The sequence below is a fragment of the Hoplias malabaricus genome, chromosome 2 (genome assembly GCF_029633855.1).
Source record: "Hoplias malabaricus isolate fHopMal1 chromosome 2, fHopMal1.hap1, whole genome shotgun sequence".
Lineage (NCBI taxonomy): Eukaryota > Metazoa > Chordata > Actinopteri > Characiformes > Erythrinidae > Hoplias > Hoplias malabaricus.
This window is the reverse complement of record NC_089801.1, coordinates 73,377,936-73,522,114: the sequence shown is the minus strand read 5'-3', so window position 1 is coordinate 73,522,114 and position 144,179 is coordinate 73,377,936. Positions and strand designations below refer to the sequence as shown.

The following is a 144,179-nucleotide window of genomic DNA, read 5'->3' as shown; positions in this document are numbered from 1 at the left end:
CTTTTAATAATAAAACGTAAACCCAATGCCAAGCGAGTATGGCCGAGGACAGTCCAGTGTGGTAGGTACAGTGCAGAGGAAAACCTCCATTTGAACACTTCCAAACTCTCTCTGGAAGCAGCATTAGGACAAGAACTGTGCCTCAGAAACATCATTAAGTGGCCAAGCAGCTGCACGTGGCCTAAGATCAATGTGTGTAATGTCAAGTATCGTCTGGAGTGGTGTAACCCAGAGGCTGAACCTGTGAATATACACTGCTCAGCCATAAGATTAAAATCACCTCTTTGTCCATTAGTTAGTTCCATTTCACGCTGTTCTTCATTGTTCATGACCCCCACAGATGGGCCTGATGTTAGTGGTGAATCCTTCTCAGCGCTGCTGTGACACTGACGACGTGGTGTTGGTGTTGTGTCCCTGCAGCGCTGAGAAGGATCCACCACCACATCACACCTGCTCTGTGGGGGGTCCAGTGCATTGGGTGAAAAGGGGCTAATGAATTATGGAGAGCAACTTATGCTCAGTCTGAAAGTGTAATGTGCCACCACCACATCAGTGCAGAGACTGAGCCGCCACCAAAATAATGCCCGCACCGTGGTGGTCTTGTGGGGTCCCGACGATTGAGAAACAGAATGAAAGGGGGCTAAAGAAATGGACAATGAGTGTAGAAACAGAGGACAGCTTATTGTTAATGTCTGTTGTCTTTGAGTGACTTGAATGGAGTTAATATAAATAGCTTATGAAGGGTACATCAAAGTCAGAAGCTTAAGGGATGTTTACATACTACATTTTATTCCCAAACAGAGGGAAAACATTGTTTTGCTTCACTCTCAGGACAAAAAAAAAATGCATGGTAGAGGTACAAGCAGTGTAGTCTATCTTTAAAGGTACAGCAGTGGTGTTAGAGTCCAGTTGTGTTCCCTAAAAGTCCAGGAGATGACAGTGAGTGTGAAATGAATACAATTTTAAAATCCGCAATTAATCTAGAATATGGTGCCATTATGATCCACCACGGTGACAGTTTCTCAGACAGCGTAGGATACAGGCCCTTTAACACATCTGTATGGAGGCTTCCTCTCAGTTCGATAAAGAGAGAAGCACCAACAAAAACCATTTCTGAACAAAGGGCACTTTGTTGAATGCTTTGACCCGAACGGATGCAGAGTATGAGTGGAATATTTTTGAGACTGTAGAGAGAAGCAAAGCAAACATCTTCAAAGCGAGTTCTCTCAGACAGGCAATTCAGTAAAAGCACTTCAAGCAGCAAATTTTCTTTCAGAAGTTTTAAAAAAGGCAACTTAATGTCTGCCTCAAAAGAAAAACAGGCAGTGGAATAATATCTCACTCAGCCTCTTTTGCTCCGGCCTGAAAAATAAACCCATTCTAATGAGCAGAGCTGGATGAGCTGCGCTGATGATGTACATCAAGCCCATAGACGACCAGGATCACCTGATCTTTCATACAAGTTCATTGTAAATACTGAACATTCGTATTATATAATATTCACATAAATTCAAATAAGGGCGGCACGGTGGAGCAGCAGGTAAGTGTTGCAGTCAGACAGCTCCAGGGTCCTGGAGGTTGTGGGTTCGAGTCTGGCTCCGGGTGACTGTCTGTGAGGAGTGTGGTGTGTTCTCCCTGTGTCTGTGTGGGTTTCCTCTGGGTGACTGTCTGTGGGGAGTGTGGTGTGTTCTCCCTGAGTCTGTGTGGGTTTCCTCCGGGTGACTGTCTGTGAGGAGTGTGGTGTGTTCTCCCTGTGTCTGCGTGGGTTTCCTCCGGGTGACTGTTTGTGAGGAGTGTGGTGTGTTCTCCCAGTGTCTGTGTGGGTTTCCTCCGAGTGACTGTCTGTGAGGAGTGTGGTGTGTTCTCCCTGTGTCTGCATGGGTTTCCTCCGGGTGACTGTTTGTGAGGAGTGTGGTGTGTTCTCCCAGTGTCTGTGTGGGTTTCCTCCGAGTGACTGTCTGTGAGGAGGGTGGTGTGTTCTCCCTGTGTCTGTGTGGGTTTCCTCCGGGTGACTGTCTGTGAGGAGGGTGGTGTGTTCTCCCTGTGTCTGTGTGGGTTTCCTCTGGGTGACTGTCTGTGAGGAGTGTGGTGTGTTCTCCCTGTGTCTGCGTGGGTTTAATCCAGGTGACTGACTGTGAGGAGTGTGGTGTGTTCTCCCTGTGTCTGCGTGGGTTTAATCCAGGTGACTGACTGTGAGGAGTGTGGTGTGTTCTCCCTGTGTCTGTGTGGGTTTCCTCTGGGTGACTGTCTGTGAGGAGTGTGGTGTGTTCTCCCTGTGTCTGCGTGGGTTTCCTCCGGGTGAATGTCTGTGAGGAGTGTGGTGTGTTCTCCCTGTGTCTGCGTGGGTTTAATCCAGGTGACTGTCTGTGAGGAGTGTGGTGTGTTCTCCCTGTGTCTATGTGGGTTTCCTCCGGGTGACTGTGAGGAGTGTGGTGTGTTCTCCCTGTGTCTGCGTGGGTTTCCTCCGGGTGCTCCGGTTTCCTCCCATGCTCCAAAAACACACGTTGGTAGGTGGATTGGCGACTCAAAAGTGTCCGTAGGTGTGAGTGAATGTGTGTTGCCCTGTGAAGGACTGGCGCCCCCTCCAGGGTGTATTCCTGCCTTGCGCCCAATGATTCCAGGTAGCCTCTGGACCCACCGCGAACCACCCTGAACTGGATAAGGGCTACGGATAATGAATTAATTAATAAATTAAAATACAACACACACAACTGATATTTATAGTACAATTGTAGTAGGATGTTTGTAAATCTACTCACTGCAGAGTGTAATGCTGTCACCATGGGAACGCTTCCATTGTTGCATGCCACTGACCGGCATAATCTAGCTCTGCTTTTTATGTTTACCGTTAGTTATAGGTTTATGATCAGCCCATTTTTTAATCCTGACATAATTAGCCATAAAAATGAAACCAACTCCTTGACTCTACAGTCATTGTATATTTTATCAGTTTCACTGACCATTTAGGTGCACATTTACAATTACAGACTGTATTATGTTGATCTGCAGTCACTGTTAGCCCCCTTTCACCACGGCTTTCAGTGGTCAGGACCTCCACAAGACAAAGGAGGAGATTTCACCGCTCACAGCCCATAAACTATTCATGTGCAAGTTTCCAACACACCACCACGTCTTCACTTCAGTCTGTGCCTTACACCGCAACAAAAACTTGTTTTGCTTCTTTTCAGTAAATGTTCATCGTCCACAAATCTCCCGCCTTCAGGCTTCCTTCATCACAGATGCTTTATACAAAATTAAAAGCAGTAAGGAATACGTTATTAAATTATTAATAATACACTGTACTATTGAGACTCCTGCAAAAAAAATAAATAAATAAATCTCAGCAGCTTCTTACCTTCATAAAAAGAGATTTGTAACGTCCTGATAATCATTTAAAAATGAGTCTAGTACAATACAATCATTGTATTTATTGATCTTAAAAGAAATTAGCTTGTGGTATAAAAGTCCATTTTACTGAAGTAGTGATTAATGACTTGACTCCATCACACAGGGAAGCTCTGCTGGGTTTGGGTGAATATGATATGCTAATGGAGATGATGGATGGTTCTTCTCTGTGTATCTGGGTGTTTATTTCACTGTTAAAGAAGGAAAGCTTGACCTAAAGATGGACTCGTTTTGGCTGAGTGGCTGATTTGCCCTAAGTACAACAAATCCCTCTCAATTCCATCTATCTTTAGCCCCTCAGACATCATGCTCTGCTATAATTTAACTCTGCAACTCTGGGAAATGAAATCTGCTTGGGGCTGGAATACACTCACGAGTGGGTAAACTCCAACAGACCTTGACTGACACTTCAATTCCAATCTCTCTCTCTCTCTCTCTCTCTCTCTCTCTCTCTCTCTCTCTCTCTCTCTCTCTCTCTCTCTCTCTCTCTCCCTGAGACAGGATGATTTGGAGTGTGTGTGTTGTCCAAAACTAATCTTCCAACATGAGCACTTGACCTCTCTAGTGCTCTTTTAATGCTGAATTCAATCAAATTGTCACAACTACTATATCAAGTCATCTAGGTTAAGCCTTCACAGAAGTGTATAGGCTATGAGTGTGTGTATTTTTTCTGTATAATGTTAATCATTTAACAAAAAAAAACGATGAATTAATTGCACAATTTGCTGTGATTAATTGCTGGAGGACACTTTTGAGTTTCCAATCCAACTTCCAACATGTGTTTTTGGAGCGTGGGAGGAAACCGGAGCACCCAGACGAAACCCACGCAGACACAGGGAGAACACACCACACTCCTCACAGACAGTCACCCGGAGGAAACCCACGCAGACACAGAGAGAACACACCACACTCCTCACAGACAGTCACCCAGAGGAAACCCACGCAGACACAGGGAGAACACACCACACTCCTCACAGACAGTCACCCGGAAGAAACCCATGCAGACACAGAGAGAACACACCACACTCCTCACAGACAGTCACCAGGAGGAAACCCACGCAGACACAGGGAGAACACACCACACTCCTCACAGACAGTCACCCGGAGGAAACCCACACAGACACAGGGAGAACACACCACACTCCTCACAGACAGTCACCAGGAGGAAACCCACGCAGACCCAGGGAGAACACACCACACTCCTCACAGACAGTCACCCGGAAGAAACCCACGCAGACACAGAGAGAACACACCACACTCCTCACAGACAGTCACCAGGAGGAAACCCACGCAGACACAGGGAGAACACACCACACTCCTCACAGACAGTCACCAGGAGGAAACCCACGCAGACACAGGGAGAACACACCACACACCTCACAGACAGTCACCCGGAAGAAACCCATGCAGACACAGAGAGAACACAACACACTCCTCACAGACAGTCACCCGGAGGAAACCCACGCAGACACAGAGAGAACACACCACACTCCTCACAGACAGTCACCAGGAGGAAACCCACGCAGACACAGGGAGAACACACCACACTCCTCACAGACAGTCACCAGGAGGAAACCCACGCAGACACAGGGAGAACACACCACACTCCTCACAGACAGTCACCGGGAGCGGGACTCGAACCCACAACCTCCAGGACCCTGCAGCTGTGACAGAGACACTACCTGCTGCTCCACCGTGACGGCAAAAATATGATCAATACAATGGAATTCTATTAATATTAGTAGATAATAAATGTAAACACAACATTAATGTTAAATTAGTAGCATGTTTATTAATGAAAATATAGAAAGGAGATCAATGTGGAGTGTTTAGAATTGCTGTTTTCAAATTGCTAAATAAAACAAATCTCTAATACATCACTAAGCTCTTTAAAAAAGAATGAATTATGGGTGGAAGTTGTGGCAAATTTTGCTAAATTGATTCAATAGAGTTGAATGCATTAAATTGCCACATCCAGCGTTAGCGTGTTCATTTTGACAGCGCTAGTATAAATAAAACACCCTCAGTTCATTGATAGGCTCATTCACACACAGACATTGTGTAGCTTTGCAGTAGACGGACATTGATTTTCCCCCATTTTCCTCAGTATTTCTCTGTAATACTCTTCACAACACGTTCAGCAGGGCTCCAGATCTACTTTATAAATCTCATACTCCACCAACACTTCAGCACTTTATCATTGTGTTTGCTACTGGATTCAGTTTCCTTTCATATACTGTCTTCCTCTGTGCTGTAGATAAGACAATCTGCTCAGGGCCCTGCAGAAATATAACAGAACGGTCAATATCTCACCAGGTGCTTGTGAAGGAGCAGAAAACAATCTGCAATAAAACACTCAGAGCAGTGCGAGATCTGACAGTGTGTCTGGTTCCAAAGCTTTCTCTGAAGTTGAAAGGCAAGCGTGTCAACTCTCAGGTCATTAGATCAAATGGGACAAAACGTTTTGGAGAAATGAAGCCCTTCGTAAGCTGTGCTGTGGACATCACGAGAGAGGTGCATGTACACGGGGCATTCACTCTTATCCAGAGCCATTTACAGTTCAAATCACATTATAGAGATTGAATTACAAGCAACTCTAGTGTTCGGAATCTTGCCCAAGGACTTTTCGGCACTACACCAATCAGCTGCTACTACACTAGCCAACTAGTACATGTGAATGTAGTCAATCAATGAATAAGTCCCCTATCCATATGGTGTCCAAATAAAGCCAGGTTTTGAAAGTCAAAAAGCTGAATCCAACGGGTGGCATGGTGGCCCAGCAGGTAGGTGTCGCAGTCACACAGCTCCAGGGACCTGGAGGTTGTGGGTTCGATTCCTGCTCCAGGTGGCTGTCTGTGAGGAGTTTGGTGTGTTATCCCTGTGTCTGCATGGGTTTCCTCCGGGTGACTGTCTCTGAGGAGTGTGGTGTGTTCTCCCTGTGTCTGTGTGGGTTTCCTCCGGGTGACTGTCTCTGAGGAGTGTGGTGTGTTCTCCCTGTGTCTGTGTGGGTTTCCTCCGGGTGACTGTCTGTGTGGAGTGTGGTGTGTTCTCCCTGTGTCTGCATGGGTTTCCTCCGGGTGACTGTCTGTGTGGAGTGTGGCGTGTTCTCCCTGTGTCTGCATGGGTTGCCTCCGGGTGACTGTCTGTGAGGAATGTGGTGTGTTCTCCCTGTGTCTGCGTGGGTTTCCTCCGGGTGACTGTCTGTGAGGATTTGGTGTGTTCTCCCTGTGTCTGTGTGGGTTTCCTCCGGGTGACTGTCTCTGAGGAGTGTGGTGTATTCTCCCTGTGTCTGTGTGGGTTTCCTCCGGGTGACTGTCTGTGAGGAGTGTGGTGTGTTCTCCCTGTGTCTGTGTGGGTTTCCTCCGGGTGACTGTCTGTGTGGAGTGTGGTGTGTTCTTCCTGTGTCTGCATGGGTTTCCTCCGGGTGACTGTCTGTGTGGAGTGTGGCGTGTTCTCCCTGTGTCTGCATGGGTTTCCTCCGGGTGACAGTCTGTGAGGAGTGTGGTGTGTTCTCCCTGTGTCTGCGTGGGTTTCCTCCGGGTGACTGTCTGTGAGGAATTGGTGTGTTCTCCCTGTGTCTGTGTGGGTTTCCTCCGGGTGACTGTCTCTGAGGAGTGTGGTGTGTTCTCTCTGTGTCTGCATGGGTTTCCTCCGGGTGACTGTCTGTGTGGAGTGTGGCGTGTTCTCCCTGTGTCTGCATGGGTTTCCTCCGGGTGCTCCGGTTTCCTCCCACAGACCTATGGACACTTTTGAGTCACCAATCCACCTACCAATGTGTGTTTTTTGGACTGAGTGTGTGAGTGAGTGTGTGTGTTGCCCTGTGAAGGACTGGCACCCCCTCCAGGGTGTATTCCCGCCTTGTGCCCAATGATTCCAGGTAGGCTCTGGACCCACCGCAACCCTGAATTGGATAAGGGTTACAGATAATGAATGAATGAATGATCAGTGTCTATTGGTCTGAGTTACACTGATTGGACAATGTGTGGTGACATATGACGATCAGTTCATTAAAGACTCGTTTACTCACACAGAGCTGAACTAACCTTTTGGGAAATGGATTAAAATGTGGCTTTGTGGATTAATCTGCTGTAATCAGTGCAGAAATAAAACGCTCCATCTGTCATCTATTCTTGGTCAGCTTCCTGACCTCCATCTGTGGGACGCATGCTAAGTTAGTTTGATGCTAATCTGAAGATTCTGGACAATAATGAGCTGTACAAATGGAGGATGTTGAGGCTGAAAGAGTCATATTGTTATTGTCACAGGCCATTGCCACACACATCACACCATTAGAAAAACTAAATCTAGTTCATCCCAATGGAAATGGAATGTTTAATGAGGGTTTAATTTTTGAATGTGGTTTAATAGCCTGGGTAAAATGCATAACATACACAAAAATATTATATTAAACATATGAAAACATCAGTATCCAAAAACACCCAGAGTTTGTCTCCAAATTAAATTATACAGGACAAGAAAACCAATAACCTGCACCCATCACGGGGGTTAAACACAAGACCCAGCCCCCTGCCTTCAATCATAATCTAACTCCCCTGAACCCCCACTACCCACCCCTTCATCTGTGTTTCCTCCCGGCTCATGAGTGTGTGGGTGAGACTCCCCGGTTTGTTCATGAGGGAGTCAGTGAGTCAGTTCACTACACGAGGGGGTGAGGGAGTCAGCCTATGAAGGAATGATTAGGTGATACAGTCTCTGAGTGAGTGAGTGATTTGGTCTTAGACTGAGTCAGTCTGTGAGTTAAAGAGTGAGGGATTCTGTCAGTGAGTGAGTGCAAGAGTCAGTTCCTTAGTGAGTCAGTTAGTCTGAGTGATTCAGTCTCTGCATGAGTACGAGTCAGTTTTTAAGTTGAGTCTGTAAGTGAGTGATTTGGTCTGAGACTGAATCAGTCTGTGAGTTAATGAGAGTGATTCTTTAGTGAGTCAGTTAGTCTGAGTGATTCAGTCTCTGCATGAGTACGAGTCAGTTTTTAAGTTGAGTCTGTAAGTGAGTGATTTGGTCTGAGACTGAATCAGTCTGTGAGTTAATGAGAGTGATTCTTTAGTGAGTCAGTTAGTCTGAGTGATTCAGTCTCTGCATGAGTACGAGTCAGTTTTTAAGTTGAGTCTGTAAGTGAGTGATTTGGTCTGAGACTGAGTCAGTCTGTGAGTTAATGAGAGTGATTCTTTAGTGAGTCAATTAGTCTGAGTGATTCAGTCTCTGCATTAGTACGAGTCAGTTTTAAAGTTGAGTCTGTAAGTGAGTGATTCAGTCTGTGAGTGACAAAGTGATTCAGTCCCTGTGTCGCTCTGTGAATCAGTTGGTGAGTGAGCCTGTCCACGAGTCAGATGTGAATCAGTCATTCTGTGAGTTAATGTGTGAATCTGTCAGTTAGTTCAGTTCAGTTCCATGAGGAACTTTGCATCTAAAAAAGATTTTTATTTTTATTTTTTACACTTTTATTTTGTCCAGAAATAGCTTTAATTTCACATGACAGTAACTTGAATCAGATGAGTCGGAGTGGTGATATTAAGGTGGAGGGTTTCATAAGGCAAAATTGATCTGGATGTTGATCTGTCTGGAGACAGAGGCAGTTTTTTTGATGGCTTCTCTAATTATATTTTTTTAAAAACATACATAACAGTGATTTCGAACCAGATGTCCTTATATGGGCATTCCCTCAGAGCCCAGTGAACAACATTAGCAGCCCTTGTTAAACTCATTGCTTGGTTTACATGTTCAAAATGGGGTTTTATTCCGAGTGTCCGGGGAAATCGTAAAGCTAAGCTACTCAAATGTCAGCGGCATTTGAGGCAGATTAAAGATCAAATAATAGGAGCTGCCAGGAAAGGGTTTTGATAGTGTCTGGTGGGGCCAGCCAGCTGCAAAGCTCCTTAAGCCCGACACTGCAGCGAGGCCATGGAGATTTGTCGTGTTTGTTGTCTTTCTCGCCACGGTATTTGTTCTCTATAAATAGTGGCCACGCAGGTCTTGCCAAAATGCCTCAGTTTGACATATTTTTGGCACCTCTGCAGCTCACAAATAGCACGCTGGTCACATTCTTTTTGGTCAGTGACCTTCAAACCTTTTCAAAGGCCCCTTGACTTTTGAAGCGGTCATGTTCAGAGATGACAGGCCACAAAAGCTGTCCAGATTGAAAAGGTGAACTCCTCTGAGGGTCTTTTTCAATGGTCTAAATTTTAAAGTCTTTATAGTGTTCCAGCAGCAACATAATATACTACAGGGCCGAAAGATCACAGACACCTGCTCATCCACCATTCCGTCTGAAATCTAGGCTATAAATAGGCAGTAACAGCTTCTACTCCAGTGAATGACTAGCTGTTGGATCATTGCTGGGAAGATTTGATGGGGTTTCCTCCGGGTGACTGTCTGTGAGGAATGTGGTGTGTTCTCTCTGTGTCTGCGTGGGTTTCCTCTGGGTGACTGTCTGTGAGGAGTGTGGTGTGTTCTCCCTGTGTCTGCGTGGGTTTCCTCCGGGTGACTGTCTGTGAGGAGTGTGGTGTGTTCTCCCTGTGTCTGCGTGGGTTTCCTCCGGGTGCTCTGGTTTCATACCACAGTCCAAAACACACGTTGGTAAGTGGATTGGCAACTCATAAGTGTGTGTGTGTGTGTGTGTGTGTATTTCTGGCGCCCCCTCCAGGGTGTGTTCCCGCCTTGCGCCCAGTGATTCCGGGTAAGCTCCGGACCCACCGCCGCCCTGAATTGGATAAGGGTTACAGACAACGAATGAATGAGTGAATGAATACTTTGTGAAGAGGTTCTGAGATTCTTACCACTTTAAACAGAGCTTAGTAACATTTTGCTGCCAACATTAACTTTTATTTCCACTTTAAATGGTTTAATGTTACATTCAAAGCATTGTCATTTGTGCTGTAGAAACTATTTGAAATTATTGCTCACACACTCATAGATGTGGACAGGGACACACCGGCAGTCAACTTAACGGTGTGCTTTTGGACTGTGGGAGGAAACCCACGCAGCTACAGGGAGAACACATCAACCTCCTCACAGACAGTGACCCATATCCTGAAGACAATGAACAGTGATGTCTTTATCTTCACAGACGGTCGACTCTTTTTCCCTCTATTAACGACTGATTGATTAGAGTATAATCATAATGTTCCTTAATGACAACCATTACACTATGGCAGCGGTCCAGTGAATTATGGCTCAGAATGGAACTGTGACAAAGGAGAGTCATTTGCATGCATTACATGCAATGAATTCCCAATCTCTCTCTTTCACTCTTCGCCACCTTCCACCCCCCCCCCTTTCCTCACTTTGCCCCCTAAGCAAATCTCCCGTTCTCTGCAACACATTTTGGCAATTTAAAGTAAAGGCTCGAACAGAGGGGAACACAAAGGCTCTATAGCTTTATGTCATGCTCTGTTAAACTGTTTAATTCTAGCCGGTGGAGCATGCTCAGGAACAAAATCAATTGTTATACTGTTTTAATGGAAGAGTGGTCTTCCTTAACAAGTCACCTTGGGGCTACAGCACCGCTCCATTTTTTTGTGTTTATTCAGCATGTGAGGGCAGCAAAGTCATCTGGCTAAGTGGCCATTCGTCTTTGGACTCAGCACTTACAAGTGTTTTATGGAAGTTTGTGACCACTTAGATACGTCTCAAAGCTGCTGCTGTTGCTATTGCTGTTCCTATTGTTGCAACTGTTGCTATGGTTACTGCTGCTGTGCTTATTTTTGCTGTTGCTTTGACTTTTGCTGTGAATGCTCGCTTTCATGTTGTTGCTGTTACTCTTCTCATAGCTGTTGTTGTCCTTGTTGTCATGGCCGTGGTTGTTGCTGTTCCTGTTGCTATGGTTCCCACTGCTATTGTTATGGTCATGTTTGCTCTTGTTGGTAGTGTTGTCATAATGGTTGATGTTGTTGCTGTTCCTGTTGCTATGGTTGTCCCTGCTGTTATTGTAGTCAAGGTTTTTTTAATGTTGTTGCAGTGGTTGCTGCGGTTACTGTTGCCATAGTTGCATGTGCTGCTGTTAGTTATGTTGCTGTGTTGTAACTGTTATAAATGTTTTTTGCTGCTGTTGCCATTGCCATGCACAATATATTCATCCATTCATTCATTCACCGTCCAACATTTTGTGTTGTTTTGAATAATCAGTAAGTTTGATTTATTCACTCGTTCATCTGTAACTACCCCAAGTCTTTACAGATAAATGAGTGAATGAATAGCATACTGATTAAAACAAGGAACATGGTTTAGAATTAATACATTGCAATAATTTCATGGGATTTTATGGCACTGAAATAAATTACATTTTCCCAAAAATAAAAGGATTGACCCTGCCATTTTTGAACAGTGATGAAAGCGGTTTATATAATCTCAGCTCCAGAGACTCAGCAGCTGTCATTCCGACAGATGTAATACAGAGCTGCAGCCACATATTGAGTCTCAGGGATAAAAAAAAATATATATATATATATATATATATATATATATATATACTTCCAACAAATGATTCCAGATTTTCCAGCAACCTCAAGGACAAGTGCCTGGATTTTGATGTAATGGTTGAAACCGGATTGTACTTAACCATTAGGGCACAGGCATCACAAAAGATTCTGCCAGGAATCCACCTGGAAATTGCTTTTCAACATTTCCATCTCATGTGCCCTTGCCCTTGTTAAATGAGATGAACTTCTTCTCTCTGAGATGAGCTAATGCATCTCCTGCTGTTCCACTGATGTTGGTCCCAGCTTCACAAGCACAGCACTGAGAACGCGGTCACCTCAGGCCAGCTGAGAATCATATTTATATTTTAAAAATACCGAACAATGATTGATCAAAGCTGTAAGCATTCAGGAAAAAACCAACACCTTAGAAACATTAGAAAAACACAGAGAAATAAACACAGATAAGTAGAAATGTACATTAACACAACACTGATCACTTTCAGTCATTGTTTGTGTTTAATTTATTCAGTGTTTACAGTTACCATCCAATACCTTATCCAGTTCAGGGTCGCGGTGGGTCCAGAGCCTACCTGGAATCATTGGGCGCAAGGCGGGAATACACCCTGGAGGGGGCGCCAGTCCTTCACAGGGCAACACAGACACACACACATTCACTCACACCTACGGACACTTTTGAGTCTCCAATCCACCTACCAACGTGTGTTTTTGGACTGTGGGAGGAAACCAGAGCACCCGGAGGAAACCCACGCAGACACAGAGAGAACACACCACACTCCTCACAGACAGTCACCCGCAGAAAACCCACGCAGACACAGGGAGAACACACCACACAGACAGTCACCCGCAGAAAACCCACGCAGACACAGGGAGAACACACCACACTCCTCACAGACAGTCACCCGGAGGAAACCCACACTGACACAGAGAGAACACACCACATTCCTCACAGACAGTCACCCGCAGAAAACCCACGCAGACACAGGGAGAACACACCACACTCCTCACAGACAGTCACCCGCAGAAAACCCACGCAGACACAGGGAGAACACACCACACTCCTCACAGACAGTCACCCGGAGGAAACCCACGCAGACACAGAGAGAACACACCACATTCCTCACAGACAGTCACCCGGAGCGGGAATCGAACCCACAACCTCCAGGTCCCAGGCTGTGTGACTACACTATCCTGCTGCGCCACCGTGCCGCCCCTGACACAAAACATTTAAACTAAAATAGGACACATTCCCTCTTAAAAGTATTAGTTTAATTTTGTTGCCTTTTTATTAACTGTGGCTTACAACATTTACCAGGTCTTTGGCAAAAAGTGGCCTCTTTTAACCACTTTATAATTAAACGGGTACGATTTCTGCACATTTGCTAAGGATTATATCAAAATTCTTTGCTGTCCTTCGCCATGTCCAGAAGGATACGCTTGTCTGGACTCAGGTGAGGGTTGCAAGCATCCTTTTACCGATCCTGGCTTTGATAGAAAAGTTCAGATTCATCAGATTCTCTAAGGACATAGTCCATCTGTCTCCATATAAATTGCCTATTGAGAGAAAGTGGAGAAAATGGAATTCCACCAGGCCCAGCCCTGCTGTAATCATAGATGCTGGAATGGCCCAGGTGAATTGGAGCAGCTGTAAACAGCAGAATATTTTATTCTGCTTCTGAGTGCTGCTGGTTTCTGTACTTTTCTGAGAGGAATATTAGGCATGGAGCCTGTTTTTTTTGCTCAGGTGCAACACACTGACATCGATTTCAGAAGGAATTACACTAATGCCTCATAGCTGAGAGAATGTGCTGGGCTTATTGTGGACAGTGACTTGTGGGGAGTGTTTTCATCGTCAAATGAAGCAGATGAACAATGACAGATTCGTTAAATGCGCTAGCGAACCTGCCGAGGATGTAATCAAGATCTGAATGAATTTAAAATGGAAAGATGCACATTGCGGCTAAATTGTTAATTTAAAAAAAAAAGATGTGGTCATGAGTGGCGCTGCAGTCTCAGTGTTTGACCTGTTATCAGGAGATTAAATGTTCCTCCAGTGTTCCCCAGCTGTTCAAAGCCAGGGACTATGTCACGGTGGGAGTACGCCATTTTGTAGCGTAGTGCTGTTAACTGATATATAAATACAACAGTTGGTGTTCTTCTCCAAGCGTCTTGAACTGTCCCGTTTTTTTCCAAACATTGGTTCCAGTAGGAAATAGAAATGGATGGTCTTACAGGCCGTTTTAACTATCTAACATTAACCCAGCGGTGTTTGGGAGAGTGTTTGGCATTTTTCATGTAACTGAACTTATGCTCTTATTTCAATGTAATATAAATCATTTAGGCTCAAATTTGTATAATGCATTACTCCAGTTGCATACATCCTTTCTACCAGATGAGCCCATGCACCTCAAGGCCACTTCAACGGGTGTGGTGTCAACTGAATGGATATAATGCCTGCTTTCTACTGATTTTATTCATTATTAGTGGATAAATCACTAGAAGGAATTCAAGTGGACCCTAAACTTAACAATTAATTTGGTCCATTAAAGTTACAACTACAATTAAAAAGTTTTTACACATGCCATGTGTTTGTTGAAGTGGGTCTATAATTTTAAATAATAATAATAAAAAAACACTAACACATAATTGAAGGAATTATTGATAAAGTTATCAGTCTCTTATCCAAAAAGTATGAGATTTGTTATAACTAAACTTAGCACAAAAAGTAAGGAAATTTGTGATTGGTAGATTATTTCTTTCTTGTAACAATGCTTCTTGGATATAAATCTTATACCATTGAAAAGCCTGTTAATTTCCATTTTCAGTGGTACCACATTTGTAGGGTACATGCATTTGTGGGATGAGCAGTAGAGCTGAGAATGTGGGTTGCGCCTTTGAAAAGTTTGCCAAACTCATTTCCATAAAAGCTGGGACAGTATGTTTACCGCAATGCTACCAATGTTACACTTTAACGTTTAAGAACTGAGGATTCAAATTGTTGCACTTTTGTAAGTGAAATGTACCCATTCTGGCCATTCTGATATGAGAATTAAGAAGCTCCGCAGTCCATGGTCAACACTATTTGATACTTCTCATCATTATGTGCAATAGGAGACAGATCTGGACTGTAGATGATCCAGTGGAGCACATGCAAACACACACACACACACACACACTGTGGCTACAAAGCCACACTGTTGTAGCATGTGCCGAATGAGGCCTGGCATTGACTTGCTGAAATAACCATGGACTTTCCAGGAAAAGATGCCACTTTGATAGCAGTGTATGTGTCTGAGAAACCCCTATATACACCTCCACATCAACGTAATATCTAATTTCCAAAGAACCAGTAAAGAAAAACACAGACTCCTTTGATCATAGCACACATTTTCTCTGTCCTTTGGACCATCTGAGGTGAGCTGTGGTCCAGAGAACCTGGCATGTTTTTTGTACAGAATTGATGCTTGGCTTTCTCTTTGTATAACACCGTTTCAGGTTGTATTTCTTGATTCAGCAGTGGACTGTTAAGTGACAAAGGTTTTCAGATGTACTTCTGAAGCAATGTGTCTATATTTATCACAGTGGCATCACAGTTTCTCATGCAGCGCAGACAGATTCTAATTTCTGGCCGGGTACGTTTTTTTATTTTATTTTATTTTTTAAATCACATTTTACCAAAGAGTCCCAAAGAAACAGGATTTGTATTTGCATTAATTCAGAGTCTTAATTCTAAGTCTTGAATATTCATTCATTCATTCATTCATTTATTGGGGGTGGTGTTTGCTTATGCTTATATTTTGTTACAATATTCAACAGAAAAGTTGGAGAAATATGTCGTATTTAATGTGTTATCTATAGAGGATGTATATAATATTTATAGCAAATAAATAGAATCATAAACGCCTAGGGAAACAGGTGGGTGTGTGAATGGAGAACTGGGCAGATATTACAAACATCACTGTCCTAAGGGCTCCAGCAAATCTAAATATGAGTTAGGTTTTTATTTTTTATTTGGTTATGTGCCCAATTTTGAAAATGTATTTAGAATCCATTCATTGGAGAACTCCCAGGAGAACACTGTAGAATAAATTAACTTCAGAACTGGTGAGTTATTCAGGTTTTTCTTCCCATGCACTATTGATCTAGTCTCCTAACCCTGAAGTTATGGCTTTATTGTGCAAGGTGTTTGTCAACTATCAGCCATTCTCACAACTGCACAACACCTCACTTCTTCAGCAGATTTCCAGGTTTCATTAAAAAGCTGATAGTGTTTCAAACACTAGGTAACATTTTTGAGATAAATAATAGATAATTAACTGTGTTGGTACAACACTGGAGAGACCTTTGAATGTTGAAAGGCACGAAAAAGAACAAAGACGTTGCTCAGTTACTGAGTTTTTTTGCTGTTCCAGGTGAATTACTAAAGTAGAACTAACCCCAAATTCAGGAGTCCGTATTTAAGTTTCCATGAAAGTAAACGGAGACAGGGCGGCACGGTGGTGCAGCAGGTGGTGTCTCTGTCACAGCTCCAGGGGCCTGGAGGTTGTGGGTTCGATTCCCGCTCCGGGTGACTGTCTGTGAGGAGTTGGTGTGTTCTTTCTGTGTCTTCGTGGGTTTCCTCCGGGTGACTGTCTGTGAGGAGTGTGGTGTGTTCTGCCTGTGTCTGCGTGGGTTTCCTTCGGGTGACTGTCTGTGAGGAGTGTGGTGTGTTCTCCCTGTGTCTGCATGGGTTTCCTCCCACGTAGCCAGGTAGGCTCTGGACTCACCGTGACCCTGAACTGGATAAGTGCTTACAGATAATGAATGAATGAATGAATGAATAAACGGAGACAAAACTAAACAGCATGAGCTACAAATGAGATTCTGTTGTATTTATACAGTGAATAAAAACTGAATGAGAGGTCAACTTCAACCACTAACAACGCCTCACAGTGCCTGGTATGGCTTTGGAGGGCGGAGCTTCTGAATGAGCACATGGTTAAAACATAGTCATCAGTTGTGCAGGTTTTGCAGGTGTGTGTTAACCCTCATCGCTGCCTGCAATTTTCTGAGTTGCAGAAAGGCATCTAAGCTTCTGTATATTGACTGAAAGTGTTGAGCTCTTTAAGTGCATTTAATGTCAGAGATGATTAAAGTAAACAAAGTGGAAGTAAAATGTTCCGTGATGACATTTAGCAGAGAGCTCAGGGTGGCCCTCGACTCTCGGTTTCCTCATTAACACTGTGTTACTGTCTGCTTTCCTTGTCCAGAAAGACAGCCCTCATGCTTCATGAGCCCATTATCACTACTGACCTCTTATTAAGGCTAGGGCTCTGCATGAGATAGTGATAACACCTCACTGATTCCTTATTTACATACACTTAGTGACCAAAGGTTGGTGGACACTTGCTCATTCAAACTTTCTTCTGAACTGGAGGGTATCTCTAGGGTTTCTCCCCCCCCCCCCCCCCCCCCCACCACCACCACCACCACCAATCCATGTCCTTTCAGACCCATAGTGTTGAGTTGTCTTCTTTCGCTGGAAGGATGGACATGAACATGTGTTGGTTTCCGCCGGGCTGGAACTGTCGTATTGTTTATGTGATGGTGGCCATGTTGGTGTTCTTCTAGAGCTTGCATGGTTATTAGAGTCCCAGTTTGTCTATAACTCCTGTTTGGGAATGTCTGCCCCACCCCTGCCCCCTCCATCTCTGGTCTGATCTTATAAATACCTCCAGACGATGATGAATCTGTAGTTAGTTGTTTTCTTAAGCAAATGGTGATGTCTTGCTTTGACACTACTGTATCTGAGCTACTCTATATTTCATGACTAATTCTCCGCAGGACTATGACTAATCCATCAAAGTACAGATATTTATAGATGTGTAGATGCAAACATTTTTGATTTACATAATTACTAAACATATCTGCCATCAGATCTATGTAAAGGATGGCTTTCTTTACAGAAACTACTTTGAGGTACTGCAATGCAGATATGCCATTATTCACACCCATTTAAATGGATCCTACAATTAAACCAAAGGTTTTTCCTTATCTGGCAGCACATGAGTAATCTGAGTTCTGCTCTTATTATCTGTTCAACCATGAGGTATGGTGACACACAGACTCTACATGTCCAAATCAATCACATCACATTCAAGATCACATAAAAACACTACATGTTGCCCATTCCGCCTTACAGGCAATACATGTTGTCCACCTTAAAAACACCACATTATGATTAACGGGTTAGTTTCCCTCTCAGGGATCAAGTCCTGGACTATACCCACCTCTCAGTAGTAAATCGTAATTCAAAATGCTGTGTAGTCCATAGTCCCTGTCCTGGGGAACCATCCCTGTATCACCTTAAAAGTGCCACATCTCAGTTGGAACCACATTGTGCTCAAAACCATCTCAAAATACATCACATCCTGCTCAATATTGCACCACAAAGTTGTTTATGTGGGATTTGGGAAAGAGGAGACAACATTGTTTGAGGTAAACAAACTTAACCTGACGCCCAGAGTGTTAAATACCAATAAATAAACTGGACCAAACCGTTATACCTTATGTATTAACATTTATGATGGTGTCTGTTGGCACATGTTGAGTGGCACACACTGAGCTGTGTGGGAGTGAGGATGAGTAACTTTTATGTTGCACAGGTGTTTACATGCTCGCTCTCTCTTTCTCTCTCTCTCTCTCTCTCTCTCTCTCTCTCTCTCTCTCTCTCTCTCTCTCTCTCTCTCTCTCTGCCTGTCTTCCTCTCTCATCCACCCCACGAATGGTAGCATCTTCGCTTGAGTTACGAGCTTGGTCACAGAACGAATTAAACTCGTAAGTCAAGGTCTTACTGTATATTTTATTTGACTAGCTTCTGTCAAGACGCCCAAGGACTGGATTAAATTACAATTCCATTACATGTAAATATAAAATAAAAATAAAAATACAACGTGACCAGGGAAACCCACAGAATTTGCCCAATTATCGACATATCGGAATGGAAAATACATTATTTACACATATATATATACATGTACAAAAGATGTATTGTATTAAAGGAGCGTTTTAAAAGGGTGGACAGGTCAGTACAGCCCCAGGGTGAACCCCACTGATCCTCTATGAGCCACAGAGACAAAGCCACATCCAGACCCCTGATGGTAAGTGATGGGTACATGCAAGGCTAACTGTGGATTCATGGTGGGGTGTCTTCAGGGAGCTGCCCAGGAGGGTCAGCATAAAGGCCAGAGTGAATAAGCTGTCACTGCAAGCAGACACTGGTCAGAGAATTGGTCGGCATAACGTGGGCAGCTTAACAGGACACACAAGTGCACTAAGGCAAGCAGAGAGGCAAATGAGGTAAAATAAAGTCTGTACTCAAGGCGTCAACACGCCAAGACAGTAACATTTTCAGAGGCTATGAATCTCCACTGTCTGTCTGAAGTAAGCTGTTTGCTAACATCTAGAGTACATAAAAATTCAAAAGTTTGAGGACATTTTTTAAATAGGTGGTTCCACTACTTTAAGGTGGACCCATTGTGGAAAAAAGTTCCATAGAAACCGATGCTCAGTTCCAAGAGCTTGATTGGCTAGAGGTGTATAAATCTTTCCAGCATGAGGCTGTGGAGCAGTGGAGTAACTTTCTTGTGTGTGAACATGGCCTTTTTCTGATCAAGAACTAATCAGTACCTGAGCTCACTAATGTTCTCACGGCTGAATGCCATCAAATCCTCACAGAAATGTGTCAGAACGTAGTGTCAAGTCATCTCTGGGAAGAACCAGCTCTTATTGCTGCAAAGGGTAGCTTCAAAATGTATAACTTTATTAGTGCAGAAAGAGCAAAATGAACAAAGCTGTTTTTGGGCACTACACACCAGCAGACACCATTCTGGAGCAGCTGCACATGAGCCTAAGTTCACCATACCCAATGCCGAGGGTTGGCGCAAAACCTCATAATAAGCTTTTATACATAAGTAGTTTGGAATGATTTGCAGAAAAGCTTTCAATATTTTTTAATCTATTTTCTGAAATTATATTAAACCATTAATATCCTGCATTAATGGATATGAATGACTGACTAAAGATGCAAATAATACACTGAATAAATCCAAAAGAATGAATGCATCCTTCCATTCGACTGATCTCCTGTCAGTTTGTTCAGTAGAGTGTGAGACTGAGGACAAGTCTGGGTAATTACTTGAGCCTTCAGCAGTAGGAGAAAATAATGTATTCATCTTGAAAGCAGGCACGAATGCAGAACAAAAGCCTAGAATGTCATTATTGATTTCAACCCGAGCTTAATGGATTGGTTATATGGTGTGGTATTAATATTGGCTTGCGGGAATCAAATTAATATTGGCGTTCATATCAGTGAAAGTGCTCCAGTGCACTCATAACACATCCATATGTTCCCATAGTCCCCTGCCTCTCTGTATCTCGTCATTAAGAATCAATTAGTACAGAGTTTTCAAATAATTTCTCTTCAATTTCCAGTGGAGTTTGTACTGTGTAAACATTGTGAAAAGTGGATCAAACTTTATAGGAGGAGCGTTTTTTACAGCCCTCCTCCAGTCACCAATTAAACCCTTTAAAACTCATTTGTTCCTCACAATTACATTTACAGAAAGTATTTACAAGAAATAAAGTGCACTAAAGCCTTAAACATGGCTTCAGGTGCTTTCACATACACTGTACCTCGTTTGGTCCCAACCTGCGGACATGTCAACAAGATTAAAATGATAATAATGATCTAGAAAATCTTAGAATTTGAGAAAGAATGTTTCAAGTCGTGGTGAATAGAACCAGACGTCTAATTGATTTAATAGCTCTGGAATCACAGATGATTATTCTGTAGCATTGTTAAACAATACACTCACCGCTGCTTTGTTTTACATTGATTCATTCAGTCATTCATATTCAGGGTTGCAGTGAGTCCAGAGCCTACTTGGAGTCATTGGGGGCAAGGCGGGAACGTCCTAGTCTCTCACAGGCTTTGTTTCTAATAAGGTTTTCACCTCCGACATTATTAATAAAGTAATGCCTTACTGCAGTGCTTCCAAAGGACATGCGTGGAGCCATTGCGGGTTGGTGGGTGTGTATGGTACGACAACTGAATTAGTAATGTTTGGGTATACTTTGTCACTTTCTGTGAACTGTGTAAAACCCACAAAAACACTCAGCTGTTGTGGCTATGCACCTGTTGGAGAGGGGTCTTTATTTTTACATGTTTTTATCTACAAAAGGGAGACACTGGAGAATGTATTTATTTATATATATTTTATTTATTGGGGGAAATACTGCATTAATTAAATAAAATTAGAGTTGTTTAGCATTAGTGCTGTTTTCAGGGTTAAATTGAAAATCAGAGTGGACGTCTCTCTCTCTCTCTCTCTCACCCGGAAATGGCCTGAGGTAAAGCCAGTTTGTACGACACACTCGCTGAGCCACTCCGCCCACCTCTCTTTCTTTCAAGGATGTTCTGAGGCTAAAGTTAGCGCGCTAGCTGCGAGACAGTGTGCAGTTACCATGGAGTCGCGCGCGCATTAACAAAAGCTTGTTAAAGAGCTTTCAGAGTTTTCATTAGAGGCTGTTACTCTCACTGAAACGAAGCTAGAAGTTCAGTGAAGAAAATGGTCACCAAGTAAAGCTGCAGAAGTCTGATGAAGATAAATTCGACATGGACCATAACAAAAGAGTTAAATGTTGCTTTTTAATGGATCTGGACACCCCAGAGACTGACTGTACAGGATATAACTCATTTATAATCTCCTCAAGCTGAATTTACATTCACAGAGACTTTTATTCTGGAAAACACACTAATACAGATATTACCAACAACTATGAGAGATATAATAATGAGTAAAAGCCTGATATAAAATGATTAAATGCTAAAATGTTGACACTGTGCTGGATTTAAATGATTTACTAATTTTATTTATAAAGAATAACAAAAAGAACTTAATGAAGGAAAAAATGTAAATTGTACCGTGAATGGAAAAGTGCTAAAATGTGGCATTTTGTCTAAAATTCTGTTTAATCAGCAGCGGTCCGCCCAGAAAACGCTGTGTAAAACACTAGTGGACCTCCAACTTTGTCCTCAGTGGAACAACAGTGGTCCGCCGTCTCCTTGCTCTCAGGGACTTAATGAGGGGGTCTTCCAACATTCCTTAAGAGAACTAGCATAAGACTTAAGACTTAAATGTGAAGTAGAGCTGAGGGTTTAGAACATGAGTTTTTGAACCCCCCTACTAACATTTGAGGAGATATAGGGATAGTGAGATTCCTGGGAAACATCAGTGCTGCAATACATTTCAGCTAAAGTATCCTCTGTCTGTTGCCTAGCAGTAACTACTGAGATATATGGGAGAACTCTTCTTTCGGATGGTCAAGTGTTCCCAAAATTTTGTACATGACTGTACCGTTCTGCATGCCCAATCTTCCCAAACATGTAGGCCCCCAGAGCTGTGTCCCACCAAATAATGGGAGATTTCCCGGACCCTTGTACATTTCTGCCTCTCACTCTTTTCATTTGGAAACACCCCACAGTTCCAGAGTGGAGTGTGAAATGAGATCTACGGCTTCTAAGATTGAACGGCTCTCTAAACAGTCTGGAGCCAGTGGCGCTGTGAATTATTCAGTCCACATTTCTCACTGAGAAGGGCCTCTCTCTTTCTTCTCTCTCGCTTTCGTTTTTACACTATTTTTTCTATTTTTTTTTTCTTCCCTTGCTTGCGTGAAAATCTCCGGCAGTCTTTTCCAGCTCCCGCCTCCAGGCCGATTCTGTGCTCTTCTGCCGTCGAATTAGCCCAAGCTCAGTATGAAAACACTGAGGAGAAAGCGCTCCAGCTCTGCCTTCTGCCCGATTTACTGATCTAAATTTAAACAATCGCCTTGTTTCTCATTCAATACGGCTGACAGTTGAATAAATCTTTTCTTCTGTAGCACCAGAACAATGGAAAACATGGCGTATGTCAACAGCATTGAGTTTGACTTGCAGCTATTGGAGCGGGAACGTTCATATCTTCGTGGTCCAATCAAAAACATGTTTCTCCAAAATAGCAACTTTACAGGAGAAGGAAAAATTTAAAATTTCAATGAAAGTCAATGTTTTATTTTGGAGCATTTCTATTGGTTCATTCATTCATTCATTTTCTGTAACCCTTATCCAGTTCAGGGTCGCAGTGTGTCCAGAGTCTACCTGGAATCATTGGGCGCAAGGCGGGAATACACCCTGGAGGGGGCGCCAGTCCTTCACAGGGCAACACACACTCACATCTATGGACACTTAGAGTCACCAATCCACCTATCAACATGTGTTTTTGGAGCGTGGGAGGAAACCCACACAGACACAGGGAGAACACGCCACACTCCTCAGACAGTCACCCGGAGGAAACCCGCACAGACACAGGGGGAACACACCACACTCCTCACAGACAGTCACCCGGAGGAAATCCACGCAGACACAGAGAGAACACACCACACTCCTCACAGACAGTCACCCGGAGGAAACCCACACACACACAGGGAGAACACACCACACTCCTCACAGACAGTCACCCAGAGGAAACCCACGCAGACACAGGGAGAACACACCACACTCCTCACAGACAGTCACCCGGAACGGGACTCGAACCCACAACTTCCAGGACCCTGCAGCTGTGACAGAGACACTACCTGCTGCTCCACTGTGATGCCAAATATATGATTAATACAATGGAATTCTATTTATATTAGTAGATAAAAAATGTAATCACAACATTAATGTTAAATTACTAGTATGTATATTAATGACAAAATAGATAGGAGATAAATTTTCTGTTGCTGAAGATCCCAGAAGGCTTTTCAGTCCATAGAACCACATACGCATGTTCTTTCCTATCTCTGAAAGAGGGGTGTCAATGTCACTGTCAGATGTATTTCTTCCCTCTAGAAATGACATGTAGTACGTGAAGGGTGACCTTTGACTTGCATTGCTGTATAGCTCTGAATCCGATTTTTTATTTAAAGAATGAGTCTTGATAAATATGCGCATAGCAGATGTTTAAATTGCTGCCTGTTTACGATCATTAGACCCTTAGATAACGCGGAGGCCTTGGCCTTGTTAAGTAAAGCATTGAACAGAAAAAGTGCGATGCCTGAAGCCTCATTTGTTTATCCCTTTATTCTGCATCCTGTGGTTCTTACGGCAGCAAAGGCCTTGCTCATTGTGTTTACTTCTAAACCCAGACGCTTGAGATTTTTGCTGTTGAGGAAAAATAATACACAAGGTTATAGAAAGCCAAGAGCAAATATATGAGAAGAAAATATATGAGAAGTTAAGAATCAGTTTGGCCACTGAGTTTCAAGATTTGATTTGAAAAAAGCCCCTGAATAATAAAAGAAAAAGAAGAGTAGCCAGTGATGACTCCCACACACGCTCCTAGCACTTAGGGAAATGTAAGAAAGTAAGAGAGTACCACCTACTGCTGATTTCTGGAATTACACACCACCATTCTGCTTTATCCCGAAGCTTCCTATAGTCACTGGCATTTATTCATTCATTCATTCATCTCCAGGTAAGCGTCACAGTGTGTTTACACTGGGATCCCCGGACAGGGCTCCAGTCCATCTCAGAATCCACCTACCAATGTGTTTTTGAACTGCTTGAGGGAACCAGAGAGTACAGATACAGAGAGAACACACCAAACCCCTCACAGACTCTCAGGGTTGAACCCAGGATGCCAAGACCCTGGTTGCACAACGATGCTGCACTGACAGATGTTTCAAGCATCGATTATCATTCGCATATGAAATAATGAAAGTAATTTGAATGAACCAGGGCATGATGTCAGGGTGGGTTTGAGTTAAGAAAGTCTAAAGGGGTTTAATGTTTAGTGGGGACTTGGAATCATTATGAACACTTGAGTGGGACAAAGGAACATTCCGGAGTTCTTATTCCGGAGCCCCAGAATTCCTGACATCAAACGGTACTGGGAAATCTTGGTGGCTCTGTATTTAAAGGCAAACAATCAGAAAAAATATGACTAATCATCGCCGTTTTTTTTCTTTGAGAATCTTTGATTAAAAAAAAATGTCTTTGAGTCATTACTTAATTCGATGGAGAATAACTTTAAATATAAACACATTTAGAACATGGTGCCCTCAAAACAAGGCACCACATTGTATTAAACTTAGAATGAGAATTGTTGAATAATATGTCTCAGTGTAAGACTGCAAAGGATTTATGTCTTTCACCATCTACTGAAAAGATTCAGTAATATGAGTAGAAATCTCCGTCTGTGTGTGCGCTAAATCCAGAAGCAAACGTTGTGTGACCTCGAGCCATCACACAACATTGCGTAAGAAACCATTTTGCTACTGTGATAAATATAGCCACATGGAGCACTTTTGAAAGTAGCTGTAGATCTTAACACCGCCTGCTGTATCATGAAATTCAACCTGGAACTCGAGACGAGTGAGAAAAGCATCACTGCTCTGATTTGTATCAGTGGTTGTATGCATGTAGTGGTATATATTGGGATTTTGGAGGGACGTATGCTGCCATCAGAGATATTTATTTTCTGTGAATGGTTCTGCAAGATCGTGCTGTAACAGCATGTATTTATGAACATAATTTTCAAGCGCTTGGCTGGCCTGCCTACAATCCAAACCTGGATCAGATTTGCATTGAGCAAAGCTCGACAGAATTTCCACTTGTAGCACTGCAACTTTTAGTATCCTCACTTCCCAAACCACTAGGTTAATTAAAAGGAAAGGTGATGTAACGCTGTGGTAAACATGTCTGTCCCAACTTTTTTGGAGTGTGTTACAGCAACGTACATAATCTACAACTCTTGAGCTATAATTATGTTTAGAGTTTGATCAATAGATTGGTGCCTTGGAGTCAATATTGGTTCACACTAAAGGTATTTTTGATGGTGTGTAAAAAAATGAGAGAATGTACATTAATGACAATGTGAAAAAGGTATAAATCATAAATGCTGTCACAGTGATGCTTAGAAGTACTGCAGAACAAAACAAACCAACTATAGTTTTGGGTCAGAATACCACTTTACAGTAGGCGTCAACCTCAGGCCTAGCTTATCCCTCACTTGATTGTGCCGTGTTGGAGTGTGCACAGCTGAATAATAGGATTAGCATTGTTGTGTAAGCATATACAAACCATCAGAAAATCATCTCTCATGCAAATGCAGCAGGCGTCTTTGCTGCTGTGGTTCACTGGAGACTTGAGGAGCACTGGAGACGTTACAAATCTTCTCTGTTTTTTTCCCTCGGAAAGTCACACGGAGGGCAACAGTGAGTTTGAGTGATGGCGATGGCTCATAAAGATGCTCAGCTAATGCATCTGTCAACCTCAGGGAAAGCTGAAGAGCTGGAAGATGTTTGGCTGGACGCTGTGGTGTGCTGTCACGCTGGACTGGGACAGCACACGAGGAGGACGGACGGACGGGAAAAGAAAGGGACAGGGTCAGCCATGAATCAGGGACCGGTCATGGCAGAGCGTGGGTATTTGTTTGAGTGTGTGTTTGTGTCTGGCGAACGAGAGACTGACTGAGTGAGTGGACAGAACTGACTGTGCTCATTAGTTAGTGAGGTCAGTGAGCAGCTAATGTGACACGGCGACCCGTCACAGATATTCCGAGCACAGGCCAAAGTGCTGTCAGACAAGAGATATATCCACTCCCCCACTTAGGAGGGAGTATTAACTTCAGCTGCAGTTAGCCTAAACAGTATAGACTACAATTCATGTAGAAGTACAGTTAGTTAGCATAGTAGCACTTCTTTTTTGGAGAGAGTGGTTGCCTCGTCTGTCATCAGTCAGATGTGAGATCTAGTCTGAAGTAGTTAGTGTACTGTTAAACTTGCACGAGTCTAACAAAAACATTTAAATAACCACAGATACAAACATCAACAACTACAAGTTGCCCATGGTTAGCAAGACTAGCATGTCTGGGACAAAACTATATGCCGGCAACATAAAAGCTTCTAACACATTATTAATTTTCTGTTCTTTTATTGTATGTTTTATCATGACTAAAGCACTGTAGCATGATTAAATACATGAATGCTGAAACTTTAAATTCAGGTTAAAAACTCTATTTTATTTACTATTTTATATTACTGAGCTCTAAAACTGCAAACTACTCTAAGTGCACTTTAATCTCAATTCTATTATTTTTTTAACGTTTTACCATATTCTTACTGCGCTTTATTCTTATTCTTTATCACTTTATATCTTTAAATTGTATTTAAATTTCATGGGGGCGACACGGTGGTGCAGCAGGTAGGTGTCGCAGTCACACAGCTCCAGGGACCTGGAGGTTGTGGGTTCGATTCCCGCTCTGGGTGACTGTCTGTGAGGAGTGTGGTGTGTTCTCCCCGTGTCCGCGTGGGTTTCCTCCGGGTGCTCCAAAAACACACGTTGGTGTGAATGTGTGTGTGTCTGTGTTGCCCTGTGAAGGACTGGCGCCCCCTCCAGGGTGTATACCCGCCTTGCGCCCAATGATTCCAGGTAGGCTCTGGACCCACCGCGACCCTGAATTGGATAAGCGATTACAGATAATGAATGAATGAATAAATTTCATGGTTTCTTGGTTTTTAAATTCATTTCAATTTCTGATTCTTAGAAAATTGTAGCTTTCAATGCAAAATGTTTTCTCAGCTGCTAGAGAAATGTTCTAATGCTTTATACGTTACTTAGTTTGAATTGTTTTCTAAATGGGTTGATTTCTATTCATTTTAATCGTATTTTTATGTTTGTTTTTACATCTCCGGGTGCTCTGGTTTTCTCCCAGGGTCCAAAACGACACGTTGGTAGGTGGATTGGCGACTCAAAAGTGTTCATCGGTGTGAGTGAGTGAATGTGTATGTGTGTGTCGCCCTGTGAAGGACTGGCGTTCCTGCCTTGTGCCCAATGATTCCGAGTAGGCTCTGGACTCCCTTTGACCCTGAACTGGATAAGCAGTTACCGACAATGAATGCTGTTGTCACAATATAATTTTCAAGGAGGATTGAATCAATGAATTGAACCATTAAAACCATGTACAGATGGTCCATGTGGAATACAGCTGCTTGTGCCACTGATGAAAGGTGCTAAAGTAATATACTTGCCTTGGTTTGCCTAGATGAACGTAACATGGCTTTTACTTTGAATGATAAAATCTTAATTTGCACTTGCAGTGCCACTGAAAAACTGTTCATTGATGAAGTGTTATTGTGCTCAAGTAATTATATTAATTAAAGAATCATGTTTGTTCTCAATTCAGTGACGTCTGAGGGATTGAAGATCAGGGTCTTCCTCTTCACAGGCATTTCCCCTGATTCTCGTCAACGTCAATAATGATATTATGGGCTGTGGTCAGGCATGTTGGCAATGGATGTGGTCAGGTCTGTGGAAATTAGCCGTGGCTAGCACTGGTAGCATGAAGAATGTATGTGGCATCAAACGGTCAGAGTGTATAGTCTGAAGACTACCATTAATTCACCCGTTATATGGAATAGACGAAAGTGGATGGGTCTGGCTTTCTACATTATGGTTTAGTTCTGACCTCTTGTGGACAGAGAATGAAGAGCAACATGTTTACATTTCTTTGGTGTGTGAAGGTGTCGATCTCAACTCTGCGGGGTTACTGACTTCTCAGAGTTCAGCTCTGATCAGAGTAAATCACACCTCGTCCAGCTAATCAAGGCCCTCAGAAGCAGAATAGTGGCGCTGCACTACATGGGTTAGATTAGGATTGAAATAAACTCTGCTAGGTGATCTAGACCAGAGCAGCAGGGATGGGGAACTCCTGAGAAAGAGCCTGCTACTGTTCCATCTCCAGATGAATAGAAATAACAGGATTTTGGCTCTGTTTCTGATTTATGATTAGGTAAGGGTCTAAGGTGAAATGTTCTTTCTACAAGAAAAAGGCAGAGGAACTCTCAAGCTTCTGAAACTGTGTTTAGTGCTGCACTGAACATTGGTGAGCACTTAGGCTTGGCATTGAATATTCATTTGCTGAATTATGCACTGCTTTGTCTAGTCATAACCGACATGGTGATGTTTTTATCTTGGCTTTGTTTGGTACTAGTTCTGAAAAAGTAAAATTCTTAAATCTAAACCTAAACTAAATAATAGTAATGTTCTCTGAATAAAGTTGTAATATTTCAATTATTCAGTTACCTACCGTAAAGACACAGGAACCTTCCGTACTGTGTATCAGAAAACATGCTCTTCTGGACTGCAGTGGGCTTTCTGATTACAGTTTTGTTAACATTTTTAATAATTACCCCCTTTATAGTGGGCTCTTCTATTTTTCTAAGTTTATAACACATTATTTTAACCCGGTCAGAGTTTGTTTATTTACAGTTGAGTACAATATCTGCACATTTGAGTGAGAAGTAAATAATAAAAAGGTCCTAAGTAAAAATGTAAATTGATGTTGAACATTAAGACCGCCTCCTTGTTTCTAACCTCACTGTCTACAGTGGCGCTGAAAGAATGGGCAGTGAGTGTAGAAAAAAGGAGGTGGTCGTAATGTTATGGCTGATCAGTGTATATTCTGAGCACAGTGTACAAAATCATAACCACTGGCTAAACTTCTGAAACAAATAATATTTCAGTAAAATTTAAAGTGGACGTCTACGACGGTGGTGAAACACAGTTCTCTGGTTTGTTTACATTCAGAAGCTCTGCGGTGTGTTTGGGTGGGTGGGTGACTGTTGTTTGCATGTGGCTGAAATTCAACTTAAAGGCTAAGCACCAGCGATATGTAAGTGTCAAACAAATAAATACAGTGGAATTTGAGTTCCTAACTTGTGTTTATTGATAGTCAAAAAACATGTTATTTCTTACTAATTCAAGGAATAAGGTTTAAATAAGGAACCCCCCAGCGGTGTTCAGAAACTCTAATAGGCGTCTTGCCTGTGACGTAGATGGTGGACAATAACTCTAGAAGTTGCACTTAATTTAATGCAAAATGACGAAAAGGTGTGTTGTTTTTGGCTGCAATCATTCAATGTACAGTGGGACATCTGTGAACAAATGGCCCAAAGATCCCAAAATATCCAGAAAATGGACTAAATTTGTCAACTTTAAACGGCACTTTGGAAAGGACCATCCGCTCACTCCGTTATCTGTAGCTCATTTCACTGGCGCTTTTCCAACACTATGGGCATGTAAGGACACCAACGAAAGGTGTTCAAGAGCCTCTGTAACATGGAGGTAAACAGGGTAAGGACACTCACTTCGCCTGTTTTAGTTGGTGTTAGTTAACGTTAGCTTGACTCGCTAAACTCGGTGGCTCAGATTATACTCGGCTACGTAGCTGCATTACGGAGGTTTATAGTGTCGGATGAATTCAAGTTCGACTTCGATCACATTTACAAGAATAACAGTACCTCTACATTTGAGTTTAGCTTATTGCTAGGCTATTGTCATGAATAATGTTGGTTATTTAGCTAGAGACTGTCATAACAGTCAGTCATAACGGTGTTTTACCGCGGCGTTGTTCAGCTGTTGTCCACCAGTGACGTCACGTTCAAGAATTTCCGTAGCGAGCTCGGGTTTTTCCGTCAATTTAATAAAATTGTCAGTTTTAAAGCAAATTAAGCTGCTATTTTCATTTTAATTCATACTTACAATAACTAAAATAATATGAAATATTCATGGAGGTCCATTAAGTGGTGCTTAGCCTTTAAGTGTTTATTCAGTGTATGGAATTACCACAGAAACACATTTGTAGCTCGAGTTGTTTAGTTTTGTAACACATTCAGTAGTGCATTTAGCCGTCTCCTGAATTTGCAAACATTCCACTATAAGTGACCTGAAAGAGCAAAAATAAGTCAGTATTACCCACCTATGGAGCAGGAATAGAGCAATAACCTCATGTCGGTTCATGTTCTAAACGTCTGGAGTTCTCTTCATTGCCTAAACACACCAGATGCCTTTGCTCTGCCATGAGCAGGGAGAAAGAGAAAAGTGTAGCATACCAAGACACTTTGTTTATTCACCCATTTACTGGCACCAGGACTTCGTAAGCACTTTAGACCAGTTTCAACTGTGCAGACCGACTGCAGAGCAGCACATGGTGAGGAAACATCATTGGAATTTTATTTAAAAAAAACGACACTGTGTTGCTAAGTATTGTATGTGAGGTATATGTAACAGATCACGTTAAGAACATCTTTTTAAGGCTTTGGTGGTTTTAAAATTTGGCCTAGCGCACTGCTACAGAGTGTTTGCTACAGTCATTCACTTTTTACCGAGTATTACCAAGTGTTTGAGAGTGAAAGAATCCAGACCACAGTCTTGTAATAGTTAACATATCTCTATTTATTTCTCCTTAGAACAGAACTTTCATAAACGTAGCTGTATTTTCATCTTACGTCCAAAAAAAGGTCATGACCTGTGAGACCAATTTATAAATATTTAATCAAAGTCTTTGTGTAAAAAAACTCAAAAGAGAATCAGCCAACTAAAGCATCTATTGTATGACAATATGACACCGTAATAATAATTGTAATATCTATATATGTCCATCTCATTCCTCGCCGGCATTCAGAACTCTGCGGAACCACCACTTTTCACCCGTCCCAGAAGAGGAGAACATTCACTGTTAAGCAGCTCACACTTCTTGTTTATTTATTTTTTTTTCTTTTCTTTTTTTTTGTTTTTTTTTGTTTTTGTTTTTTTTTTGGACACGTGTCAAACAAAATGCAGCCAAAACATCTCACATGTGACAAAAACAAAAGGGTAACAGAGCAAAAACTGAGGGGAGCTTTTGGGGAGGGACGGGGGTGCTGGAGGTTGGGGGTTCAGTAGGAAAACACACCGATATGTCAAAGAAAGACAGGCAACAGTGAGACTTCATTTCCACAAACCTACAATAGAATGACAGAGGCACATCTGCATAGATCAACAGGATTTTAGAGGATCAGTTCATACAGGAGATGAGGAGGATGGTGATGATGACGATGAAGATGACGACGAATGAGACAGGAGACGGAAAGTGTGGATGGCATTACACGGGTAGATCCCAGTCTCATCAGGAACTTGGTTCAATCTTATAGCAGAAGCAGGTACAGAAGTGCAAAAGTTTGGGGACCCCCGGTCAGGTGATCAACTTCGGCAAGTTTCAAACTGAAAAACGTGAACACGGCCTCTACGGGGGGGAACATACACTATTTATTATTCAAAGGACTAGCTTAACATACAGGGGGGTGGGAATAAAAGTGAGGGTGGGGTAGTGAAGGAAAAGTTCTTTTGACTTCCTCAACATTCACAACTGAAGGACGACCAAACTTCAATCTGCTCACGTGTCGGGAAAAGAAATGTCTGACAGAACGAGGTGAACTAGACACGGGGTGTGTACACTGTTGAAAACAAAAGGTGCCAGAAAGGAACCCTGGAGGCCATGCCAAAGAGGATTCGCAGTGGTTCTGTTTTTGAACCATAAACAGTCAGAGAACTATTTAAAAGCACAGCATATGGTAATTCGCCTGGTTTAATTATGGGGCGGGGTCTCACCATTGTTACAAGTCAAAGAGCCTTGTTCATTTCTTAATATTAATCTATGCAGACCGTCCAGAAGATCCTTTTTGACACCATTTTGTTTAAAAGAGTGTTCTTCTTCTGGGGTTAAAGGTTAAGGTAAAAAAAAAACCAACATGGAGTTTGAAATCTTGCCTTGGTTGGCTAGGTGCCATTTCATGTTTACATTGTTTTACAGCAGTCATTCAGCAAAAACATGTACACCACTGACCACTCGCCCCTGGTGTAGTTTATCTGTCACGACATTTTCGTTGTTCAAATGTTTGCTTCATTACTTTAGTGCGTCTAATGTTGCTAACACACTGGAAATAAAGTTAAAGACACCACAACTATTAATGTGATCACGTCACTGTTTCGTGTTTCCTCGGTTATTGGAAACATCCAGGTCTTCAGTAAGGTCGGTAAAGGCCGTACTGACCTGCTGATGAGGGGACAGCACACAGTGGAACTGACTGAACTACGAACAGAAGCCACCATGGGGCTGAAGGCATTGATAAGAGTGTTGTTCTAAATTCGGAATCTCCCAAGAATCTGAGAATACACAATGGATTATAGCATAATAGACATATTAACGACTGTCTTTTGGTCTTTTTGAGGTGTCTGAGTACTTTATTTTGATGTAATTGAATCTTAGATCTCCAACTTCAGCTTGTTGCTAAATGACACTAAGTCTTGACTGATCTTCTCCATCTGGGGTAAGTAGAAAAATGGAGGGGGTGGTACAGAGAGTTTTCTTTTGGGCCCCATTTTTCCAATTAATAACGTTACAGCCATGGTTCTCAATCTAGTTCTCAAGAACCTTGCATAAGCTTGGGTCCAAGAGAAATAAGAGCAAAGGTGTGTTTAAGGTTGTTGTGGGAAGTCTCTCTTGGACACATGAAATGTATAACACAATAACACACAATATATATATATGTACTTTTTAGATATAACCCACCTAAATATTTTTGTAAAGATTTTAAAAAAAATTAAAATAAAATATAGTATATGATTATAATGATCTGAAAATAGATTTTCCAAAGAATATAATGTTTGTTTTAGGTATTTTTTAAAAACACAGCCAATGTGTTATAGATATTTATAATAGGACACATATCGTGAAATATGTCTAGGTTTTGAGATGTTAGTGTGTTCTAAAAGACATTTTTGGAAGGTTCTGAAAGATGTCCGGAGGTTCTGAAAAACTATGGTTTGAAAGATGTCTGGGTTTTAAATGACTTCTGAAGGTTTGAGAGGTAGCAGGTTTTGGAAGATATCTTTGTTAGACAGATATCAGTAGGTTTTCAAAGAGATGTCTGATTCTGGAAAAAAAAATTCAGTAGGTTCAGAAAGACCATAGGTTTTCAAAAGAAGTCAGTAGGTTTTGAAAGACTTCTGTAGGTTTGGAATGACGTTAGGTTTTAAACGAGTTCAATTTGGCTTTGTACGTTTCCAATTTGCAGGAGTGTAATAAGATTGGAATTCTCCAGGGTTTCTCCACAAGTGGAGCTTACCATAAATCTGATGTTGGGCTCCAAGTGGTTTGGTCTGGAGCTAAATCATTTTGCTAACACGTTATATACTGTCTCTAAAAGAACATTACCACTCTTTACATGGAGAGCTGTTACGTTGGTTGAGGTTTGCCATGCTGGGTCAAGGTTGTATGGCAGGTGTCATAAGTCATCTTCAGTTATTTGTAACGTAAGTGTGTTCACTACATATATATATTATATATATATTTAGATTGAGACTCTTTAGTTTGACTTTTCTTTGTAAGCTGTAAATTCATCTATTATGTATTGAACTTAAGGTAAAAATGTAAGGTGTTTTAGGCAAGCAGTCACTAAAATCTTACCGTAAGAGTGGGATCAGCACTTAGGAATGGTTGAATATGGTTGATTAAAGGAAATAAAGGAATGATTGTCACCTTTGAACGGCAATACCTTGGCAGGCTGCTTTAAACAGCACTAACGGTACCCTACGACATAGACCAAGGATTTAAAGCATATCCTCATATTTCACTTAATACTTAATACACCCGGTCACACGGCTACGAATACATAACTACTCTGACCTCTATTATATTCCTCGCATAATTGACTGTCACCGCTGCCATTTCTTGGATTATAACTTTTTTTCTTTTCTTTTTGGAAGAGATGCTAACACTGGACAAAATGGACAATGGCCTTGTTTAAAATTTGGGGGATTTCCAGATGTAAGGATGTGCCTGTTGTCTTGGCTAGCGGACATAGCTATGCTAAATAACAATGTACACAGTTTGATTTTCTTTCGGTTACAAAGGCAAAGGAGGTTGTACAGGGAATGTGGAGCATAAAACGTAAGCTACATTTAAAAAAAAAAAAAAAAAAAAAACACCAAGAGGCTGACAGTGCAACACAAAAATAACATGTCAGCAGCTAGCATCCCAAACCAAAGACAAAAGTCCTACACACAGAAGGAGAAGTTAGAATGAGCCCTTGAGATCTCCTTCCCTCACACACTATCTGCTAAGCCCTTTACATGATGAATGGTTAGGCTTCAAGGAGGGAAAAAAAATACCCACGATATATGTGAGTGGAATTACTTTGAAACTTGCTAAGATTGTGGACAGGGATAAGAACAACCACCGAGGCTGTTATAACAAGGTGTAATTTCCATCAGATCCCAAAGGCTGAAGCTAATGTAGGTGGTTGAACAACCGCATCTGAACCAAAGTAGCCGAAATCTGTTTTGACAGAAAGTTGTGATAGTGGTTTTATGCAGTTTGACTAGTCCAGGCACGGTCAAAGTGTTATTGCAAGCCTGGCGATGTTGAGAATCCACTGTGGTAATAGCAAGCTGGGAACCGTATAACAGCTTGTCACTTTGCAGGGCTAATTAAAATCTCAAGAAAACACCTGTCTGATGAGAACCACAGGAATGTAATCAGCGTATTCATGCGAATACCTGGGGTGGTTATTATTTTTAAAAGAATAGGACTTTTGAGACTTTTTGAGCTTTCTACCAAAGCCTAGTTCCCTTTATAGGAGGACAACTGGCCTTCAGCAAGTTCTAAATGTCTACTTCTACAAACAAATCCCCATTTCCTGTCCCACTTTATAATGTGGTGATGTTAAACATGTAACTACACATTAACAATGCATGCAACAAAAGTGTCTAACAATATATGCACTGTTACTGCAGGACCACATTTTATATAAATACTTGCAACAACGTCCTTTCGGAATCATGAAAAATGACATGTTAAAGTTCTGTCATATATTTACACATGTAATAAGGTGAACTGCTATTTTTCCAACAACAATTTTCTTATTCCAAAAGGAAGTTGCCTGCTCCCAAAAACAGTGTAATTATCTATATTATAAGAGCGTTATACAGCATCTAGACAGGAGATGTTAACAGTAATTAACGGTAGTTAGCTTGTAGTAGCATACTTGTTTACAATACATAATATTGTAGTATACTTGTGTAATTTCACAAGTTAAATCAGATATAAAAATTATTTGAATTACATTGTACTCTCAGAATGAAGGTAATTGTTACAATATGAAAAGCTTTGTTGAGGGGATAAAACAGCAGTGCATATATATGTAATAACACTTTTGCTGCGTGTTATTACAAGAACATCAGTGAATATATTTTTTTTTTGTGTAATAACTCAAGTAAAAAATGAAGTTGAACATAGTTACTGTCTGTAATTTTAATAACATTTTTCTTACAATGACGTAATAACTTTTGTTAATGTGTAATTACATAGATATTAACATACACTCAATATAAAATGGGACCCCATTTTCCTCCACATTGTTCCTACTTCCACTACACAATAAAAGCTTGTTTGTCCCACCAGTAGGTGTCAGCAGTTCACAACTAGGACTTGTACATTTTAGATGATGCCATGACAGGACAACAGGGATGTCATGGAGGCTTCGGAGCATCGCAGGAAAGATGAGGCTGATGTTAAGACTATGGAAATGATGAATGGCATCACAGGCATTATGATTTTTAGTTGAGGCCCCTTTTTTTGATTGACCTTATCTTACGAAATAGCACAAGCTATGGGCTCTGGGCTGCTTTTTTGAGGCTCTGTTGACATATAGCCCTGTCTACATTGATGAGATATTTTTGGCCAGAAGGCAAGGACAAGATCTGAGAAAGCACGAAAGGAGGTAACAAGTACTGAGGGTAACTGGGCCCACATCCAAGTCAACCATTCGGATCTTTGTGGCTACAGCAGCGAGTTAGAAAAGCTATTCATGCTAGCTCTCGAAATATAGAAAAGAAAAAAAGAATGGGGCACAAACAGAGTAAAACCTCGACTGAGACATGGATACATAGGACTTTGTGGTTTTTTTTGTTGTTTTTTTGTTTTTTTCTGAAGTGTAATTTTCCATTTTGATCTGAAGCAAGTGAAGTGTGCAGAGAAGGAACCCATCTTGGCCAGCTGAAGCTCCGAAATGAAAAAGTCAAGATCGTCTCCTAGTGCAAAGAGAAAGAAAACGCGCATAGGTGTCTGTGTCTAGCTCTGTGTGTGTATGTGGTTTTTCAGAATGTGTGTGTGCATATGTTCCAGAACAGTGTAAGAGCTGACGTCTTGGGTAGACCATCCTCCTCTTCCTCTCCTTTTTGCGTTTCTCTTCAATCCTGTCATTCCTTCTTCGAGCCTGAAGAGCATTGGACATGCAGCTGTGAGCAAAAGTTTGCACACCCCTGATCATATGACATGTTCTGTTGATTTCCTGAGTGAACATTGGGAACAATGGGGCTTTTTTTTCTGTTACTTTTGCTCAATTTTCTATTGGAAATGAAATATCGCCAATACATTCGGCAGCTGCTTTAAAAAGCAAAATGAGACTGTGTCAAAGCGTATGTTGGTGTTTGCTTAGAAACCAATTACAGAACTACAACACATTCGGAATCGGACATGTTGTTTTCAATACTATACTTTGTCGTTTTGTCCAAATCAAACTGGACAGCGTGGACAATGAAGGCATTTTTAACCCTAGGGGCATCCATATTGGATGGTCCTCCTTTATGGTGAGGCTCATTAAATGAGCAGTCAGCCATTTTCTCTCATAACTCTAATATCCCGGATGGATCGGACATCCTGTACTCTACAGTTATTTTAATCATGGCCACCTCCATGGGGAGGACCCGCTCGACAGAGCATAAATTGTTTTATTCATGGACCACAAAGACATCTGATTCTTCTTCTTATGTAGATTACGCTTTATAGAAAATGAACTAATAAATAACTGCCGTAAATAGCGTCTGCTGTTTTTATGGTACCAATGACTCCATAAAATGTGCAGAAATGTGTGATGTGTTTACACTTAGAAAATCAAACCATGTAATTTGACCAGCGGCGCCACATTTTTGCGTACGGCTAAAGGGGTCGGCCCCAGCGCTTGGGCGGGGATCCAACTCGGTTTGACCCCACTGGCCCCCCACTGTTTTTTTTGGCGGGAGATGGTTTTTGGAGCATGCTCATTGGCTAGCGCTAGCCCTCCAGACCACCGATGTCCTAATGTGAATCAGTCCTCCTGGGCGGCGTTGTCTTCCAGAGGGCAGATTCCAGTCAGGCAGGTGGAGTTGTGGCTGGCTGTTATGGTGGCCACCGTGTGCAGGAGGACGAGGACCAGCAGGCAGAGTTTGAGTCTGCCCTGTGCCAGGCGAGGAGAGCCAGACGAGGCAGAGGAGCCGTGCTGGCACGAGGGGTGAGTCCTTTTAAAAGTGCTCCGGGAGCGGTTACTGGACCTCAGCTCCCACCGGACATCACAGCACTGTGGCTCCTGCTCAGCGCTCGTCCTCTCCGAAAGCCCTGCCACACACAGAACACACAAACACACAAAACACACACTGAGCATCGCTGTGGCTTTCAGATGGAGATTGAAAACAAGACTAGACAAGTCGACTTTTACTGGACCACCATCACCAAGGCATTTGTTATACAAGTGTGTCTTATCAAGGTCATAGGTCAACGCATATACAAGGCTAGGTTCTGAAATATTGTTCACTTTATTTTTTACAACAATCTCTGTCAAGTTCCTTTTTTGTCAATATCCAGCTTGCGCTCATGACGAATCCATATTGATTTACAGACTACACCCAGGATTAATTCAATGTGCACAATGCAGTATTTGGCTGTTCACATTTAAAATGAACTACAGGGGGTCCTCGACTTACGACGTTGATCCGTTCCTACATCACATCGTAAACCGATTTTCGGTGTAAGTCGGAACATACGTTCATACTGTACGTAAATAATGTACTGTACGCACTTATCCTATCCTAACACCTATCCTCCTCGGTCCCGAGCCGCGTAACCATGTATTCTTCCGCCGCGCACACTAAACACGCAAGTTCGCGTTACAACGTTTACGACGCAAAACCACTTAAGTCAAAACAAGGCTTTATACAGTAAATGGGTGATGTGTCGTAACCACGAAAGATCGTAATTCGGGACTGACGTAACCCGAGGACCTCCTGTAGTTCAAATTTCAGTTCATACTAATTTAAATGAACTAGTTCACGTTCGTAGTTTAAAAATTGTTTATTAAATGAACTAAGTTCATAGTTCCAAGTTCACATTTCCCCTCAGAAAAAATAGGCTGCTATCTACCCATCCATCACCAACCCAAAATCACTGCTCCTATCAAAATAAATATATTATCATATACCTTGCTCACTTACAATGGTGTATACCACTGTTGAGATTGAAAATATGTTTTAACACTTAAACCTTGTATCATATGCTGACAATGAGAACGTAAATTGTATAACATTTTATTTAGACAATATTAATTTATGCAGCGGTTCAATACCACAACATGGCTTTATTATAATGACTGCAGAAATCTGCACTTCAATAATTAGCATGTATTCCACAAACCTGCTTCGATGCTTCAGCTCAATGTGTAGTTTTATATTTGATGCAGACGTGGCTGACGTCCAAACTTGTTTTTCCCATCTGAGTCAACACGTAAATGCTCAAAAAGCTGATTCAAATGCTCAAGAAAATGCAGCTAGCACTAGCCATGGTTGGCTATGTTTTGATGTCACATGGCATGCTGTTAATGTGAGTGGTGTTCAGTGAACGACGCTCACATTCAGGTTCATTATTTGTAAACTGAGCCGTTCAGAAAAAAAATTCATGGACAACACTGGTACGATGTGTAGTTGACCATTTGTCGATGTACTTGCCTTTAATCAGCTCTCTAACTTTACCCTGAAGCTGTCTCTAACCCTAAACCTAACAAAAAATAAAGGTGCTACAAAGTACTTTGAGCGATGCCATAGAAGAACCACATTTGAAAAAAAACATATTTTTAAGAGGAGTGTGAAGAACCCTTTAAAAGTTTAAAAAAAGGTAAATGTTCTTTACCAACTTTAAAGTTATTAGCAAAACTGTTATGTCTAGTGTATCCCTGTTCCTAAACCTAACCCTAAGTCGAATCCTAGCTATAACCGACTCTAAGCCTATCCCTGAGCCAAACTCTAAGCTCCAAGATTCTTCTACATTCTAAACCCTAATGTTTAAAGTAAGTAACTGGACTGAGTGATTCCAACCTTTTGAAAAGTTGCACTCAGTTTAACAATTAAATTTCTTCTTTTTTGAGTTTGTGAAACTGTGAGGTTTGATGTAGCATTCATGGTTTTAAGTCAAAATAGCTGTGTAGGGTAGATTTAACTGAACTTATATGTTATGAGTTTATGCAGCATGACATCTGAACTCAGATGTAGAATCAGAGAGCAGCAATTTTCAGCCAAGATGGTCTGGGGTCCATTGCTTCTAGTGTATTCTAATGTGGACAGGTTCATGTGTTTATTTCAGTGCGATGGGCAACAGGTAGCATCACTGCCACACAGCTCCAGAGTCCCTGCAAAAGTATCCATAGGCATGAGTGTATGTAGTGCCCTGTGACGGACTGGCGCTCTGTCCAGTGTGTGCTCCTGCCTTGTGCACAGGGATTCTGGATGGGCTCTGGACCCAATGTGAAACTCAACTGGAAAAGTGGTTACAAACAATGAAGGAATTAAATTATGGCCAAACGTATGTAGATTAACATTTGTATGTATCATTCTCCCAGAGAGCTGTTTTGTTCAGTTCCATATTAGAGAATTTGTGTTGATTTACTGACACAGCGCCACCTGTGGATGGGAGCTGTCTTAGTGATCATCAAACCATAACATTTCATAACGTAGAAATATGATAAATATCTGGGCTGCTCCTTTTTTGAAGTATAATACAAGGGGCAGAATACATTGGGAGGTGGGGAGCGTGGGGTGTCCCGGCTCCCTAATTAACCCTTTGGACCCTTTAAGAACAGGTGTTATGGTATATGTTAAGCCTACCGAGTTTGTGACAAAAAAAAGACTAATTGTGAATTCAACAACAAAAATATATTTATTGTAGCCTCATTTGCCCTCGATGTAGAGAAGTTCTGCTGTTTTTTTACTTAATTAACCAGTGCAGCAACACTGCACTGTCACATGGTGGCAGTGTAGTGAATTTGGCCCATTATCTCGCTTCTAATTCTAAATTCTAATATGCTTCTAAAGTTTGAGTATCATATAAATAAGGTGTGAGTTACCTACTAATGCTCAGAGTATGTAGTAGCGATCTAAATTCATTTATATTTTGTAATACTGAAATAGTTCTTGTGTTGGGCCCATATAATAGAATAGAGGGATCCCTGGTTACTAGTGGGTATTTTGCACACTGGGATAATATACAAACCTAGTGATTATCTAGAGATTAGTTATAATGTCATTATGTCTCTATAACAATGATTAATCAAGGGTTCTTTCGGTAAAAGTAGAGGAATAAGGTTGTTTTTGCCTAGGGCTGGACGATATGGCCAAAATTTGTATCACAATATATTTCTTAAATTTGGTCAGTACGATATAATTCCAATATATCGATATGAACAATAAAAAGCCACAGAAAAACAGCCAAGAACTGAAAGCAAAATGACATCACCATCAAACCACAACCTCTTGGCTTTGTCAATATTAATATTTTCAAAATAAACTTTAAAGTTGAGTGCAATGAACTGATGGCAGCACCCTGTAATGAACGTCAGTCAGTGACAGATGCTGTAAATAATTTCTAATAGTGAAAATGTGTATAAAAATCATATTGCTGTTATTGGAACATGTAATATTGTGATATATTTTGCTATCAAAATATTTCTCATGTTCCACCATTTAAAAATGCTTGGCCGAAACTTGTTCCAGTGTTTTGAGTAAAATAACTCTTTTTATCAAGTGTTTAGTATGAATATTAATATTTTTCTCCCTATTCTAAAACTATTAGAGCAAAGTATACACATGGACTTAGGAAACTGATGAGACATGGCGTCCAAACAGATTGAAAACAAGACTAGACACGCCTAGTTCTTCTGGACCAATATCACCATGCCAATCATACTTACCATTTTCCTCATGGTAGCTGTGCCGCAACATGAGCTCTCGCTATCTGAATAATATTAATGTTAGTGCTATTAACATAAAATTTAAACTCATAATGAAGTTGAAGTTTTCATTGTTTTAATTCACCAGCCTCTTATTCAAATTGTCCATTCTTTCATTCATCTACTGAAAACACTTTGTCTCGATCAGGGTTCAGGTGATGGGTTCAGGGGTACAAGGTAGGACATCCATTTCAGGAAATGAAAATAATCACTTCAGTTCATGTGCACGTTCATTTAGGGGTCTAGAGCTCCTACCAACTCACAAACTGTGAAACAAGATCACCGTCTGCCTAAGCATAATGAGTCATTCTGATTTTGCACTTATTCTTACATAATGTGAAGACACTTTAGAGTTGCCCCACCTCTTCATATACAACTCTCCAATCACAGCGCTGGAGTTTGTGAGATGAGGTTAAATAAATCAAATAAAGTCATGGTTAAATATGAAGAAAACAAGTACAGAAGAAGGTCCTTTTGGTATTTTGACCAATGCAAATCACAGATGTTTCATTAAGACCGCAGAATTGTGTTCACTTTTGGCAAAGTTGTACAATATGTTCCCTTTAAATGGTGCAGCACATATAGCTGTGTACAGACACCACAATTTATGTTGGAATTCAAAGCCTGAATCCATGAATAGTCAACGCAAGAAAATGACGTTTAAGTAAAATTAATATCTTAAAATTGTGATCAAATTGTTGTGTATGAACCAAAGAGAAACACTACTGTTTGAGTCTTCCACTTTAGTTTATGGAAATGCTGTCCGCACCGACACGACATTAGCATGTCACTTAAGCAAGAAATCTGATGAAATGGTCATCTAGGAAGTCATTAATATGAAAGAAACTTTACAATTACTGCTTTTAAGCCTAAGTAGCATATGAAGTTGTTTTTATTAACTTCTGAAATAAAAAGGCAATTTGCCCAAAGCTGAATCATTAAATACTTTCTAATATGGCATCTAGTGGGGAACTACCGAGTTCTGCAAATAATGGCATATATGATCAGCAGTCGTAATTGTTCATTCATTTATTCATTCATTTCATTTTCTGTATCCAATTATTCCTGGTCACAGTGGGTCTAGGACGGCATCATAGTTGATGGAAAACACAAAGGCTAAAAACTAAAATGATACAATCAGAATCATTTCTCTATGGTATCTAGGTACAGCGAAGTGAGCTCATTGGTAAAGGCTTCAGAAGCTGGACTGAAGGCTATGATGTCATAATAGCTTCTAAAGTTCTGAGAACCAAAAAAACAGAATCCATAAGCAATGAATTACATTTTATAATTGAGGTAACAGGTTTGTAAACAGAATATTTCTGTATATATTCATCTAATTTGAGTTTAATATCCTTGAAGAATCCGTTTTTACTTTCATTCCGCCTTTTCTCACTTGCGCTTCTCTCTAGAAGTTTCTCACTTTAGATTTTTGAGGGGTGGGGGGGGGGGTGCTAGACAGTCATTGGCTGCTTAGGTTAAGCCCCGCCCACCCAACTGATTCTGCACACCATAATTCCCTAATTATAGAAGGTTTTTTCCTTCCAAAATGTGGACATAAAATACATGAGTATACAACCATTAGGAAAATGAAGTCTATGATGATTTAATTAAGAGCTAAAATACTACACAAAAGGGACTGTGATCTACTAATAATGTTTCTGTATTTGCAACCATGAGATACAATGAGCTTAGTCTATCTGTTCTTGATGGGGTAGTGTAGGATCATTTGTGGCATTCTGCATCAGATTGACAAGCTTACATATACAGGCAGAGCTAATCTATGCTCCTGAATTTTACTCTGAGATGAAAGATACATACGGGCCCTGGATTTTAAGCAGCTGGTGTCCCAGAATCCTGTATTGTTTGAAAACATTTGGCAGAGTCCTAATGGATTTTGTGATTTAAGTATAACTTAGTATATGGAACTATGGGCTGTGTGATTATTTAGCCATAGAGCCCAGAATGAGAATTATTCGAAACAGAATAAGACTGTTATATAACTTCATCAGATTATAACACACTGGATATGAGGCTAAGATATGTTCATTAATTTGGCAGTGTCCAAAGCCAGACTGCAGAACTGGTTGCTCAGACTGTGCTTTGGTATTCTGATCTGGATCTAGATTAAAGCATCTCATCCATCAGACACAAGGCCGACCTCTTCTGACCCTTTGGTGTAATCTAAAATCTAGATTAAAGCAATGGTTCAAACAAATTCAATTTACACAATTGTCACTTTATTCCAAATGTAGCTGATCAGCCAGGACATGTTTATTGTCCAGATTTGGTTTTGCTTAAGTTTAGCAATGGAGGCTAATGAAGCTAGAACACAGTGGAAGCTGATGGATGTTAATTAGCATTGTGCAGATGTGTTTCTGACACTGTATGATACTGATCAAGTATGATATTTATGTATAATTGTCAACACCATCTTGATATACGGTCTTTGTCCGTTCCTTGCCCGTATAAGCTTGTTAAATTGGGTATAGCTGGTGTGGTGATGACTTATGTGATCACATTAATCATTTTCTTCAAGTTGATCAGCATTCCTGTGTTCAAAACACAACACACTTGGTTTTTGGCTGGTGATTAGTTTGTAAGCTTCCCTTGCCTCCAGCATTGGTCATTAGCTAGCTATAAGTTATTAGCTTAGCTCACTTTTTTCAGGTGCTTGATGGTATCAAAGCCATTTTCAAAAGAATGTAGTTTTTTAAAGTAGCCTATTTTTCCTCCACAATTAGCTTGTAGCATGGCCAACCACCACACGTTATACACAGAAATGTGTACATTCAATTATAGGTGAGCCTCTTAATGTTTTAGAAAGAGATTCTCAAGTCTGTAGGCTGCTCATGGATTATAAATAAAAACAACCCCTTTTTGACATCAAACTGTTTTTAGGGAATTCACTGCATAAAGAAATATAGTTTTAAAACATACACATTCACAATGTTGCTACCTGGAGCTTCAATATAGTTATTTTTCCCAGTAGCTTGCAGAGTTAACTGGGTTAACTTTAACTTAGCTACTTTTAAAAAGCTAAGGCTTTACAGTTAGCTTCCCGAACACAACTTGCTGCTTATTAGCATTAGCTCTTTTCTATGAGAGAAATATTTTTGGTAGAACATTGGCTGGCTTTATAGGTAGCATAGATATTAGTTGAGACATGCAGCAAAAACCCAGACACTGCATATATTTTGCCTGATCTACTTATTGAAATAAGTAAATGCATCATAAACAGTATACCTACCTGTACATATAAAACTGGGAGTGCCTCCATGTATAAGGTCATCATTGTCAGGCAATATGAAGGGACACCTCTGCTGGACATCCAGACAGTACCTCTCACAGGGTACCTTCCGGCTACAGCTGGACTGATTGCTCTGGAAGAACTGAGCACAGAGCCAAGGCTTGTACACCATCTACAGAGAGAGAGTGAAGCAGGAAGAAGAGCTCAGTTAGCAAAAACATGCTAGCTGTTAGCAAGACTGGAATGTTTTTTCTTAAAAACAAATATCTACTGATTTGAATTTATGGTTTTTGGAGTAGAATTTCTTTACAGCACTAACTGAAGTGCCATGTAAGTGTAAAATACTAAAACAAATACTCCACTGATAATTATAAATGTAGCAGCAGCAAAACAAAAATGCTAAAGCTTTGTTACAAGAGCTAATTTAAGTCATAGATACACCACCTTACTGCATTAAAGCATAATAATATTAATATACTATACAGTCAAAAGTTTGTAGACACTCATAATTATGAATAAATGTATCTACTATTTGTTCATGCAGTTTGTATTATAGAAAAAAACAATAATTGCAGCTCCTTTACAGCTGTACATGAGCCAAACATCACGTCCGCTCTCAAGCATCGGAAAGATAGATGTACAGCCCCCCCACCATTGGGGGGCTCTGTGGTGCTCTGTTCTCTGGAAAGATGGAGCTACATTCAATACATTTTGGAAGAGTTGGAATGGCTTTTATGATCCAGAACTAATCTTTTAACATCAGTAGCTGAATTCACTTATGTTTTCATGTCCGAATGCTTCACAAAAATGCTTTGACAAATTAGCTATATCCATTAAAGCAAAGGATAAAACTGGTATTTAAACACAAGTGGTGATTGAGATAGAATTGATAGAGCTAGCATTCCCCACTGTTGTATTTGCAGTATGCAGAATGGCCAGAAGGTGGGGCATTGCTTAACAATGTGCACAAGCCTTTTTTGCCTCCCTCCTCGTTGCATCAATCTTACTCAGGACAGCTCTGTTGCTTTTGTCACCTCATTGCGAGTCACAGAGGGATATTAAGGTCGTAGTTGTGGTGTGAAAAACAGCTGCTTTCAGTTCATGATCTCTCATCTCTATTGCTGCATCATTAGAGACATGAGATCTCCCAACAATCGGGGCCTAACCTCACCCCCACCCACCCACATCATGAACATGCATTTCATTAGTCCAGTTCTATTTATTTTTTTATCCTTTAACAGACCAAATCGCCTGCATGTAAGATGAGAACGGGGTGGGCAGTAGATGGGGGTCGCTATAGTGAGGGTGAGAGCACTGTAAGAATAGCTCTAGCTCATTTATTTTGCCCTACATAGTGCACCCAGTACAGGCCACTGTTGAGGAAAGGGAAAGAAGGCAGAGCATCCACAAATTGCGTGTGTGTGTGAGATGGGTGGGGGGGTGGGGGGGACAGGAGACGTAGAAAAGCAGGTCATCATTAGCACTGTCTGGCTGTCAGAGAATCCGGAGGTGTAGACTCATTTGTGAGGCTCCATTTCTTCTTCTCTTTCCTCTGAATATCTCTGGAAAGGAGCTGGAAAAGCTTGGGAATCAGAGGCAGCTCGCCCAGAAGGGGAGTGCCCTCTCATCCACCAATCCCCATCCCTGAGGAAACCTTGTGGAAAGTGAAAACTGAGATTTGACTGGAGCCTAGCCTTCGTTCATTTCTAGTTTTTTTTTCTCCATCCACATTCCCTTAGGCAGAGTTCTGCTCAAGGACCGAGGTCTAAGCCTAAAATGAGTTGGAGTCGGAGCCTTGAACACATGTCCAGACACGTGCTTCAGCTTTGGATGTTCAACAAGTGCATCATTGTAGAATGACTTTGAAAAAAAAAAAAAGGAGGGGGTGGGGGGTAGGCGAAGAGGAGCCTGTAGGTTCTATGGCTATATAAATCCAATTCCTTCCACATCCCACACTGTGCTAGAGGAAGGTCAAAAGGTTAAAGCTTGCCATGCCCTCTGGGAATCACAGTGCAAATGAGGCAGCCCAATGCCAGAGAGCGCTGCCATTATCAAGCGCAGGGACTCCTGGGATTGCTCATGATTGCATGGCCCCAAGCTGAGGTTGAAGGTTACGGAAACGTTTTTCCAGCACGAATACACGTGATGCCCGTAGCATCAATCAGATGTGGACTGAGAGAGACAGGAAGAGACAAGAAGATACAGGGATACAGTGGAATCACAGCTCAACCAGCATAAGACTACGGCTGAATATGCAAACAGAAAATGACCTGTGGACAAGGAGAACATTAGAAAACCAGAACTGATGCGGCTGACCTGCTGACTTTATTACTGTACGTGTGTATCGTTGTGGGAATGTGTTTATTGGCTTGTTATCAACAACAACAACAGCGCACCGTGTGACTAAACCAACATACCAAAAGCTATTTGAGAAGTAATAGCACCCCCTTGTGGAGACATTTCAGTCTGCTAAACATGAGTATGTGTAGACGTTGGGTTAAAACTGTATCTCTGTCTCCTGCTCTCTGGGCTAGATATAATTATTACTAATTATCATTACGCATATGAGATAAAGCATAGTTAAATAAGCTCCTATGATAACATTAATAATTAGACCATAAATTAGTGAATTTTTTCATATCAGACGTTTCTGCCAACGTCTTCTCAAGCGTTCCATTCGACCTAAAATAAATCCCACCATTTTCAGGCTTCAGTCAGCTTCTCATTTAAAGATCCCATTCCATTTTTCTATGAATCAAGGGTGCTGGCTTTTCTTTCTTATTTTTCCCCTTCTTCTTCTTCTTCAGATTTTCAATCCATCTTTAATCAAAAATGGTGTGGGTTTCTTTTTTTCGCCAGGTTCTTGTTCTTATTTCCATTCCACCTTAAATTAATGAATGGTGTTGATTTCTCTTTCACCAGAATTTCCATTCCACCTTAAATTCAGCAGTTATATTCTGGCACTATTTTAAAAGCCAATTTACCAACAGATAACTTCTGAGTCCAAACACTCAGTACAGCCTATTCTGTACCTGTCATTATCTCATTAACATATTGTAGAATATGGACCGGTGATTGGCTGTGGCCCAGTAATGATAAACTAAACTGACACACATACCAGTCTGTGATTTCTTAGTGCTCTTACTTCAGGGACATCTTACTTACGTCTTAATTCAACACATCTTTATCGGCAGTGCTTCCTGGGGACAGAGGCCAAGGCAGTAGATAAGCCAGGTCACACACAGACTCAGTGTGTTCTAGATCAATAAGCAACATGCCATCCCTGACGGCCAAAGATGCCACAAAGAATGCCCTCAGTGGCACTGAGGAGGAGGAAGGCAGAGGGTGGGTGACAGATGGATGGATAGGAAGAGATTATCTGGTAAAAGAGAATTCGGGATTTCTGCCAAATCTACGGATGTATTTATTGTTGTTGAGATGCCGATACAAACACACACACACACACACAAACCCACACACCAGAGACAAGGACTCGAGTCTTTGCATCGTGAAACAAGGTGGACTCCATAATTTACTGAATCAGTTCTCGACTTGACACTTTAGATCTTAGGATTTGAGACTACCTTCAGATTCAAATCACACTTCAGATCAACGGACTCAGACTTCAGATCTTAGTACTTCAGACTCGACTCAAATCACATTTCCGATTGTATTAGTTTCGAGTCACTAAGACTTCAATTCAAACTTAAAATGTTAACAACTTGATGCAGATCAAATCAGACTCAAATCAGATTTTACAACTCATGAATCAACACAGATTCAGTTCAGACTCAAATCAGACTTCAGATCTACTGACTCATTTAAATAAGACATCAGATCTCATGAATTGTCACTCGGGCTCAAATCAGACTTATTACTTCCATCTTGATGTAGACTCAAACCAGACTTCAGATCATATAGTAGTTGCAACTTGAATCAGACTTCTTGCAGATCAGATCTTTTGACTCACAGCTCAATTCAGGCTCTAATCAGATTACAGAACTCATGACTCAACACATACTGATCTTTAATTCGTTCATTCATTGTCTGTAACTGCTTATCCAGGTCTGGAACCTACCCAAAATCACTGGGTGCAAGGCAGGAACACACCCTGGAAGTCCTTAACAGGGCGACACATACTCACACATTCACTCACACCTATGGTGTGTTTTTGAACCGTGGGAGGAAAACGGAACTCCCGGAGGAAACCCATGTAGACACAGGGAGAACACACCACACTCCTCAGTAAAGTACAGATACTCAAGGTACATATTACTCCAGTAAAAGTAGAAGTCCTAGTTGTAGATCTCCACTTGAGTAAAGTACAGTATTTACCTTCAAATGTACTTAAGATTCGAAAATAAAATACCATGACGTATTATGGCTCTAATGTCCTATTATAATTTTTGTAACAACACTCTGTAGATGAAAAGACTGTAGTGTCACTCTTGGTTCATTTCATAGAATGTCATTAATTAGTCTGACACTGATGAACACAGCAGAAATGGCCAAAGATTAAATAGAATCCATTATGTTCCATCAACTATTACATACACCCAAGGTGCTCCCCCTCCAAACCAACAGAGGTCGCTGTCTCCTGAGTGTTGAAGTGTTGAACCTACGCCATAGGCTGCGTGGCCTATTGTGCACCTCTCCAGAAACGCCTACGCAGACCACAACGACTGATCGGTCTGTAGTCGAACGAACATGGGTCAAGCTGATAAGTCCACAAATATTAACTCCTCTTCACTACACTCCCTAAATAGTGCACTTTAGAGATTCATAAAACTAACACCACTACATTGTGTTTGAAGTGGGGATGTAATTGCAGAGTGACACCAACGTCATAAACTTTCACAATGGCATAAGACACTTGTTCATAAGTAAATTGTTTTTTACTCATGAGGAACACTAGGTAAGATTTGGGGTTTTTATTCTGCTCTAGTGGCCCCCGCTATAGTGCAACAACTTTTACAGCACTGTACTGAAATTGGTAGAGAGGTGAAAGAGTGGTTTCCTACCCTCCTCCAAAGTTACATAGTGTAGTTTCTGCTGTGCTGAGCCAAGAATAAGGTAAGGCAAGTTTATTTATAGAGCACCTTTTGTACACAATGGTAATTAAAAGTGATTTACAGCGTGATACAGAAATATTACAGTAGAATTTAAAAAGTAAAAGAAAATAAAAACAAAAAGCTATTTAGTAAAATTTAAAACAAATCAAAAGTCAATAAAACAGAGTAATAGAAAAGGACAGTTATTAAAATGGTACTAGAAATAAACAAAAATTGATCTACATTTTTAATTGAATCTAAGTGCAGCGCTACTCAAAGGCACAGAAGAACAGGAAGGTCTTTAGTCTAGATTTGAAGGTAGTAATATTTGGGGCAAATCTGATGTCTTCTGGGAGTAAGAATTGCGACGACAGAGACTGTATTTTCCTTATTACAGCTCAGTGAAGCATCACAATGACTTTGAAGCTGTAGTTTTAAGCTCTCTGATTTTTCTACCTAGTTGCGGAGTATAGTTTGAGCGATTCTGAAACCTGTTTCTTAAAAACGTTATGGTTTTGTTTTCCCGACTTTTTCCCTGATACTCGTTTTTGTCTTTTGGATTTGTTTATCTCTCGGAGGTGAGATTTGGTATTTGGAATATTTCTTCTGTTTTTGACCTTGCGTCACGTGCTGTGTTTAATAAACTCCAACAGACTCTCGGTGAGTGATTTGTAACATCTACAGCTCCGTAAACCGTGTACATGAACAAATAGTAGTTACTGATGACTCAAATACAGCCAAATACTACTAAACTGTACAAATCATTTTATTAACCCATAACGGTTCTAAGAACTGAAAGTGATTACTTTCAGTCTCAAATATACACAACAGTTGATTAAAAACAAAGTCTGCCTTTTGTATTATTGGTTTTAGGTGGAAAAACACTTTCACTAGTTTTAATGACTGTGTTCGTTTGTCTCCTAGCAACAGGTAATCACTAATAAAAAGAGAAATACTTCAGTAGAGAATAAGAATATATATATATATATATATATATATATATATATATATATATATATATATATATATATATATATATATATTACCTTGGTTTGGTGGTTTCTCTTAGGCACACTGCATATGTGTGTGTGTGTGGAGATGCATGTGAACATATCTCACATGCTCAATGAAACTTCATTAACCATACGTTTCTCATTAATGATTCAAATCTAATTAGGCTGCTTCCGAGGATCATTACAATGCATCAATTTTAACTAATTATATGGACGCCACATTATTAGGAAATTAGATTAGATTAAGAAACCTGGAGTTTGTGAACGGCTGACTGTAATTGTGAGCCAATGAGAACATCCACCACGGACAAATGCCACACTGGAGGCAATTGGACTTAACACAACTATCAACTCCCGGGTGGAGGAGTGCCTAACATCATTTAGGGCTGAGTTACAGAGTAGAGGATGAACTTGGATGCTCCCTGTGTTCTAAGGGCACAGGCTAATGGATTTACGGTGTTTTGGCCGTGAGAGGCAATACATTCATCAGATGGCCTTTCTCTAATGCCGTGGTCCACTAATACCTTTTCACTTTAATAACCATTATACATTTACCACATAAACAGGGCTTCATTTTCACCGGAACAACCCAGAGCCAAGAGCAGGCACCACATCTGCGTGTAAGATTCAGACATTATTACGTCCTATCTGTATAATATATATCTGTAAAACAGAAATGGTTTTTTTATGGTTTCACAGTTGAGTCCTCCCAGTGACTGGAGTTGAGGACTGAACCCCAGGACCCTGAGATCTGAAGCTGTGTGGCATTGACACGGTTGAGCCACCGTACCCCTCTCAAATCATATCAGAAAATGATGAAGAGTCAAATATAGAGAGGATTCGTGTTGAGGGGTGGGGTGATTATGGGTAAATGAGTTCATGCTTGTGACATCACAATGTTCAGCTCAATACAGACTGTTCGGTTCCTTATTAGGGGTGGACCCGCATTTTGTGAGCCATTAACTTTACATTTTACATTCAACAGAGTCCACATTGTTTACTACTACACTAACAGTCAGAATAAAAATAAAAACCAACGTTAATTTATTTCTGACACTGTTGCATGCCTGGGGAGGCAGGCCCATTTAGTACATGCTGTTCGATTGGGGGGGGGGGGTGTTAACACCAGCACACGCTGGCCTCCTACCACCATGAGTCTTAAGCTATTAACTTAAAAAATAGCAAAATTCTAAAATACAAAAACAAATTGCATGTCGTATTGGTTTTATACCGAACACATCTTTTAGTCCAAATACAGGCGATTCCATAGTTTATGAGATAGCTTACTTGTGTGAATAGACCCCTAAAGAGGCTACCACCTGGTCGTTCTTCCACTTTTTTTCTTATTATTTTTTTTGTAACAATTGTCATTTAATAAAAAAAAAAAATCCAAAACCTTTGGATACAATATTACATGCCTCTCACTTTCATTCATTCATTCATTGTAGCCCTTATCCAGTTCAGGGTCACGGTGGGTCCAGAGCCTACCTGGAATCATTGGGCGCAAGGCGGGAATACACCCTGGAGGGGGCACCAGTCCTTCACAGGGCAACACACACTCACACACATTCACTCACACCTACAGACACTTTAGAATCACCAATCCACCTACCAACGTGTGTTTTTGGACTGTGGGAGGAAACCGGAGCACCCGGAGGAAACCCACACAGACACAAAGAGAACACACCACACTCCTCACAGACAGTCACCTGGAGTGGGACTCGAACCCACAACCTGCAGGTCCCTGGAGCTGTGTGACTGCGACACTACCTGCTGCGCCACCGTGCCGCCCTTCCTCTCACTTGCCATTACATTTTTATTATTTTTTTATGTAAAAAATACAAAAGGACAGGTAATTTTTGAATTGCTTGTATACATTACACACAAAAAAAAGTTGAAATCGTATTTGGACAGCTAATATTATTGTTCTATGTTTTAGGACGGAAACACGCCGTCCCCTCTGCCCCTTGCACCTCACAATAGGAAGGCGGTGAATGTGGATGGCATTAGCTGTGAGTCTTTGCCTCTCCAGATGGGAGCTGAGCTAGCAGCAGACATCTGCACCACACACTCGTCATCTGTAAGATGCCATCAAATAATAAATAAATAAAACGGAGAAGAAGAGAGCCTGCCAAGCATGTGTCCCTCTCCTGCTGCTGAATATTCAGAGCTCCCAGGCCAAGTGTTTCTGGGCGAGGCTCTGAAAATAGCAACTCTAAGCGGAAAAATCGCCTGCCCTCCTGCTCCAGTGCAAACACACACCACCGTGGAGGTCACCCAGATGTCACATCCAATATCTCTCCCTCTCTCCCAAGACCCCAAAGACATCTCTCACCTCTGTTTACGGTTCATAATCAAGCTACGCCTTTATGCTAGCTAGCGTACAGCGAGTGAGGGGGGGGGGGGGGGGGGACAGAAAGGGATGTTGGGAATTCAAAGATGTGAATGGTGGTGAGCTTCAAAGAGCTGAGAGAGGTGTGCAAGAGAGAATTCCCTCAATTAGGCCATAATTAATACAGAAGATCAAAGCGCCCCTTCCCTGCCTTGTTTCAACACTGTTGCTTAGGCCGAGAAGATCCCTATCTCTCTCTCTCTCTCTCTCTCTCTCTTCATGTCCATGGAATATTCAACAGTTTGAATAATGCTGTATTAATCTGAATTCTAATTACATTTCTAGACTGGCATAATGCTGTCAAATACTGGTCAAGGAAAGAGGAGGAGGTGGCCGAACAGTGCTCGGAGCTGAGTGGGTTTCTATGGAGCACTATGTAAATATATAAAAATGTTTGAACAGATGGAAAATGTAATTTCGTTGACTTTGTTGAAGTAAACTGATTCCATTCAAACTATTTACTGGAGTTGAATAATGGCAGTGAAGTTACTTCATCTATTTTAAGCTGCTGTACCAAAGGACTGTTTGTACAATGAGCAACTGCCTTGTTTCCTCAAGGACCTTACTATGGATATTCTTTAAAGGAGCAATTACACTTTTCCACCAGTGATCCTACAATTACACCCTGACCAAGAGGCCTGGAGGGGTCGCATATTCTGTACTAAACCCAATGGTCGCTCCAATGTGCGGGACTTACTCTGTGAAGCATGAAGAGGTTCATTCAGGGACTTTAAAAATCATTCGATTTTTCATCTCGCAGAAGAATATAGATAAAAAAATAAATGTTTACTTTTATACGACCTGTCACTCCTCGAATAATGCATTCTCTCTTTTGTTTGGTTTAAAATGAACCCTGGTGTGATTGCTCTGGTCGCGTTGTTTGACAAAACACACAAAAAAAAACGATGTCAGCAATCCACTTCAAACTATCGTTTAGTTGTAGTATGAACGCAAAACAGACCGAACACAAACAGAATAATTGTCTGTTCTGCTTTGGCCTGTGCAAAAAGCATATGTTTTGACACTGAATGTAGAGTCTTTTTCATCTTTTCAGCATCTTTTCAGCAGTATTCAGGGCATCGAACAGAATCAAACAGAAGGTTACAAAGTGTCACTGGTGCAAAACAAAGCATGTTCCATTTGGTCATTCACATGTTGTAATGGTAAACAGACCACACCCAAAGTGCCTCATCTCTATTATAGTATCTGTTTTTGTTGATGTATTTTCCAGGGTTCTCTTGAGGTCACACACACAACCCCCTTCAACCCTCAAACTGACGCAACCCCCCCCCCCCCCCAAGCCTTGGGACCAACACCACAAGTGCACTAGTGCAACCCCAGTGTCTGAGGAACAAGGTGAACACTCCCAACTCCACACAGACAGTGACCCGAGGCGAGGCTTTAACACTGGGCTACAGAACCTAATGTTAATTAATGCGAAAAATATATTGAACATATTATTACACTAAATTGCTTTTTATTTTTATTTTTAAATGAGTGAGAAGTATGTTTTAAATATTACCGTTTAATATCAATATTATAAAATAAGTAGTAAATAAATATAAAGGTCCTACAAAGTCTTTTAAGAAACATTTCAGAACAATGAAGAATCAGATTCAGGTTAGATTCATTCAAGAGCACCGGACTTCATCAGATAGTGCCTCGTGCCTCAAAGACAAACCGCTATTGTCCTAAAGTTGGGAATTTCTGTTTGGAATAATATGTAGAAACAATTTGATAAGGGGGTGGGCACGGTGGCGCAGTCACACAGCTCCAGGGACCTGGAGGTTATGGGTTCGATTCCCGCTCCGGGTGACTGTCTGTGAGGAGTGTGGTGTGTTCTCCCTGTGTCTGCGTGGGTTTCCTCCGGGTGACTGTCTGTGAGGAGTGTGGTGTGTTCTCCCTGTGTCTGCGTGGGTTTCCTCCGGGTGACTGTCTGTGAGGAGTGTGGTGTGTTCTCCCTGTGTCTGTGTGGGTTTCCTCCGAGTGACTGTCTGTGAGGAGTGTGGTGTGTTCTCCCTGTGTCTGCGTGGGTTTCCTCCAGGTGAATGTCTGTGAGGAGTGTGGTGTGTTCTCCCTGTGTCTGCGTGGGTTTTCTCCGGGTGACTGTCTGTGAGGAGTGTGGTGTGTTCTCCCTGTGTCTGCGTGGGTTTCCTCCGGGTGACTGTCTGTGAGGAGTGTGGTGTGTTCTCCCTGTGTCTGCGTGGGTTTCCTCCGAGTGACTGTCTGTGAGGAGTGTGGTGTGTTCTCCCTGTGTCTGCGTGGGTTTCCTCCAGGTGAATGTCTGTGAGGAGTGTGGTGTGTTCTCCCTGTGTCTGCGTGGGTTTCCTCCGGGTGACTGTCTGTGAGGAGTGTGGTGTGTTCTCCCTGTGTCTGCGTGGGTTTCCTCCGAGTGACTGTCTGTGAGGAGTGTGGTGTGTTCTCCCTGTGTCTGCGTGGGTTTCCTCCGGGTGACTGTCTGTGAGGAGTGTGGTGTGTTCTCCCTGTGTCTGCGTGGGTTTCCTCCGAGTGACTGTCTGTGAGGAGTGTGGTGTGTTCTCCCTGTGTCTGCGTGGGTTTCCTCCAGGTGAATGTCTGTGAGGACTGTGGTGTGTTCTCCCTGTGCCTGCATGGGTTTCCTCCGGGTGACTGTCTGTGAGGAGTGTGGTGTGTTCTCCCTGTGTCTGCGTGGGTTTCCTCCGAGTGACTGTCTGTGAGGAGTGTGGTGTGTTCTCCCTGTGTCTGCGTGGGTTTCCTCCAGGTGAATGTCTGTGAGGAGTGTGGTGTGTTCTCTCTGTGTCTGCGTGGGTTTCCTCCGGGTGCTCCAGTTTCCTCCCACGCTCCAAAAACACACGTTGGTAGGTGGATTGGCGACTCAAAAGTGTCCGTGGGTGTGAGTGTGTGAGTGAATGTGTGAGTTGCCTTGTGAAGGACTGGCGCCCCCTCCAGGGTGTATTCCCCCTTTGCACCCAATGATTCCAGGTAGACTCTGGATCCACTGCGACCCTGAACTGAATAAGGGTTACAGATAATGAATGAATGAATTTGATAAGGGCTTACTATATACAGATAAGAACATCTGGCTATGCAAGAATCATTGGAACATTGCGATGAGGATTTGATGGCATTTAGGCAGATTAAATATTAGTCAGGCCGGCCATCCATCCATCCATCCATTATCTGTAACCGCTTATCCAATTTAGGGTCACGGTGGGTCCAGAGCCCACCTGGAATCACTGGGCGCAAGGCGGGAATACACCCCGGAGGGGACGCCAGTCCCTCACAGGGCAACACAGACACACACACATTCACACCTACGGACACTTTCAAGTCACCAATCCACCTGCAACGTGTGTTTTTTTGGACTGTGGGAGGAAACCGGAGCACCCGGAGGAAACCCACGCGGACACGGGGAGAACACACCAACTCCTCACAGACATTCACCTGGAGGAAACCCACGCAGACCCGGAGCGGGAATCAAACCCGCAACCCCCCTGGAGCTGTGCGACTGCGACACTAACCTGCTGCGCCACCGTGCCGCCCAGTCAGGCCGGCCACACATCTTAATTGTCATGTCCCTCTAACCATTCCTGAGTGATTCAAGCCCAATGACACGGGGCGTCCTATTGACCAATCACACTGATGTTGGGAAAGACCTCCTGCAGATTTAGGTGCAGATTGTCAGCTCTCAGATCCCTGTAAGGTTCAAAATTCAAGGATTATGGAATTCCAAGAGAATGCTCCCCAGATCATCACACCACAATCACCAGCCTGTAGCACACCAACGGTGCATCAGATGCCGATCCGTCCATCAACGTGATTCAGAAGGAAATGGGACTTGTCGCTCCAGACGATCATCTTCCATGTGTCCAAGGTCCATCGATGTTGTTTTTGGCCCATGAGAGGCTTTGGTTGAAATAACATATTTTTATCACCAGTGGCATACGTCTAGGTCCATGGCTCTTGTATTTGATGCAGATACAATGCATTGGTCATAGCCAAAATTGATTGCACTTGCCCACTGTGATACCAGTTGTGATTGTGACACTTGCCTCTTGGATCAATCACACGTGGCCTGCCGCCGTGCGACATTTGGCTGGATGCTTGAGGATGGTTCCTCGACTTTTGGTTGCCCCCTGATACCATGGTATGGAAACCGCCTACAATTGCAGCTGTTGCTGAAACACTGGCACCACACATCTGGGCTCCATCTGTCTGTCTGTGGTCAAAGTCATTCAAGTCATTTGCTCCATGTTGTCCTAGTATTTGACACTGAAATATCTCAGCTTTTCTCAGCTTCAGTGTTGGTTGTTTAGTCATGAACATATTCACCACTGATCACATTTTCAGTCAGATTACAGGTGGTTACCTAGACAGGGATTAAGCCTAGTCCTGGACACTACAGCATTTTAAACTTTGTTTTTCCATTGAAAGGAGGATGTAAGACTAGGCTTAATCCCTGTCTGGGAAGCCACCCCAGAGAGTCTGGACTTTCTGATCAGTTGCAGACGGCTTAAAAGTGGGCATTTCCCCTCACCATTACACTTCAGCATAGTAGTAACATTTTACTGAGAGAATTGTTTCAAATCAGGCCTGTACCCAGTGGCACAGACAGGCATTCATTTCAGGGAGGTACTAAATGTAATCGCTGTGTGATCTCTAACCTTAATTTGATAAATGCAACACGCTCTCACACATTTTAGGAGAAAGCCAGACAGTAGGTGAACGTTTTTTAGCCGAAAACAAGTTTAAATAGTGCTATTCAGAATTTGAAATGATCAGAATGTTCTGGCCTTAAAGTCTGGAAAGCTTGGTTGTGTTAAGCAGTATTCTGAAGTGCAGGATTTCATCCCTTAGCCTTAATTTAACTTTGTATGATTTTAATATGCGGCGGCACGATGGCGCAGCAGGTAGGTGTCACAGTTACACAGCTCCAGGGACCTGGAGGTTGTGGGTTCGATTCCCACTCCGGGTGACTGTCTGTGAGGAGTGTGGTGTGTTCTCTCTGTGTCTGCGTGGGTTTCCTCCGAGTGACTGTCTGTGAGGAGTGTGATGTGTTCTCTCTGTGTCTATGTGGGTTTCCTCCGGGTGCTCCGGTTTCCTCCCACAGCTCCGAAAACACACGTTGGTAGGTGGATTGGCGACTCAAAAGTGTCCGTAGGTGTGAGTGTGTGAGTGAATGTGTCTTTGTTGCTTTGTGATGGACTGGCGCCCCCTCCAGGGTGTATTCCCGCCTTGCGCCCAATGATTACAGGTAGGATCTGGACCCACCGCGACCCTGAACTGGATAAGGGTTACAGATAATGAATGAATGAATGAATGATTTTAATGTTTGTTTTTTTCTTTTAAATGCATCATGGACTCCATTTGGTGTCAGCCATTTCTGACAGCTAGCCCAGCCCCTGAAGCTAACATGCTTTTAGCATGTTTGTCCCCTCGTTTCCTTCCTCTTTAGGTCATTGTTGTTTGTATTCTTTCTATTAAGTAACACATTACATAATTAGAAAATAATTAAAAATTTGTAAAAAGTAACACTATGTAATTAGATTAATTAATTCATTCATTCATTCATTCACTGTCTGTAATCGCTTATCTACTTCAGGGTCACCGTGGGTCCATAGCCAACCCAAACCTGGAACACACCCTGGAGAGGGTCGCCAGTCCCTCACAGAGCGCCACACACACACACCTACGGACACTTTTGAGTGTCCTGGAGGAAACCCACGCAGACACAGGGAGAACACACCACACTCCTCACAGACAGTCACCCGGAGGAAACCCACGCAGACACAGGCAGAACACACCACACTCCTCACAGACAGTCACCCGGAGAAAACCCACGCAGACACAGGGAGAACACACCACACTCCTCACAGACAGTCACCCGGAGGAAACCCACGCAGACACAGGGAGAACACACCACACTCCTCACAGACAGTCACCCGGAGGAAACCCACGCAGACACAGGGAAAACACACCACACTTCTCACAGACAGTCACCCGGAGGAAACCCACGCAGACACAGGGAAAACACACCACACTTCTCACAGACAGTCACCCGGAGCGGGATTCGAACCCACAACCTCCAGGACCCTGGAGCTGTGTGTCTGTGACACTACCTACTGCTCCACCGTGCCGGCGTTAATTAGATTAATTAATTAATTTAATTAATATAATTTTTCTAGTGTTTAAAATGAAAAATCTCAATCTAGAGACTATTGTATTACCATCAGTAACCCATCAGTAAAAACATTTATTTACAGTATAGCGGTAGAGATGATTACATATTTCCAGATGCAACAGGTTTATTTGCAATTTATCAAAGAAAACTGTAGCATTATCTATAAATAAGGAGTAAAGATGTATACAAAGCATTTATTTCATATTTGTGAACAACACAGTCTAATAATCATGCTGATACATTTCGTTCAAACATACAACTAAAAATATGGTGCATATTGTTGTCAGTAGGCTTTCCTACATATTACACCAATCAGTGCACATAATGTGCTCATTAATAATTAATAATAGATTCAAAAAGATTATGTAATTCTAATGGCTTGCTACTCTTCTGTTCATACATAGGCCAGGAATGTTTAATGTACATGTTCTTGTAGTTCCTGTAATGTGTAGCTAAAAAAATGTTTTGAATGGTCATTAAATATTTTGGGGGACCCTACACTAAGACCGTTAATGTAAAATCGCTAAAATACATTGGGCTCCCAATAAAAAAAAACGAGGTTAAGCTTAATTAAAGAAAGGATAAAAACAAGTTATGCACTTCCCTAGACCTACAGGATTATACGTTTAATGTTATACAGCAGTAATAACGAGAATAAAGTGACTGGCCACAGCTCTACATAGAGTTCCCCCAATAATGCTAATGCCACCACACATTAGCATAACGCTAACGGCCTAGCGTTCCTAGGGTTCATTCATTATTAGCGACATTAGCATTTTGGGCTGAAGTGTTCCTTCAAGTCACTCAGCCAAGTACAACCTCACACTCATTAAATGGACTCAGGTGGCCTCAGTGGCACTTACGGGTTCTTAGCGCCACTGTTTAACTTGCACGAACAAAGCACTCAAGACCAGCTTATTAGAATAAAAAATAAAGAGAAAGATGGGGCCAAAGACCAGTACTGTTCTGTTCATAGCACTGAAGTTTACAATATTGGGTTTTGTGCCAAAGGATAATGAGCTAAATGTCAGGTACTTACAGACTGTGGGCATTTCATGGATCCTGGCTTTGCCCACAATGGTCAACATTTGCAAACAGATGAAGAGAGTCAATATCGGGTTTTAACGCAGGAGTCATTCAAGTGTTGCTGTCAATATTCCATTCAAGAGGTGAATACAAGCCGCATATAACCCTGACCTGGTCTTCTAAACTACAGATGAAATACAGGGTGTATTTACCAATTCTATCAGTCCATCCATGAGGACAAGTGGTTCAGCATGGAGTATTCATGCAAGCTGTTTTAGCTCACACCTGATCCCCTAGCCCTCAGGTGCCTACAGGAAGCTGTATTAATAGCTCTGGAAACATAGATCAAAGTCACATTATGACATACACTCTCTCGGTGATTTGTAACATTGTGCTTAGCTATATGTCAAATAGACCAGTTTTTTTTTTCAAATATAAATACACTACTCTTAATTTTAACAGTAACAGTGGGAAGGCTTCAGACCCGATATTTTAACACTGCTGTGAGGATGTTTGCATTTGCATTTGTATGGACATTAGCACTTTAGCTAACGCTGCAACAATTACTCAACAAAATCTTTGAAATCAATTATAAAATACATTCATTATCAATACCTTGGTTTATTGTTTATTCTGTACATATAACTAAATTAGTCCATTTGTTACTCTGAGTATTTGCAGCTGTTTTGATGGGGTAGTCCCAATGTGGGAGGTGTAAAAAAAAAAACAGAGTTTGCGAGAGGAGCATCTCCCTTATAAATATTCAAGTCTACTCACTTTAAATACTGGATTGTAAATCTATTTTCTTTACATTAACGTGTCTCCACGGCACTAGGGAGCAGCAGAGTGATCGTGTCACTGACTGCTCGCCTAAAGCTTCTCTCTCAAATGAGGACTAACACTAAACGCCAAGAATAGCCACAGTTAGCAGAGTTCACAGAAATCAGTACAATCTGTGAGTTCAAGGGTGGCTTTTATCACGATAACCAATCAAATCTTCTCTCGTTATAAAGCACCGTGTTTTGTTTCCACTGTGCACTGGTTTAATTTGACTCCTAAATGAATGATTTAGGGAAGTGGATTAGCATGTGTCCTACCAAGTCCTACTCATGTATCCCAGGCACCACAACACCATCTGAGCTCCTCTTGTCTACAGCAGGCTTTAAAGCTTCTAAAATAAATGAGAGTCAGCTTTAACGAGGACGTCTATGGTTGTGGGGAATCACTGTTCTCTTTTCTGTTTACGTTCAGAAGCTCTACGATTTTTAATGTGGACGATATGTTTGAGGGAAACAAAATGGCTGCAGTTTTACTTCTCTGTGAGTTTTTACTCACTGTTTGAATTACCACAGGAACTCATAGATGTTTAATTTTGTAGAACTTTCAGTCTGTGATTTCTTTCATGCAGTCAGCACTCTCATAAAAATAGAGTCAGTTAAATAATTTAGCATTACCCACATGGAGTGGGTATAGAGCAATATCCTCATCTTAGTTTATGCTTTTCAATGTTTGGCGGTCTCATTGTCTAAAACCCCCCAAATGCCAATTTTCTGCCATGAACAAGGAGAGAAAGACTAGCATTAATGAACAGACACTTTAGTTTTTTTTACCCACTTACAGGCTCAACGGTTTAGAGTTGGATCGGTTTTGTGTTAGATCAGTTTAGAGTTAGATCGCTTTTGTGTTAAATCGCTTTTGTGTTAGATCGCTTTTGTGTTAGATTGGTTTTGAGTTAGATCGGTTTTGTGTTAGATCGGTTTAGAGTTAGATCGGTTTTGTGTTAGATCGGTTAAGAGTTAGATCGGTTTTGTGTTAGATCGCTTTTGTGTTAAATCGCTTTTGTGTTAGATCGGTTTTGAGTTAGATCGGTTAAGAGTTAGATCGGTTTTGTGTTAGATCGGTTTAGAGTTAGATCGGTTTGCTGTTAGATGGGTTTTGTGTTAGATCGGTTTTGACTTAGATCGATTTTGACTTAGATTGGTTTGTTGTTAGATCGGTTTTGACTTAGATCAGTTGGTTGTTAGATCGGTTTTGACTTAGATCAGTTTTGAGTTAGATCGGTTTTGTGTTAGATCCGTTTTGTGTTAGATCCGTTTTGTGTTAGATCCGTTTTGAGTTAAAACGGTTTGAGTTAGAACGGTTTTGAGTTAGATCGGTTTTGACTTAGATCGGTTTTGAGTTAGATCGGTTTTGACTTAGATCGGTTTTGTGTTAGATCGGTTTTGACTTAGATCGGTTTGTTGTTAGATCGGTTTTGACTTAGATCGGTTTGTTGTTAGATCGCTTTTGACTTAGATCGGTTTTGTGTTAGATCCGTTTTGAGTTAGAACGGTTTTGAGTTAGAACGGTTTTGTGTTAGATCGGTTTTGTGTTAGATCGGTTTTGAGTTAGATCGGTTTTGAGTTAGATCGGTTTTGTGTTAGATGGGTTTTGTGTTAGATGGGTTGTGTGTTAGATCGGTTTTGGGTTACATCGGTTTTGTGCTAGATGGGTTTTGTGTTAGATGGGTTTTGAGTTAGATCGTTTTTGAACTAGATCGGTTTTGAACTAGATCGGTTTTGAGTTACATCGGTTTTGAGTTAGATCGGTTTTGAACTAGATCGGTTTTGAGTTAGATCGGTTTTGAACTAGATCAGTTTTGAGTTACATCGGTTTTGTGTTAGATGGGTTTTGAGTTAGATGGGTTTTGAACTAGATCGGTTTTGTGTTAGATCGGTTTTGAACTAGATCGGTTTTGTGTTAGATCGGTTTTGAACTAGATTGGTTTTGTGTTAGATCGGTTTTGAACTAGATCGGTTTTGTGTTAGATTGGTTTTGAACTAGATTGGTTTTGAGTTACATCGGTTTTGTGTTAGATGGGTTTTGAGTTAGATGGGTTTTGAGTTAGATGGGTTTTGTGTTACATCGGTTTTGTGTTAAACCGGTTTTGTGTTAGATGGGTTTTGAGTTAGATGGGTTTTGAGTTAGATGGGTTTTGTGTTACATCGGTTTTGTGTTAAACCGGTTTTGTGTTAGATCGGTTTTAAGTTAGATCGGTTTTGACTGGAGAGCTAGCAAATGGTGAGGAAAAATTTCTGAATTTTATCTTTATCATCATCGTCATCATTTTCTTTGCCACTTAATCCATTTAAGGGTCGCAGTGTCTGAACTTTATAAAAAGTGTTTTTTATTTTTATTTAATTATTATTCTTTTTTAATCATGAATGTCACCTTTAAGGCATTGACTTGATGCAGAGCCTAAACTGTAGCCCGCGGTGTCTGTCGCCCTGCATTTACACCACCAAACCATGTGCACATGTACTCCCAACCCTATGTAGTACAAATGTAGTCGTGCAGTAGTGTTAGTTTTCTCCATCTGTAAACTGCACTATTTAGAGTGCAGGGCACTACTCGGACAAAAGCATAGTTCACATTCAGTGCCAGAAAAGTATCAAATAAAATGCCCTCTCTTTTTTTTTTCTTCACATGTTCAATATTTTTTCTTGTTCACATTTTTATTTGCCCTTTGACGTCCAAATCGATGTCTGATGAAATCTCTTGCCATGAATGTGCTGCTGTCTGCAGTCTCTGTACTGCGGAGAAGAGCAGTTTATATTTCTCAACTTCTCTCCTCAACTTGATCCACATTCGTCCGACTGCTGACCAATCCCAGCCGGTGTGGTCTGCGTCGTCTTCTGGTGGGTGGTGGGTGAGGGTAGGTTTTAAAGAGGGCATTGTTCATTACATTTCATTGAACTTCTGCAATAAATAATAGTTTTGTTTTAAAGTTATGTTTAATGTATAATTTCAAATAAAGCAAATCATAGATTAATTAAAAATAAATACCAATAGATTAACTGATTATAAAATAAATAATAATAATTGTAATAGTGTGTTGTCCCCTTGTCCAGAGCTGATTGAAATACATACATTGACGAATGTTTCTGGGGTATTTCTGTTGTTGTCTACGCAGCATGTGTCATAGCTCATAGCCGTTACGTAGCATAAATTTGACCTTTATTAATGACCAGACGCTAAAGGCTTATCTATCCCAGCAAGCCACATGAGGAGATCTGGAGAAATTTGGCAATGGCTCCTCAAAATCCCTCAAATGAGATCACATGCTGTTTCACACTGGAGCTTAATACCTCAATTTGTAGCTCCAGCATTTCTCTGTAAACAACTGCTGCATTTCAATATTTAATTGGCGGCAATTATTCGCCTGTTTATTTATTAATCTGGCAACTGCTTATGTGTGTCACAAGACTCACGACAGGAGGGGGAGAAAGATGGGGTCTCAGCCAAAGAGCAATTCTCCCTACACTACACATGCGCCAAGACAATGGTGGGGGGTGAGGAGGGTGTGCGAGAGAGAGACTAACTAGTTTTCCATCCTGATATATCTGCATACTCTATACTCGTGACCCACCCCTCACCACCGTATACAGTCATTTTGTACCTACTTTCGGAATGTGAATATTCTACATTGTCAACTTCATTCATTCATTCATCTTCTGTAACCACGTAATCACATTCAGGGTCGTGGTTTAACCAGAGCCCACCTGGAAATATTGGGCGTAAGGCCCAGACAGGGCATCGGTCCACCACTCACACCTGTGACCATTTTCATACAGACAGTCCACCTACAGACAGAGGGAGGAAACTTAAACACCTGAAGGAAACCCAAGTAGTCACAGGGAGAACACGCAGAACTCCTTGAGTTCAGGACCCTGAGCTCTTGGAGTTGTGTGTTAGCACAACAATTAAAGCAGATGTACCAGGAGTGCAGTAATACTCATTTCGCTCGGTTGGTTCATTCATTCATTATCTGTAGCCCTTATCCAGTCCAGGGTCGCGGTGGGTCCAGAGCCTACCTGGAATCATTAGGCGCAAGGCGGAAATACACACTGGAGGGGGCGCCAGTCCTTCACAGGGCAACACACACACTCACACATTCACTCACACCTACGGACACTTTTGAGTTGCCAATCCACCTACCAACATGTGTTTTTGGACTGTGGGAGGAAACTGGAGCACCCGGAGGAAACCCACTCAGACACAGGGAGAACACACCAACTCCTCACAGACAGTCACCCGGAGGAAACCCACGCAGACACAGAGAGAACACACCAACTCCTCACAGACAGTCACCCGGAGGAAACCCACGCAGACACAGAGAGAACACACCAACTCCTCACAGACAGTCACCCGGAGGAAACCCACGCAGACACGGGGAGAACACACCACACTCCTCACAGACAGTCACCCGGAGGAAACCCACGCAGACACAGAGAGAACACACCAACTCCTCACAGACAGTCACCCGGAGGAAACCCACGCAGACACAGGGAGAACACACCAACTCCTCACAGACAGTCACCCGGAGCGGGAATCGAACCCACAACCTCCAGGCCCCTGGAGTGACTGCGACACTTCGGTCGGTTCAGTGTTACATAACAGACAAGTTAACAATGCTGACTGTCTCCTACTACACACCAAAAATGTGTGGTAACCCCTAAGTTGCTGTTGTTTTTAATAAGCCATGGCCACAAAATATTCTTTTTAAGTCACAGAGTTCTGTATTGAGGCTACATGAGATAATATCTGAGGCAGTGGAATAACTTGAGGACACTAAATAATACATTATCGCCTCAGTCTGCCCTCAAAGACAAGCGTTAATTAGCAAGGTAAAAATTAGCAACTCAAACAATGACTATGTACCTTGAGTAACTTCAGTGGAATGTTTAGCATCTGTTCTGAAGCTCAAAAGACTGGTGAGAGTCACAGAGCAGCGCAGAATATAAAAGATAGTTTATATACTGGATGTATTATTACTTGGAAACAGTTAGGAGAGCACATATTAGACAGTATTTAACTTAACTACAAGAGTAAAACATACCCACACTTTATATTCTGACATGTTTAATTAGGAAGATTTCTTGGAAATGGCAAATATCAAATTAAATCCCTTACATTTACATAGAACCTTGGGGGCTGTTTTTTTTTTTTTTTTTGGTCCCTGATACAAAATAATAAATGGACTCAATTAAAGTCGTAATAAACTAAACAAACTTGCTGGATTCTGAAAGAGCGAAAGTGTGTTTCTCTAAAGTGTCTTAACAGATGAGATATGAGTTTTCTTCTCCTGGCAAGAGCTGATTTGCATATTTGCATAAAAAAACTTTGATTTGTCGTTTTTTATGCAACTTGGCTAAAGACAGAGAGAGAGAGAGAAAGAAAGAGGTGTGGAAAAGTAGAGTTTTCTCCACACCTGGAGCTCTGTTTTAAGGTATGCGGCCTTTATATAATCCCCTCGGTGCTGCCTTCTCTGAGTACAGCGCTTCAAATTCGCTCAAGAACAAACACGGAGAGGACCACGGCGCAAAGTCAACAGCTACTCAACAGCTCTCCCAGCTCCTGGCTTTACTGCAGAGAGCAAAGTGCATTACATGGCTTTACATGTGTTTCTGACACGAGCATTAAACGCTGCTGTCACTGGCTGTGAAAGAACATTATTACATCAGCTCAGGCCTTCAGATAAACACTGAAATAAACAGTGAAAAACACACCAAGGAACAGCGTGACAATCTGAGCAGATTCCAGAGAAATACACCAGCTTCGTCTGATCTCTAGCGGAGATCTGCAGTGGCTTTACAGGTAATGGTTGGGGTCATGGGTTAGATTGTTGCCTCAGATCAGTCTGTGAAGGGTTACGTGTGTTTTCTCAGTGTTTGTGTTGGTTTCCATACCTACATGTGTGTGACACCGTCGACACCACACAGCTCCCAAAGCTCGGGATCCTGATTTCAACCCCTGCTTCGGGCCACTGTCTCTGAAGTGTTTGATGTGTTCTCCCTGTGTCTGGCTTGGTTTTCTCCCAGAATTAAAAAATCTAAAATAAATAAATAAAAATAGGAAATGAAAAAAATATATATTGGTGGTTGATTGGCTGCGTGAAACTGTCCATAAGTGAGTGTGTAAGTGACTGCCCAGTAAACATTTAGTCGTTGATTCAACGTTGAAATAACGTAATGACTGCCGTCTAATCAACGTTCTCTTAAGGTTGAAAATGAAGTTGAAAAGACGTCCAAACACAGACATTGAAGAGACGACTATTAGACGCATTTTGGACGTCCATTGACGTTATTAATTGGTTCCAAAATAAATTAGTTGTATAAAACGCGTTTTGGACGTCCACTGACGTTATCGATTGGTCACCACTTAACTAACTTATTAAGATGGATTTTGGACGTCCGTTGACGTTTAAAATATGTCCTTGACGGACAGACTACTTTTAGACCTATTTTGAACGTCCAGGGACGTTCCTTGTTTACTGGGTGGGGATGTGTGAGATGCCCTGTGGTGGACTGGCACCTTGTATTGCTACGTAACGCCTAATGATTCTGAGTAGGCTCAGGTCCCCATAGCCCCTCCCCCTTTCTTCTTCCATGGTCAGGACTTGAAAGGACTCAAACTCACTGATCCAATCATACAAGCTCACTAGTTAAGTGGCAGTGCTGAGAATGGGTCACTACCCAAATATACCCTTCTCTGTGGTTGTCCTCTGGGGTGGGGTGGAAAAAGGGTCTAACGAAGTATGCAGAGCAACAGGTGAACTACAGAGTGTGTGTTAGCGGTGGACTCATATCTGTGCTGATGTAATCACATCACCATACGCTTGATTGAGCCAATGCTGGGTGTCGACTGGCTCGTCACTATGGTTCCAGCCAATCACGTGCGCGGAAAGATGCTCGCGCATTGTAATGATGACAACTCCTTAAGGGCAAATTAGCCACGTTCCAGCCGCTCGAGTCTACAGCAGTCACACGCTGCCACCAAGCCCCAGATCACTAGCTCACGTTTAAATTATTCAAACGCACACTCGGCGGCACACGCAAACACTTGAACATACATGAAACAAGTGTTCTCAAATCTCGCCCTTTGTTTTGCTTTCGTCTGTTGTATTTGTCTCTTTTGTTCATCAGCTCGTCGTTCCACGCATTTGCATTTAGATGGAAAAGCAGAACCAATGATTCCCTGTGTGTGTGTGTGTGTGTGTGTGAGAGAGAGAGAGAGAGAGAGAGAGAGAAAACACACGAATGCTTCACTTGTCCCGGGCATGCTCACACCCCTTGCTTCCCTCGAGAGCATTCTTCCAGGAATGAGCTCATGCGCACATGGCTAGGTCTCTCTCTCTCTCTCTGCGGAACCGGAAGTACTCACTCTGACAGTCAGAGCGGAGTTCAGTTACGTATCTGAAAGTCACAACATCAGAATTAGCCTCTTTTATTCTTCTATAATTGAGCACTCGCGCACAGACACAAACTGCGGAACCGGAAATACACACTCTGCCATTCAAATTTACATATACCAGGCACACCTTCAAAATTAGCCTGGTAAATTCCCCCAGCACTGTTCCAAGCCTCCCTCCTACTTGGTCTCTCACTCTCTCTCTCTCTCTCTCTCTCTCGGCAGAACCAAACATATTACTGCTACCTCCGTGGAACAACTGTAGTGTCAGTGTGCATTTTAACTGGATGACCAAGATCAAGGCATAGACAGAACATGCTTACCACACGCTGACAATTTCACTTTTCCCTCAGTGGATTCAGTTTAGCTCCACCCACTCACTACGAAGTCACAAGGGCTGTTTCATCCAGCACTGCTACACGAACGAGAGTTCATTTGTCAGTTTTAAATATACACTGGCAAAAACACCACGTTTGACTTACGTTGAGAACAGCTACAGCACCGCAGTGCAAAGCCTTCATTTTAAATGGAGAACAATGAGACAGTGATTGCAGGTTAAAGAGGCTAGGCTCTCATTTCATTTCAGTCATGTATTAGGTGCAGAAATAAGGTTTAAAGTGTGTTTTGTAAGGTATAATTGTAATTCAGAAATATAACCTACTAATTAAGTAGTTTGAAAAATGACAAGTGAGAAGAATTTATTAATTCCTTCAAGGAAATTTGCTGCAAAGGCATGTGCATGTATTTGTTCTCTTCTTGGGATAATATTTTGGTTTAGATTATTTAAAGATGGTGATTCCGATGCTAACAACTGTGAATATAGCAAATTAATTCATAATTTTTAAGTTATATTTTGTTGGATAAAATGACAATTAGGGCGGCATGGTGGAGCAGCAGGTAGTGTCACAGTCATAGTTCGATTCCCGCTCCGGGTGACTGTCTGTGAGGATTGTGGTGTGTTCTCTCTGTGTCTGTGTGGGTTTCCTCCAGGTGACTGTCTGTGAGGAGTGTGGTGTGTTCTCTCTGTGTCTGCGTGGGTTTCCTCCAGGTGACTGTCTGTGAGGAGTGTGGTGTGTTCTCTCTGTGTCTGCGTGGGTTTCCTCCAGGTGACTGTCTGTGAGGAGTGTGGTGTGTTCTCCCTGTGTCTGCTTGGGTTTCATCTGGGTGCTCTGGATTCCTACCACGCTCCAAAAACACACGTTGGTAGGTGATCAAAAGTGTCCGTAGGTGTGAATGTGTGAGTGTGTGTGTTGCCCTGTGAAGGACTGGCGCCCCCTCCAGGGTGTATTCCCGCCTTGCGCCCAATGATTCCAGGTAGGCTCTGGACCCACCGCGACACTGAACTGGATAAGGGTTACAGACAATGAATGAATGAATATAAATGATGATTGTAACACTTAATACTATTCACCAGTTCCCATATAATGACGAGAGGGAGAGTGTTTGCGTGATTTTGTGTAATTAAGCAAATATTTTCCCACCATTTAAAACCGTAGAGTGCACTACCGTGTCCATACTGTCAATATATATACAATTACAGTCCAAAAACTTATGTACAAGTATTCATCCATTCAGCCTACAGCAATTTAGCTCCACCCACTCACATCAACAATATATGAAGTGTTCCAACTAGTGATGCTTTATTAACAAGAAACAATTCAAACCATCCAACAGTGAACAAAACCTATTTACTTTTACAAGTCTGAAAAACACAGAAAGAAAAACAGCCCGTGTCAAACAAAACAGTTTCAGAACAAGATAAAAAGAATGAGATACTCATTTCACTTCAGCTGATTACAAGAAAATGCAAAACGGCCCAAACAAACATCCTAAGACTTGTAATACTGGCCCTTTAAGTGACAGTAAGTCTAGCATTACACAGGCTGTTTTTTTCTGATTGTGATTTTTTTACATTGTCTATGTAAATGACCTCTGTTCTGATTGGCTTGTCTGATTGTATTTTGCCTCAGTTAATGAGCAGCCTGAGCTCAAATGTACAGAACAAACTGTTCAGTTCTGGCTGAAATCCTCAGGGGCAGCAGAGTAGTGTCTGTATCCTTCGAGTGGCTGAAATGATGCCAGAAATAGCAACCGCTCTTTCTTTTGGAGTACTTACACTGTTACTGAAACCTTGAGTATCGGGCCACATCAATAATGGTCCAGAAACCAGTGCTGTTTAAAATGATCTATTTTTAACGGAAACAATTAAGATGAAAAGGCTATTTAAGGCCTAAGACTAACACACAGCTCACAGCATCACACAACACAACTTGACTGTGTGCTATTTCAGGACAGATTTGTTACAGTGCTGAGTCTCGTCTATTCTTTCCCCCTGGCCTGATTCCAATACCCTTTAAAGGCAATATTCACGATTGTAAACAAAAAACAATTTAAACATTTTTCAGAATATGTTTCCTCATCATTTGGTGGCTCTCCTGTTTGCGTGCTTGAAGCCAGACTAATGTGTTTACTCAGCCCCATTGTCTGTAAATAAGTGAAAAAACAAACTGTATCAGTCCAGTATGCTAGGATATCTCTCTCTCTCTCTCTCTCTGCTCATGGCAGAAGCATCTGGAGTTCTTTAAGACCACAGAGAGAACTCCAAACATTAAAAAGGAAGAACCGAGATAAGGATATTGCTCTATTCCTGCTTCATAAATGGGCAGTAATTCTATTTTATAATAATGCTTATTTTTGCTCTTTCATATCACTTAAGGTTAAAAGGTCTTCAAATGTCCAAAATTTCTCCAAACTCCAAACCGGGAGACGGCTAACTGCATTTAAGAAAGTGCTACAAAACTAAACCACTCAAGTTAATAAATGAGTTTCTAGGGTAATTCAAACAGTGAATAGAAACGTACAGACAAGTTAAACTTCAGCAACATACAAACAACCTTAAAAGATTTGCAGCTCCAGAATGTAAACAACTAGAGAGAACTATATTTGAAAATTGAATTCATGCACAGACCTAATTACATAACACCAGTACCTGACATTACTGGTGTGTTTGTGGTTGATTACAATCAAATCCTGTCAGCAGTGATCCAAAATCCTCTTTTACAGAAGTGTAAATCTTTTGAAACAGCAATAAGTTAGTGTCTCAAATTAACCAGGACATGAGGAGCGGGGTAAAAGAGACTCACAAGAATGAACTCCAGAACTCTCCAGGACTTTAAAAGCTTTGCAGTGCCACAGTAAACCTGCATGAACCAAACTTTGAAGCAGAAAAGTTAAATGTGAGCACATACTAATAGTTTTAAATTGTCTAGTTACCTTTTAAAATCCCCCACATACACAATCCACTCTGAAAGTACCTTATTATACCATTCCGCCTTAAAAGTGAAGTAGTTACTTCCAAGTGCTAAGTTGAGTTCTTCAGAATTTCAGTTCCAGCCTTAAATGCTGCCACTATACTCACATAATCACAGTAAGGTGACACAATGCTGCAAGCTGCCAAATAAGCAGCTAATATGGCTTCTTAATCTTCTATTCCACCTTAAATGCTGCAGCTGTTATAGAATTAATGTTGGCTCCGTATTCACAAGATGCTTATATGATTTTTCTGTTCCATCTTAAATAGGGAAAGAGTTAAATTCAAGTGCTACAACTTGATTTGTTACCACCTCAAATTCTGAGTTCATATTCGCCTGAAAACCAACATGTAATGAATCTCTTGCACTTTAAAGCAGTGACCTCGGTGAGGACCCGTCTCGAGACAATATATGGATGCAATATGTGATTAGCATTTTAAAAGAAGGCAATGGTTATCCAGTCTCTCATGATAACCTGTTGTACGTCTGTTTATTCTTAAACCAACAAAAAAGGGGGGAAAGTAGTGGAGTGTAACATGCAGCTGTCAAAATATTTGTCACATTTGGTTCACATAGTTCAAGTAGGAGGGCCCCTTATTAGAAATGTTCTTAGGGACACAGGAAAGTCTGGACCGGCTCTGCAGCACCCTACTGATATTTGTATCTCAGTTACCAGAAGCGATGTGCTATGTATCGGGAATGTTTGCTTCCTGACAGCCAGAAACACTGGACAGAAAATGAAAGATCAGTTAAAATGCTGTAGGCTATGTATATAACATTTGGTTAATACATACACCTCAGAGTTTAAGCTTTAACATTCACCCACAGACGAGCTGAAAAGCAATGTGTACTTTTCACTGAAATGCCATGCTTTTACTCTCCCTAGATAATGATTTTGATGACTAAGGCTATATTTAGTCGTTTTATAAAAGCGCTGGGCTTCCCATGAGACCTAGAATGGAACTACCACCAGAAACAGGCTTAAATTAGTGAAATATAGTGTCCAGCTGAGATGACGAGCTTCAATTAAAGCTTTACCAACTGATTATTTAATTATTATACTTTGCTCTTTTTCGTTTTGTAATGTTCCAGCAAAACTGAAAACAAATTGATTATATGTCCACATGTTTAAACATGATATCTTCATTTAGCCTTGAGATATGAGTGCAGCTGATATATCATTCATTCATTGTCTGTAACCCTTATCCAGTTCAGGGTCAATGGGCACAAGGCAAGAACACACCCTGGAGGTATGTAATTTTTACTGTTTGTAATCTTTCATTATAGGACTGTGTCATATAAAAAACATACTAAAAGTCCTGGTGTTGAAACGGGGCGAATGAAATCAACAGAATTTTAAAATCTACAATTGTAATAAAATAAGGTACATTTATGTTCCCTAATTAAAGGTACTAATATGTGTGTACCCTTGAGGCTTGCACAGCAGAGACAATTTTTTTTGACAATGTAGGGACACTTTTGAGTCACCAGTCCACCTACCAATGTGTATTTTTGGAGTGTGAGAGGAAACCGGAGCACCCGGAGGAAACCCACGCAGACACAGAGAGAACACACCACACTCCTCACAGACAGTCACCTGGAGGAAACTCACGCAGACACAGGGAGAACACACCACACTCTTCACAGACAGTCACCCGGAGGAAACCCACGCAGACACAGGGAGAACACACCACACTCCTCACAGACAGTCACTTGGAGGAAACCCACACAGACACAGGGAGAACACACCACACTCCTCACAGACAGTCACCCGGAGCGGGACTTGAACCCACCCATTGTTCCACCATGCCGCCCAGTTGATATATCAGCTTCTGTTTAATTTACATGATGCATGCATTTTTTATTTCTTTTTTTTTCATCCAGAGAGTATGAAAAAACACTCCTTAATGAAACGATTTTTTCAGAAATACTGCAGACATTCCCAAATTTTTAGTATTATCCACATCACTCAAAAAAAAAAATCGTGTGGGGTCCCTGGTTGTTTTAAATAGGAAATAAAATATCACTGAAAATATAAAATGCACACTGTCAAGAAATCTTTCAGTATATTTAAAAATAAGTACAATAAGCTTTTACAAAGGTTTGTCCCATTTTAATTTGTCACTTCATTGTCAGATGTCAGTCTTGGGGGAGGGGGTTCATTATGTGGCTAGCTCTGTGCTAGCTAGCTAACATCAGTTTGAGTGTATATGCAGTCTTGGCAGAGTGTGACACAGTGGTAATTAAATCTCAGTTACACTGGAGTGTGTCGTCTGTGATGGCAGGCCCGTTCATCCCCCAAACAAGACGCTCATCAAAGACCAAGGAGCAGAGGAAAAGGAATACACAGTCTCTAGTCGAGAGCACAGAGCTAGCGGCGGCTAAGCTAAGGCACTGGGAGCCAGCCAAAACAGACTGGCTCCTGCTGGTGGATCAGCCATGGCTGTTTATGAGGAACAATCACGTCTCATTGGAGCAGGCCCACTCAGAGACCACACTGGCATCCGCACACAACATATATACAGTAAACAGAAGTACACCAGGGTAAATAACTGCGCTTCTCAGTCTCACAATCACACACTCTTTTCCCTTCCCCAGACACATATGACTCAGACTGTGAAGAGCTGAATATTTACCTGATGAAATCACCAGGCTTTTCTCCTGAAAAATGCCTGAACTAAAGCAGCCAGGACTAACATAACCCACTTTGTAAAAATACAGTAAACACCAATCTAATCCAGACCAATCATATATTGATGTGAGACAGTGTTGTTGAGGGCACATCATTGAATACTGACCATTACAAAACTCTACTAAGCTAAGTTAGCTCAATCGGTGCAGAACAAACCACCAAACCACGCTGGACAGTGGCCCTCGAGGGTCAAACTTGTGCATCCAGCTGTTATTCCAAACAAATGAAATTTGAAGTCTTTGTGTGTTATGAGATTCCCTGATGCATCACTAATGCTGCGTCCCACAATTCTTATTCACACTAAACTGTATGTAAAAAATGCCACTATGAGTGTCTTCATTAGGATAGTAATTTTAAAATATTTAGTAGCCTTTACAATCAAGTTACAGTTAATACAGTCATTAACTACAAACTCCAAAACTAAAATACCAAAAATTACAAATTGGCAACGTGAAGGTGGGACTATTAACAGCCATGCAAGACCTGGTGGACCACAAACACTGCTCCCTTTAGACAAACATTTTTCTGGCACTTTCAATTTTTGAAAGACTGGGGGAAAAAAACAAGCCCCACCCTTGCTTCACATCTGTACAAATCCACAGATGTGCAGCTGTTAGGAGCAGTTACAGATAAAAAGGAAAAACTGCTGGGATTCTCAGCGCAATGGAGTAAACCATCCCAGAGCTCAGACCTCAGCATCATGGTGTGGGTTTGGAATTATTGAATCATGAGAAGCATTAAATGCAACCAGCTTCTAAGACTAAACTTTGACGATGAAATAGTATTTAAAACTATATGAGCAAAATGAGGATGTGCTAAATTATGAAAATTATGGCATTATATACTTCTATATCAGAGGTTTGGGCCTACAGATTCCCTGTTGTCTAACTAATTTTGAAGTAAAAAAAAATTAATTGTTTTATATATTATATTTGAACATAGGCTACAGGTACAGCAGATAGAGATGTGGTTGATTCTGGAGAACTCCTGTCATGTCCCACTTACATTTGTTCATTTAGATGCTCCTTTTAAGGTGGAACGGTCGAGCTGTTTACATCTGTAGTGTTTTCAGTATGTGTTTACGATCATTCAGTTAGGCTTAGGGTCTCTCCTAAGTCAGTTCCACCTTAAGCAGTCTAAAAGTAACAGCAAAAAAAGTGAATTTTACCCAAATATGGAGCAGGAGTAGAGCAACTTCCTCATCTGTTGTCATGCTTTACGAAGTTTGGAGGTCTCTCCATGGTCCAAAAAGCTCCAGTTTCTCACCGTTTCTCGCCCATGCCAAGTAGGCAAAGGGGAGGTGGGGGGTTATTGAGCTAGTTATGTAGGGGAAACTCAGTTTGTTTCCTATTGACTGAGCTGAGGCTGTGTACAAACACTGGAACTTTTTCCAGTGTACAAATCGAATGGAGAACTAGCAAGTGGTGAGATAATATTCTCTGAATCTTATAAAAACTATACTGGATTAAAAACACCTTTAAGTGTCAGTGAGAATGGCCTTCCTACAGTTAGTGATTGGTCAGGTTTATATTAGTACTGGTCGATTTCAGGCAGCATTGCCCTGGGCAGAATTGTCTGAAAATGGAGACTAGTACTGTATTGACTTGATCTGACTTGACAGAAGATTGCTGCACACACACACACACACACACACACACACACACACACACACACACACAAGCAACAGCCGTGAGGCGAGAGAGAGAGCTATCAAGTACATGTCCAATTACCATGGTTACCCAAAGCTCATTTAGAGGGCTACTGTTAGGTCCAGTTCTCCACAAACACGCTTCACCACAGAGTAGTGCTGCTTTCTAACCACAAATAAGAGAAGCATATTAATTAAAGAAATGACAGCTCCTTTTTGAGAGACACAGGCCATGGCGAAGGAGTTGGAACGAGTTATACATCAGGAAACAAGTCGTCGCGTTAGATTACAGGGCTATTTCTCTTTCAGCAGAGAGGTTTCTTTCTTGTTTCTCTGAACTTTCAACCCACACAGAACCGCAGCTGTTAGCCCTGCACCTCACAGCACTCCTCATACAGGCATGAAGCCACATGACCCTTATAATTAGTGAAAATGTATAATCAAAGCTTATACAATCTTAATAGAAAAGCAGGAAACAAAATGACACACTGCAGCAGCCGCACATGACTATTAGATCATCGTTCCCAATGCCAACTGTTGGCTAGTGGCAGATAAACCCCGCCCCCCAAGCTATGAGCTGTAGAAAACGGAATGGTGTTTGTGATCCAGGGCTAATCATTCAATATCAGTACCGGACCTTGCTAAGGATGATGACTCTGTGCCTTTATGCCATAACATTTTCACCGAAATGTTCCAAAATCTTGTGCAAGGCCTCTTCAGAAAAGTAGAAACAGCGAGTAACACTCTCTTTTAACACCCTTCATTTCAGAAGAAATGTTGGATGGTGTAGTGACTCAGACTCTTTAGGTTTGAACTGGTTCATTGTAGATTACAGTGGATGTGAATGGAACTAGACGTCACACAAATAGAGTCATTTCACTATGTCTCCAAAACAAACAGTGAACCAACACAGTGTTGTTCCAAGTCTATTAGGTAATGTGGAGATGATAGTGGTAATGTGTTTCACATTTTAAACACAGGGCATTCCAGACTCACCCAGGAACTCACACAGTTACATAAGTGTAGATGTCTCCGCTCAGGGAATCCACCAAATAATATATGGTTCTGGATTGTGGGAAGAAACCCATAAAGACATAATGAGAACGCTATAAACCGATATAAAATGTAAACGGTGCTGTCACTGGTTGCATGTGGATGTGAGCAGAGTTGTGGCTCTGCTGGGTACCTGACAAACTGTGTATGAGCCAAAAGTGGCCAAGTTCTGGCAGAGATAAGGAAGTGCAGGCCATGGCAAAATGGATATGAATCAGTAGTGGCCCAAACAGAGTCTTTTGGCAGGACATGGCCCTGAATATGTGAGTGTCTGGGAGATGCTATAGATACAAATGTACAGAAGTCAACAGAGATTAGGTGGAAAAATACAGGACTTTAGCGGAAAGCTTGATATCGCAGCTGTCCATCTCACACTTCATAATTCTCCACGCAGTGATTACACTAGCAGACCACACTTCATGCATAATACACACACGTCACCCCCCCCCCCCCAACACACACACACTACTACCCGCACGATGACTACTAGGCACTAGATCTACAGTTCATTTTTGGCCAAACTGTATAAATAAGTAGTGAGGTGTTGTCTTGTGAGCGAGTTTGACCACTAGAACAGCATGCTTCAAACGAGTCATGATAGTGGTGTGCCAGTAGGATGGGACGTTCTGTTTCTGATGTTGCTGATGTATCCATAGTGCTATGTAAGGACTGGGAATAGGTCGTAGAAGATATTACCACCCAAGGGGAGAGCGCAGTGGCCTCACACAGGTGCTTTGTGAGAGTCAGGCTAGAAATGTCTATGCAAAGAGACAAGGGACACTAGAAGAAATCACATCTACATTCACTGCAGAAGGCCCCACATGCACATCCTGCAGTGCACCATGGGATACGAGAGCAGAACATTTCTGCAGCATTTAAGAGGACAGATTATATATTGTCGAGGGTGGCGTAACACATAGTGTTCATGTCACACAGCTCATCGGTCAAGGCTATTCAAAAGTGGCCATAGGTGTGAGTGAGAGTGTGTCGCCCTGCAATGGACAGGCGCCCCCTCCAGGGTGTATTCGCACCTTCTACACAGTGATTCCTTGTAGGCTATGGACAGACAAAAAAAGTAAGTCTTTCCATTTGCAACTACAACCCATTTTTACATTTATTTAATAGTTTTATATTTTATGTAAAACTTATGGCACGGAATTAAGTTAAAGATAAAGATCTTTGGAGCTTGAAAGAGTAGCATCAGTAGGGCCAGGACAAACATCATTTCTTATGTAACGCCCAGTGCGTTCACTGTATTCGACAAAAGCAGAGGCCTCATGTGGAGATGAGAATTGTGGAGCTCTTGAATCCAGACCTCCAGCTGAGATGAGAGCTGACTTGCACAGTGAGTGTAGAGCACCAGGCTAAGGGAATAATTACAGGGAGCTAATTATTTATGCGGTAAGCAAGGCCGATCTTGTCCAGAGTCAACTGCGAGTACTAATGTCCAGAAGCACAGGATGACTCACAATCACATGATCTGGAGCCATCACATATTTGGCTGGTTCTCACCAGAGCACATGACACACTCCATGTCCAAATGATTGCTAGTGAATTCAGCTGGTTTCACACCCATTGTGGATGCATGGGCAACAGTCTCCACAGGAATGGGACTCGCCGGAGGAGCTGCACTTGGCCTACGGTCACCATGTCCAATGCAAGTGTCAGCATGAGGCAATGAGGCATATAAATCCCCTTAGCACTGTGTTCTCTGAAGTGATGCTGCTTCCTCCACAACCTTGAGAATGAGTTAGAGTGGGTGGAGCTTTTTCAGATGTAGACTCCCCTTTCAAGCACCTTGTTTTCAGCTTTGGATATCTTTTCTCCATCTTATTTTCTGGCTCTGGTCTGACTGCACACTCCCTACGCTGCTCTGAATCCAGAGGAGGGGTCCTGTGGTGTACAGGGGTTACCATGGGCAGCATTGGAAGAGAAACAAGACCACACTGGACTTTCTAAGAGTGCCTCTCCGGACCTAGGTGTGTCTCACTCAGCTGCCCGTGTTTGCCGTAGGCACGGTGTTTAATTCACAATATCGTGTATGAAAGGCCAGCCATCCAATAATAAAACAGGCTCTCATTATAGTGCACTGTGTAATGAATACATAAGAAATAGCCTGTAGAATTCAAAATGATTCCAGATAGAGACAAAATGTCTCAACCAACACATTATTATGTTGAGACATGGCACCATTAAACAATGGGACTCTACAGTGTAAAGAAAGTGTGTGTGTGTGTGTGTATGTGTGTGTGTGAGAGAGAGAGAGAGAGAGAGAGAGAAACACAGCTCACACACTATTAGTTACATTTTCTGAGCCAGTGATCTCTAAACTAGGTTGTGATTATGGCTTTTGGAGGCAACATACCAAAACAATACACACACAGGCTCAGACACACACACACACACACACATACACACACACACACACATATATATATACACACACACATATACACAAACACTAATTAGGGGGACGGGGAAAACGGGCACTGCAAAAGACTTTTCCGCCCCCCGAGCCCTGAGTTGAGTCACTGCTTCCCCTAATGAAGTGACAGGGCACACACACACACACACACACACACAGAGAGAGAGAGAGAGAGAGAGCACTGCCAATGCAGACCAAATCAAACCAGTCAGTACCTCAGAAACATGGGGTTCACAAATACCCACTGAACCTGTTTGTGAAAGAGTATTTCCTATTGAGGAGCTTTCATTTAAAACAGCTGTGCTCTACTCTACTTTCAATATCATGTTATTACCTGCGAGATAATAACCATCACAGATATTTATGGTTCTAGGCATTTTCATCCATCTGGATGAAATAAGACCAAACATTACCTCAAAAAATCAGCTGAAACAAACCCATTATTACACTGTTTATAAGCACCTCCTGAAGCCCAGTCAAACTCAAATGTTATATGTTTTTTTATATTGTATATATATATTATATTTAAAACTATAACAGTAACATAAAATAAAACCCAAACATATCTATATAGTTGTACACACAGCTGTCAGGAGTAAGTTTGCTTCAATAAAAAAAAAAATAATAATAATAATAAACAAGCCATACTTACAATATATTACTATTATTCATTCACTCAATCATTCATTATCTGTAACCCTTATCCAGTTCAGGGTCGCAGTGGATCGAGAGCCTACCTGGAATCATTGGGCGCAAGGCGGGAATACACCCTGGAGGGGGCACCAGTCCTTCACAGGGCAATACAGACACACACACACACATTCACTCATACACTCACACCTACGGACAATTTTGAGTCGCCAATCCACCTACCAACGTGTGTTTTTGGACTGTGGGAGGAAACCGGAGCACCCAGAGGAAACCCACGCAGACACAGAGAGAACACACCACACTCCTCACAGACAGTCACCCGGAGGAAACCCACAGGGATAACACACCACACTCCTTGTTTACTTGTTTATTATTATTAATATTATTATTTTATATAATTAAATTAAGCCTTAATTTCATAGTCAAGGGGTGGTGCTGCCTTCATCTTTTAAATACTCTACTCTGATTTTACTGAAAGCAAAGGCACTTCATTCACATAACTACAAGTTTACTGTTGATCATTTGAAGTTATTCTTGGGAGATCGATGTAATTATTGATAAATTATGATATTATTGAACAAACAGTTTATTTGATTTAATTTAACAGTGTAAAAAAACAGCACTGTTCCTCAACAGACTGCAGAGGGAAGATGAAATAATGTAAAAGGAAAACAGCAGAGACCCTTCTGACTGTTGAGGAGCACAGGTCTTGGAGGAAGGAACAGTGTTATGTTTATGTTTAACAGTTGAAAACTAACAGCTCCTTCTGACTCCTTTCTTGACAAAATCTCTCCAGATGTGGAAAGACGAGAAAGTAAGCGGTGACTCATCAGCCTGTGCTCCTGACTTCCTCTTGAGCATCGCCTTTGGTTATGAACCGTATCCATATTTCAGCTTTATGAACATGTGCTGGGTCAAGGACATGCTGCTCAGTCTGAGTCAGTGCTTTAGGCTAAAGCTTACTAGAACTAGCCAGTTCAAATGGTCATCAGTGATGTTCTTCTCATTCCTTGTTTTGATATGGGGTTTTTGTTGTTGTTGTTTAGTTTAATTTATGGTGTATTTATTTGGACACAGACGCACAACAGTGTGTCGCTCTCACACAGCTCCAGGCTCTTGGGGTTATGTGTTCAAAAGTGTCCACAGGTGTGTGTGAGTGAATATGTGAGTGTTTGCTGCCCTGTGATGGACTGGTGCTCCTTGTGCCCAATAATTCTGGGTAGGCTCCAGACCCACCGCGATCCAGAACAGAATAAAGCAGTTACATAAAACGAACGAATGAATAGTTCAGTATGAAAATACAACATTTGAGACTTTCCAATGTTGCTATACTCTCATGTAACATGTAAGGGTTCACTTTCCCATGTGGGCAGTAACACCATACACTATCATGTGGTTAAAGGAATATATTGTAACATTTATACCTTAAATTTCATCCATCCATCCATTATCTGTAACCCTTATCCAGTTCAGGGTAACGGTGGGTCCAGAGCCTACCTGGAATCATTGGGCGCAAGGCGGGAATACACCCTGGAGGGGGCGCCAGTCCTTAACAGGGCAACACACACACTCACACCTACGGACACTTTTGAGTCGCCAATCCACCTACCAACGTGTGTTTTTGGAGCGTGGGACGAAACCGGAGCACCCGGAGGAAACCCAAGCAGACACAGAGAGAACACACCACACTCCTCACAGACAGTCACCCGGAGGAAACCCACGCGGACACAGATTGAACACACCACCTTCCTCACAGACAGTCACCCAGAGGAAACCCACACAGACACAGGGAGAACACACCACACTCCTCACAGACAGTTACCCGGAGGAAACCCACGCAGACACAGGGAGAACACACCATACTCCTCACAGACAGTTACCCGGGGGAAACCCACGCAGACACAGGGAGAATACACCACACTCCTCACAGACAGTCACCCGAAAGAAACCCAAGCAGACACAGGGAGAACACACCACACTCCTCACAGACAGTCACCCGGAGGAAACCCACGCAGACACAGGGAGAACACACCACACTCCTCACAGACAGTCACCCGGAGCGGGAATCTAACCCACAACCTCCAGGACCCTGGAGCTGTGTGACTGCGACACTAACCTGCTGCTCCACCGTGCCGCCCCTACCAACTTACAAATCATTCTGATGCTTCACTGATCTGTAATAGGAAGAATGGAGCTTCTGTCATAATAATCCAGACTCAGCACTGCTGAAAGTGCACTATGTAACTTTTGTAGGAGTGTTGGAAATCCACTAGGGGGAGTCCCAGGAGCAAAAATAAATAAATAAATCAGTCGTACCTAGGGTTTTCTTTCATTTAAAGTTGGTCTGGATGAGAACATCTGCCAAATAATAAATATAAATGTACAAAGTCAAAGCACATTTGTTAAGAGTGACGCAGTGTCATAGACAAGATTTGGCACAAACACTGCTCTGCTGAACTACTGTAGGTTACAATACAAGGCAGTGCAGTGTATTTCACTGTTCCATCATCTGCTTACTACCTATAAGAATATATTTATAAGGTGTATATATTTATGCACATATTTTAGATATTTGCCTGTGTTGATGTTCTACGTACATCCTCTATGTAAAATATCAGGAAGAAATCTACCTTACTTTACGTATGTTTTTTCCACTACATTAACTTTCAGCAAATACCCAGCATTAAAATAAGCATTAGTGTGTCCTCTGTGGAGGACGTGTACTTATTTTCATATTTCCTACAAAACATGTTTGACCAGGGGTACCATCTCAGTGAGGTGTGTGAGGGACCTGTGCAGCAAACACACAAACACACACACACACACACAGACGGGGGGGGGGGCACCTCCATCTGAACAAACACATCAGCGCTTCATCCCCGTCTCTGCGCGGCCCACTTCAAAGAGCTCCACTTTGGGCGAGTGACAGCCTGGAAATCTAAGCCTCTTTCACACATCCACTTCTTCAAACGCAACTCCTTCCCAATTCTGTTTTACACGTTTATTCGGCAGGATGTTTTTCTATTTCTTCCCCATTTTCTCCCCCCACCCCTCCTTTCACATACACACCTCTCCCATGCCACAGAGAGGTGAGAACGCAGCAGACAGCAGTTCAGAGGTTCAGGATTCGTTTCTAGAAACAACTAGAAATCAATTCGAGGAAAAGATCAGTGATATTTCATTCATTGTCTGTAACCCTTATCCAGTTCAGGGTCGCGGTGGGTCCAGAGCCTACCTGGAATCATTGGGCGCAAGGCGGGAATACACCCTGGAGGGGGCGCCAGTCCTTCACAGGGCAACACAGACACACACACATTCACTCACACACTCACACCTAAGGATACGTTTGAGTCGCCAATCCACCTACCAATGTGTGTTTTTGGACTGTGGGAGGAAACCGGAGCACCCGGAGGAAACCCACACAGACACAGAGAGAACACACCAATTCCTCACAGACAGTCACCTGGAGGAAACCCACACAGACACAGAGAGAACACACCACACTCCTCACAGACAGTCACCTGGAGGAAACCCACACAGACACAGAGAGAACACACCAACTCCTCACAGACAGTCACCTGGAGGAAACCCACACAGACACAGAGAGAACACACCACACTCCTCACAGACAGTCACCTGGAGGAAACCCACACCGACACAGAGAGAACACACTACACTCCTCACAGACAGTCACCTGGAGGAAACCCACACAGACACAGAGAGAACACACTACACTCCTCACAGACAGTCACCCGGAGCGGGAAACGAACCCACAACCTCCAGGCCCCTGGAGCTGTGTGACTGCGACACTACCTGCTGCGTCACCGTGCCGCCCATCAGCGATTTTTATAGCTCTAAACGAATGAATGAAGTATTTTGCAAGAGTACGACACATTTAAGCCAGTCATGGCAGTGAAGAAACATACACACATTAGTGACTGTAGAACTGAGAACATCCCAGTGAGTGCCAAGGGGAAGATGGGGGAAGACTGTGGCCTTCACCACAAACTGTGCTCTGCCTGAGACCAGGAGACATTCAGAGCTTCAGCCTCGGAGGCATAGCTCAGATCCAACCCCTAAGACACACAGCATGAGGCAAGGCAAGGCCCAATGACTCGACTCAGTGTAGACACTGATTAGCTGTTGACATGTGTTTTTTGCCAATTTACAATTTAACTTTTGGCTATTATTATTTTTTTGTATAAAGGGCCAGAGAGAGTTGAGGAGAAAAGTCTTTCTCTGAGTCTCTGAGTGTTTTATTTGTTTGTTGAACTGAAAAGTCGTTTAGTTTCATATTAATTTGTGTTAATAAAGGGCCAGAATGTCAAACCACTCCGGCCCAGTGTCCTACTTCCCAGTTTGGCTCGGTCATTGCCAGCGTGACACACCTACGTTTTCTGGAAACAATCTTTGCACCTGAACTCTTGAATCTTTCACTGCCACAATTTTTAGCAAAGACCCTTGTACTTGTCACAGCGGTTTGTTTCAGAACGAGGAATATATACAGAAGTCAATGATGTTTATAACGTTAAACATTGTATATCCCTTGTATTTGTACGGTATTTAATCAACTGCAGTCAAAGTGCATTTACAAATCACTGTTTACTATTTTTTATTTTTAATTCATCTCTCTGCCAGAACTTTTTCTTTTTTTTTTTTTTTGGAGATGGGCTTGTACATAATATATTTTTAATCAAAGGAAATAAAGAATTGAACAGCATGTATACAGCCTGTTCCTGTCCTCCTCGCTAATGTGTTTAGTAAAGGCTGGTGTAATAAGAAAGTTTCTTAATTATTCAGTAGACAGAATTTGCTGCAATGGAGAATGGTGGTGTTTAAGGCTCCCAGCAAGTTCCAGAGACTTCACAAAATAAAGGCTAATGATGATGCAAGCAGTAAACAACCAAAAACAAAACTTGTTGTGCACTATTAAAGTAATATCATTCATTGTACAAATACAGTTTGTGGTGTACCTTAAGGGTACATCTTCGGCCCCTGAAGTTTCGGTAGATAATTGTACTCAAATACTCCATTGCTGTGATTGCTTTTGAAGTTGAATTATATACATTCTGTCCTCACTCCACACTCTAATGGTTCTGTGTAGAAGGATTCACTGACTCCTTCTTTGACAAGGTCCAAACTGTGATTAGTTGGTTGTTTAGGGTGTTCACAGAATGCAATGGTTAGTACCAACCTACCTGAGGAAGGACAAGCGCCAGTCGTGAACCAGTGACAGGGTCAAGGGTGCCCATAGCTCACTGATGCATGTAAGGAGTGAAGCCTAGCTCTAGTCTGATTCCACTGAGGAGCTTCTACAGCAAACTGCTGAAAAAACGTAGTAGTGTAGCTGTGTGCCCATGCTTTCCCCTTCAGTCTTGGGTGCACATGACCCTGTTGTCATTGTTGGACAACTGTTGGTGGGTATTAACCCAGTCACTTGAAGTCTAATACATAACAGCCATTTTGGGTGGGATTAACCTTATGGCTGATCATTGTCACATATTTTCCAGATGTCTTTCACACAGCTGATTTTTTACAAAGTGTAGTTTGGAAAGTGGAGAATATAGTAAAGACCCACTGTGTTTACAGCATGCTGTGTTCTGTTCGTAGTTGGATAAACAGTGTGACTCTGGCTAGATCTTACAACTGAACAAATAGGTCCATGAGTGACAAACAAACACTAATTGTTGACCAGACACCGTGGATTAGTTGCACTCTGTAGTTCCTGTTTTTGTTTATAATTCATTTTCTGTTTTGTTCTCTGACAGACACCTCTAAACAAGGCAAGGCAAGGCAAGGCAAGGCAAGTTTATTTATAGAGCACCTTTCATACAGAAGCAATTCAAAGTGCTTTACAGAAAAAGAAATTACATTAAAAGCCAGAGTAAAATCATAAATTCCAATAAGACAATTACATAAAAAGAGTAAAATGATTAAAATGATTAAAACAATTTAAAATGACAATAAATGAAAAGAAATAAAAGAAATAAAATGCCGTTACAGAAAAGTGCAGAATATTTTAAACTGAGCTGTAAGCCTGCTCAAACAGGAGTGTTTTAAGTCTTGATTTAAATGTGTCTAACGTTGGGGCACTTCTAATATTCTCAGACAGCTGGTTCCATTTAAAAGTGGCATAGTAGCTAAACGCTGCCTCTCCATGTTTAGTTTTGACCCGAGGCAGGACTAACTGACTAGTTCCTAAAGATCTGAGATCTCTGCTCGGCTCATACCTCTGTAGCAGATCTGATAAATACACTGGTCCTACCCCATTTAAACATTTATAAACCAGTAATAACACCTTAAAGTCTATTCTGTAACAGACTGGTATCCAGTGTAAGGATTTGAGGATGGGGGTGATATGATCTCTTCTCTTGCTCCGAGTGAGAACTCTGGCAGCTGCATTTTGAATCAGCTGAAGATGTTTAATGGTCTTTTTTGGAAGTCCAGCTAAGAGACCATTACAGTAATCAATCCTGCTAGAAATAAAAGCATGGATAAGTTTCTCCAGGTCTGGATTAGTCAGAAAATCTCTAATCTTACTGATGTTCTTAAGATGGTAAAATGCTGATCTAGTAACCGCTTTAATATGACTACTAAAACTGAGATCTGAGTCCATTAATACACCAAGGTTGCGAGCCAGTTCTTTAGATTTGAGGGCTCTCGAGTCCAGATACGTAGCCAATCTTTGTCTCTCAGTGCTATTCCCAAATAGTATAATCTCAGTTTTATCTTTATTCAGCTGCAGAAAATTGTGTCCCATCCAGTTTGTGATGTGTTCAAGGCACTTGCTTAATAAGTCAACTGGGCCAGAGTCGTTTGGGGACAGGGCCATGTAAATCTGAGTATCATCTGCATAGCTGTGATAGGACAGCCCATAGTCCTGTAGAATCTGGCCAAGAGGAAGCATATATAAATTAAATAAAAGTGGACCAAGAATAGAGCCCTGGGGGACACCACAGGTTACTGGCATGTTCTCTGAAATATTATTTTCTATTTCTACAAAGTAGTTCCTGCCTTCCAGGTAAGAAATGAACCACTTCAGGACTGTTCCTGAGAGTCCAACCCAGTTTGCGAGTCTATCTATAAGAATCTTATGGTCAATGGTATCAAAGGCAGCACTAAGGTCAAGAAGTAATAGAAGAGATACCTTTCCAGCCTCTGTATTTAAGCGGATGTCATTAATTACCTTGATTAGAGCAGTCTCAGTGCTGTGATTAGACCGGAACCCAGACTGGAATTTGTCTAGGCTACTGTTAATGGACAAGAAACTAGTGATTTGCCTGAAAACTATTTTCTCAATGATTTTGCCAATGAACGGTAAATTAGAAATTGGCCTGTAGTTACTTATCTGAGAAGATTCTAAATTGTTCTTTTTTAGAAGAGGCTTTACAACTGCAGTTTTTAGTGAGCTCGGAAAAACCCCCGACATGAGTGAGGTGTTTACAATGTGGAGTATGTCTAGTGCTATAGTGTGAAACACACTCTTTAAAAAATTGGTTGGTAGTGTGTCAAGACTGCAAGTGGATGATTTGAGATGATTAACTGTGTCAATTAAAATATTACTATCAACAGTACTGAACTCTGACATTTTAACTAAGGAGTTTTTATGAGGTGATGGAGAGGGTACAGACTCATTGTTGGATATAGATGTACTAATCGCTTGTCTGATATTCTGGATTTTAGTGTTGAAAAAGAATGCAAACTCATTACATCTCTCAGTTGATACTAATTCAGGGGCCATCGGTGTGGGTGAGTTAGTAAGTCTGTCGACCACGGTGAAGAGGATTTTGCTGTTGTTAGTGTTATTGTTGATGATGCTAGAGAAATAGGATTGTCGTGTTTTGCATATTGTCGCATTGTATTGACGTAGCCTATCTTTGTAGATTTCTTTGTGAATATGAAGACTTGTTTTGCGCCATCTGCGTTCTGCCTTGCGACACTCCCTCTTTTGGATTTGAACAACAGAAGCATTTCTCCATGGTGCTTTCTGTTTGCAAGACATGGCCTTCATTTTAACTGGCGCAATCTCATCCATTACACTGACAATTTTTGTATTAAAACTATTCAGGAGATCATCAACAGAGTTGGATCGTTCACATGGTGTAGTGCACATTTTACTCATGAAAAGTGTAGCTGTGCAGTCCTTTATAATCCTTTTCTTGACACAAACTCTTCTATCTCTGATGACTGGTGAGGCCCACATATCAAAGAACACACAGTAGTGATCTGACAGTGCGACGTCCTTCACAGTCTCTGATATGTTGAGACTCTTTGAGATAACAATATCCAGCGTGTGACCATGACAATGAGTACTCCCTGTAACATGCTGTGAAAGGCCAAAAGAGTCCAATATGGCAAGTAGTTCCTTGGCAAAACAGTCCTTGGGATTGTCGATATGTATGTTAAAGTCACCAGCAATAACAAAATGGTCAAAGTCTGTAGAAATAAAGGACAGCATCTCTGTAAATTCATCAATAAAATTAGCACTGTACTTCGGAGGCCTGTAGACAGTTACTAGTAATATATGTGGTGTCCCTTTCAGAACTACACAGAGATTCTCAAATGTTGTGAAGTCACCAAATGATAACTGCTTGCACTGAAAAGAACCATGGAACAAAGCAGCTAGACCTCCACCTTTTCTGCTGGCACGAGATGCATTTAAAAAATGAAAATCTGGAGGAGCCGACTCCAATAAAACAGTTGCAGCACTACATTCATTTAGCCAAGTCTCAGTTAAAAGTATAAAATCAAGCCCATGTGCTGTAATAAAATCGTTAATTAAGTGTGATTTGTTTGTGAGAGATCTGATATTTAGAAGAGCTAACTTAGTAACTCGTGCACTTTGCCACAGAATCTCTGTCTCACATTTTATATGCTGTAGATTGGCTACATTCACAGAATCTGACCTGAACTCTCTGTTCTTTCTCTCTCTGATAAGTACTGGAATGGGAGAGATTACAGGCATCAAAGGTCCAAGCTTGTTTTGAAAACATGTACTGCTGACATCATCACTGCAGCAGCCAGGACCTGAAAAACATCACTTTTCTTTGCCCTTATCAGCTGACGAAGCTGTGTGAAGCTCCTGCTGGCGATGGGGCCGTGAGCGAAGCTGCCTTTCCGGGGGTTGAGGAGCTTGTCTTTTCCGTTGAGGTGCTCTAGGTGGTAATGGAGTGTGATTATTCTTAGGGGACAGTCTGGGGGACTGCAGTGGGGACGTGGCAGTAGATGATGGTGGAGTAGAAGCTGGGGTGGTTCTTCTTTGCACCTGAGGGCTGGCTGACAGGGAAAGTGACAGCCTTGTCCCAGCCGAAACCAGCTTCTCCATGGCTGCTGGGAGGTTCAGGTGGGGTGATGTGGGGGGGGAAATAGAGGACATGGAGGATTCCTCTTGGGGATTTGGTGTCTCTGGCAGCTGATAGAGTTGGTCATTGCCACTCATGTCCAGTGTCTGCTGCTCCCTCAGGTCGTCCTCAGTGGAGAGAGGATGTTCTGGCTGTGACATGGTGTCATCAGCTTGTACAGGAGAGTTCCTGGATGTTGATGCTGACGTGCCACCCCCAAGAGAAGTAGATAGATTGCACACTGAGAAAATGAGATTGTCTGTCAGAAGTTTAACACCCCTCTTGTTTGTGTGCAGTCCATCTCTCCTAAAAAGTTCTCTCTTCCCAAAAAACAAGTTAAAATTGTCAATGAAGTTCAGTCCATTTGACCTGCATCTGTTCTGTAGCCAGGTGTTTAATCCCAGTAACCTTGAGAACATATTGGTGCCTCCTGCAGGTAGAGGTCCACTGATGAAAAATTGTATGTTGAACCTACTGAGTGTGTTAATGAGGTCATTAAAGTCTCTTTTTAAAACTTCAGACTCCTGCTTGATAGTGTCATTCTTTCCAACGTGTACAATAATCCTCTTCACATTGGTGTACTCAGCCAGTACAGCTGGAAACTTTGCAGTAAGTTCAGGCACGGTGATGTTTGGCTCGCATCTCACTATGAGTTTTGGGTTTGTTACCCCATTAACAGTGTCATCTCCAAAGATCAGGGTGTCTGCAGTAGGTTTGTTAGAGTTTTGAGACTGACTGACACTTCTGGCACTTTCTGTGATGTGTTCACTGCGTTTGTGATTCTCACGAAGGGCATGCAGTGGTTCAAATCTGTTTTTCAGCTGAAGTGAATAAGACCGGTTTTCTGGTTTGGGTCTGTGCTGTGCTCTCTCAGCAGCAGTGTTAGGTTTAGCAGCTGAAATTCCTGGACCAGCTGTGGTACCAGGAGTAGAAGATGAGACTACAGAGCTATACAAAGCACGGCGCTTGGGTCTAGCTTCAATCTGCACCCATTGCCCGTCTCTAGTTGTACTCACAGCAGTGTTGCCATTTACTCGATCCTCAGGTCTAGATCTGTGTCCCTCCACTGTCCGCTGCTCCGTTAGGTCCTCAGCCCGCTGTCTGCTGCCCGTACTCCCACTCACTGTTACTCCTCGCGCAGGTCCGACATGCCAGTCCTTAAACTCTGATAACAGGTTCCGAAAATCCCTTTCCAAAGCTGACATTCTCTGTAGAAGTCCGTAGCAATTCTGACAGCACATGTGTTGAACAAAATGAAGAGGCATTTCACAAGTTTCTTCTACTGTAGCCTGATGAAATATTCTGGTTGTTGGAACAGTCCTGGTTCCTAGAGCAATCGCACTACTTTAAAAAGTATCAAAAGCAGAAAATATCCAGTTTTGGCTTCGTAGTGCTGCTGATTTGTGTATATTTAAAAGCTCAGATACTCTATCACAGGAAAAACAAGTCGGTTTTGAAAAAATAAAAGGAAAGAAATAGAAGATAGCAGAGCTAAGCAGCAAAGCGTCTGAACGGCAAGGAAGCAGGAAGCCTCACTTTTGCTCTTGCAGGAAACAAGAGCAAAAATAATTATCTCGCACCACGCAGCCCTGCTCATAGTAAATGATTCAGTCTCGAATATAGATTTCCATTAAAATATACACAAACTAACTTCTGAAATCAGCACTAGGTGCTTGGATCCTAATTAAAGCAAGATCAAACTTACGTACCAATGAAAACAACCACAGATTGTTAGTCTCAGACTCACGCTCTTACAGCAATGCTTCTGAAATCATGTGTAGTAAGCTATGTTCACATTACCAGGCTGAAGTGACTCAAATCTGATGTTTATTCATTCATTCATTCATTCGTTATCTGTAACCCTTATCTAATTCAGGGTCGCGGTGGGTCCAGAGCCTATCTGGAATCATTGGGTGCAAGGCAGGAATACACCCTGGAGGGGGCGCCAGTCCTTCACAGGGCAACACACACAGTCACACACACCTACGGACACTTTGGAGTCGCCAATCCACCTACCCACGCAGACACAGGGAGAACACACCACACTCCTCACAGACAGTCACCCGGAGGAAACCCACACAGACACAAGGAGAACACACCAACTCCTCATAGACAGTCACCCGGAGGAAACCCACGCAGACACAAGGAGAACACACCAACTCCTCATAGACAGTCACCCGGAGGAAACCCACGCAGACACAGGGAGAACACACCAACTCCTCAAAGACAGTCACCCAGAGGAAACCCACGCAGACACAAGGAGAACACACCAACTCCTCATAGACAGTCACCCGGAGGAAACCCACGCAGACACAGGGAGAACACACCAACTCCTCACAGACAGTCACCCGGAGGAAACCCACGCAGACACAGGGAGAACACACCAACTCCTCACAGACAGTCACCCGGAGGAAACCCACGCAGACACAAGGAGAACACACCAACTCCTCACAGACAGTCACCCGGAGGAAACCCACGCAGACACAGGGAGAACACACCAGCTCCTCATAGACAGTCACCCGGAGGAAACCCACGCAGACACAAGGAGAACACACCACACTCCTCACAGACAGTCGCCCGGAGAGGGAATCGAACCCACAACCTCCAGGTCCCTGGATTTAATACGTATTCTTTGATTGGATACATATACGTTTCATGGGCATTTAACACCAATGTGAACAGAGAGGCTTGAACTGCATCCCAAATAGCACCATATTCCTCACACAAAAACCAAACAGAGCACTCTTTCAACAGCAAAATGTGAAGCTTTATACCTGATTATATAAACAGTTTTATAATTTGACATACAATGCATAACACGAGTGCAGGAAGTGTTATTTTATGACCTACACTGTGCACTACATGGTGTAGAAGGTGACATTTGGGATTCAGCCAATCGCTTTGTGCGAGAGAAAAGGGCAACACCGTTGGCTTTTTCCTCCTCCGTCTATTAGTCATGTTGAGCTGATGAGCAGTTTGAGGTTTTCAAAAATGTATAAATATGCGCCTATGTGCCAATTCAGGGATACATTCGTTCACATTGCGAACAGATACAGGACACTTACATTTGTGTGTGTGTGTTGCCCTGTGAAGGACTGGTGCCCCCCTCCAGGGTGAATTCCCGCCTTGCGCCCAATGATTCCAGGTAGGCTCTGGACCCACCGCGACCCTGAACTGGATAAGAGTTACAGATAATGAATGAATGTGTTAGTTGTAAACTAGTATTAAAAGATGTGTCCAAAAACATTTGGACAACTAGAGTACCATCTGTATTTGTGCTTGAACAAAGGCACTGCCACATACGGATCCTTCCCACATTATTTAGCTCAGTCTAGAGCTTTCCAGCTGCCTTTTAAAACTCCCCAGTGAAACAAAAGGATTTAACCCCATGTGCCAGACTGCTCCAGCCATGTGCACCTGTGCTGAAGGACAAGCTCCTGGCTTAAATAAAGGTGGCAGATGAGTCAACAGCAGTGAAATCAAGTGTGTTTAATTCACACACAATAGGACATGCAACGTGCCCCGGTTGAACCAGTGTGAGCACACACTTCTACGGCTTTCTATTCTGAGAGCACATCATCAGTCCTACACTACCTTATTGTATTTGCCAATGAATCATTTAGTGCTCTCAGAGCTCTCTCAAGGAAACCTAGAAAAGAACTGTCTAGGGAAAAAGGCATCACTTTTCAGAAGACTACAGCTGCTGCTCCACGGGGCACACATACGAACATACGTTTTAAAGAAACACGCAGAGATTTGTGCCAGGGCCTTGATCGCCCTACTAACGTGAACACGGGTACAAAACGTCACACAGACACTGAAACACAGTCTGGACCGGTTAAATCAAATAAATTAACCGTGACATTAAAACTACCTCACTTTCCTACACCACACCCACATTGTACTTCTACAAACGCAGACTGCAGTCTATATGTTGCTCTGCATACTTGGTTAGCCGACTTTCATCCTGCTCTTTAAGGGTCTGGACCCTCACTGGACCAGCACAGGGCAGGTATTATGTGTACGGTGCTGGTACGAGTGTATGAAACACAGCAGCAGAGTTACCACCTCAACACTCACCGCCTATGGGCTTCTAATAATATAGCCTGGATTCACTAGTCTGTAGAGTCGAACCGTACAAACACACACACACACACACAATTTACATCAGTAAAAGCCTAGGAAAGAGGTTTGTGCCTGTGGTGTATTCTAGGTTAAAGGACTAAGGTCAAATTCTAAGTCAATAGTTGACATTTCATATTTGTTATTAATACCAGCAGAGTATGGAAACACACCACACGCTCAACTGGGCCAAGACAAACGCACCTCCTTTTTTATGCTTTATGTAAATGTGCCAGAAAGGATTGTGGAGGACGACAGAGTCCCAGAGTGCCTGCACTCACAATGACCTCAAATCAAAGAGTGTCAGAAGAGGTCTGGAGTAATGGCGTGGACACTGATATATACAACACTTACCGTAAGCAGACTGCAGATAACAGACATAGTGAATGCATCACAGGCGTATTTATTATTCAACTTTGTAACTGTTCTGAAATCAGTCTCAACGTTGACATTTCGTGAACAATTAGACATGGTCATAAATTAGTGTTATTATTAATAAACTTCCCATGTTTACTCAGTCAACGCCAGGCTCTTCACTGAGGTCACGTGGACCTCCTGACGTAGGTTTGTAGCGAACTACAAAATGAACCAAAAAATCACTGTGTGGCTGAATGCTGTGGTCAGCCATTTTGAGCAACAAGTGTTCTGTCTAATGCCGGCTCTCTCAAAGAATCTGTAAATCTTTAAAATAGTTAAAGGGAATCATTACACAGTGTTCAGCTCATAGTACGTCATACAATGCCCTAAGCCAGGGGTTCCTCAAACTGTGGCGGCCTGCTGCTTTCATCCGACTGGCCCCTTTAATTACAGCAACAATGCATGCTGGGCGGCCATTTTACATCTTTGAACTGACAGTAGTGCTGCCAACCGCCAAATAAAATAAGGAATCGTCCACTATTTGGACAGTAAAAGACATGTTCCTTATTGATGTATCGACTCCTGAACAGAGAATGTATTTCTCATTGGTTGTCAGTCATTACACACTCGATTTTTGATGGAAGGCACTTATATTAAGCCAATCAGCAGTCAGAGTTTGGTTCTGCAGCCAATGGAGTCACTCTTTCTCTTACAGGGCTTTTCTTTTTTGCTTTTGGCTTCTTCTTTTTTTTGGCAGCGGTGCTGAGAGCAAAAGGTCAGTGCTGAAACAAAGGGAACTCTGCTTTTACATAAAACTAATGTCAGCACCGTGTCCTGGAGAAACTACATTTCTTCCTCCCTCCACACATCAGTGACGACACTGAAGCTGACTGACCTTTAGAGCAAAAGTAACTTTATACATAACAAGTCACGTTAGATAATTCTACATAAGTTTAACAGCATTAACAAGTGATGAGTCCTAAATTGACTAAACAGAGGACATAAGAGTAAAACAATGGCAAATGTGTTTTAACATATTTGTTTACATTTTTATTGGAAACTCCTGATGGTGATTGGCTTAATGAATGACTGGTGAAAAGGACTGACGGTACATACTGCTTCCTGGTTCCGACCGTGTTAGTGGCCCTAAATTTAAACATTGTACGGCCCCCTGCCCTAAGCCATGTGAACGACCCTGTGGTACCTTAATGAAGACATGAATTTTAAAGACTATTGATTGTTAGCGTCATTAGCCTCATAGCTCCAATACGCCACATTTCACCCAAGTGGCCACTATGCAGTGGACATTAACTCAACACGATTATATTTCCTTTGGATTAGCTGCTAAAAATAATAATTAATAATAATAATAATTTAATTATTGCCAGTGTTGTGGAGTAACAGGTGGTGTTCCCATCTTGCGCCCATCTTTCTCTCTTTTTCCCTGTCCCTCCCAATCTTTGTCCTCTCTCACTGTATTTCCCCTCCCTTCTTTCTCTAGCTTTGCCTATAGCTCTCTTTTTTTCTCCCCTTTTTATAGCAGTCCCTCTCTCTCCCCCCTTTTTCTCTTGCTAACTCCCTCCCATTTCTTTGTTTCTGTCCTCTCCCCAGCTCCCTCTCCCTCCCTTTCTTTGTATCTCCCTATAGTTCTCTCTTTTTTTTCTTTCTCTCTCTCTCTCTCTCTTTTGTTTTTCTTTCTCTCTCTCTCTTTCTCTCTCTCTCTCGCTCTCTCTCTCTCTTTTTCTTTCTATCTCTCTTTCTTTCTTTCTCTCTCTCTCTCTCTCTTTTCTTTCTCTCTCTTTCTTTCTCTCTCTTTCTCTTTCTTTCTCTCTCTCTCTCTCTCTTTTTCTTTCTCTCTCTCTCTCTCTCTCTCTTTCTTTCTCTCTCTCTCTCTCTCTCTCTCTCTTTCTTTCTCTCTCTCTCTCTCTCTCTGTCTCTCTCTCTCTCTCTCTCTCTCCCTCCCATGCATGCACTTCTTCACTTCCCGACCAAACATTCATTTATTCTCCCAGTTTTTGTGACTCAGAGCACCGAGCCACAGATCCAGAGGCTTAGTGACTCTCCTGCTGTGCCTCTTTTCTTCTGCTGTGACAAAACATATCAGATCAAACCTGCTGTAGAGCCCCAGTCAGTTTGCCCAGGCTGCTTCATTAAGAATTTGACGCAAGTCGCCAGGAAATTAAGCGATGAGGCAATGTGTGTGTGTTGCGTGTTTGTTTGTGCTATTCTCTGTGTGTGTGTGTGTGAGAGAGAGAGAGAGAGAGAAGGAGAGAGTGAGAGTGAGAGAGCTCACTCTAATTGTAACCCAAAGCCAGAGAGGAACTTGAGTGAAAAAGCTGGAAACAAGGTAATTACTTTGTGCCAGTGAGCTCCACGGCCAATGAGAATTCACCAAGCCTTATGGCACCTGTAATAACACTGAGGCTTTTCAAAGAGAGGGGAGCCCATACAAAAGTAGTATTAAAAATACCTGCATTATTCTCAGTGCAGCCAAAAGTCTGCACACCTGCGCATCCAACATGGCGTCTGAAATAAAGGATATCAATAAGAAGTTTGCCCTCACTGCAATAATATCCTCCTGATTTCTAGAGGAACAGGATACTGAAGCTGGCCTTTTTCTCTCCCATTTTATGGGCCTTCAGGAGCTGAGCTGAAAGCTTAAACACATCAGATTGTGGATGTTTATGAAAGTAACAGCGGAATTAAAAATATCTGTAATTTCCAGTGTTCATTGCAGGATGGTTTTATATAAAAATAAGTATTACATTGTTTATTTTAATCTAAATTAATGTTAGGTCTTAAGAGGTCTGGTTATATATTCATCAACAGCCAAAATAAACAAGTTGACACTTAACGTTTACTGTAATTAATGGCTGTTTTTGTAAGACGCAGTTGGTCATTAATGTACAGGGGTTGGACAATGAAAGTGAGACCACAATAATTTATTAGTATGGTGTAGGGCCTCCTTTTGCGGCCAATACAGCGTCGATTCGTCTTGGGAATGACATATACAAGTCCTGCACAGTGATCAGAGGGATTTTAAACCATTCTTCTTACAGGATAGTGGCCAGGTCACTACGTGATGCTGGTGGAGGAAAACGTTTCCTGACTCGCTCCTCCAAAACACCCCAAAGTGGCTCAATAATATTTAGATCTGGTGACTGTGCAGGTCATGGGAGATGTTCAACTTCACTTTCATGTTCATCAAACCGATCTTTCACCAGTCTTGCTGTGTGTATTGGTGCATTGTCGTCCTGATACACGGCACCGCCTTCAGGACACAATGTTTGAACCATTGGATGCACATGTTCTTACTGGTGCAATGTGCAGTTAATGAAGATCCAATTTAGCCATGATACCTCCCACACTACAATGACAGGGGTTTCAGTTTCATTGTCCAACCCCTGTACATGCTCCGTATCACACAGAGTCACACTGGTCTTCTTGTGCTACCACAGACTCAGCACCCCCTGAACTCAAGGGAACACCCTGAAGTGAGGGAACACCCTGCGGAAGCCAAAAAACAAAACAGTCTCGAGAGACAAGCATCAACTTATCAGGGAATGTACGTGAAACACATTTGCTCAGTTGGTAAAGCATTGGTAGAATTAATGATGATCTCAGGTTCTGTGCTTCATTAGAAACTGTTCTCAGATCACTAAACGCTGCAGAAACGTGCCAATGTGGTGGATGTTTCCGATAAAATGGCCAATGGTGTGTACCTAATAAACTGGCAATGATGAAACACACCCCTAATGTATAAGATTATATTGCCCCGGTATAGGAGCTCATACATCATGCAGTCAAAGTAAATGCATTTCCCTGCAATCTGTCCCTCTCTCAGATGGAGAAAGAGGTTCTTTGTCTTTGCGGTCAGCAGCTTCCCTGCACTCTCCTGTGGACTGTGATCCACATCTCAATCCATCAATCAGGGCAAACCCAGCTCTGCTTCACAAGAACCAGTCCTTCCTGATTCAATTTCCTCAGCACCACAAACATCGCTCCCACCAATCACAGGGCCCCTCTCAGCCCACCCCCACCCGGACTAGCACCAGGGGAGTGAGGCCCTTAAACAGATCTGAGACCAGTTTAACCACAGATAGAAGAGATCTTCACCAGAGGAACTGGTCCTAATTCAGGAAAAATTGAAAACCATGCTGCATTAAACTGACTAGATTCAAATGTCTGCATCATTTCCATATTCCCACATCACATACAATACCACAGCAACTCATAAAACAGGGAGTGGCAGTTTTCTCCAATACGATTAAACAGACATTATACTGACACCTAGTGGTTTGGATGAGTTAGAGATTCTCTACTAAACTTATTATAAACCAGGACACCCCCAAGTGTGGGACCCGCACCATGGAGCATAAACATGTTTATTCAGGGACCACAAAACAATCGTATCTCATATGAGTTCCACTAAGAAAATAAATAAATAAATAAAAATAATACATTTGAATAAAATAAAACGTTGGTGCTTTGTGTGGTGCCCATCTGGACACTCCTTAGTCAAATGGATTTGAAACATAATTCGTAACGTAAGTATATTTGATTTCCTTTGGATTAGCTGATAATAATAATAGTGATTAGTATTATTACTAGTACTAGTACTCTGCTGATAGTGGAGTCACCGCATGTGTATGTTCACACTGTGTAGAGTGAATTATACCAGAGTAGAATCATCAACATCAAATAAAGGGCAATCATCCATAACCTCAGTGACACTGATGAGGTTGTGGCGTGCATGTGTGCTGAGTGGATCAGACACAGCAGTGCTGCTTGAGTTTGTAAACATAGTGTACGCCTGGATATTTTTGGTTAGTGGACTATTCTCAGTCCAGCAGTGACACTGAGGGGTTTAAAAACTTGAGACTGCTAACTCTCCTTACATCCACCTCAGCTTTGCGCTCTCACAAATTTTTTCGCATGTGTTCAGGTGCTGTTTCACAGTTTGTGTGTTGGTAGGATCCGAACCATTCATAAAGCAATGTGCACATGCACTGAACAAGTGATGTTTTTACATTTTGAGTGAATGATTTACACTTACATATCCACACATTACCATCAAATCCCTGACGTTTATAGACAGCCTGAGACAACCGTGTGCTCTCTGACCTTGCCCCAGTTGAACAAATGAGAAAGAGTATGAGGTCAGAGCTGCTCTGAACGAACTGTTTTCACTACAAGAGTCAGACAAACAAAGAGGTTTTCACTATATGTCCAACTACTATTTTTTTCTTTTGCTACTTTGAGGTCAACTCATGACACAAGCATTCAACTGTACAATCTCCATTGAAAAGCAATGACCTATAGAGTAATCTAAAGTCACCACGGCCAATGCAGAGTAGTGGCAATGCTTAGAAGAGCTTTGGGACAGTGGAACTGTGTTCTCTGAAATGATACAGTTCCATCTAGTACCTTTGAGAGGTGGGGGGAGTGGTATTTGTGTGCAAATAATTAGTCAGTAAGGGGGCAACAGGTAGTGTCTCTGTCAGGGGTCCTGGAGGTTGTGGGTTCGAGTCCCGCTCCGGGTGACTGTCTGTGAGGAGTTTGGTGTGTTCTCCCTGCGTCTGCGTGGGTTTTCTCCGGGTGACTTGTCTGTGAGGAGTGTGGTGTGTTCTCCCTGTGTCTGCATGGGTTTCCTCCGGGTGACTGACTGTGAGGAGTTTGGTGTGTTCTCTCTGTGTCTGAGTGGGTTTCCTCCGGGTGACTGTCTGTGAGGAGTGTGGTGTGTTCTCTCTGTGTCTGCGTGGGTTTCCTCCGGGTGACTGTCTGTGAGGAGTGTGGTGTGTTCTCTCTGTGTCTGCGTGGGTTTCCTCCGGTTGACTGTCTGTGAGGAGTGATTAACTGCTTAAGATGAGAGAAATAGAAGGTTCTCCTGGTATTAGAGCTAGATTAGGAATTATTTTAAAGTCATGAGCACAATGCAATTAGTAAACAAACTATTTTTATCGTCTGGGGAAATGTAACTGAGTAAAATTCTAAGTGTTCAGCTTTTCCGCCTCTCTTTCTATTGTCTGAAAGCTTAGAGAGTGTTACAATAGTCAGACCCCTCAGGCAGCCTTTGTTTTACAGTTGAATGTACAGTAAATTCCTGTGAAACAGACATGTACGGAACAGTTGCCATAACAATGGTTTAATTAGCCATGTATTATATCCTTACAAAAAGTGATGCATTTAATTTGCTGCATTCATATGTTCACACCACTCCCACCTCAATCAAATTTATTACACCAACACAATTACGGGCAAATGTTAGGAAAGAAAAGAAAACTGTGCTGATTTTATTCTTGTTGAATGCAGCACATTCTATGCATTATTCTTTCCCGGTTTTATCATATGTACAGTGTTTATAATACTGTACTCTCTGCTATGATCAGTGATCCCATGCCAACTCTGTTATAAAAAAATGAAAAGGGAGATAGAAGAATGAGGCAGAGCTAAAAAGAGAAGAGAGAAGGAAAATGAGAAAAAAGATGGGAAAAGGAGAGAGGTGAGAGAAGAATGAGACAGAGAGGAGAGCTAAAAAGACAGAGAAGTAAGAGAGGCAGAAATAGGTGAGAGAGAGACAGATAGAAAGAGAGAGAGAGAGAAAGAGATAGATAGATAGAGAGAGAGAGAGAGAGAGAGAGAGAGAGAGAGAGAGAGAGAGAGAGAGAGAGAGAGAGGATATAGGGGTGGGTGCAGAGACAGAGAGGGACTGAGAGAAAAGATCAGAAAGAGAGAGCGAGGAATTAGAAAGGGTTTCATGTGTGTGTGTGTGTGTGTGTGTGTGTGTTCGGAGAGCGGGAGGCTCTGTTCTGCAAGAACAGTCCCCTCAGCTGACCGAATCCAGCCTAATTCTCTGAACTGCAGCCAACTGGCCACCACAAAACATCCCTGTTTTTAATAATCATTCAGATCAAATGGACAAAACTCAGTTTAAAAACAATTAACTGTTTCAGGGAAAAGAAACCCTGTTTACCAATAACTGACTAATCTGATACACACACACACACACACAAATAATAAGGAGCTAGCTATGGTGGAGTATCTATTGATTGTACATAGTAATGGGCAGCTGTTTGAACAACACAATGGAATATTTACATTAATGCAGGTTAATAAAACTTGGCCTTGATGATATGGCTCCTCCCGTAGTAGGGAAAAGGCTTGGGAATCTACTGACTCGTTAATGTGCTGTCTATAAAAATGAACGACACGGTGCATTCAGTCGGGACTAAAATCACAGAGACGCTCTGGCAATGCCTACCTTACCTCACATCCTCATGTAAAACTAAACCTATTCAAATAAGGCTAAAGGCAACATTTAGCGTAGCTTCACCAGATGTGATCTGAGCATGTGCTGCAATGATGCACGTGCACAGCAGTTTTGGTCACTGCCAATGTTTTATTGTTGTTTTGGCTTTGTACAGTGCAGTGGTTACTGAATTAAAGAATGCAGCTGACAAAGTGAAGGCCAGCTGCGGCATTTGTATCTGGAGCTTGTTATTGCTGTCTGGTTCTCCTGGAAGTGCCAGTGGTGGGAAAGCAAGCCATCATAGCACACAATATCAGACAAGAATATCAATCAGAGGCATGGTCAAAATAAATAAATGAATAATAGTAATAAGGGGAATAATCTTAAAACAAGTGGCGCTGCAGGTAGGTGTTGCAGTCGCTGTCTGTGAGGAGTGTGGTGTGTTCTCTCTGTGTCTGCGTGGGTTTCCTCCGGGTGACTGTCTGTGAGGAGTGTGGTGTGTTCTCCCTGTGTCTGTGTGGGTTTGCTCCGGGTGAGTGACTGTGAGGAGTGTGGTGTGTCTCCCTGTGTCTGCATGGGTTTCCTCCGGGTGACTGTCTGTGAGCAGTGTGGTGTGTTCTCCCTGTGTCTGCGTGGGTTTCCTCCGGGTGACTGTCTGTGAGGAGTGTGGTGTGTTCTCCCTGTGTCTGCGTGGGTTTCCTCCGGGTGACTGTCTGTGAGGAGTGTGGTGTGTTCTCCCTGTGTCTGCGTGGGTTTCCTCCGGGTGACTGTCTGTGAGGAGTGTGGTGTGTTCTCCCTGTGTCTGCGTGGGTTTCCTCCGGGTGACTGTCTGTGAGGAGTGTGGTGTGTTCTCCCTGTGTCTTTATGGGTTTCCTCCGGGTGACTGTCTGTGAGGAGTGTGGTGTGTTCTCCCTGTGTCTGTGTGGGTTTCCTCTGGGTGACTGTCTGTGAGGAGTGTGGTGTGTTCTCCCTGTGTCTGCGTGGGTTTCCTCTGGGTGACTGTCTGTGAGGAGTGTGGTGTGTTCTCCCTGTGTCTGCGAGGGTTTCCTCCGGGTGACTGTCTGTGAGGAGTGTGGTGTGTTCTCCCTGTGTCTGTGTGGGTTTCCTCCGGGTGACTGTCTATGAGGAGTGTGGAGTGTTCTCTCTGTGTCTGCGTGGGTTTCCTCCAGGTAACTGTCTGTGAGGAGTGTGGTGTGTTCTCTCTGTGTCTGTGTGGGTTTCCTCCGGGTAACTGTCTGTGAGGAGTGTGGAGTGTTCTCTCTGTGTCTGCGTGGGTTTACGCCAGGTGCTCTGGTTTCCTCCCACAGTCCAAAACCTGGAAAAAGGAGCACAGCTGGAAAAAGGAGCCCTAGTGAGCTGTCAAAAAAAAAACTTTAGCAGATGATTACAGTGTATTTTCAGTTATGTTCAGTTCAGCAAGTCCGGAACACTGCCTGACTCTATTTATAGATGTTACAAATTGAGGAAAACATCAACAAAACCTCAGTGAACCACAACACTGGGCTAACCATGTAACAGTTTACTAATATCTATGTTTAATACCTTTAAAATGACACCAAAAATCCTCGTAGTGTAGAATATATCATTTTAACCATGAAACATGGGGGCGGAAGTGTCATGGTTTTGATATGCATGATTTGTGCTGAGTTTGACTCACTCATCTTGCTAAAATCCTTCAAAATGCTTCACCTTACAACAGGGCAGTGCGATGGAGACCAACTCTGGAAATGAAAAGCGTTTAAAAAGGGACACTCATTTCCCACAAGTGAATACAGCTCTGTGGTCATGTGCCTGTGATATGCTTTGGGCAAAATACCACAAGGATTAAACCCCACAGCAAACTAAATAGCCCTGTTTAGAACAACAGGTTTAGTGCATGTTCCTTTAAATAAGAATAAGCCACGGCTCAGTTTAGCACGACATCCCAGGAGTAAGCTCTGGATTTTAGCCATTTTCACTTTGTTCTCTTTATTCTCCGTTCTTGTTTTCACCACGTTTTGTAAGTACTCGTGTTTCTCCACTCTTGTGTACGTTTTGTTCTGTATAATCCCGTCTTTCTGCTCTCACATAAATGCAGGTCCAGCGCTGTGATCGAATCGAGTCGAGTCAAACCAGTCCCAAAAACCAAAAGGTGTGGAATCACAAAAGCTGCTCCTGCCCTGTTCCACTGCATCTCATTCATTTGGTGAGTGCATTTCAACAGAGATTATATATTATAACATTATCCCTGCCCGATTGTGTTCAAGAGGTCACCAATTAGAAGGAGTGTCCACAAAGGTTTGAACGTACACTGTACATATTCCAAGGAAACGGTCCAAGGAAGGACAACCACAAAACAGGGTCATGGGTATCTGAGGTTCACCAGTCCATGTAAGGACCTAGACAGGAGGACCCTGGGGCTGGGTGGTAGATAGAAAGTGCTACTTTGCCGCCCTTAAGATTTTCTCTACTTGATTCAATTATTGAGAAGACACAAAATCATTCAGAGTGGTTTGATGTTAAAGGGTTCATTGTAGAGGAACTCACTGACCCTGATTTCTGCACTACACTGCTGATAGGAGCCAGGCGTCAGAATGCAATTACAGCTGTTTTATTCTGAGCTTTAACATGTAATATTTAAAACAGGAAATTACTGATTAATCTGGAAGAAAAATGTGTTAAAGACCAGGTTTATATCTGAAAACTATTGTACAAAGGGGACATATTATACCTCGTAAACAAGTAACCAAAGCTCTAATGTTTTAATGAAATGTGAATAACACGCTTTGATCAAAATGCCATAAGGATCAAACACCACAGCAGAGTTCATCTCCTGTCTAAACAGCCCTGTTAAGAATGACCAGTTTCAGCTCCTGGTCTTTTAAATGAGCTCAGTTCAGAGTGAGAGCCACTTATTTCTCAGTGCCCATTGTGTATAATTTGCTTTGTTTATCCTCATAAATGTGGGTCCAGTGCTATGATTGGATTGGTATCTGGACTTGGAAGTAAGCAAAATAAGCTGAAAGTCTCACTTTATTGCAACCATTACATGTAAAGCTTTCTGTTATGTAGCCTTAAAGGAACACTGGGTAAGATGTAGTATTTTTGCTCCTGGGCTCCCCCTACAGTAGCAGAGTGTAATTCACATTTACAGCACTGTCCTGAGACCAAGGGAAGGGGGAGGTTTACTCTCTGCCGGAAGTTACATAATGCTGAGCCTGGAATAGCATCGACAGAAGCTCTGTTCTCCTTATTACAGGTCTGTGGAGCACCACAACCATTTTGAAGTTGTAGTGTTAAGGTGAAATTACTACCTAGTGTTCCTTTAAGAGGCACTAAACAGCTCAGACACCACTGTGAACAAGTCTGCCTCAGTATCAAAAACCTCCAAATGACAACAAGAAGTGAGGTATGTGGAAATGACTGAAACGTGCTTTAACTGGTCTTTAAATTAGTTTTTGAGTTGTATGTTTTTGGCAGTTTTTCAGCATGCAACATGAAGCCCTGCTCAGTGTGCCCCAGGGTGCCCCAGGCAATAAGGCAGGAGAGGAAGCATGGAGCGTAAATAGTGCCAGTCTCTCCCACTGCCCCAGTGGGGGGCACAAAACATTGCTCCACCGTGCCATACCTCCCCCTGGGGTGGGGTGCCAGGCTCACAGAGGCTGAGAGCCAATATTGTAGGAACACCACTCCCATCGGACCAAGTGTTTGATGGATTTCACTGGCTCACTCCCAAATGACTCATTAGCAATCACATGTTGAAATACTCCTCCTATAAACTGCATCAGATTGTCTTTGGCAGATGATACTAGGTCAGCAATCCTAAGTCTGAATGCATGGCCAACCTTGTGAACTGCATCATTTTGTAGAGCTCTAATCAGGCTTGTACTTTAGGTCTGTACCTATTCAGCAGGACCCTGATCTGACCTGTGCTGCATGTAACCCCCATAAAAGGTTAAAAATGCATGTAAACACCCCATAAAACGTTCCAAATGCTGTAGCGTCAGCAATGGACACTGTGGGGCCTGGGGGCCTCATTATTTGTGCATGTGCCCAGAAGAAGGAGTGGGGCCATGCTCAAATAGCGAATCCCATGTTCCCCCCAGGCCCCACAAAGTCCTGGGAGGATGCTACTTTTTTCTTTTATTTTTTATGTATTTATTTATTTATTTTTTAACAATTTTCGTTTGTATTAGTGACTTTTATTTTGAAGTTGTCTGTTATTGAATTAGCATTTGAGGATTTTAAAGTTCTGAGAACCAAACATCAGAAATCCATAACCAATAAATTACATTTTGTAATTAAAAAAACTCATTAATATTATTTATTTATATTTATTTATTATATTTAATTTTCATATTTAATTTTCATATTTAATTTATTTATATTTAATGTTTATATTTTATATATATGTTATAAAAACAGGTTTGTAAACAGACTATTTCTATATTATAATCGTCTATTAGTTTAATATTCTTGAAAAAAACGTTTTTACAGTTGTCAAGACAGATCAGAAAGTTCATTACAAAGTGTTTTCATTCCACATTTTCTCAGTTGTGCTTCTTTCAGTCTCGCTGTCACCTCGCTACTAAAAGACAGTCATTAAAAATAGTTGATATTGTTTACCTGTGTTTGCCGGTCGGCCATTTTCCAGTCAGGGTAAGTTTAGCGTGCTCTCGCTGATGTACCGGGGTGTGCAGAATGTGCTGGGTGGGCGGGGCTTAACTTCAGCAGCCAATGAGTATCAAGACCACCCCACCTCAGAAGTCAAAAACGAGAAACTTCTGGAGGCGACAGCGAGACTGAGAGAAGCGCAACTGAGAAAAGACGGAATGAAAGCGAAAACTGATTCTTCAAGAATATTAAACTCAAAATAAACAATTACATATAAATATAGATGAAATATAATGTTTACAAACCTGTTTTTATAACTCTCAATATTAATGACAGTTTTCTCAATATACAAAAAGTCATTTATTGATTGTGGATTCTGTTTTTTTTTTTGTTCTCAGCGCTTTAAAACCTATTTAGATGCCATAGAGATTGCTCTGTTTCATTCTCTTTCATTATGTTATACGTTAAAATAATTAATTTCTTGTTTTTACTCTCAGCCTGTGTTTATACCCTCATATTCCATGTCTCACACAGGTCTTGTGCTCAGTAGCCTCTGGCTCTCGTGGCACAGTGTTTACAAACCATAATGGTTTTATCTCCATGCTCATGGGTCATGTAGTCACTGGTGAGTCCAGTGTTGTAATATGTGTAATCAAGTTACCATTAGGACTGGGCAGTTAGTCAAAATTTAATAAAAAAAAAACAATATCCAGAATTTCTAATCGCCTTAATCTTTCCTATACAGATGATATAATGTTTCCTGTTTATTTGTCCCCCACTGTGTTCATGTACTGTCCCCTTATAACCACACTACTGCCCCATCCAGTCACAGGGAATCAACATGGAGGAGAACATAAACACAGAGGCCAACTGAGCAACTTGCGAAGCGTGTCGTGTCTGTCATTTGGACATGTTTTGACTTTAGTCAGGTTTACACTGAACATAAAGAACTCAAATATTGTTCCAGCAACCAAGGTTTAATATCCACAGTCTGTTTCAACACGTGATGCACGATCACATCATCAAATATGAACAGTGCAAGGCTCAGAAAAGAGACTAACAAAGCTCACAGCAACATTAGAAAAAAAATCCCAGCTTTAATACTAGAGCATATTTATAGTACAAGCCTGGTCAAGCTTGAAGGGACAACAAAAAAAGATTCATTAATTGTAATCAAGTTAAAATGTTCAATTAATCACGAGCCAGTGAATCATTAGCCAGTCCCAGTGTGTACGTTGTGTCTCTCTGTGTGACTTTGGTTGTGAACGCGGAGGATAGAAGCACTTGAAACTGAAGTATCTGATCATGCTGATATGAAACTGATGAAACTGTGTGATGGAGGCTTTTATGCTACTCTCTTCTAAGTAAAGTACTGAATGGCAAATGAATGTAGATGCAGAGCACTTCATGTAACTGGTTTGGAACTCACTGACTCACATTTACTTACTGACTCACTTGTGTTTAACAAAATGGTGTGCTGTCCACTGCTTGGGATAAATGCCATACACACCTGGCCAAACACTCTTAAATCCTTGGGCTGCTTTCACGCTCTCTTTCTTTGGAAGGCACCAGTTCACCATTCTTGCTTTCTTTTGACAGGTGTAAACACTGGTTATTCAGGCGTATACAAAAATAAATAAATAATTAAAACGCAGAGATGGACCTTCAGAATCAAGGTCCAGATCCACTTCAGGTGAACGTAGGTTTAGCTCAGTTCACTCCTGATAGAACAGCTTTTTGATGTTCAGCATCAAAGGAGTGAATTCAACTGCAGAGCATGTCTTTCTCTTCCTCTGTCAGCACGTCAGCACTGTACCATTTGCATAATCTTCCTGTTTTAACATCTGACTCTTTACAGACGCACATATCACTCCTGCAGCCGGAGCTGCTGCTAATAATGGCAGATGAGTAATAGCAAAGCGTTTGGTTCTGGCACATGTGCCACAGGACGTATTTTTGGAAGTATAGGCCAGGCATCCGTGACCTGATTGGCTCAGCTCAAAACGGATATATATTTTATAACATATATATATATATACACACCATCTGAAGAAGTTCTTTTTGATTACTGTCACTGTGTTACATGTAGATATTAAGCATTTTACCTATCAGCCATAACATGAAAGCTACCTCCCTATGTCTATACCCACTCACTGTCCACTACAGGCCTACATTTGAGTCCACTTTCACCCTGTTTTTAAATGATTAGGACTCCACACAGCAGAGCATTTGAATGTTGGATTATTCTCAGCACAACATTCCCAGTAAACATTTAGCCGTTGATTCAACGTTGAAATAACGTAATGACTGCCGTCTAATCAACGTTCTCTTAAGGTTAAAAATGAACGTTGAAAAGACGTCCAAACACAGACATTGAAAATACGACTATTAGACGTATTTTGGACGTCTATTGTCTATTTACGTTATTAATTGGTCCCGAAATAAATTACTTGTATAAAACCCATTTTGGACGTCCATTGACGTTTAAAATATGTCCTTGACGAACAGACTACTTTTAGACCTAATTTGAATGTCCAGGGACGTTCCTTGTTTACTGGGTTGACACTAAGGTTTGTATGTTTGCACTTGTATTTTGGATCAGACACAGCAATGCCACTGGAGTTTTTAAACACTGTACCCACACAAAATAAACCTGCTAAAATAGACACACCTACCAAGTCATGAGCTCTTTGTTATAGGGTTCGATTTGTCCAGTTAAAACTTGTTGGATATACAGTGATCCCTGGTTTTTTGCGGAGGATGCGTTCCAAGACCACCCGCGAAAAATGAATTTCCGTGAAGTAGAGGAAAGATTTTTTTATTTACGTATTTTAATGAGTATTTGGACTTTTAAAATCCTCCCTGTTACTGTTAACAACCCACCCTTTGCATTAAACAGTCATTCTATAATGGTTTTCAGCTGGAACTACATGTGATATCCCACCAGTTTCTTTAATAGAGTAAATGATAATATATAGATAATATATAGTAAATTATATATTTAGTCACCTACACGGTTTTCCTAGATTTTCCCTCAATATCCGCAATATAGCGGCCATAAGCCCCCTTGAAAAAACCCGCAAAGTAGCGAATCCGCGAAAGATGAACCGCGAAGTAGTGAGGGATGACTGTAATGAGAAACGTTCGGTTGTTCAGCTCTAATTTAGTCAAGTAAAAGCTGAGGGATTAATAGAAATTGCACCTGAAAGTTAAGGTAAAGTTAAGGTTGTTCATGGCAATAGTTGAGGAAAACAAGACAGTAACAGAGCACCCACTAGTATGATTCTGGGCTTTTTATACACTGTAGTTAAAAACAGAGCAAATCAAATGATAAAAGAGACAGAGCTAACAAAGTGATATTTTTAAGTGTGTGTATGAACTGTGGTTCAGAGCTTTTGCAAGCGAACATAAGAAGACCGTCTTATACTCAACTGAAAGCTGAAAATACTCAGCATTTCTAAATATAGTGCCTGCTAAATGAGTTCAGTGACAATCAAGCATCAGCAGCAAGGCACAGCAGGCCATGGATAAAGAACAAAGCTAACGAGAAGAGAGACAAAATGAAGGCAAAATTATTTCAGTAAATTAATTTATCAATTTACGCTTTTGAGCAATGTCTCATTTAGCTCCACAAACTTTACTACAAGATTGTGGTGAGGTGACCCTAAAAGTAGTAGCACTACCACACAGCTTCAGGGTTCTGGGGTTGTGGGTTCAATCCTCACTAGTCTGGTGTGTTCTCCCTGTGTCTGTGTGGGTTTCCTCCGGGTCACTGTCTGTGAGGAGTGTGGTGTGTTCTCCCTGTGTCTGTGTGGGTTTCCTCCGGGTGACTGTCTGTGAGGAGTGTGGTGTGTTCTCCCTGTGTCTGTGTGGGTTTCCTCCGGGTGACTGTCTGTGAGGAGTGTGGTGTGTTCTCCCTGTGTCTGTGTGGGTCTCCTCCGGGTCACTGTCTGTGAGGAGTGTGGTGTGTTCTCCCTGTGTCTGTGTGGGTTTCCTCCGGGTGACTGTCTGTGAGGAGTGTGGTGTGTCCTCTCTGTGTCTGTGTGGGTTTCCTCCGGGTGACTGTCTGTGAGGAGTGTGGTGTGTTCTCCCTGTGTCTGCGTGGGTTTCCTCCGGGTGACTGTCTGTGAGGAGTGTGGTGTGTTCTCCCTGTGTCTGTGTGGGTTTCCTCCGGGTGACTGTCTGTGAGGAGTGTGGTGTGTTCTCCCTGTGTCTGCGTGGGTTTCCTCCAAGTGCTGTGTGAAATTGACTGTGTGTTTTGTTCTGTGGGCTCTGAGCCCACCGTGTCCCTGAACAGCATGAAGAAATTACAGTTGAAGGAAATGAATGAATGAATGAATGAACTTTACTGAAAGCTTATGTAGTTTTCCTCAAGCTGGTTAAGGGGATCTCAGTGGACCTCACTGCCAACATTATAAGTGACTCCAGAGCACCAGATTGAACACTATTTAAGGTAGGCCTGATGAAATAAGGCGAAATTAAGGTAGAACTAATTGCAGGCCCATATCCATTAAATCTAAGACTCTGGAACCTAACCATCAACCAAACTATTTGAATCTAACAATGACCCAAACCCCACTGTGAAAAGCTAGGCCCCTTGAGTTTGGACAAAGATTCCAAGCTCTACACATCAATACTCAGCCTGGACTGGACTGTGTGAAGATTGTATTTGTTTTTGAGCTGAAAGACAAACCTCTCAATGCCACCTTACAGTGATCCAAACATAACAATGCATACCAGAGCTGCACCTCCACCTGAAATATCTCCTTTACATCCAGTAAAGAGCAACCAGAAAGCAACAGATGTTTGATCCTCATCACACAGCTACACCTGCACTGATCCGAATTGATCTTCCATTGATCTAATCCATGGTTCCCTAGGGAAAAGCCACAAACCTAGGTGGTATAAATAGCCCTTATTGTCTCTACTTGTAGATTTAGATAAAATCACCTCTGTTATGGACCTGTGGTTAGTGTGTTTCAGGATGTAGCAAGAAAACAATCATTTCTGGAAGAGTGTTAGTGATGTTATGCTCTTCATTAAACTGGTAGACGTTGTGGAGACCCCTTTGGGTATATTCTCTTCTGCAGTCTAAGCAGTTTCACGAGCTGTCGCCAGAGACTCTGGTGTGTTTTAGGGCTGAACATGACCAAGAACTCCAAACTTTAAGAAAGTTAATTTGACTGACAGTAAGTCCTATCCCACAGTATTGTTTGGTGCCTTTAATGTAGCAGTAAGCTGTTATCTAATGGTGCATCAACACTGCAGTTACTCCTCAGGAGCTGTGCGAGACGAGGGACAGCCTGAGAGATACCGAGCTTCATCCTCATTGGCTAAAATCTCCCCTGAATCGTATGACATTTGTTTCTTTTAGTTCTAAAATTTAAATCTCAGTGATCTCTCCTAAAGAACCTGTGTGTACAGTAATGATGTCATGATCCTTCACAGAGTGAGTTTGTTTACTTTATTACTTTAAATATGATGTGGTTCATGTCATGAAATGCCGTAAGATCTGTCAGAGCTCACATGGGCTACAGGTGGCTACTGTCCATGTTGATGGCTCTTTTCTACCTTCCCCTCCCTACTGCAACTGGCTATTCTCGCTGACCACAAAACAGCACAAAATCAGGCAGACACCTACTGCAAATCAAACAATTATTTATTTTCCAACTATTTTACTGCCGCCTAGTGGCCTGGAGGTATCAGATACGTTATACCAAGCCTATTTTAAACACAGCTGATCAGTTACGATAGGTAATACCATATGTGTGAGGAAGTCAGTGAGAGTGTGAATGAGTGATTGAATAATTCTGGGTGGTCTCTGGATCCACTGTGAACCTGAACAGGATGTAACCGTTCCATGAAAATAAAAGAAAATAAAGAAATGTTGTTTTGCTATATTTTGGCAGTAAAAATGATTTCTGAAACATTTTAGATCCTCTCTGGGTGACTCTAGACCTAAACTCTGGTGTCACTTTCCTGTCTTTCCTCTCACCATCATGTACACCTAGTGTAAATGAAACATTTGACTTAGCAAGCTGGGCTGAAATTACCCCCTTAAGAGAGAGAGCAGTGTGAGTAGCCAGTAGTTTCCTGCTCTGTAGGGAGCTGGGCTCATGATCTCAGCGGTTAGCTTCACTCTGCTTGTCCAGAGTAGGCCAAACTGACCATCAGTACCATCGGGGGAGTGATTACCATCATTAACACCACTTACCGGACATGTAATGGACAGGTGAATTAGCTTTAGCTCCAGCTATGCTTCCTGCTCTCTCTCTCTCTCTCTCTCTCTCTCTCTCTCTCTCTCTCTCTCTCTCTCGTTTCCTGCTTTTTCATGGTTTCAATGACCTATTGTTGACCAGACTGAGTAACACTGAGACAGACTCTTTTTTCGCTCATGGCTGTTTACTTAAGCTAAGAAACTGAGCCTCCAGATCTTCCCAGAGAGGAAGAGCCTGCCTCAGTGTTACTCCATCACAGCTGCACTGCTTCACAACTCGGTGCCCCTCTTGCCAGCACTTGGCATTGGATGCCATTAGACGCAAGTGCAGCGTATCTGTGGTGCCTATGCTTTCCTATGGAGATTATGAACATCCACAACGAAAGCACTTTAAAGGTGACGTACATGATTCCGGAGAACTACAGATTCCTTTATCTCTCCCGTAAGTGGTCATTCAGAAGCTCTGTGTCTTTTAAGGTGGAACTGTAAGAAGCTGACTGTACCTTGTTTGTAGTTGACGTTTAACTTCACTGTTTGAATTACCACAGAAGCTAATCTGTAATTTGAGTTTGTATCACTTTAAATACGGGTGTACTTTAATGCGGTTAGCAGTCCCTGGAATCTGGAGTCAATCTCACCTTAAGTAATGTAACTGTAACAGCAAAAATAAGTTCATGTTACCCACCTATGGAGCAGAAACAGAGCAACATCCTCATCTTTTCCCACCTCCTCCTGTCTTTCAGTCGGCCCAGTGTGGCTCAAATGTGGCACGTCTGCATTCTCTTATGTCCCATATTTGGCCTGGAATGACAGCGTCGCCTCAGGGTGAGTCTGGCTACCGCAACTCAGCCACCGCTCCATTTATATGGGCCTGATGTTGACATTTGGCCCACTTCTGGCCCACACAACACTTACCAGTGCTCTAAGTGCCAAAAGTGAAACAGATTTGGCCAATGTGTCTACACTCATCTGGGGAGAGAATAAAATATAAGCAGTGGGCTTTCAGTTACATAATCAACCACACACCATTGGTGTTGTGTGTGTGTGTGTGTGTAGACATTCTGCTACACATTTGTTCTGAAAGAAACCCTGTTTGCACAGGTACAGTGCTGTAACTATATAAAGCAACTTTCCTGGTGCAATGTAATTTGCCAGCAGTGAATTACTATCATTTTGTGTAGCACTGACTCAGTCAGTTTGCAGAGAAAAACTTTGACTCAATCAGATCTAACTCTCATTTCCCGAAGCCTGTCTTCAACACGGAGTGTGACCAATAAAGACTGGACTGAATGAATGGAGTTTGTTGCTGTGAGCTCCTCTCTGCGGTGTATAGTCTTCGTCTATAGCTAAAGAGTGTTTGGATGACTATGTGGTGAAGTTAGAGGTAGGAGTAACCTTGTTAAACAGTGAGGAGTGGAAGTAAGGTGTGAAATCCTTCTTTATCCAAGAAGCAAGTTCCCAGCTGGAGTCCTGGCAGCTACTGAAAGATCCGCTGCCATTAAGGTTACACTGAAGACTTTGGAGTAGCTGCTGCTGTAAATGTCTGGCAATATAGTGTAGTTTTAGACATAACGCTGATGACGCTCAAATAATAGTAGACCAACATTTACAACAAGCTACACTTCTCATCTAGGTGCATTTTTAAGTTCTACAAAACAGACTGGAGTCCATCTGTTGCTCTGAATAATTTGTTAGCCCCCTTTCACCCTGTTCTTCAATGCTCAGTACCCCCATAGGACCACGACAAAGCAGGAATATACATTATATTGCCAAAAGTATTCACTTACCCCACTCACTTCCATGGCTTCAGGTGTATTAATCCAAGCACATAGGCATGCAGACTGCTTCTACAAATGTTTGTGAAAGAATGGGTCATTCTTAGGATCTAAGTGAATGGTAAATGTTAAATATTCCACAGTGAATTGTCATTGGTATTATAACAAAGTGGAGACGACTGGGAACGACAGCAACTCGGCCACGTAAAATGACAGCGTGGATGAGCATAGTGTGAGAGGTTGGCAACTTTCTGCAAAGTCAAGCACTACACACCTACAAACTTCATGTGGCCTTCAGATTGGTGCATAGAGAGCTTCATGGAATGGGTTTCCATGGCCGAGCAGCAGCTGTATCCAAGCCTTACATCACCAATTGCAATGCAAAATGCCAGATGCTGTGGTGTAAATCACAGCACCACTGGACTCTTCAGCAGTGGAAATGTGTTCTCTGTAGTGACGAATCACACTTCTCCATCTGATGGACGAGTCTGGGTTTGGTGGCTGCCAGGAGAACTGTACTTGTCTGGGGAGGGGGGGGGCAATGGTGTCGGGTTGTTGTTCAGGAGTTGGGCTTGGCCCTTTAGTTCCAGCAAAAGGAACTCTTTATGCTTCAGCATAGCAAGAGATTTTGGACAATTTCATGCTCCCAACTTTGTGGGAACAGTTTGGAGACGGCCCCTTCCTGTTCCAACATCACTGTGCACCAGTGCACAAAGCAAGGTCTGTAAAGACATGGATGAGAGAGTTTGATGTGGAAGAACTTGACTGACCTCAATCGAATGAACACCTTTGGGATGAATTAGAGCAGAGACTGCGAGCCAGGCTGTCGTCCAACAAATGTGCTTCTGGAAGAATAGTCAAAATTCCCATAAAATACTTGTGGAAAGCCTTCTCGTATAGTTGTTATACAACCCCTGGCAAAAATTATGGAATCACCCGTCTCTGAGGATGTTCCTTCAGTTGTTTAATTTTGTAGAAAAAAAGGCTGATCACAGACATGACAAAAAACTAAAGGCATTTCAAATGGCAACTTTTTGGCTTTGAGAAACACTAAAAGAAATCAAGAATAATTGTGGTAGTCAGTAACAGATTTCTAGAACAAGCACAGGGAATAAATTATGGAATCACTCAATTCTGAGGAAAAAATTCTGGCTTTTATAACTGCAGTCTCTGAGGCATTGACTTAATGAGTGAAAAACAGTACTCTTCATCAATCTGGCTCCGGCTTCCTCTGATTGCTGTTGCCAGATCAGCTTTGCAGGTTGGAGCCTTGTCATGGACCATTTTCTTTAACTTCCACCACAGATTTTCAGTTGGATTGAGATGCGAACTGTCTGCAGGCCATGACATTGACCTTATGTGTCTTTCTTCAAGAAATGTTTTCACAGATTTTGCTCTATGGCCAGATGCATTATCATCTTGAAAAATGATTTCATCATCCCCAAACATTCTTTCGATAGATGGGATAAGAAAAGTGTCCAAAATGTCAATGAAAACCTGTGCATTTATTGAAGATGTAATGACAGCCATCTCCCCAGTGCCTTTACCTGACCTGCAGCCCTTTATCATCAGTGACTGTGGAAATTTGCATGTTTACTTCAGAGAGTCGTCTGCATAAATCTCATTGGAACGGCACTAAACAAAATTTCCAGCATCATCACCTTCCCCAATGCAGACTCAAGATTCATCACTGAATATGACTTTCATCCAGTCGTCCACAGTCCACGACTGCCTTTCCTTAGCCCACTGTAACCTTGTTTTTTTCTGTTTAGTTGTTAGTGATGGCTTTCTTTTAGCTTTTCTGTTTGTAAATCCCATTTCCTTTAGGCGGTTTCTTAATGTTGACTCCAGTTTCCTCCCATTTGTTCCTCATTTGTTTTGTTGTACATTTTCTGTTTTCAAGGCGTATTGCTTTAAGTTTTCTGTCTTGATGCTTTGAAGTCTTCCTTGGTCTACAGTGCGCTTGTCTTTAACCACCTTCCCATGTTGTTTGTACTTGGTCCAGGTTTTAGACACAGCTGACTGTGAACAACCAACATCTTGTGCAGCTTTGCATGATGATGTACCCTCTTTAAGGAGTTTGATAATCCTCTCCTTTGTTTCAATTGACATCTCTGGTGTCGGAGCCATGATTCATGTCAGTCAGCCCTCCAAGGTGTGATCACTCCTATTTACCTGCATACTAACGAGCAGCTTTAATCTGATGCAGGTGTTAGTGTTTGTAATGAAAAATTGCAGGGTGATTCCATAATTCTTTCCTCAGAATTGAGTGATTCCATAATTCCCTGTCCTTGTTCTAAAAATCTAACTGTTACTGGCTACCACAATTATTTTTCTCGATTTCTTTCAGTGTTTCTTAAAGCCAGAAAGTTGCCATTTGAAATGCCTTTAGTTTTTGTCATGTCTGTGATCTGCTTTTTTTCTACAAAATTAAACACCTGAAGGAACATCCTCAGAGACGGGTGATTCCATAGTTTTTCCAGGGGTTGTAGCTGCAAATGGTGGACAGACATCATATGAAACCCTTTGGATTAAGAAAGGGATGTCACTCAAGTTCATACGCATGTGAAAGCACATGAGCTATTACTTTTGGAATTATAGTATTTGTCACACTCAGCACTGAGTTGACACTGACGTGGTGGTGGTGGTGGTTGTGTGTTAGTTTATGTTGGAGGACATGTTGAATATGGAGGACTGGGGAAAATGTGTTGTCATTGTACAGATCTTGAGTCTGAGTCTAACTGAAGAGCTGCTTCAACCTATGGTCATTAGCCCAGTGCGAAGGAAAGAGCTGAGACTGGGATTGACTGCAGGTTTGACTTGCTAAGCTGCGCTAGTCCAGGGTGTCTCACGTTGCTTTTGTTGGCAGTGGGAGAGGGTGAATGAAGATTGACGTCAGAATCCCCGTGGCTGATTAATTTGCTGCACTGTCTCCTTGGTGATACAGCAACTCAAAGGCAAAGCTGACCCAACGCTGTGGCATGGCGACCTTCATCCACAAAACTCCAGCAACTGGAGTAACCCCATGCTAACGCTCCTGCTTACTACACAGGGAATCACTCCAGGACTCTGCTTTAAAACAGCTCTACAGTGCTTTTACACTAAACAACTGATGCAGTTTCCCCCCATCACCCCACCATTTGCTCTTCTGGAACCACTTTACACTAGACCCCTAAACATTAGTGAGGTCACATAATGAGGTTGGAGGGTTAGTTCTAGATCAGCAGCACTCCACCCCATTTCCAAAGGGACTGTATTGTGCCCCATGCGCCAGAGAACACAGTTCTACTTTGGCACAGTGTAGTTCTGTGGGCTTTATATGCCTCATTTTCAATACTACACATATTTTAAACATGGCTGCCGACATGTGGGCGACCCACTCTATGGAACATATAATGATACATTCAAGGACAACAAAACAATGCTGAGTGAGTTGCAAAAACAAAAACAGATCTCACATCACACGTAAATACTGTGATTTTCTGTTCGTTAGAAAATCAGCAAAACAGGCTTTTACAAAATAAACTTTGTGGCATGTGTGGGTGTTTAATGGCCGCATGCACATGCGCGTGTGAATTACGCAAGGGTGTTTGCATATGACTGGCTGCTGCAAAAGCTGGGTACCGCAGTAGAAGCAGTGCTTGGGCTCAGGGACATTGACCTTGGCTTGTGCTCCACATTGCGAAGCTGCAGCAGCAGTAGGAGCCTGTGGCAGAGGCTTTTATGAATGAGCAAACATGCTCGGCATTCTAATGCTGCCATGGAAACCTAGCCCCGTCCTCAGCCTCAGCACACAGCCTCCCCCACTCACACAGGGACGGCTGCAATAGAGCGCAGGCTCCACCCCCCAAACCCCCGCCAATGGGATGCTAGGCTTTAATGAAGGTGGAGGTAATGGTTGGCTGGCTGCCAGCTTATCTGGAGGCGAGTGTGTGTGTGTGTGTCTTGTCTTGTCTGTCTGTAGGACTTCTTTATCTAAAAAAAATCAAAGCAGCAGCTGTGTGTCATACTATATTAGCCCCTTAAGCTGTAAGAGCCTGTATGTGGCTTATTACTCAGTTATTAATCTTAAAACAGTTAATGATCTCTAAATACTCTATATATTAAGGAGAAATGTTACTGTACCCCCATGTCAGCCAGTTCCACATCGACACCAGTCTGCAGCTTATTATTCAAATATTCATCTTAAATTATACTACTTTCTTCTGTTGGATTGCGGCTGGGTGGGGCTAAGCTTGTTTTATGTAACAGGTCTGCCAACCAATCAGAATCAGTGTGTTTACGTCATGCACCTTGAAAGTACACTGCCTTCTGGGTAAATGTGAAATGGAATGAAAATTTTATGTCACGATTAACCTGGGCAAAATGATCACGGTTATCATTATTATCACAGTATAGTTAAAATGGGCTGAGAATACATATACACACTCTAATACACACAAAATACATATACACACTCTAATACACACAGAATACATATACACACTCTAATACACACAAAATACATATACACACTCTAATACACACAGAATACATATACACACTCTAATTGTTTCACCATGTTCTATACTGAACAATACAAAATGGCAGCCCTATTTATACTCATTTATCACTCATTATCAATAACCGCTTATCCAATTCAGGGTCGTGGTGGGTCCAGAGCCTACCTGGAATCATTGGGCGCAAGGCGGGAATACACCCTGGAGGGGGCGCCAGTCCTTCACAGGGCAACACAGACACACACATTCACTCACACCTATGGACACTTTTGAGTCGCCAATCCACCTACCAACGTGTGTATTTGGACTGTGGAAGGAAACCGGAGCACCCGGAGGAAACCCATGCAGACAAAGGGAGAACACACCACACTCCTCACAGACAGTCACCCGGAAAAAACCCACGCAGACACAGGGAGAACACACCACACTCCTCACAGACAGTCACCCGGAGGAAACCCACACAGACACTGGGAGAACACACCACACTCCTCACAGACAGTCACCCGGAGGAAACCCACACAGACACTGGGAGAACACACCACACACCTCACAGACAGTCACTTGGAGGAAACCCATGCAGACACAGGGAGAACACACCACACTCCTCACAGACAGTCACCCGGAGGAAACCCAAGCAGACACAGGGAGAACACACCACACTCCTCACAGACAGTCACCTGGAGCGAGAATCGAACCCACAACCTCCAGATCCCTGGAGCTGTGTGACTGCGACACCTACCTGCTGCACCACTGTGCCGCTATACTCATTTAATAAAGTTTAAATAAAAACAGACCTAAATTAACAATAAACTCTGCAGTCCTGTTTTTCAGTTTGCCTTGTCTAAAGGCTGTAAAAGTCATGTTAGATTAAGATAGTAATAATTTTTTGTGGAAATTCATTTGCTACAGAGTCGTATCTGAGGTCACTTTTTAACAGAGAAGTTTATTTCAAACAACTCATAGGAAGAATTTAAGGTGGAACTAAAAGTTAACGTTGGCAGCAGAACGTTATCAGGGATCGTTTAAGGTAGACAGAGTCTCAGAACTTTATACGCCATTAAAAGTGGGATGAAAAAACACTTGAATATAATTCTGTTGCTGTTTAAAGTGGACGGGAACGCTGCACTCTGTTCTTAAAAATCAAACAATCATTAATCCAACACCTTGCTGCCCATGTGTTACAAGAGCATTAATATTAGTTCGCTTTTAGCTTACTTTTCAGTATTCACTCACTCCAGTGTGGTTCACAATCCTAGGTACTGCATCTGTAAATACTTATTCTGTGACATACAGGGGTTGGACAATGAAACTGAATAATGTATTAGTATGGTGTAGGGCCTCCTTTTGCGGCCGATACAGCGTCAGTTCGTCTTGGGAATGACATATACAAGTCCTGCACAGTGGTCAGAGGGATTTGAAGCTATTCTTCTTGCAGGATAGTGGCCAGGTCACTACGTGATGCTGGTGTGGAACAGTATTACGATGCCACAGTTACAACAAGTCAGTTTGTGAAATGTTTCCCTCCTAGATATACCACGATCAATTGTGAGTGGTGTTATTTTAAAGTGTAAGTGTTTTGCCTATTTTACTATAGTACCACAACTGCTACATTTATACTAGAGCCTGGAACCTGCCCTGAGAGCCATAGAACACTGTACATTGAATGGACTGTTCATGTAGGAAGTCTATAAACACTGAATAATGAATTATGTGTTTATGAAAAGCATTAAATCTATGAGGTGTGAAGGGATAAACAGACCCTAAGACCCCAACAGACACTAAGCTGGACAGCACACATTAGAATGATTAAAAAAAACATCCAGATTAGTCCAGCACTAGCAGACCCTCACTTGTCACTTATTCAATACTGTGGTAGAATTTTACCACAGAGCCCAATTACATGCACTGTCTCTCTCTCTCTCTCTCTCTCTCTCTCTCTCTCTCTCTCTCTTCTCTCACGCTCTCTCTCTCACTCACTCTCTCTCTCACTCACTCTCTCTCTTTCTCTCTCTCCCTCTCTCTCTCACTCTCTCTCTTCCTCACTCTCACTCTCTCTCACTCACTCTCTCTCTCTCTCTCTCTCTTTTCTTTCTCCCTCTCTCTCTTTCTCTCTCTCCCTCTCTCTCTCCCTCACTCTCACTCTCTCTCACTCACTCTCTCTCTCTCTCACTCTCTCTCTCTCTCTCTCTCTCTCTATCTCTCTCTCTCTCTCTCTCTCTCTCTCTCTCTCACACACACACACACACACACGTCAAACACCCCCCGCATCTTTTGTTGTTCACTAAAAAATGGGTTCTTGCTCCAATGACCCTTTCAGTGGATGTTTATATAAATGACCATTTTTATAAATTGTAAATAACATTTGAATAAATAAAAAAATGAAATGATAACAAATCCCTAATTATATCTTATTAATTATTTCTTCTAGAAAGGTTTGTCCAAGACAACGATAATTAAAGAACCTCAGAAACCTCAGTCAACAAATGTGTTTATATGTTGATAATGTTGAAATTCTGGTAAATCAAAGAAAACACATTTCTACTGGTGTATTTTGAGTAAGACCGTAATACAGGGTAACCCTGTATGTACCTCTCAATCATGAATGGTTTTGTATATTTCAGGCCAAAACTTTTTGCAGTGTAGGTTTTAAAATCATTGCTCTGGTCAGACACCTGCTTTCTGTCACCACCACTGAGAACAATTCTAGCTCTACACCAAAAAAAAATAAAAATAAAAAGTCTTAATAACATAGCATTTGCTAGTGCGGAAATATGAAACACTGGGGGCAGGGGTGTCATTAGACCCAGTTTAATGAGGCACAATGTGCCCCACGAATATTACAGAAATAGTCGATTTTTGTTTTTCTCAGTGCCTACCCTGGGAGGAACCCAGAGCACCCGGAGGAAACCCACGCAGACACAGGGAGAACACACCACACTCCTCACAGACAGTCACCCAGAGGAAACCCACGCGGACACAGGGAGAACACACCACACTCCTCACAGACAGTCACCCAGAGGAAACCCACGCGGACACAGGGAGAACACACCACACTCCTCACAGACAGTCACCCGGAGGAAACCCACGCAGACACAGGGAGAACACACCACACTCCTCACAGACAGTCACCTGGAGGAAACCCACGCAGACACAGGGAGAACACACCACACTCCTCACAGACAGTCACCCAGAGGAAACCCACGCAGACACAGGGAGAACACACCACACTCCTCACAGACAGTCACCCGGAGGAAACCCACGCAGACACAGGGAGAACACACCACACTCCTCACAGACAGTCACTCGGAGGAAACCCACGCAGACACAGGGAGGACACACCACACTCCTCACAGACAGTCACCCAGAGGAAACCCACGCGGACACAGGGAGAACACACCACACTCCTCACAGACAGTCACCCGGAGGAAACCCACGCAGACACAGGGAGGACACACCACACTCCTCACAGACAGTCACCCGGAGGAAACCCACGCAGACACAGGGAGAACACACCACACTCCTCACAGACAGTCACCCGGAGGAAACCCACGCAGACACAGAGAGGACACACCACACTCCTCACAGACAGTCACCCGGAGGAAACCCACGCAGACACAGGGAGAACACACCACACTCCTCACAGACAGTCACCCAGAGGAAACCCACGCGGACACAGGGAGAACACACCACACTCCTCACAGACAGTCACCCGGAGGAAACCCACGCAGACACAGGGAGAACACACCACACTCCTCACAGACAGTCACCTGGAGGAAACCCACGCAGACACAGGGAGAACACACCACACTCCTCACAGACAGTCACCCGGAGGAAACCCACGCAGACACAGGGAGAACACACCACACTCCTCACAGACAGTCACTCGGAGGAAACCCACGCAGACACAGGGAGGACACACCACACTCCTCACAGACAGTCACCCAGAGGAAACCCACGCGGACACAGGGAGAACACACCACACTCCTCACAGACAGTCACCCGGAGGAAACCCACGCAGACACAGGGAGGACACACCACACTCCTCACAGACAGTCACCCGGAGGAAACCCACGCAGACACAGGGAGAACACACCACACTCCTCACAGACAGTCACCCGGAGGAAACCCACGCAGACACAGAGAGGACACACCACACTCCTCACAGACAGTCACCCGGAGGAAACCCACGCAGACACAGGGAGAACACACCACACTCCTCACAGACAGTCACCCAGAGGAAACCCACGCGGACACAGGGAGAACACACCACACTCCTCACAGACAGTCACCCGGAGGAAACCCACGCAGACACAGGGAGAACACACCACACTCCTCACAGACAGTCACCTGGAGGAAACCCACGCAGACACAGGGAGAACACACCACACTCCTCACAGACAGTCACCCGGAGGAAACCCACGCAGACACAGGGAGAACACACCACACTCCTCACAGACAGTCACTCGGAGGAAACCCACGCAGACACAGGGAGGACACACCACACTCCTCACAGACAGTCACCCAGAGGAAACCCACGCGGACACAGGGAGAACACACCACACTCCTCACAGACAGTCACCCGGAGGAAACCCACGCAGACACAGGGAGGACACACCACACTCCTCACAGACAGTCACCCGGAGGAAACCCACGCAGACACAGGGAGAACACACCACACTCCTCACAGACAGTCACCCGGAGGAAACCCACGCAGACACAGAGAGGACACACCACACTCCTCACAGACAGTGACCCGGAGGAAACCCACGCAGACACAAGCAGAACACACCACACTCCTCAGAGAGTGACCCGGAGGAAACCCACGCAGACACAGGGAGAACACACCACACTCCTCACAGACAGTCACCCGGAGCGGGACTCGAACCCACAACAGAGACAGAGACACTACCTGCTGCGCCACAGTGCCACCCAGCTACAGGAACATGTCATGCAAATTCACTACAGGCACTACATTTCCCATAATGCCCCAGTGTTTAGTCAAAGGCTTGAGCAGCTAATGCATTCAGTTTTGTGCAAAAAATAATGGACATATCGTATATATAACACACCAAAAATACATAACACACAGCTGAAAGAAACATTTTGCCATTTCCTGCACAGAGAAAATAACAGTAAGAGCATATAACACCATCCAACGTAACTTCTCATGAGCTTCCTGCTGTTTATGAATCGTTCAGTTCTAGAAAATGCTGTATTAAATGAGGAGCTGCAGAATGTTACTAAGCACACAGTGAATGTATGTGTCAGAGGGAGAAATGTGGACGCAATTTTTGTAAACGGTGCAAAACTGGTGAGATTTATAGAGTTCCTCTTTGTATTTGTTCCAGTGAAGTGCTCATAAACAAAATGAATGGAATTAATATAATTTCTTTAGTGTTAACGTCTTCTTCATTTCTGTTCCATGGCAGAGTAATGCCCCTTTTAGTGCTAAACAACTTAAAATATTTAGTGTTTTACAGGCTTTTTACTCTATGAAGTTGACTGATCGGCCAGCCGAGGGGGAACACGGTGGCCCTCTAAACTCTGTGTGTCCCTAGAACCCCCAAATCCTCCCTGATTGGGGGAATTACTCTTTCTGTTGTGATTTGGCAAAGGGCAGAGCGGTAACCCTATTGCTCTGTTCGCAATACAGCGATGAGAAGAATGGCTCTTGATTAAAGAGTAAACAGTTAATATCCCGGAGAGGAGGGGGCTGGGTTTGAAGGCACCCTGGTCATGCTGTTATCGACTGTGAACAATGAAATGAGAGCACTTTGGTATTTTCTCATTTTGAAGGACGAAATATTGCTCTGAGCTCTTGAGGCTTGTAATAGACACGGTGTTTGAAGAGGAGAATTTATAAATAATAGTTAATGGAAAACAAATGGCTTTGAAAATGATATAATACAAGTTTAACCCACCTGCGGTTTCAGGGATTAAGCAACGCTCTTCTGATGTTTCACTGACTACGGCGAAGTCTGATTTTCTGTACACTGTGATGTGATTAATGTATGTTCTGTAAGTCTGAGATTCATTTCTTGCTTGATTTACCTGCATTAAAAGTCCCAACCGTGGGACTAATCACACACAAAGTGCACATACACTCACAGAAAGTAGTGCTTCACTCTCTCTTTGGTGGGTAGTATGTCCTAGCACTTTTATTCCACAGAATAATTTTTACCATATTTTATATTAATAGTAGATTTCATATAACTCCGTTTCAGATTTATATTAAGAAAACATACATATCCATGAGTTGCGTGTAAAATCACTGTGTAGAGCAATCACCATAATGGGCACTTTCTCATTACACAAACATACAATTCAAATAAAACCTTTTGGCATCACCTTTTTAAACATAGCTCTGTTTGTATGTGTCAGTCAGTAGAGGCTTGAGCTGCATCCCAAATAGCTCCAAAGTCCTTACATAGTGCACAATGGCGGCACGGTGGATTAGTGGTGAGCACGTTCGCCAGTCCCATCTGGGTGGAGTTTCCATGTTCTCCCAGTGCAAAAACATGGAGGGTAGGAAATGGCTTCTCTAATAACTGTCCTGGTGTGTGAGTGAATGAGTGTGAGCCCAAATATGGATGGTGTCTCTGTCCTGGGTGAATCCCTAGTGCCCGATGCAGTCCTCCAAGTGGACGGTCGTTCCTGGTCGAGAGTACGCTGTGTGTGTTTGGCTGCCGCTTCTCACCAGTGTGTGTTTGGACTGAGTGTTCTGAGCAGTGTGGATTGTAAAGCGTCCTTGGGTGTCTAGAAATGCGCTATATAAGTTTAACGATAGATAGTTAGACAGACAATACAGATACAAGAGAAAAACTAAAGTACCCAGACAGTAATTAGACACTAATTTGGCAGGGAGATGTAAATCTTACAGACTACTAAAATTCGATAATATTTTATCCTCCAAAAATCTGTTCTGCTCTCAGTGACAGCAGATAACATTATTGACCCTGTAATCAACAAAGACGAAGGAATATGTGGCTAGTTTTTGTAGTTTCTTACATTCATTTTCCATTGGATCCTATGACAAAATGCTAATATGGCTAACTGAGAATACCAGTCTTTTTCTCCTCATTATGTTACACTGTGGGATCCTTTACCCACATGATGCAAAGAGCCAGTGGCCTTCTGTGATTCTGAGTGTTGCGAGACTCTTTAAGGCATAATGAAAAGAGCTGTGTATGAGATACATTTATCAGTCTTTCCCATCTGTTTACATTATGTCTGTGCTCTGAAACCAGACAATCTGTCATCAGTATGGTGCCAGCACAAAAAATAAAAATAAAAACTCATGACTGTAACCCATGGATATTTAACAACAAGGTATGCCCTTCCACTCATACAGCTGCCCCAGAGCATCTCATTCTGTTTTGGGGAAGGTTTTGGGGGCCTCCTGTTATGAAGTGCGACTCTTGTAGAAGAAAGTGTGTTTTGGTTCGAGAACCGTTCAATATTTTTTTCTTCAAACACTTCCATAAGTTTAGAACAGAGGAAGCTGGCACTAAATAAGGGGTGAAAGGCAAATTGAATTCCAAGCCATAGCTAATAATAGCCCCTTTGTTTTGTCTAGCATCGCATTGCGAGTTCTGTTTGAATTACACACAGTGTCAGAGTTATAGCTTCTTCATCTCAGTGTTGTTTGAAGAGCTTGTAGTTAATGAGCTGGAGAGTCATTTGATGTGAAGGTTCTTTAAACTTCAAAAAAGATTCTTCCCACTGACGCTACATCTTCAAATTGTGTATAAATTCACTGGAAATCTTAGCTGACGTGATAAAAGATAAGGACTTTATTATTTACATGCACTCTGTGGAAAATTTTTGCCATCATTTCTTGTGTATTTTCACTGTATACTTCCTCACAACAGCAGCAGTCATGATGGCCAGAACCTAGACTACAGAGTGGGTCATCTTTGGCTCAAGCTGAAGACCTAGCTCCCGTAGTCATGGTTCACCACTGAATCATTTGTAGGAGTTACAAAGTAATAACTCTATAATAAGCCTGTAGTCTTGTAATAACAAAGACAAGCTGTGTTTAAACAGACGTTCCACCTGTGCAGTTTATGGACTGTGTGAAATACACATTCAGACGTGCCATGCATCACCATTCCTCTGAAATTCAACACGGGTAGCACTTTTTGGCCCTTTACCAAGCGGAACACCTGGCCTCCACTCTCAGAACGGTTTTAAGTTATGGGTCATTTAATGAAGTGGTCGTTTCATAGGAGAGCAGTGAGGGTAACAGCAGCAATTTAACAGCAGTACAGCTGTAATTAGATAGATGCCTCAGTGATACAGCCAACATTACAGTGTGGAAGAGCACTATGACATGGAGGGAAACAAAAAAAAAACTGTAGATGAAACAGCAGAAATGCCTCTGTTTGTTTGTCAAATTTGGAATTATCACTATTTTACAAAAATGCATTCTTTATACTTTTCAATGTATGTGATATAACATGTGAGTGGTTGTCTGTGTGGCACAGCATAGAAAGCTATCACTGATTTAAACCCCTCACAGACAGTCACCCGGAGGAAACCCACGGAGATACAGAGAGAACACACCACACTCCTCACAGACAGTCACCCAGAGGAAACCCACGCAGACACAGGGAGAACACACCACACCCCTCACAGACAGCCACCCGGAGGAAACCCACGCAGACACAGGGAGAACACACCACACTCCTCACAGACAGTCACCCGGAGGAAACCCACGCAGACACAGGGAGAACACACCACACTCCTCACAGACAGTCACCCGGAGGAAACCCACGCAGACACAGGGAGAACACACCACACTCCTCACAGACAGTCACCCGGAGGAAACCCACACAGACACAGAGAGAACACACCACACTCCTCACAGACATTCACCCGGAGGAAACCCACACAGACACAGAGAGAACACACCACACTCCTCACAGACAGTCACCCGGAGGAAACCCACGCAGACACAGGGAGAACACACCACACTCCTCACAGACAGTCACCCGGAGGAAACCCACACAGACACAGAGAGAACACACCACACTCCTCACAGACAGTCACCCGGAGGAAACCCACGCAGACACAGGGAGAACACACCACACTCCTCACAGACAGTCACCCGGAGGAAACCCACACAGACACAGGGAGAACACACCACACTCCTCACAGACAGTCACCCGGAGGAAACCCACACAGACACAGAGAGAACACACCACACTCCTCACAGACAGTCACCCGGAGGAAACCCACGCAGACACAGGGAGAACACACCACACTCCTCACAGACAGTCACCCGGAGGAAACCCACACAGACACAGGGAGAACACACCACACTCCTCACAGACAGTCACCCGGAGGAAACCCACACAGACACAGAGAGAACACACCATACTCCTCACAGACAGTCACCCGGAGGAAACCCACACAGACACAGGGAGAACACACCACACTCCTCACAGACAGTCATCTTGCTTTGTGCACTGGGGCACAGTCATGTTGAAACAGAAAAAGGCCTTGACAAAACAATTCCTACAAGTTGGAAGCATACAATTGTACAAAATATCGGTGTATGCTGAAGTTTTAAGAATTCCATTCACTAGAACTAAGGGGCCTAGACCAATCCCTGAAAAACAACCCAATTTCAATTTCCCTCCTCCACAAACTATACAGCTGGCACAATGAGGTCAGGCGGGTAACATTCTCCTAGCCTTTGCCTAACCTAAACTAATCCATCAGACTGCCAGATAGAGACGTGCGTCAATTACTTGTTTTTATGCTGATCTTAATGTCAGAAGAGGTTTGGAACTCTGCAGATATCAAGGCAGCAGAGCATTGTCAGCTTATACACATTGTGTGCATCTGCACTTGGTGACCCAGCTCTGGTTTGCTTCTTCGTGGCTGAGTTGCTGTGGTTCCTAAACTTCCACCATCCACTTTTCAGTAATACTACTCAGGATTAATCATAGAATATATAGGAGGGAAGACATTTTATGAACTGACTTGTTGCCACAGTTGCGTTCTATTATAGTACCACACTCAAACTAACTCTTTCACAAATGTTTTTAAAGGCATAGCATTTACACCTGTGATGAAGGGACTGAATGAAACACACTGATTTCAGTGATTAGGAGGTGTGTCATAATACTTTTGCCCATGTGTATCTGCTCTATTCAACATGTGAAATATGGAATGAAGAAATGCACATGCCAGTGAGATTAAGCATGTTTTGTTAGTGGCAATTTCCCTTCCTTCACACCTCAGGAATGGATGGAGATAGTCGTGAAGCATTAGCACAGTGGGACTGATGCTAAAAGTGGTAGCGTTGCCACAATGGCGCTGAACTGAAAGTAATGGCTTAGTTCAGTTCGATATTGAGTGAAAACATGTCCTCCTGTAGCCCCACCACACTGGCTGTGTTTTAGTCTGATCACTATTTTTAGACCCCACAAGAACCCACCCCAAACCCTACCCCCACAAAGCATAAACACACACACACACACACACACGCGCGACAGTTCCTGCCACACTTAGGCAGTCATGGCGCAGAGACAGTGGCAGATTAAATCAACCTGAGGGCTGATCCGGCTGTCACGGTGATTACCTATTCTCTCTCACTCACTCCCTCTGCCTTCTCACTCACTCTCTCTCTAGCTCTCTCACTCGCTGTCCTCTGCTTAAACACAGCTGCGGCTGGCTATCTCTCGCAGCTGCCTGCCAGAAGCTCAGATTGACTCCTGCCACCTTCCTCCACATCACTGACTCCATTCACATGAGTTCAGGACAATTGTCGCGCCACTGTGTGGGAAATGAACTGGGGCCACTTTTCGTCATTCCTCATTGGAGTGGACAACAAAACCCCAAGACTGGACATTTGCCAGAACTAACACCAGCGTTAGCTTCGACAAACTGCAGGGATCCAATTTTGTCTTGAATCAGTTAGGGATACAGCCTTAGCTGCAGTGTGGAAGCACACGCGGCTGTGAATTACATTTCAGAACCATTTCCGCGAGGATTCAGAGTACTGTTGACATAAGGCTACATTTAGTATTAACATAAACACGTGGAAGAAGTGCAGCAAACTCCCCCACTGACCTTTGGAAACACCTCCAGAACAGCTCCTAACACAGCTTTAGGTCGTGAATGAGGTACTGGAGCTCCCAGTGTTGTTGTCTTCTCTGTAGAATTGGGGTGAACCCAAAGTGTGTGAGGTTTAGTTGTAGCGCTTAAACGTTAAATGATACATTCATCATCACTTCTGCTGCTAAGGAATTAAATTCCTCTTCCTCTCCCAGCGTTTTAGTGTGATTTCAGTGTTAAGATAAAATATGCGCCGTACCTTCTTTCTGAAGGTTCCACTACATTAAAATTGTTTTGTTTTTTTTAAAAAAAAATCATGGCTGACTGAGAAATAAACTACAGGGTGGGTAATTTATATGGATACACCTTAATAAAATGGGAATGGTTGGTGATATTAACTTCCTGTTTGTGGAACATTAGTATATGGGAGGGGGGGAAACTTTTCAAGATGGGTCGTGACCATGGCGGCCATTTTGAAGTCGGCCATTTTGGATCCAACTTTTGTTTTTTCAATGGGAACATGTGACACATCAAACTTATTGGGATTTTCACAAGAAAAACAATGGTTTTAATGCAACGTTATTCTTTCATGAGTTATTTACAAGTTTCTGACCACTTATACAATGTGATTGTCAATGCAACCCTCTTCTCCCCCTCTTCACACGCATGAGAAATGCTAGCCCCACCCTGTACATTCTGTGAGACAATTTGGGCAGTAACTTTCTATTAAAGAGGTATATTACAGAGAGAGTGAAAATCTGTGAACAAGCCCAAAAACTGCATCCTGCTTAAATTACATGGGCCTGCCAACTTTTGTGAAGGTAGTGGAGGTAGTGGAGTGAACCTGTGTGAGGAATATGAAGGGGGATGAAATCCTTCAAAACCTACAAACTAATTTCATACATCTATAACTAGTCCAAGTATTTCAATGTATATTACTATTTATTTTGACTATCACCCCCGTCCTGTCCTCTGGGTTGTCGCCCGTGCACCTAGGGCCTCTTTTTAGCTGCATATGCTGTTAGTAGTTGTACTAACTTAGGTTTGGAATTAATTTCAACTTTCAAGGAGTACTCCACAGATTCTCTCTGGCACTCGTTCCACTCAGTGGCAAATCTGTTTCCCCCAGCAACGTTCAGTCAAAGTCATTCTCAAGAGCTCTGCCATTGTTACGGCTTCATCTCACCCTGTATACGCGCAGTTTCCCGCAGTCTTCATCCAGATTTCACACATCAAATTAATGACGAGAACAAAATGCTCCCCTGGCTGGTCAGAACATGCAAAATGGTCCAATGAAGAAAAAATATTTCCAGTTTCCAGTTGGGCTAGTGCCAGGCCGGATCCATGGAGATGAATAAAATGAATGCTAACCATGCTAACGTCGAGTTGTCCTTTTGAAAACATGCTCTGTCATCGTGCCAGGACTGGCATTTACCACTTTGCGAAATCCTCTGCTGAATGACACTACATTATGACAAAGCTTTCACAAACTAGCCAGGCCTGAGCACGGCCAATAATGACTTGGCAAAATGTTTGTGTAGGCTACAGTATAGAGCCGTTCTGTCTCTTAACAACAAAAACCGAACGGTATCAATTCGGCCCCAGGCAGATTACCATAATGCGACTGTTTGTCAATATGCTTTCATGATGTCTCTCCTCACACGTGGCGCCGGAGCTCTATTTATATTTTCTCTACCCAAATCAATATTCCGTTCACATCTGGCTGTGGAGATTAGCCTATCTGCTCGGATGCTCTTGGAACAGTACGTCGGCCTCCTTCTCGTCCCCCTGCGTGGATATTTGATCTGGGAGATGCTGAGAACAGAATAACAGGTGGCAGCGTGTGCTGGCCTCTCTGACCGCTGCCATAACTCACCTGCAGCGGGGAGTCTGCCTTCGCGCCACTCTCCACATGTAGGAAAAAAAAAAAAACCTCCGGCTACCTCGCCTCGAAACACAGACACATCACTCCAAATTCCATCAATGCACCAGACGTAGAAATGATTATATGAGTGGTGGTCAGCTTAACTGACCAATCCAGGCTCCACAAATCATTTTTAAACAGACAGTGAGCTGTTCAGCCTTCCAGGAAACGGCAGAAAACCTGCTGCACTTTCTTTCCCGCTGACACTACTCTGGCTACACAATTGTAGGGTGTATAATAATAGGGTATATAATTACAAAACCATTTATATTCACTATAATCTTGACATCTGCCTGTCAAACAAGTGCCCTGTCCGGGTTTAGCTGTCTCAGATTTATAATCTTTGAAGTGCACTATGTAAGGAGTTTGGCGCTTAAGCATCTCCTTTGTTTTGCCGTGGCGCCGGTTGCTGGCTGAGGCTGCAGATCTAAGCGAATATGTACCATGTACATGAACCGTATACGTATCCGAACCAGGACCGGACTCAAATCCGATTTGACATGCCCTCACAGCCCTGAAATAAAACAGATTTGAGTCACCTCAGCCTGGTAATGTGAACGTAGCCTAAGCTCCAAACGATTAGAAATGACAGGCTTTTCTTCTGTAGCACTGTCCCAAAACAGTTTACAGCACTGTTTCTGTTTTTCGTCTGCATCTATTGATTGTACACTGTGTGTAGTCATTTGTGGAGTTCCTGTTGCTCTTTCTATTGGTTCATTTATCATGAGTTTATCAAACAGTGCATGAATGCAAATGTCCAATCTGGCAAACAAAAGATTATTGTGAACAACGTGTTTTTATCGATCATCCAAAGGCAAATGCCACACACACACAATCCTATGTGTTTAATCGAAGCAATGGCTGTCTATGATCATTACTGACCATTATGGTAATCAGCGTGGGTGCTATCGAGGCAAAAAAAAAAAAAACGTTGGTTCCCTACAAAAAAAGCTAGTGTTTCCATGGAGGACCTTCAACTGAAACATTCTCTAAAAGGACCAGGATCACTTGTTGAACAGCCTCACATCAAAACACACTTTCACTTCCCCTACAATGATGGAGTGCTAGACAAGGCTATAACCTGTTTGGCACATAACCCCACGATTACGATCCCTGCCTTTAACATCTCAGTGATAGTCTATCTAAGGTTCCACAAAGGATTCTTTGGATGTGTGTCTTAGAAAAGCATATTTCTGTTCCATACAAAAGAAAACACATAGGCTGAGAGCTCCTGTGTGGAATCTTCTACAGTTTTTGGAATTCCCATCAGCTCGTGGAGTGTAGAATAAGAAAGATTGGCCTCTGATTCTGATGTGCAACGATCAGATCAAACCTTTATTGGCTTCACCAAGCCAGGGGTATCACTAAGGAGGGGGCTGGGTGACATAAGGGGTGTAATGGCCCTGCACATAGGCTTCTGTGCCTCAAACTGGAAAAAGAAATGTATTAATCCACTCACATGGATAGATATAGTTTACATTTCTGCTTTAATCAGCTACAGCGTTCTTACCAGACCTAAATGAGTCAGTGTTGAGTTCATACAGAGCGCATGTGACACTGTTCTAGATACGATTCCTCTTATTATCCAGAAAGAGCAGGAGCCTAACAGAACACCGGAGCGAGAACGTCGCCACGAATAACATCACAGCTGTGATAGGGTCACGGGCTGGAGCCAGAGGAGCATGGTCCTCAGCACTGAGCTGAACTCTGTCCCATCACACGCCCCACTCCCAGACAGAACCAGAGAAGAACAGGCCCAGACCCGTGTTTGAAGAATGAAAAAGTTGGCTGCTTGAATTTGACGTTCCACCTTAAATGGTGAACTGAATATCAACGCTGAACCATTTAAGGTGGAAGGGAAATGTCAAGAATATGGGAAATAAGAAACACATCTTAGCCTCATAACGAGCCAGTGGCTTCCACTGTAAGAAACAGCTTGCAATTTGTTGTAAACTAGTTTCATTACTAAAGTTATGTACACATACACACAATACACACACACACACAAGGACTGTCAAAGCTAAAGTGTTAACACAGTACAGTTTTAACAGCAGTACGTTTTTAATGCTGTAAACATGTTCTTATAGTTTGTGCCTTGTGAGATCCTCTGCTGAAGCTACTAGACACCTTCCCCAGGGGGAACTGGCCGTGCTCTGTGCAAAAAGGCGTAACAGAAGCATGAGTGACAGATCAGAGACACCACTGTATGTAACCAAACCTGTGCAGATGTGCATCACCGTTTAACTAAGTCACTGCCCGGTCATTAATCTTCCACAGGGTTTCTTTCAGACCTTTATTTTTAACAGAGCTGGGTCTGAACCAGAATAAAATAAGGCTGTGTGAGGCAAGTGAAAGTGGCGAGTACGTATAATGTAAATAAATTAGGGCAGTAAAATGGCGCTACAGGTAGTGTGCTGCCACACAGCCCCATGAGCTCTGTGTCCAAACCCCACCTTGGGTTACCCCCCCCCCCCCCCCCCCCCCCCACCTTAAGCCACCCCCAATCCATAAACACATGTTGGTAGGTTGTGACAGACCGGTGCCCCATCCATGGTGTAAAGTCTCAGTAGTGTAACTGTATGTAGGAGTAAATGGTTTCAATGTTACAGCAGAAGAAATGAAGAATTATTTCCTCTTCAGAACCACTCTAAACTGTAAACTGAATGTTTCATGGCTGTACTCTTAAATTTGATAAAACTCATTCTGGCCTCTTTTATTACTGTAACTAAAGGGTCCAATGAAGGACCCTTCATTAAAACGTAGGGTCAAATACGAGCAAATAAAAACACTATTTACATTTTTAACAAACTATGAAAAATTAGGCAATTAATTGCAATAAAATATTTTAATTATCTCACACCCCTCATACTGATGTGAAAAGCCATATTAAAACACTAGTGTGGTTTTATCATTGTCAATAATAGTGCTGTTAATTTTGAGTGGCGTCTGGTTCCCCATAAAACAGCAAGAATTGTGAAAGAAGCACAAATGTTCCTTGGGGTATGTAAATAAATATATGTATTTTTTTTCACACCTGTTCTGAATAGTCAAGTCTGCACCCAGGACAGATTCAGGCTTTCGGGAGACACACACACACACACACACACTCAAAGCAGTTGTAGGCCTATTTTGTTACATGATGATTGTTGTCATTACTGAGATCATGATGAAACTGGCCTACACATATTTTTTTAATAAAGCTCCTAGAGAGGGGTTCTTCTGTTCGGTGCCAGGGGAAACATACACACTTTTGTAAATGCTCTTTTTTATAGAACTGATTCAAGGAGGCACTTTTAATAATAATGTTTCCAAACAATGCTTTGCTTTTTCATGCAATCGAAGGGTGTTTACCACAGTTTGAGGTTGGAGTTTCAGCACCGGGGACAGCTCCCCCTTCTCCTCCTACTACTCACTTTTCTCTCTCTCTCTCTCTCTCTCTCTCTCTCTCTCTCTCTCCCTCTCTCTCTCTCTCTCTCTCTCACACACACACACACACACACACACACGAGGCCTATGAGTAAGAATCTACTCTTCACCAAATGAAGCCACAGACATCAGCCACTCCTTCAGCTTCGGCTTATCTCTCTCTGCTTTCATTTAAACACCATGCTTTCTCAGTAAATATTTGGCCATTGATTACGGGCAGCAACGAATAACACAATCAAAAACACCTTTCCCTTATCGTATCCGTACAGAGACGAACACACCAAGCACCGCCTCTCTTCTTTTCTTCCTCCCAGATCATGGAGGGCATGGAGGGATCCATTTAAGATGACAAAGGCGGCATGGAAATGAAGCTTAATGTCAAGTTTATGGTGGTGAAGAGGGCGACACGTAGAGTGATGTGCAAACAAGGGCAAATGAGCGAGAGGGAGAAAGCTCTTCTGAAAGATTAGCCAAGGGAAAGCACGGCGCCTTTTTAGTGTTATTGAAATGTACTCAGTGTGGAGTGGGGCGGACGTGCGTGAACACCTGGCCTAGCTGCTCTGAGGCTGAGGCCAGGGAAAGACCACCCTCCAATACACACACACACTTCTCCTTTTTTATCCCATGGCAGCTGCACCATGCACAATAGGCACACACACACACGCTGAAAGATGTGGCTTTGCAGCTGTTTGGCCACTGTAACCTTGCACCAATGGCAACCTTCAAAGCTCCAGAACAACAGCCTGTTTTCTGTCATTTTGACCACCCTGTGGCCAACGCTGTGTGGAATAGCGTAGTCTCCTGACCAAAACACAGTAGTAACACAGTACACAGTAGTATTTCTTTGAATATAGTAAGGTATAATACAATAATCATAAAGTGTATAATATAAGGGGCCCAATTGGTGTACACAAATCTGCCAAAACATTAAAATGACCTCCTTGTTTCTACAATCAGTGTCCCTGCTGACCATATCGATGCACTTTGTAGTACATCTGTTGCTCTGCATACTTTGTTAACCACCCTTCACTCTGTTCTTCAATACCCACACCCCCAGGACCACCCCAGAGCTGGTATGATTTAGTGGTGGGTCATTCTCAGCGCTGCAGTGACACTGATGGTGGGGGGAAGTTTTGGCTGGTACAAGTGGATCAGACACAACAATACTGCTAGAGTTTTGTTTTTTAAACAAAAGTCCTCTCACTGGTCAATCAGACACACTCACCTCGCTGGTCCACCTTGTAGACTTGTGAAGTCAGAGTCATTTGCCCCTCTGTCGCTGCACTGTTTGTGTTGGTCGTCCTTTAGTTCTTCGTCAGTTGTCACTGGACGACTTTGACTGGATTTATTGTGCTGGTAGACTATGGACACTGAGGGGTTTAAAAACTCCAGCAGCACTGCTGTTTCTGATCCACTCGGTCCAGCACAGCACACAATAACACTACCATCATGTCAGTGTCACCAGTGCTGAAACTATTAAAGCACTCAAATCATACCTGGTCTGTGATGATACTCTGGGGGGGACCATTCACCGAAGATTAGGATGAAAGGGGACAAGAAGTATGCAGAGCAACAGGTGGGAATCCTGTGTGAACTTATATAGTCAGTGGAACTGATCAAATGAACAATGGCTGTGGAAACATGGGGGCTCATTATTAATATTATGGTTTGTTTATTTTTTTTAGTTAAATTTTAATAAGCACTGCTTATTACATATGTATTAGCATATGGTAAACTACTGAACAAGAGTTACACTACAGCACTATAGAATGTCTTACTACAGCTGTCGGTCATCTGTGTATTGGATAACGTCATACGGACACAAGTCATAGGCCAGAAACTTAAATATTGCCCACTTCTTTTGTAAGAATAGCAGAAACGTGTATAAGCTCTGTCCATGGTGCTGAACTAGGTCTAATACGAGTGCAGCAGAAACACCACAGGCCTCTCTTAGATGTTTTGACCTAGGAGGCTATTCCCCAGGGGGCTCCACACTCTTTAGACGTTAAGCCTGCATCCTCGACCCCATATTCACCGGATAGGAAAATGCACTTTTCTGAGTCTATAGGAAAAGAAGAGGAGAAAAAAAAAGAAAAGCCCATCTGCACCAAACTGTCAGCTGTTACCATGACGACCGGGGGGGGGGGGGGCAGCCCCAGCTGGAGGCGCTTAAGTTAAGCCGGCGTTAAGCGAGCTGCAGCCAGGCCCCTACCTTACACTCTTCCATGCACGTCCGTACTGAGTAGGCGTCGGTCACGTATCGCTCCGTCATGAGCTCGAACTCGTCGTATTTCTCCTGCGCGTGCACGTCGTAGTGCTGGTAGGTCTCCACGCAGTGTTGGCAGCGACGCACGCCTCCCGCGCGCAGGGCGTCCACGCTGCAGTTGGCCAGGTCCGGGCTCGGCGCGCCGTGCAGCAGGTCCATCAGCGAGTACGAGTCACAGAACGAGAGGTACAGGTCGGCCGCGTTCCACGTGCTCGCGCTCTCGCTCCTGCTCCCGCTCCCGCTCGTGCTCGTGCTCACTCCCGCGCCCCAAAGAGCCTCGCACAGGTGGTCGGCTTTCACGAAGGTGAGGCAGTTCTTGGCCGCGCATGAGAAGTTCCCTATAAAAACAACGTCGTCCATACTCCTGAGGCTTCCCGTTCCTGTTCCAGTTCCAGTTCCCATTCCCGTTCCTATTCCCAATCCCGATCCCGTTCCCATTCCCATGCTCAGCCCCAGGCGCTCAGAGAGCAGCGCGCTGAGGAAGAGGAGGGAGGCGAGTGACCGACGCCATCGTCGGGCGCTAAAAATCGGCTGTGCGTCGTCGTCGTTGTCGTGGTCTTCGTGGTCGTAGGAGCTCTGGCCGCGCGCGCACCACCACCACCACCACCAGCAGAAGCACCAACAGCACGTCCACGATTTGAGGCCGTCGTCTCGGTGTCGAGCCTTGCGCGCGCCGCTGGTCATATTTCGGGCAGCAGCAGCAGCGCGGGCCGACTCCAGCGTGCCGCTGCGGTCATCGACGTGTTGCTCCGCCGCCGCTGCCGCGCGCTTTCCCCGACGACGAGTCCCGCCGCCGCTCGAGCGATTCCCGGCGATTGGCGGCTCTTATAGAGCGCATCGTCCACTCCTAGCGCCCGAGAGCCGCGACACTAACGGGGGATAGACGCAGGCGCGAGGCTGCGGAGACATGGCTGGCTCTGCGTGGCTTTGCTCTCGTCTCTCCCTCGCTTCCCTTTCTCTTCTCTTCTGTATCCCCACCCCCCCTTCCCCCCGTTCCCGCTCCCCTTTTACGTTCCCCGTCCCGTCGTTTAGCGCGGGCTCCACTTCTGTCGTCCTTCGCGCGCACGAGCCGTTCCCGCCGCCGCCTCCGCCGCCACACGCTCGAGCCGCTGCCGCTGGTTCTGGTTCTGCTGGCGGTTCTGGTTCTGGCACTGGGTCCGGGGTTTCTGCTCACGGGCGCAGGGATTGGCTGTGTGTGCGCGAGGCGAGGTGCTGGGCTCTTTTCTCTGGATCTCAGCAGAGACACTCATCTTGCTCTAGTGTTGGGTTGCCGCCATGTTCGTCTTGAAAGCGCTTTATTGAGAGCAGCAGCAGCAGCAGCGCTTGCGTCATCGCTCAAGCTCGGAGTGATCTGCCACGAGCCGCTGATACACATCCGTATGAAGAGAGCGAGACTCACAAAGCCGTACGGCCGCGCTCACACCATGTTTACACTGCGTTACTCTCCCAGCAGTGACAGGAGGACACTCACGCGACCACACTTTAAAAATCCATAAACCCTTAAACCCAAATATAGTCAGGTACTTTTATTTTGTTATTAATTACACTTCGAGTGTAGACTGTGTATCCACATCGTGTTCACATTTAATACACACTCCGACAGAACAGAAATAAGTCTATTTATTTATTTATTTATTTATTTTGGTCATTAATATTGAAACTAAAGCTGCTGAAGGTTGTGTGTGATCCACCTGTGAAGCTCGGTGGTGGAAGCATCGTTCCATTAAGTCACAATGCATTACATAATAATTTCAGAAATGTATTAAAAAACAATTTGGAGACTAGAATACAGCAAGATAATGATCCTAAGCATGCAGCCAAAATAGGGCTGGACGATACGGCCAACATTTATATCACAATATATTTCTTAATTTTTTATCGATACAATATAATTCCGATATCTTTATGAACAGTTTAAAATCCACGGAAAAATGTTCAAGAATGAACAGGAAACATGACATCGCCATCAAGAATAAACCTATTGGCTTTGATTGGCTTTCAACTGACGGTGGCGCCCTGTGATGACAGATGTTGTAAATAATGCAGATTGATATATTGAGAATATATTGAAAAATCATCATTCATTCATTCATTATCTGTAACCCTTATCCAGTTCAGGGTCGCGGTGGGTCCAGAGCCTACCTGGAATCATTGGGCGTAAGGTGGGAATTCACCCTGGAGGGGGCGCCAGTCATTCACAGGGCAACACACACACACACACGCATTCACTCACACCTACGGACACTTTTGAGTCGCCAATCCACCTACCAACATGTGATTTTGGACTGTGGGAGGAAACCGGAGCACCCGGAGGAAACCCACGCAGACACAGAGAGAACACACCACACTCCTCACAGACAGTCACCCGGAGGAAACCCACATGGACACAGAGAGAACACACCACACTCCTTGAAAAATCATCAGTGTTAATGAAAGATTTTATATTGCGATGAAAATTGACACTGAATTATTGTCCAGCTCTAAGCCAAACACAATATATACACATCATCGTACACTGTCATTGTTTGAATTGAACAGTAAAGTGGCTGTGATTGGTCAGAGCTTTCCTTCGGTCTTACGCAAAAACTAATATCAACGACTAATAAACAACACGTAATGCAACAGTAAAGGGGTCAGTGGACACAGTCAAAGTGGTTCTCTTTCATGTGAAAGTCCTAGGAAGGACAGGCCAAAGACTGGGCAGGTGCTCTGTGGTGGTCCCTGTTTTTCTGTTTTGTCTCTCAGTGGACAGCCATATGGTATAGTGTGAACCTGTCACATTTACCCAAACACACACACACACACACACACACACACACACACGACAGTGTTTTGACCTGAAGCCTGACACATGGGAGGTGGCTAATCAACAACATATGTGTCCTTAGCTTGTGTATCATCTGCCAATTCGCTCTTCTTATCAGCATTATGTGGTGGTGGTGGTGTGTGTGTGTGTGTGTGTGTGTGTGCAGGTGACAGGTGATAAAACACTGTACTAATAACGAGAGCTTGTATTATACTGTATATATTCTACCAACCTCCTGCAAATGCTATATATAATAACTGCACATACGTAATATGCATTGTTAGAACCAACACACACACACACACACACACACACACACACACACACACACCACATGACGTTGTTATGAAGAGGATTAGCCAGAGGATACACAAGCTAAGGACACATATGTTGTTGACATCTGCAGATGCTCAAGACCCTTATATAAAATGAGGTAGTATTTGCATGTAACCTGGTTACATAGTACATTCTCCCATGTGCTACATTTACGAAACACGTCCAGTTCACACAGTCATCATAGTGCACACAGTACACATCAGCAACGAAGGCTCACCTTTCTTTCAGCGCTCACAGGTTGCTTTCTACCTGAAATAACAGAATGAACATTAGGTTTTGTACATTGTTAGAAAAGCTGTCACTCTGGTGGCACCCTCAAGGGTTAAAAATACCCTTGGGATGTAATTTTACGGTATACTACTGTAATTGTAGATTTTTAAATTGTGTTAATTTTATATAGGACTTATATTACACTCTGTTCTTTAATGAAAACTTAAAAATATTCAAAATATTTCTAAAAAATCTCTGTAATGAACTTTTGTTGTTTTGGGTTTATTTTTATTATTGATTTATTGCTGTAGTTTTCTAAAACAACTGGGACAGGAGCATATTTACAGGACAGTTAAAAACCGGGCACCGAAGCGTTCACCGGGTGATCAGGATTTGAAGCAGTAATTCTTTCATTCACAGTATTTAGTATAATTCCCATTATAAAATCCCATAGGTTTTCAACAGGAGACGGATGCTGACAACCAGCAGCTCACTGTAGGAACCCATGCTCTCTGACTGCGCAGATGTGTGACAGGTACAGGACGTGTTTGTGTTTGTTGTTGTTGTTGCCGTTATGTTGAAGTGAGCAGTGAAAAAGCCGACCTTGTTTCTTTAACGAGTAACGAGCTTTCTTCTTTGGTCCAGAGTTACACAGCGTTCATAAACACACCCAAAACTCGACTCATCAGGTTTATTACAATGAAAAGAACAGCATCTTAAAAAGCCCCAGTGCACCACTTGTTGAGAACTTAGCCGATGTGTTCAGACCTCAGTCCAAAGCTCCTCTGTTTATATAAAGGTTGGTTGTTGTTTTGAAACTAAGGTAAACATCTGATTCACTTCATCTTATCAGCCTTGGACTGAGAGAGAGCTATCTCATCTAATTACTACAATCCTTTAAAGAAATCATGTGGTATTTTAGACACATTTGCACATGTGGCAAATCTCTATGAAAAATAAATTACACTTAATAATGTATGCATCTGTGGACATTAAATTACATGTCATTTGTAAAATATACATCAATGCTTTGCCACTGTGTATCAGTTTGATTCACGTGAGGCTCATGTCCAGAGAATTTAGCAGCTTTTCTGCATCAAGACATAGTTTTAAAGTTGTGTGCTACATATCTTTAATGCAGTGCTGTCTGAGGGATGGAAGGTCACCTGATCCTTTTTACAGAGGAAAATATGTCTATTGCCAGAATCTTTGAGGGTAACATGCAAGGTAATGATTTCTACTATATTTAGATGTGAAGCACCACATTCGAGTGACTTGTAATTCACTCACTCACTCATTCATTCACTCACTCAGTCATTCATTCACTGACATACATACTAACTCACTGCATCGCTCCATGACTCACACAATCAGTCAATCACTCAGTTACTCACTCCGTCACGCCACAAACATTTGGTTTTGCATTTCACGTTCTGTCACAGTCTTTTTCAGAGTTGAAATTTCTTCACAGAAGATGGTTTATATGTCCAAATGTTTGTAGACAATCCCTGTAATTAGTGAACTCAGTCTAAAGAAATCTACGCAGACACAGGGAGAACACACCACTCTCCTCACAGACAGTCACCCGGAGGAAACCCACGCAGACACAGAGAGAACACACCACACTCCTCACAGACAGTCACCCGGAGGAAACCCACGCAGACACAGGGAGAACACACCACTCTCCTCACAGACAGTCACCCGGAGGAAACCCACGCAGACACAGAGAGAACACACCACACTCCTCACAGACAATCACTCGGAGGAAACCCGAGTGAAGCGGGACTCGAACCTACAACCTCCAGGTCCCTGGAGCTGTGACAGAGACACTACCTGCTGCGCCACTGTGCCGCCCTCATTAGTGAACTGAGTGTATTTAATGTGTAACTTAATGTGGACAGAGTTTCAGGCACCTTCATATTGAATATGAAATTGAGCACTCTGGGGCAGGAGTCTAAGGTCACCATGCTCAAGTCCCAGTGTCGGCTAGAGGGGTGAGAGAGAGAGAGAGAGAGAGAGAGAGAGAGAGAGAGAGAGAATACCACCTGCATGTTTTTAACCAAAAGCTTCAGTACCTTTCAGATTGAGCATAAAACATTTGGCCTAGATTTGTAAAATCCAGCCAGAGGGTCAGCTGTGTCCATTTTTCCAGCATCAAAGAGGACCACCCTGAGCACCTGTATTACACTGAAAAGAACTGAATAATAAAGTGTGTGTGTGTGTGAGAGAGAGAAAGAGAGAGAGAGAGAGAGAGAGAGAGAGAGAGAGAGAGAGAGAAGAGAGAGAGGCCACCCCTACTTTCTTGACACCGAAATGACATGATGATTGCACGGCTCTTTCATCATAGCCACATGGAGAGATGTGTTTTAACATTTCAAAGATGAATGTCTTCCGAAAAAAGGAAAAAAAAAAAATGTATTTTTGGTCTCTGTTCATGAAAAAAATATCAGAACAAAACCTTGTATCTCTTTGTCATGCCTTTGTTGAGATTTAAAGGTGAGAGGACCAAAGGAAACGGTCTAAGATGAGGGTCCAGCCTAAGATCTAGCTTCCATTTCAGAGGTAAGAACATGTTTAAGGTACGTTTTGTTCCAGAAATGACTAAATGTTTTGATGGACACTGACTTCTGATGCTGCTATGCCTCCTTTCCCCCTGTTCCTCAGTGGCCAGGACCCCGTAGATCAGATAAGAATTAGATTTATTTGGGGTGGCTGCTCATTCTCAGCCGCTTTTCTTCTTTTACAAAGTTGGACCAAGAAAACAGATGTGTCCAACAGAGGTAACAGTGACCGGGCACAGTCTTTGAGAACTCTAGCAGCACTGCTGTGCCTGATCCACTCTTACCAGCGCAACACCACCACGGGGCCAGGTGTAGTGCTGTGGAAGAGCAGGGCGAAAGGGGGCTAAGAAAGTATGCAGAGCAACACAAGAACAACTCCTATGTGGATAATGAAGATTGGATCTGACTGTGACACATGTACATTGCCTATGGTCACTATTCTCAATGCTACAGGTGAAGAAGCCTCTCAGCACTGGGTTGTGGAGTCAGCACCTGACCTCACTAATGTTCATGAACCCGAATGCCATCGAATTCCTCACAGCAATGTCCCGACATGTCGTTTAAACCTTCACAGAACAGTAGACTGTCTCACTGCGGCAAAGAGGGGGCAGATCTCTTGTTAATCCCCTTGGTTTCAGAAGAAACGCTGCCAGAGCAGATGAAGGAAGGCATGTATCTCATTAAAATACTCCACTCTCTGTTCTCAC

The 144,179-nt window shown here is 42.7% G+C and overlaps 1 protein-coding gene across 1 annotated transcript; it reads right to left on the bottom strand.

Annotated features, from left to right (window-relative positions):
• Window positions 1-36,041: 36,041 nt before the first annotated feature.
• On the bottom strand, window positions 36,042-138,490 carry nalf1a (NALCN channel auxiliary factor 1a). Its single transcript, XM_066661337.1, has 3 exons — window positions 137,506-138,490; window positions 45,073-45,244; window positions 36,042-38,167 (listed from the first exon to the last, which is right to left on the bottom strand). Exons 1-3 carry the CDS (start codon window positions 138,241-138,243, stop codon window positions 37,881-37,883), a joined length of 1,197 nt encoding a protein of 398 aa, XP_066517434.1. The 5' UTR covers window positions 138,244-138,490; the 3' UTR covers window positions 36,042-37,880.
• Between the last annotated feature and the right edge of the window lie 5,689 nt (window positions 138,491-144,179).

Bases quoted from the DNA above. Each gene is read 5' to 3' on its own strand.
- nalf1a (XM_066661337.1), bottom strand. From the start codon at position 138,243: ATGACCAGCGGCGCGCGCAAGGCTCGACACCGAGACGACGGCCTCAAA. The intron at 45,245-137,505 runs GTAGGGGCCTGG...CTCTCTCTGTAG, and splicing joins CGTGCATGGAAGAGTGTAAG to ATGGTGTACAAGCCTTGGCT. The intron at 38,168-45,072 runs GTAGGTATACTG...TGTGTGTGGCAG, and splicing joins TCCCAGTTTTATATGTACAG to GGCTTTCGGAGAGGACGAGC.